Source organism: Hemibagrus wyckioides, linkage group LG18 (assembly GCF_019097595.1).
Source record: "Hemibagrus wyckioides isolate EC202008001 linkage group LG18, SWU_Hwy_1.0, whole genome shotgun sequence".
In the NCBI taxonomy this organism is placed as follows: domain Eukaryota; kingdom Metazoa; phylum Chordata; class Actinopteri; order Siluriformes; family Bagridae; genus Hemibagrus; species Hemibagrus wyckioides.
The window spans coordinates 15988419-16110314 of NC_080727.1; the positions used below are offsets into that span (position 1 = coordinate 15988419).

The window sequence follows — 121896 nt, forward strand, 5'->3', positions numbered from 1 at the left end:
TTAGATACACCTACGTGGCCCTTAAACCGACATGGCAGAATTTCTGCACTTGGACACAGTAATGCAATTCTTTATAAATTCATTTGAAATGATCAGTTTATATTTATCTCATATCATCATGTTTTTCTTTCCCTGCTCAGTGTCATTTAACAAAGGGTGAACAATGTGCTGATTTCACTAGTAATGATAAATTGAGGCCCAGGCATTAATATGAACCTCAGCATTTACATATGTGTCTCCCATAGCTGGGAATTTAACAGGGGACCCCTTTTATCGGAGACTATGTCTTCAGGAATGTGATAGAAATCTAAATCCCCAATAGAAAAGTTAATCTATTCAGAAGGCAGGAGGCAGTGTTGGAAGGGGAATGACTCTGTGTGGGACCATGGATACTCTGGCCCTGTTGTAATTTCTCTACTAAGAGGGTTCTTACATCCTACATTTCATACTGTGTATGGTTATGAATGTGACAAATACAATTCAAATTTCAATCTGTACTGCATTTCATAATACATAGATTAATATACCCACTGACCTGAAAATTAGATTGTTGGTGTTTTTTAAATTGCATTAAAAAACTTAAAATGACTTGCTGCAGAGGATGACCCACATAGAGAGTCTAAAGATCTCCATGAGATTACTAATGATGGTCCAGATAGATACCATAAAGATAGGTTTGATAGACTGAGGACTGCAGATGCTTAGAACAAAGAATAGAGTTAATATTGAAATAATAATAATAATAATAATAATAATAATAATAATAATAATAATAATAATAATAATTACAGAAAATATGTCCTCATATTTTCTCAGGGAGCTTTTCCTCTCTACTTTTGCCTCTGGCTTTATCTTTAAGGATAAATGTAAAAATTTCAAACATATATCCATATTTCTGTAAAGCTGCTTTTTTACAATATGTGTTGTCATAAGCAATATATAAATAAAACTGAATTAAATTGAACATTTTATACTGTCAAAATGGATTTGATTAGTAAGCTGTCGAAAATTCAAACAGCTTTTGTTCTGAAAAGCTTATATGTCCCAAAATGACCTTCTGGTCTCTAGCTATGGAAATGCAAATGAGATATTCTATTTACATAATTCATGGCGCCAGATAATTATTCCCAGTAGATATAACAATCAGTGCTTCCACCAGGGAAACAATGTTGGAGAATGTTTTCTTGCAATATTTTTTGAAAGATTCCTTGAGCACACCTTAAGCAGGAAGGTACATAACGTTTCTGAGGTTCGAAATAATGATTCTTTTACAATGTTCAGTTAATCTCTACAGTTATCATCTGCTTCCAGATTAGAGCCATATTACATTCTAAAGGCAAATATCTAGTGCTGTCGATGGCTGTCAGTCACTTGCCATTGTGCCAGATATTATATTGGCATTTCACAAATGAGTCTGGTGCCATTTGATTAGATGTGAAATGAGTGCTGGGTGCCCTTGGCTGCTTGGATAGTGTTGCCATTGACTGACAGCGGCATGAGAGCACCAGAATAGAAACATTTTGCCTGGCATAAAAGGTAAGTGTTTGCCGTGAGCTTTACTGCCTTATCTCTTTCTATCTATGTGTTTGTGTCCATGCATGCATGAAAGAGAGAGAGAGAGAGAGAGAGAGAGAGAGAGAGAGAGAGAGAGACAGAGAGAGTGCGTGTGTTGTGCGCATGCACTTGAGACCCTAGTTGTGTAACTGAAAGTATGAAATTGGGTCTGCCATAAACTATTAAATTGATGTCACATAGCTGTTGTCACACACTTGATAATTATGTCACATGAGTCACATGATGTGATGCATTAGAGAAGCAATTCAGAAACATGGCTGTATTCAGCACCATATGTTATTCCACTAATAAATTGATATGACATCCGTATAATGAGGTACTGAACTGTTTCAGTCAATTTATGTAGTCTGATGCTGCATTATGAAAGACAAAACAGAGGTGTTTCTATATATAGGAACTGAAAAACATGGCTGCCTGGTGCCTGATGTGTCAGATTTGCTGAGTCTGAGCAGACTTGGAATAAATAATGTGGTTGCATTTGAGTTTCCTAGCATGGCCGTTCCAAAAACAACTATCTAATTATCTCAGCTTGTGGTTTATTAAACACTTGGGACTAGATGGTATTAAGTGATTTTTATACACAAAGACAGGCCTAGATGTGTCTAGATCTCATAGCAGACTGTCCCAGAGGATCTAGATTCCCTTACCTTACTGGCTAATCTTCATAGAAATCCTGAAAAATATGTAAAAGTGTACCATATATATATATTATATATATATAATATATATAGGAAATAAAAATGGTTATCCTGACTACAGCTCATCTCTCCCTTATTATCAACACAAATGTCACTACATCATCTATCATTAGCTTTCTCCAAAAGGAAACTGCTGTACTTTGCAAAATTCAGAGAACATTCTTTAAAAGGACTAAAGGAGTGTGGCTGCAAAAAAAGTGACAGCCCGGTTTACCCTTTCTTAAAGGATCCCTTTGTTTAAACTGATCAAAAAGGGAGGCAGAAGGCCCCTAAGGGGAAGTGTTAATATAAATGCAGATCAACTGCACACATTTCTGCATTCTCCTGCCAACTAGCTGCAAGCAACATGATCTGAGAGCATCATCTAAAGACCTAATACATACCCATTGCCTGCAGAGACACAGCACATACACAAACATTAGCTTTATAGGTGCACTTGAACAATGATCAATACAGACTGTACTCTGGTCGGCGCTATTTATGTCTGTATCTGTCCTGTCTGTATCTGTATCTGTCCTGTAGTGTATTGTATTGTCTGTCTACACTGCCTTTGTTCTTGCACTGTTTGCACCAGTTTGCACTAGGTTGCACATGATGCACAGTATGTGTAACTACTTTTTTAGTCCTCAGCTCTGTGTTGTTTCATGTAGCATCAGGGTCTTGGAGAAACATTGCCTTATGTAATGCGTCAGCTATATGCGGCTGAAATTACAGTAAAAGCTTCTTGACTTGACTAGACTTGACTTGCATTTAGAGAATTGAATTCATTAGACATTGCTTCTGGGCCTACGGCTAACATGAACAAAAATGGTATTGTTTACTATCTTTTGGTCTAAATTCAAAGAAGCACTTTGTTGGGCTGTAGGATTTCTGGAGATTTTCACACTTGGCAATGTTCAGTCTTTCCTGTTGGAAGGTTCACAGTTATTAGCTTAGCTCTGACCATTCTGAGTTACACTGTATGACATTTCGGACATTTTGCTGAAAGACAGTCTCACACTTACCTGCCATGTGTATGGGCTTGGGATTGTGGTACGCAGTTTTTGATGAATTTTATAATGCACATCATATGCATTTTAGAAATAAGCAAAACAGCAAAATCTCTCATATGAAGTCATTTTTTCCACCGTAATTTCAGACATTTTTGTACGTCGCACCATGCCACAAAAATGCTTTTGCTTGATCTGAATGTAATAAGAAAATTTCCAGTGAGAAAGAATCAATAAAGGTCATGTTTATTCTAAATGTTGCTTCTGTTTGGATCAGAACTCGATCAGAAGACATGTGTAACACAATCATATATTCTGTCTAGAATAAGAAATAGTCTTGATGGAATAATCACCACAGGAAAAGTTTTATATTATTGAAGACAGAGAAATCAGATACACATGTAGGTCTTTCTCCCTCTTCCCTTTAATCTGATCTCATTGTACATTCACATTATGCTGCGACTAATTGTGTTACATGATCCTTTGAATGCATCCACCCACACATTGTCTTCAGACCAGCAATTATCTATAATTGTGGTCCCTCTCCAACCAAACGTATTATTGGACGCACTTTGATTTCTTATTTAAATAATAAATATCATGCATATGCTCAGTGCTCAATGGATTTTTCATTAAAATCAGCAGTACATTAATATCAAAGCATTTCACTGAACAAATTTCTCCTCGGCTGAGACTTTTAAAAAGTCTTGCACAAAGGCACAACATTTAGCAGGTATCTACAATCTGGTTGAATATTTCCATCTCATCAAAAGGTTTGGCAAATCTTTGGGTAATCCACTTGCACATGAAAAACTCAACAAACTCATCGACCTTCTTTTTAGATCATACAATATCAAACATATTCAGAGAAGACATCAAGTACCAAAATTCTTCTTTCCTTCCTCCTTCAAAGTGGGGATAATCATCACTGTCATGAATATGAATACGAAAAGACATTCAGTGTGCCTCAGCTCTCACCTTGGAGCTGACCTTCAGTGAAATGTAATCAAGCTGCCTGACTCATCAGAGACACCATCTATCCCTGCAGCATGACACCAATCTCTTAGATCTTTTCTTCTCAGTAATGTGTTCTGTTCAACTTTTAGGAGCAAGAGAAAATGTAATTAAAGCCATCATACTGATAGAGGGTTGGTGCACTGAGCAAAAATCATAGAACTGTTGAGAAAATATCTGCTTTGACTACAACCAAATATCACGTTAATATTTCAGTATATCGCAATACACATGCTTACAGTTCTTTATCTGATTTCTGATCAATATTTCTTGACATCATTTAAAACAGCACCAGTGCCATCTGCCAAATTCTTCCAATCATTTCTCTGCAGAAACATTGCCTACCATTTCTTCTTCTTCTTCTTTCGGCTTTTCCCTTCAGGGGTTGCCACAGTGAATCATCTCTATCCATCTATCCCTATCTTCTGCATCCTCAACACTTGCACCCACTAGCTTCATATCCTCATTTATTCCATCCATACGAAACATTGCTTACCATTTAATCAGGTTAAATGGGCTGAATTTGCCTGTTTCCCCTTTAGCATGCTAGGTTTCCCATCGCTAGATTTCCTATATCTCACTAAACTTAAATTATTAACATGTCTGCCACTGCCACTCTGTTATAAAGATTGCTGTTCTGTTAGCAGACTATAATACACTTTACTGCAGGACTGAATGGGACCTAAATCTGCAAACTGTAGGACAGAAATAATCTTTAATAAATAATATTTTATTTTTTGCTTTGCAGAGTGCTGCTGTCACACAAGGACTTGATGAATGATGAATCCTAAGGCATGCTGAATCTTACCAATGTCCTAAAATTGTATCATGATCATTTTTTTATATATTGATTAAACTTATATAGAATAGATATAGATATAGAATATATATAGAATATACAATTTCATAGAAAATTCACAGTTTTGAAAGAATATCTTCTATAATACTGAATAAACTAGTCTGCTGTTGTAAGCTAATCCACCTCAAGGTTTGATATGTTGTGCATTCTGATATGCGTTTCTGCTCACCGCAGTTGTAAAGAGTTACTATATCCCTCTTGCCAACTGACCAATCTGGCTATTCTCCTCTGGTCCCAGGATTGTATTGGATAATGTGAGGTATTATATGAGGGTTTTCCAAGTTCATTCATTCATCTTCAGTTTTTCAGCTGTGCTCTGCTGTAAACTATTAATTTGTTTATTATTTGGGAAAGAGAAGCAACTGTATTCATATGAAAAGATTAGGATCGGTAGGTTAAGAATCCTACAGTCCTACTCACATGTCTTGTTCTGATACATGAGGAATCGAAATGACATTAAAATCAAAGAAAATTTATTTTAAAATCCTGTTTCATATAGCAACTTTAGCATATTTGCCAACAGAACCAGAAGTTCTTTCAGAGCAAGTGAAAGTAGTGTCTTTCTTCAAGGCATTGAATGCCCAGAACTTTTATACATTTATGTCATTTGAAGAAAGTTAAATAAACTGGGTTCCTGGTGAGAATTAATTGGTAGTCTCATTGACAGTTAAGCTGGCAAAAATACAGGACAGATATTAGCTGAAAAAGGTCACAAGTACAACATAACCTTTTACAGTATGCAAATCCACCATGCTGAGGGAATCAGTTCCCCGGCTCCCAGCTGATGTGTTAATAATTGTGCCAACCTGGATTTATTCTGCCAACTTATTCTCTAAGCCTTAGTCAGAACTGGTTCAACTGTCCAAAGCAATTAGACTGGGGAATTAAAACTGATCATCTTGATGGTAACTTGTCTTGTATTCTGCTGGGAGACAAAAAGAAAAAGAATGACTCAGATGACTCTGACAAGTGATAGGAGGAAAGTGAAGTAACTGAAGGGGTGATGAAGTTTCATTTGTCCTGTGACCATGGACTCCCACTCTCCACGACACTATGCACTGGATAAACCAGACGAACCAGACTAGGTCCTCTCCCTGAAAGTCAAATTTAACATGGATTTATTTCTAATACCAATTATTATCAGTACACTCAATAAGAAGGGAAGAAACCTTACCATTAACATTCACACTTTGCAATGTGTTTTTTTTCTTGCAGAATAAAACGAATGCCTGAGACAAGTAAAGTTAAGCAATCCTTACTTTTTAATCATGTTTTGGGTAGAATTTTTAGTTACACTCTAAAAGAACAGAAATTTTTTCACTAAAGCTTACAGCACATGCCGTGTTTCTGGAACAAACAGTTTCACCTTCACCTTACTGTGCCTGTCTATATCAATAGCTTAAATCTTAAAGCCCCTTCAATGTATCTTTTTTAATCTAATAAAGTACATTAACCCTACACTTCAATAGGATTGCTTTATAATACAAAACTATCTGCATACTAGTAAGACTAGAATTTTGAAAACATAGGGCTTTTCACACTTGAAGTTGTTAACCCTGGGTCATCCTAAACCCCGGATAGATGGAATCCTGGGTTATCTGTAATCATGTTTCACACTGCTCATACTATACCTGGGATTAAATGTTAATCCTGGGTATTCGTTAACAGACATTTCACACAGTACATTCCTAAACCTTGGGTGAACGTTCCTGGATGAGCAGCAGGCAACCTGTTTACACGATGTGTGTTACCTATTACTGACGTGACATGAGCCTCGCTGCTCGATTTCTGATTGGCTGTCTGTTGCCAAGCGTCCAAACACCGCTCCGTTTCACACCGAACAAACGTAGCACCGCAATGCGGGGTTAACACCTCAAATGCAGTGCTAACCCCAGGTAAAAAGCAGTGCTAACACCGCTTACAGGTATGAAAGGTTTCAAAAGCAGTGTTTAGAAGGACGATAACACAGGGTTAAGCACAGTGTGAAAAGCCTATATGATATTGAAGTGAAATACAAATGTCATACAGCTTCCACCCTCATTATTTGACAGCTTATAAAATACCACTTGATCCATCCCATCCTGATACGAAATTTTTTTATATTGTGTACTGACGGACTATTAAACAAGAAAATTGCAGGTAAGTTAAAGGTTAGAACTGCATGTAACTGAAACACACTAACCCTGAACAGACTCTAGAACTGTCTGCTCCCACAGATCCCTCACAGTTCTTAAGCCTGTTCTTTCCTCTGAGGTTTGAACACTGGTGCATGCAGTTTCAGTATTAAAGCCTCACTACAAGATCTAAAAGCCCTTACTCTACAGTGAATACGGTGAAAGCAAATAAGTCCGAATTCTAATCAGATATCTTTTTAATTGAACTAAGCTCCTCAAGTAAAACCCAAGTTAATTTAACTGGACATTTATTCTAATGTAACCTCATTTCTCACCCAGTACAGTATTCTCCTTCAGTTTAGCACTTACACAGATTGTTCAAATGGATTCCCACAAATATATCTGCACCAATACTGATCCTATTCTATTTTTATGCATTTGTGCAGTGATCATGAAAATTAGAGCCATAATGTTTGAAATTATGTTTGACCAGAAGAGTAAAAATCATTCAGATTTAAATGCCACAGAGGCAGAAAAAGCGCCGCAGCCAATGAGCTCAACAATGAGAGACAACATTCTATTGTGCAGAAGTGAACAAGCCAAATGTGCATATCTGAAGCCTGTGTGAAGGAGGATGATTGATGAATTTTTTAACATTATTTATCTATTGTTAGGTACATTTTTTCCCAGATCTTATATATCTAAGCCAAAGGACAATAGATATCTGTCTACATAATACAGGTCATGTTTTTTATGTCTATATAGTGCATATTAATTTACTCTACTTACAGTTAACTATAACTGCATGGAATTTAAAGAATGAGATCTTCAGATGAGGCAGGAAGATATTTTTCCTTCTCCTCACCCATAAAAGTCCCAGCTGGTCCATTTCCTAACATAATATACCTGCATTTCAGTAGTAGCCATCTGCCAGCCAAAGCCTTTGTCTTATATAATACTGACCCGGTTTGAATCTTTGTGTTCATTCTCAAGCTGCAAATTCAGCCATGTATGAAGTGGATGGAAAGTGTAATTGATTGTTGAAACAGAATGATGCTTCAGTGCTGTGGCTGCTGAGAGGGAATATATCAGTGTTTGGCACTGGCTGTGGTGAAATCTTTTATTAAATGCAGCAGAGGTGAGAATTTCTGCACACTGTAAAAAAAAACCCTCACTATTAGTTTGCTGCAATAATTATATGAAAACACAAAGTCAGGATTTCTCTAAATAATGAAGTGGAGTCAAACGATGCTCTGTGTGGAAATAATTCCATGACATTCTTGCTTTAATAATAAAACAGTGCTATAACTGACATATAAATTCTATATAAATTGATTTATCAGGCTGTGGTGTAATTGTATAGCAATTTTATGCTTCTGTAGCAAAGAGTGCATTTGTTAGAGAGTAGAGTTTTGGATAGCATCAGTCCATGAAAATGACATTTATTCTACTTTTATGTGTCAAGTATAACATTTGGCTCGGTATAGAATATTACTTTATTGTTTTCCGGTAACTAATATGTCTAATATGATTAAATTGTCTAATTAAAACTAAACAGTATTGCTTTATCGTTCTGTAGTAGCGTACATGTATTTTGCCAAAACCAATCCATGGAACTGTAAAATAAATGTCCATGAGCAGCAGTGACAAAGTGTGTAAGTGGAAACATAGCATCAGTTCTACGGCTGACAAGAAAACCTAATCCATCAACTGTCGATTTCAGTTTTCAACAATTTCATATCAAATTATTCTGATAATCAAATTTCTGATGCTGACTCTACTCAGGCTGAACCCAATACTAACTATCTTGTACTTCACACATATATTCATTTTATGTTTGAAACATAACTAGTTTTTTCCAATATTTAAACTATTATTATTATTATTATTATTGTTGTTGCTGTTGTTGTTGTTCTTCTTCTTCTTCTTCTTCTTCTTATTATTATTATTATTATTATTATTATTATTATTATTGTTGCTGTTGTTGTTATTCTTATTCTTATTCTTATTATTATTATTATTATTATTATTATTATTATTATTATTATTATTATTATTATTGGGTGAACTGAATAATGAAATGTATAATAGGTCTGATCATTTCAGACTCCTGGGAGCTGCATGCTCCTATTCCCTTCCTTGGTTACCTGGCTCCAGATGAAGACTTAGAAAGACCCTTTTGCTGTGATTCCGAAGTGATAAGCCATTTTCTTTTAAATCTGTCACTAGTAATTTTGATGAAAACAGTTTTGTTCTTCATTCTTGGACTGTAGTGTTTTCACTCTCTCTGTGACACACCTACAAACCTACAAAAAAAGCCAGGGTACAGAAGACAAGACATTATTCCTGATTGATGGAGTGTGTGTGTGAGCGCATGTGTGTGTGTGTGTGTGTGTGTGTGTGCGTGTCCTTCTGTATGTGAAAATAATGGCAATTTTTCACACTAGTCAATTGCACTCTGGTGTTGTAATCCTATTAATATTATTCTCGAGTCTGCAGATAAAGGGAGACTGAACCAGCTGTTTAGGGAAAACAGAAGACTTATTTTATACACTGGATATTTTTAGAGTTGCTGCTGAGCTCCAGTGCTGATATTGTGCTCAGAGTAAAATCAGGACCATGGTTATGTAAGCACATTACGCTTGTTCACCTTCCATTTCCACTACAGCGAGTACAGCCGCGGGCCTGTCATTAACCTTCACTATGTCATTTTTCCAAACTTTAGTCACTGCCTGGAAAATCTTACACCTATCTATTATACACCGGCCTGCTGCTATTCACACAGATTTACTGATTCCAAGCTACCAATGATGCTATCAAGAAACATCATCAGGTGGTTTAACTGGCAGTGTCGTAAAAAGAACAGTTACCTTCACAGAGCATCTACTAAATGCAAATGCAGATCCCTAAAATCAGTCAGTTCTGGTAATGAGAGACCAGGCCAGCTGATCCAAAACAGTATGTGTTCTGTTTGTCCATTACAGACGAAGTTTATTGTTCATTCAGTTAAGTGACATGAAATAAATTCACCATGTGACTTTTTATTAAAAGAGAAAAAATTTGATATTTCAAAATTGTTCGAATTTTCGGGTTTACTCGGTGAAAAAGCCAAAAAAACACACAGAGACATTGATTGAATAGCAAAACTCTTCGAAATTTACTGAGATAAACAGGGAGTATTTCTACAGAAGAAAGGTGTAGTATTCAGTGTTATCTATAGGTAAACAAAATATGTCAGCAGAAACAGACGTGGTGGTTGACATGCTCACTGGCGGCTTGGCGAGTTTATTATAAAAACATAAATAACTGTCAGCGAGTGTCTGTGTTCGGCACATGTTCATCAAAACAGAACAGAAAGAATTTCTAGGACAAGACAAAGGATATTACCATCATAAGATGAGCTCATAAACAAATAGTATTACACAGTCAGCCAAGGGCCACGGTCAGCCCAGGGCAGAACGTGCCGAGATATATATATATAATATATCAAAAATGGCTTCTTTTCCTAAATTAGAGACTCATTTAAATAAATGAGGTCAAACACAACGCTCAGAGGAAAAGCCTCTAACCATGTATCAAATGTTTTTGATAATGTGCATTAAGTTCTCCATCCATATTATCCATGTTGTAATATGTCCATGGAATGAGTGAGGAGATGTTCTCTATAGATTCAGACATTACAAGATTTCCAAAATATAGGTGTCAGTTTTACACCCAGATTACAAACAAGAAAGAGTCACCAACCAAGAATACTGAGAAAGCAATATTGACTTTTATTTTCCATTTAGAAGGGGAACACTGGTTTTTTTTTTTTTATTATAAAGTAGGTGGTGTAAGAAAATTGTTGGGTGTAACTTAACATATCAGCAGCACAAATTCACACCATGACAGTGTCTTTACTGCATTTACAAAACAGCAACACATTGTTTTCAATCACTTTTATCGATTCCTAAAGATAAAAAGCTATTGTGTTTACACCTGCTTTTGTATATTTGTACATTTTTACACCCATTTAGTTTACATTTACAGTTTGCTGTGGCACTAGCTGGTTATGAAATAGCACACGAAGGCAAAAAACAAAAGAAAAAGAACTTTGAAACTTTAATGGAGAAAGAAATAAGAAAAAGATAAGAAAATTCTGCGCTGGTGCCAATGAGGCCAGGCTTCTTTAAAATAGGAAACAGAAATGGCAAGAAAAAAACGAAAACTTTTCTTCTGTAATGTATTCACACCTAATTAAATTAATCTGAAAAATGGTCCTCGGAGTCTCGATTAAGACACGTTAGCATTAGCTGGAATGGCAGCTGGGACTTGTTTAAATGCCACCCTGGTTAATCTGAAATGCTAATCTGGCTGTTTAACGAAATGAAAGCGGTCTTAGTAAACTAATTGCCCCATTGCCATTACACTTCTCTCTTTTCGCAACAGTGTTCTTTAAATCTGACACAAAACATTATTGCAATTTATTCAGTTCTGTTTCAAATAGTCCTCTTAGCATGTGTCACCAAGCAGTTTTACAGAAATTCAGATATTAAAATACAGTTGAATGTGGATTGTTATACACAACACTGTATCCTGATAACCAGGAACTGTAGAATAAATTATAAAATCCTTGACCATTTTTTTTTTTTACTGAAATTAAGTTGTAAAGTGCTGTGTTTGAATGATATTTTTTATGCCTACAAAGGCTGTAATTCTACCACAGCCTCTTATCCCCTTGAATATCTGCAAACTATACAGTTGGTCTAAATGTCTAAAACTTGTTCAGATGAAGCTCCAGACAGTTAAGTGGAGAGCTGGCACAACTATAACAACATGACCTTATTTAGTCATATGCATATTTAACTACCTTGCTTCCCTGTGTCCTTCTGAAAAGCCTTTTGCCCACACATGCCAGAGATATTTGTGAAAATATTTTATAGGATAGTTAAAAACACCATATTGTTTATATATATATATTTAGGCTGTTACATTTCTGTTTGCAAGATTATGAGAAATCATAGGTATGAACTGCAGTACACCTGTAACCTCTAACAGCTCTTCAGAATCCAGCTTCAGGCACTTTCAGAGTGTAAGAGCAGTAAAGAAATGGCAGCGCTGAGACTGAAAAGATGCATACACAGACTCCCATTTCTGTGAATCTGTGAATCTGTTGTTTCTTAGGCATGTATTACATTTCAATGTAAGCAAGGTTACCCATGATCCTGGAAAACCAACAGAGATCCAGAACTGTCTGTGTGTATTTGTCCAGGGCTTGAACACAATACAATACAGAATTCCTCTTCTGTCTTCAATCTCAATGTGCAAATAATTTTTGTCCTGCATTGATTATAAGGTGAATATTATTATTATTATTTCATTTCATTGTCTCTACCGCTTATCCGATCTATCCTCGGGTCACGGGGAATTAAGAGACTCCAATCAGTCTAGAAGCATGTCTTTGGACTGTAGGACTGTTCAATATTACTGCACTGGGGATGCAAAGGAAAAGTGCAATAAAGGAAAAATAATTGTGTTTATTGCTGAACTGAATTTTACACCATTTTACACCACAATTTCTGGCTGATTATTCAAATTCAATTCACAAAAATAATCTTTGTTTCCTCCAGCTGATGTCACAGAGAGATGTGATACCGTTGATCTAATTTAAAGATTTTAGCAAATACATTGAAATACAAGTAAAATTACTAGCAGCATGTGGAATGGCTGTCTAAGCCAACACTGAAACACAGTAAAAAATAGAAACACTACTAACAGAAACAGTACTGCTGACAGGAAATACATGGAAATCACTACTTGTGAACATATTCATGTAAAAAAAAAAAAAACAACCTTCACCTGTTTCTTTTCTATTTGTCTATGTTTCACCTAGAATAGTATTTCTGTAACAAATGAACAAACACGCAAACATGAACACCGTTAAAATGCAAATGTATGAATGCATTTTTATTGGAGTTATTTAACATATAACTAACCTGTTAATGTTGACAACATATGCTGTCAGTATTTTGCAGAGAGTTTTTCAGATAAAGTGCTTCCAAACAAAACATTCTTTGAATACGGCGTAGCTTGTAATTTAGTCCAGCATGAAAAACAGTGGGTTTTTTAATAGTATAGTTACTCAATAGTTTTAATCTGTGCTCATAATACCTAAAGTTCAGCAAGGTATGAATTTGAGCTGCCCATTCTGTGTGATAGGGTTAATCTTTTCCAGGGAAATGTCAGCATCACTGTCCAGGTTGTCTGACATGTAGGGGGAGAACTTCTCCAAGGTCTTAAACCGAGTATTCTCTTCCTTCTTCTGAAGATCCTCATTCTGGCCTAGTATGCTGTGAGGGATCACACAGCTGCTGTTGCTACCACCTTTAGGGATGTGGCCCTTAGGCTGATAGTGTGAGCCATGTCTGGATGCTCCATTGTTGTTGATGCTCACAATTTCAATAGAGTTGCTGCCAGGACAGAGATGTTGGCAGCCTAGAAGAGTAGAAAACGCTTTACGGAAGTCAGCATTGAACGCATAGATGATAGGATTGAGTGAGGAGTTAGCCCAGCCAAACCAGACGAAGACGTCAAAGGTAGTTGGGTTAATGCACGGGAAGTCCACACTTTCATTGGGCTCGCAGAAAGGCACCATGCAGTTGAGGATGAAGAAGGGCAGCCAGCAGCACACAAATACCCCCATAATCACCGACAGTGTTTTGAGGACTTTGGTTTCACGCTTAAAGGAAATCTTAAAAGAGCTTTCAGACTCTATGCTGCTGCTGTTGCCCCTGCGGCTGTGGCGATTTTTGGCACTCTCTGCTGCACGCTCCAGGGCAGATATCCTGCGGATTTGCTTCTGGGCAATGCGGTAGATGCGGGTGTAGGTGACAATCATGATGGCTACTGGAATGTAGAAACTGATGAGAGAAGAGGAAATGGCATACGTTCGATTAAGACTAGAATCACAGTTGTCTGGAGGAACATCAGCGTAGGTGGTATTGAGATTATTGTAACCTGCACTTTGTGCTTTGTGCCAGTTTAGCTGTACAGGGATGAAGGAGATAAGAACAGACAAGGTCCACGCCACACTGATCATGATGAACGCCACCTTGGGTGTCATTTTGCGCTCGTAACGAAACGGGCTCGAAATGGCCCAGTACCGGTCCACACTAATGACACACAGGTTCAGGATGGAAGCAGTGGAGCACATGATGTCAAATGCCACCCAGATATCGCAGAAAGCACCAAAAGGCCAGAATCCCACAATTTCAGTAGCCGCCTTCCACGGCATCACCAAAATGGCCACCAGTAGGTCCGAAATAGCCAATGATATAACAAAGAAGTTAGTGACTTTGGAACGCAGATGGCGAAATTTTGTGACAGCAGCACAGACCAGTGTGTTCCCCAGGAGAGTGGTCAGGATGAGAAGAGAAAGAAAGCAGCCAGTCAGAACACGCTTTGACGAATTATGCCGCACTAAACTGCTGTCAAGAACCGATGAGAAATTTACATCCATGGCTTTTTCACAAACAGCAGAAGTCACCCCATAATTCCACTAGTCTTCAGCGAGAGAGAGAGAGAGAGAGAGAGAGAGAGAGAGAGGAAACACAGAAGCAGCATAAATCTCTGTGACTCAAAGATCTGGATCATCTACTCCCAGCTCAGTGTAGCAAATAATTAGCAAAAATCCATCCATCATTATTTTTAATATTACCTTTGCAAAGCCATGAAATGGTGTCCTATGTTCCAGTATCCAAATCCGTATGACATGGTTAGATTTTTATTCAATTGCGCCGAGAAAACAAACCTAATATAACAAACTGGCAAATCATTCAGTTACTTTAACAAGCTGCTGGTTTTCCTCCCAGTTGCGCAACGTTTTCCCTCCAGCATGATTAAGTAAGCGTGTCCAAGCACAATCATTAGCCTTATATACGAACTCATCGATGAGGTCTATTGATTAGGATTTGCACTGCGTTGCTCTGATTTGTCCCTGGAGCGCACTGCTCTGATTCTGTTCCATTCACCGCGAGCCCTCGTTATTCTGGGTTGAGAAAGGAGAGAGGAATAATGTCTTCCATGTGCCTTGTGTCGCCTTGTCTGAGCCATTCCAGGCGGTGTTTAAAAATATCTTCACTTCCCTCAGGGTCACTGTTCCCGCAGTGGCTCGGACAGTTCACTTCAGATCACCTGGGTTCTGTCAGTTGTCTTCTAACAAGATTGTTCTGTTGTACTAAAAAGCATTTGAATTGTCCCCCGGAGAGTAAATGTCTCTGTGAATAAGTGGAGATTGAATAACGCGCACTGTAATCTGCTCGGTCTTCTCGTTTTGGAAGCGCGAGCGCGTAACGAAAGCGCGTCAGACAAAATCTCCGACTGGATTTTTAATTAGATTTTGGGGAAATCTAAAGAAAGAAAGAATCCAAGGGTTACTGTCTTGGCTAAACGTGTCCTCACCGTCACTAAAAGCAAGCAGATCTCTTCATTTCAGCATTGTAAATCCAGTCACGGCGACTTTACTGTTGCTCCGGGATCAGGTGACCGAAATGTATTCTTTTATAATTGTCCCAGACAGTAATCCCACTATAGGTGTGCATCATCAAGTCAGTCCTCCCGTCGTCCTCTTTCATAAGAGTCTGGTGTATTTCTTCCTATCTGAAGGAACCGGACCGAACTGAGCCCGGTGATTTCGTGCGCGAGCCGATGGAATAGAAAATCGGTGTAGAAACGCGCCCATGTGAAGGCTATTTATTGGTATAGTTATTTTAAAGGTTATTACACGTGAATTCTATGATCTTCGGTTATGTCCACAGATGGCATAACGTGGAAAAAATAGGACTCTCTTTACTCTTAGTAGGTTATTTTGCATCACATGTGCAGTTATGAGCTTTTGAGACATAGGCTGCAGTGTCACCGGTGAGACGCGACGATGATGTGGCTTAGCTGCATTCCTAAATATTAAATGGTTAGATGAGGCCATCTACTGGAGCTTCAATTAGCACTTAGTCTAATTTCAAGAAAGGTTTCAATCCAAGCGATGCGTAAATTGCCCTTCAATTCCACGCGCAGTACAGTAGGGTGTGTTTATGGTCAAATCGACACATAAACGTACACAAAAAGTGGTCTGCGCATGCGTAATTAACAAAGAGAGAACACACCCTGACTTCAGGATTAAAAGGTTCAGTCTTACACTGTGAGGAAAAAAGGGTACAAATTGCAATTTTTTTCCTAGGGAAACAAAAAATGTAATGGTAAGGTACACAATAGGTCCTCATGGTACAATTATGTTCCCAAAACGAGTTATAAAGGTATGACTAGAGGTACAAAATTGTACCCTCCAGGGTACCACCCCAGCGATGGCCACTTGTACCTTAAAGGGTACAGTTTTGTACCTTTCTTTCTGAGAGTGTAGCATTTTGAGAAATCACATGCACTTTATCACTGTGAGCTACTGTGTGATATTATGAACTCCATAACCGCCGGGATCCACGCCATTCAGGACCATGGGAAGATGCAGCTGTGCACTGATCTAAAAGCTGAGGATTGAAGAACATTTCAACAACTCTGACCCTCGGCGTATGTGGCAGGGCATCCAAATCATCAGTGACTACAAGCCCGCCCACTCTGCCCCCATATCCACAGAAGTCTCCTTCCTCAACGAGCTAAATAACTTCTATGCTCGCTTTGATCAAAGCCACCAGGAGACAACCACTACAACGAGACCACCTGTGAACCACAGCCCCTCACACTTTCCACCACAGAAGTCTATGCTGCCTTAAGCAAGATCAATAATCGTAAAGCTGCTGACCCCGATGGAATACCTGGACGTGTGCTGAGGACCTGTGCGGAACAGCTGTCTGAGGTCATGATGGACATCTTCAATCTGTCCTTATCCCAAGCAACAGTGCCAACTTGCTTTAAATCCACCTCCATTGTGCCAGTGCCTAAACATTCCAAACCCACATGCCTTAATGACTATCGCCCGGTAGCACTTACACCCATAATCATGAAGTGCTTTGAGCGGTTAGTCCTAGCGCATATTAAGACAAGCCTACCACCTTCACTGGACCCTCATCAGTTTGCCTACCGTGAGAATAGGAGCATCGAGGATGCTGTCTCTCTAACATTACACACTGTACTGTCTCACCTGGACAACAAGAACACCTATACAAGAATGCTGTTTGTTGATTTCAGCTCGGCATTCAACACAGTCATCCCCTCCAGGCTGATTAGGAAACTTGCTGATCTTGGTATCAACACCTTTCTATGCAGCTGGATACTGGATTTTCTGACCAACAGGCCACAGAATGTAAAATCCAATAACACTCTCTCCTCAACCATCATACTGAACACTGGCGTTCCACAAGGCTGTGTACTGAGCCCCTTCCTGTTTTCACTGTACACACATTACTGCAGCCCTGTGCATGGTTCTAATACCATAATAAAGTTTGCAGATGATACAACAGTGATTGGACTCATCAATGACAACGATGAGACAAACTACAGGGAAGAGGTAAAGCACTTGGCCGAGTGGTGTGCCGACAATAACCTGCTCCTGAACCCCAGTAAAACCAAGGAGCTCATTGTGGACTTTAGGAGGAGAAGGGGTAACACACACTCCCCTGTGTACATCAATGGGACGATGGTTGAACGTGTTACCAGCTTCAAGTTCCTGGGGGTCCACATCTCTGAGGACTTAACTTGGTTCTCCAACACCTCCAGTCTGCTCAAGAAAGCATCCCAGCGTCTCTTCTTCCTGAGATTACTGAGGAAGAATCACCTCTCTACGGACATAATGAACAATTTCTACCGTTGTGCAGTAGAGAGCATCCTAACCAGCTGTATTACAGTCTGGTACGGGAACTGCTCTGTCTCGGACCGTAAATCAATTCAAAGGGTGGTGAAAACCACCCAACGTATCATTGGGACTCCACTCCCTGCCGTTGAGTGCCGTAAGGCTCGCAGCATCGTGAAGGACTCCTCTCACCCTGCACATAAACTGTTTTCTCTCCTTCCCTCTGGAAAAAGGTTCAGATGCCTAAAAGCCAAAAGCAGCAGGCTAAGGAACAGTTTTTATCCCACAGTGGTTACCTTAGTGAACTCAGCTTCACTAACCTCCTTACAGGGACAGTAACCTCCCCCCACACAATGATAAACCCGGCAGTGATGTAATATATCTCTGTAAATACTCTCTGTACATTCGTTGGTATAGTCTGCACATAGATATGTATATTCATATAGGTATATAGGTGTGTGTGTATATGTATACTCCCTGCATATCCATCCAGCTGTAAAGTTATTCATATTTATTCATATGTACATTTCATACTATTGCATGCACTAAATTCATCTATATATAATTTCTGTATATTTCTTATTCCACACATTCATATATGTCTGTAAATTTACAATTCTGTACATTAATTTATATATTCTATGCACAATATCCATCCTTGCTCACTTTATACTGTATATTCATATATATATTTGTAAATCCAATTTATATATAGCTTTTATTTATATATATCTGTATATATGTTCATATTGCACTGCTAACTTGCACTTCTGGTTAGATGCTAACTGCATTTCGTTGCCTTGTAACTATGTGCAATGACAATAAAGTTGAATCAAATCGAATCGAATCGAATCGAATCGAATCGAATCGAATCGAATCTAATCTAATCTAATCTAATCTAATCTAATCTAATCTAATCTAATCTAATCTAATCTAATAGCACATACATATTCAAAATGTAGTTGAAATTCACCTTTTACACCTTTTACCTTTTACAAGTACATATTCAGGTAATACAACTGAGCCAGCTGGAGTGGGCTTAACACAAAATAAGAATCACTCATAATAATTCAAATTTTCACTAAAAGAGGGACAGAAATGCAAGCTCAGAATCAAACCACAGACACTGGAGCTGTGAGGCTTTATATAGCTACATATGTATAGCAGATATAAAAAGTCTACACACATCTGTTAAAACTGCAGGCTTTTGTAATGTAAAAACTATAAACTAACCCTTAAACAATTTAGTGTATTTTCCCACGACAGAGAGATTTTTGTCACATACAGGAAGTGACAAATACTTACCAGAGTTTCCGTAACTCCCTTTAAAGTTGCTGTTGGTCTCTTGACAGCATCACTGATGACATCTCTTCTCCTTTTATCATTTTATTATTTAATTTTCAAACATCCTGTTCTTGGTGATCTCACTGAGGTGCTCCATTTGTTGAAGGTAAAAGTGAAGACAGCTGCAGTAAAGTCCTAACAGAGCATCACAGGGAAGAAACCCAGCATCTGGATATGTCTGTGGGTTCCAGATTCAGGCAGTCCCAGTACTCCGCCCCAGTACATAACTCTCACATAACTTCCGAATAGCATTTATAGTTACACTGGCCAGGCATAACATTATGACCACCTGTTTAATGTTGTGTTGGTCCCCCTTTTACAGCTAAAACAGCCCTGACCCATCAGACACTGTGTATTCTGACACCGTTCTATCAGAACCACCATTAACTTCTTCAGCAATTTGAGCAACAGTAGCTTGTCTGTTGGATCGGATCACACGGGCCAGCCTTCACACATGCATCAGTGAGCCTTGGTCGTCCATGACCCTGTCACTAGTTCACCACTGTTCCTTCCTTGGACCACTTGTGATAGATACTGACCACTGCAGACTGGGAACACCCCACAAGAGCTGCAGCTTTGGAGATGCTCTGATCCAGTCATCTAGCCAACACAATTTGGCCCTTCATCAAACTCGCGCAAATCCTTACGCTTGCCCATTTTTCCTGCTTCTAACACATCAACTTTGAGGACAAAATGTTCACTTGCTGCCTAATATATCCCACCCACTAAGAGGTGCCATGATGAGGAGATCATCAGTGTTATTCACTTCACCTCTCACTGCTCATAATGTTATGCCTGATCAAAGTACATCTGCGGTCAGAAGACTAATCTGTCATTTCAGTAAGAAATCTGTATATGGCTGAGTGATGACGGCTTAATTTTTTTTCTACTGCTTGTTAGAGATTAATATCACTTATATAAAACTGGCTCTGCTGATTATAGTTTCCTGTTTCCTGTGCTTATTTATATAGTGGGCTGGACACAGACACACACAAAAACTGTCCTGTTTGCACACATATGTCACTTTACATCGATCCTGTTTACATGTTAACTTTAATATTTGCACTCACTGTCAACACTATTCTTTGCAGAGTCGGTCTACATGTTTGTCTGCACTGTCTTGTCTTCCTGTGCACTTCTGTTGTATGTCTAATTTTTACTAAAGATTGCACCTTAACTATAGTTTAACTTTATCTGTTTGTCTGCGTCACTGTTCTTTATGTGTAGCACCTTTGGTGTAGGAGGAACGTTGTTTCATTTCACTGTGTACTGCATCAGCTATATATGGTTGAAGTGACAATAAAGCTTCTTTGACTTTAATGATTATTTATTTAAATCTATTTTATTTAAAATCAATAATCACTTTGTCCTTGTACTTTGGATTCTCGGGAAAACTGGGTGTGAGGTGGGAATTTTTTTTTTTGTATAATAAAACGCACAATTTTCCCACATCTGCGGATGGATTTGCACCTACTTTAAAAAAAAGAAGCTTAAATAAGAAATGATTAGAATTGCACTGTGCTGACTTGCTGATAAAAATGAAACCTGACCTCTTAACATCTCCTACAAGCAGCAGAGAAATATGCAAACATTTATATTTCCTTTGAATAGAAATAATTTCTACTTGCACATTTATTTATTTTTTTAAATGCACCACGATTTTATTGTAGCAATGGTCAGCGCATAACAGTGTTAATCAATACTCAGAACCGCTCAGGCATCTATTCATCCAGCGTTGAAAAAAACGGATGCACTGCTTGACAAAGATCAGATGTGGAGCTTTCTGCTCAGTCTTTACGAGGACCTCCGTCTTGTCTCTCGGACATCTTTCTCCAACCTTCCATGAAGAGGACGAAGCAGTAAAACAAAATATGATTTGGCATAGCCTTATCAGTTCAATGGTGTTTTTTAATTCTGAACAGATCTGGAGGAAAAAGGATGAGGTAGAAAAACTGGACTCACTGTTCCTGCCCCTGACTGCTGCAGCAGTGCTTTAATGTTGTACTGCAGCATTCTGAAGATTGTATGCAACTCTTGTGCCATGTCTCCATCGGTAATCTTCGCCAAAGCGAGCGTCTTTAAAAGTTCGTGGCTGATTAACTCTTTACAGATGCAAAGCTGCGGAAGAAAAAAAGAAAAAAAGTGTCAGGTCATAAATGACTGAGAATCTTCACAGTCTCAGGTTATAAATGTTATCAAATTCCAACCATCTTTTACTGCTTCAGTTCTACAGTCAGGTTTTTATTACAGAGCATTTAATTTGTGTACACTGAGCCAAGACATGCCAAGATGTATTTGGTGTAACTACAGTGCACTGTATACAGAGAAAACCCTTATGAGATATACACTCACCTGCCACTTTATTAGGAACACCTGAACATTTGTGCAATCAGCCAATCATGTGGCTGTAGTGCGATGCATAAAATTATGTAGATATAGTTTAAGAAGTTCAGTTAGTGTTCATCAGAAGGGGAAAAATATCTGGATGATCTGAGTGACTTTGGCTGTGGCATGGTTTATGTTGTCAGACATGAAGATATATTTATTTTTAATTAAATGCTATATTTCTCTCATATTTTCAGTGTGAGTGAGTTAATAAAACATAAAAATCATTTTACCAAGTGTGTTAATTATTCTGGAACTGATTTATATGTACATAAAATAATTCATTTCAGGCCAGTTATTCTTTAAAACTTACATAGACGCTCCCCGTCTGCATGTGCGTCAGATCTAGCAGACTTGTGTCCTTTAAATAAGAGACAGAAGCAAAACTATGCAGTTTCATTACACAATATGTTTAGTAAAGTGTCTTTAAGGCTTAAATCAGAAAAAAAAAAACATACAATGGTGAAGAGATCAGAGTAGCGAGTGAGGTCTTCGAGATGGCCAAGGATCTCTCGGATTGTGTCGTCTCCTGTAGTTGTGCCTTGAAGTGCTACAGAACAGAGCAAACACATTTACACAGCTTGATCATTAACAGCAAACATTCTGAGCTTTATTGAGTAACCTAGGAGAGCAAACTTATGGATTCTCACAATGACTAAACACCACAAAGGCACTAAAGTGAAACTATAGTGGTTTTGTGTGTAAAGTTTTTAATTGTGGTTCAACTTAATGATGTTGATTTGAAAAACAGATGTCTCATGGAGTTCACCCTCAAATCTAAAGAGTTTAATATTAAGTACACTCTTAAGTACTCACTCACTTACATAACTGCATAGACTGTTAAATGATTGATAATATTTAAAAAGTAATATTTGTACACATTTTCTACAGTACTGTGCAAAGGTCTTAAGCAGGTGTGGAAAAATGCTGTAAAGTAAGAACAGTTATAAAAACAGAAGTGTTAACACTATTATCAATTAACAAAATGGTAAGTAAATGAACAAAATATTTGGTGAGACCCTTTGCCTGCAAAACAGCATCAATTCTTCTAGGTACACATGCCCACAGGTTGTTAAGGTAGGTAGCTCCTTCTCTATGGTGAAGACAGTTCTTAATGATATTGGCTGTATGTTTGGGGTCATTGTCCTGCTGCAGAATAAATTTGGGGCCAATCAGACACCTCCCTGATGTTATTGTATGATGGATAAGTGTCAGCATGTATTTCTCAGCATCCCCAACTCCATTTGCTGAAATACAGCTCCAAGGAACCTTCACCATGATTCACCATAAATTGCCTGCAGACACTCATTATTGGACCGCTTTTCCACCATTTCGGCAAACTGCCTCCTGCTGCAGCCAAAGATTTACATTCTGAATAATCGGTCCAGGTACCTGCTGTCATTTTTCTGCACCCCAGTTCTGATGTTTTCATGCATAGTTGAGTGGCTTAGCCTCGTTTCCACTTAGAGGAATGGGTTTTTGCTGTAATTCTTCCAAGAAGACCATTTCTGGCCAGACATCATCAGACAGTAGAAGGGTGTACCTAGGGTTTCCACCAGTTCTTTGCTGACGTCTCTGCTGAACACCTTCTGATGTAGAAGAGAGGTAAGTATGATGAGTCTTTCATCTGACACATTAAGCTCCCTTGTCCACTGCATCCACACTCCTCAACATTGCCGGTTTCTTTGTGCTTCTTCAAAATATCCTGAACAGCACAAGTTGAAACTCCAGTCTGCTTTGAAATCTTTGCTTGAGAGAGACTTTACGGAGGTAGAACCTTGTGTCTTGGTGCTGTGCTCAGTCTCGCCACTGTGTATGACCTGTGACATGAAACCATCTTTCACATCCTCACCTTAGAACCATTTACATTTACAGCATTTGGCAGAAACTCACACCCTTCCAATCAGCAGCCCAACACCTTAACCACTAAGATACCACATCCCCCATATCACCTTAGCAGAGTTTGTTTGTCCTCACCCAGGTTTAAGCTCCTACATAGCTATTTCTGTTTCATTAAATGACTGTGTTTCAACCTACCTAAAAAATTGATCATTAGCACCTGCTTGGAATAATTGATTAATCATATGCCTGACTCTGATCCTACAAAATCCCTGACTTGCAAGTTTGCAAAGTGTAAGAATTGCTGCTGGTTTGAAGCCAAATGGTAGTCACACCATATGATTTGATTTAGAAATATATACAGTATTTCTTCATACTGGCCTAAAACTTTTGCACAGTATATGTTGTAGGTAAAAGGTTAAAACAAACAAACAAACAAACAAACAAACAAACAAATAAATAAATAAATAAAAAAATAAATAATAAAATAAAATAAAATAAAATAAAATAAAATAAAATAAATAATACATAGACATATTTTTAAAAAAAATATCACATTTAAAAGCTCACACTTTGGTTTGGACTCTCTGCAGTGTGGAATAGTAATCATAGTTTTAAATAACAGTATTTTTTTTTATTATTATTATTGTTTATTAACTCTCATTCACAACTCTACTTACAGAACAGAACCAGCACATGGAGCAAAACAGCACAGAAGTTTGGTATTTTGGAAAAACTTATTCTATCAATGGCGTTTTCTCTGAACTCGCCCCAACTATTAACATTCTTTGGGGTTACCGGAAGTAGTTTAATCCTTTAATTCTCTCAGTCGAACTGCATGATGGTCGTTGTAGTCCACTGTAAAAAATAAAACACAATTAAAAAATCCACTTTATGGTTGTAGTCGTTTGGCGCGCATGCGCTCTTCGTGCGGAAGTACGTCACACGCGGGAAAAAGACAGTTCTGTGGTGTAGAGTTTGCCGTAAGTGACTGTGAAGGCGAATATATATATATATATATATTTAAATGGAATTTGGCTGTTATGTCACTTCAACTTTAATAAATATCACGGAAATTAAAACAGATCCGTTTTATTGTGGTCATATTGCAGAGTGTCGCTTGTAATCAGTGTTGCTCTGCTGAAGCTAATCAGCTAGCTGTAAACAGTCAATACACACGAGACGTCTTCTGACAGTCAGGTTAATAACTCACTATTACCCCAGTTACTGTTACCCCACTACTAACTCACTACTAACCCATTACTGACCCACTACTAACTGGTTCTTCAGCATTGTCAAGAGTGAGTTTAAATATGAACTGGTTTGAAGGGTTACCAGGTTTCAGCAGTATTGTCATTAGCTTCAGCTTCCTTATGTTTTTTAATTGTGGTGCATTAATACTGTTGATGTTAACTATATTAAGCTTTCATATTTTTCTCCTTTTTTAACATTTTACTGCTTCAACTGCTTACAGACAGCACGCTGAGTCAAGATGTCAAAAATTGAGAAGATGAGCATCCTTGGAGTGAGGAGTTTTGGAGTTGAGGACAAAGACAAGCAGATAATTACATTCTTCAGTCCACTGACAGTTCTGGTGGGACCGAATGGAGCCGGGAAAACGGTCTGTTTTTATACCTGGGTGTGGGATATTATTTCTGCACATTCAGCATGATTGTTAGGATTACAGGATTCCCCCCAGAACAGAGGGGTGAATACGTACACAAACAGTATTTTTTTTGGTGAAATGACAAATTTAGGAGCATACTGGTTTGCAATTAAAAAAATAAAAATACTGTCTGGAACAAACTGTATCTTTTCTAATCCAGATCAGTATGATGACTTAACAGGGGTGAATACTTTTGGAAGGCGCTGTGTAATTATTTCTGTTTAGATTATACACGGATCAGGCGTAACATTATGAGAAGTGAGAGGTGAAGTGAATAACACTGATTATCTCCTCAACATGGCACCTGTTATTTAGGGCTAAATTGTGATGGCTAGAGGGCTGGATCAGAGCATCTCCAAAACTGCAGCTCTTGTGGGGTGTTCCTGGCCTGCAGTGGTCAGTTTCTATCAAAAGTTGTCCAAGGAAGGAACAGTGGGGAACCAGAGACAGGGTCATGGGCGGTCGAGGCTCATTGATGCACGTGGGGAGCGAAGGCTGGCCTGTGTGATCCGATCCAACAGACGAGCTACTGTTGCTCAAATTGCTGAAGAAGTTAATGCTGGTTCTGATAGAAAGGTGTCAGATTACACAGTGCATAACGGGTCAGGGCTGATTTGGCAGCACAAGGGAGACCAACACAATATAAGGCATGTGGTCATAATGTTATGCCTGGTTGGCATAACATTGTCTCTTGAAAAGTTTGCTTTAGTAGATGAACTCCTATCCAACAGCATAATCATTCAGCACTTTCATGGGTTATAGAACAATGTTTTATCTTTCTTTTTAGACTATTATCGAGTGTCTTAAATATGTCACCTCGGGAGATTTTCCACCTGGAAGTAAAGGAAATACATTTGTACATGATCCAAAGGTAGGTGTTGTTTTTTATGGTATTTGTATTTGACATTAGTAGTTTATATATATTAGTTTTATATATAATATATATTACTACATTTTCTCAGGATGCCCATGAAACAGATGTACGTGCCCAGATACGGCTGCAGTTCAGAGATGTTAACGGGGAGCCCGTAGCTGTACAGCGTTCCATGCAGAGCACACAGAAGGGCAAAAAAGCACCCGAGTTCAAAACCCTTGAAGGAGTCATCACCAGAATAAAGTGGGTTTTAATAATCCCCATATATATTTCTTCTGTTTAACATTTGGGCTGAAAAAAAGGTCTGAAATCATTACACCATCAACACTAACATAAAATTCCGTCATACTGACATAACAAAATTCAGTTTTGAAGCGTATCTATGCAACTGAATTTTGCATTATCTCATGTAACTAAAAACAATGAAACTAATGAGACTTGATTTGAGATTAGAAGCATAGATTTGTAGCTTAACTGCTCATAGAAAAGTCTTGCAGAAGGGTTTAAAGACTCTTACGGGAACAGTAACTATATTAGAGTAGCAGGGCCAGTGTTTGCAGGTTAACCTGTAGTATTTACTGAAGATGGATGAATGCTTTTCTCCACAGGCATGGAGAAAAAGTGAGTCTGAGCTCAAAATGCGCTGAGATAGACCGTGAGATGATCTCAGCTCTGGGCGTTTCGAAGGCAGTGCTCAACCATGTCATCTTCTGCCACCAAGAGGAGTCTAATTGGCCTCTCAGTGAAGGAAAAGCCCTCAAGCAGAAATTTGATGAGATTTTCTCAGCAACAAGGTATATTATCCTGCTCTGGCACAGCGTGTGGCCCTGTGTTTGTTTACAGTCCTGATACTTCTCCAGGTTCTTTAAGTGACATATAATACCTTTTGTCAATCTTATAATAACACGTTTATGTCACAGAGCACGGCTAATTTCAGTGATAAAAACCTTTATTTGTTAAAAATAATTCTTTCATAGGTACATCAAGGTGCTGGAAACCCTTCGTCAGTTAAGGCTGAAGCAGACCAACACAGTCAAATCTTGTCAAATGGAGTTGAAATATCTTAAGCAGAATAAAGAAAAGGCTCAGGAGATCAAGGAACAGTTGTCCACTAAAGAAGCCCAGCTTGCAGCCTCTAAAGAAAGTATACAGCGCATTGAGAACCAAATTGACCCCATGGAGGTAAGACAGAGCTGAACTGAGGGTGTGATGGATATGAGTTTTGTTTACAATTGTAATAGATTACATGATGTAAAATCACTTCCTGGTTATTCTAAAGTTTTCTCCATAACGCATGGAAATGGGCCCTCTGGCCAGTTTAAACCTGCTGAGTCATGCAGTTTTTCATTAAGCCAATCTTGTGAGCAATGCAGTGCATAAACTGATGCAGATCCAGGTCTAGAGCATCAATTAAAGTTCATGTCCAATATCAGAATGTGGAATTTGACCATGGCTTGGCTGTTGGTTTGAGTATTTCTGAATTTGCTGATCTCTTGATTTTTCCATACAACAGTCTGTAGAGTTTACTACAAAGAACCTGGGAAATGCTTTTCTTCTCACCACTGTTTACCACAGAGTGGTTATTTGTGTGATTTTAGTCTTCCTGTCAGCAGAAACCAGTCTGGCTGTTCTCCTTTGATCTGAAGGCTCTACTGGCCACAGGATGGACACTGGATTCTTTTTTTTTTTTTTCCCCCTCAATAGACTGTTGTATGTGCAAATCTCAGGAGCTCAACAGTTTCTGAAATACCTAAACCTGCCCATTTGGTGCCAACATCCAAGCTCTTGACCTGGATCTCTATGATTGGATAATTGCATGACTGACTGTTAGCAAAGTGGCTGATGAGTGTATGTGTATTAGTATGTGACTTTGTCCTTCCCCAACAAAATGTCTACTTCCTTTGTATTTGTAGAATCGGTTGAATGACATCGATGACAATCTAGGCAAAGTCATGAAACTGGATAATGATATCAAGGCTCTGGACAGCAGGAAGAAACAGATGGAAGATGACAATCATGAATTAGAGGAGAAGATGGAGCAGGTAACATCAAATTATTTATCCAAAAATGACATGATCTACAGTGTAACCTCAGCATCCATCCTTGAAGTGAGAGCTGCTCAGTAGGTCAGATGTAGAGGGAGATAGATGCCTCTAAATGTCAGCAACAGGAAATTAATCTTCGTTAATGTTTCTGTGGTGACATGGAAACGTTTTGCAGCTAGCTTAGTTATACATTAGTCATTAATCAGTCATGACATACAGCAAATCACTAGTGTTGATACAAGTATGCAAAATGTTTCTGGGATTTACTCTTCATTCCAAAACAAAGAGTAAAATTAGAAAAAGGAACTACTGACATTGCTAGAGCTATACTGTTATATGCAGCATAGATAGTTACTGCAGTTTCTATTGTAGAGGATGGATAAATGACTACAAGATACAGTTATTAGGATACATATATCATTTGTTTATTTCTTTGGGACATTTGTATATCGGGTAAAAAGTGTTCTTGGCTAGTGTATTATATACGACTGCAGGAAAGTGGAATTCCAGGTTATTACAATCTAATCATATAGTTTATGATAAGCCTGTGATGAAAAGTAAAACTGGTACAGCTTCACAAAATGTTAATAAGAAAGTGTTTTGAGGTTGGACCGGTCAGAAATTCAGTGCAGTATGTTTGCCGGGTCATATGTTTCGGTACACTGGAAACCAAAAAGCTTTTCTTATTCTCACTAAAGTAATGTCTGCAATTGTTTATTGTTGTAGCGTTTTTAAGTCTGCTGAATAAATAAAAAGAGTAATTTGATCTAGATTAAAATTGTCTACAATATATTTGATTTAGATTACAGTTTTTAAAGAATATAATTTTTCCATTATCTCAACAAAGGACATACAATTACTGTTTTCACTCTCAGCAACATATATATTTTAAACTAGCTTTTGGTCTTGGGCACTTGTAGGTGTTTCAGGGTTCAGATGAGCAGCTGCAGGAGATGTACGAGAATCACCAGCTCACAGTCAAGAAGAAAGAGAAGAGACTCACAGAATGTCAGCGTGAACTGGAGAGGGCAGGTCGCGAGTGCCAGAGGATGAACTATACCAAGTCAGACCTACTCATTGAACAGGGTATGTAATAACGTTCTCCTCTTAGCGACTGTAGGGTTCTGCAGATCTTTTTAACGAGTGCAGTTAAATATCATTAATCATTTTGTGTGTATATATGTATATAAAATGTGTATATATATAGGCTTCTACTTCTTTCGGTTTTTCCCTTCAGGGGTGGCCACAGCGAATCATCTCTCTCCACCTATCCCTATCTTCTGCATCCTCAACACTTGCGCCCACTAGCTTCATATCCTCATTTATTACATCCATATACATCCTCTTTGGCCTTCCTCTTTGCCTCCTGCCTGGCAGCTCCATGTCCAACATTCTCCTACCAATATACTCACTCTCCCTCCTCTGAACATGTCCAAACCATCTTAATCTGGCCTCCCTAACTTCGTCCCCCAAACGTCCAACATGAGCCATCCCTCTGATGTACCCGTTCCTAATCCTGTCCAACCGTGTCACTCCCAAAGAGAACCTCAGCATCTTCAGCTCTGCTACCTCCAGCTCTGACTCCTGTCTCTTCCTCAGTGACTCTGTCTCTAAACCATACAACCTGGCCGGTCTCACCGCCGTCTTGTACATGTATATGGAAGGCTACTTAAATTAATTAAATGTGTGTTCACTAAGTATATCAATAAATTCTAATAAAGTCTAGGTGAGATATAAAACCTAGAGAACATTTCATTTTATGAAGAAATACCAACTGATTGGGATGTTGTGTTCATGTTAGAGAACCATTAAAATAAACTTTAATTGTTGTTGGTCACCTGAACTCTATTCAACTCTCATGAATATTGTGTTTGTCTGCTCATGGAAGGTCGCCTGCAGATGGAAGCAGACAAGCAGGCGTTGCATATAAAGAATCGGGATGCTGAGGTGAAGTCTTTAGCTTCTTACCTGGAAATGGAAGGATATGACAGAGCTCCTTTCAGTGAGCGGCAGCTCCAGAGCTTCCATAAACAAGTTGGAGAGAGACAGAATCAAGAGGCCGAGGCGCTCAGCAGGGTTATGGTAAACATTTCTTAATACATCATACTGTTTTCTTTATAATTGTTACTTTTTTAGAGTATGATTTTCTGCATCACCAAGGCCATTGAGACTGAAGCTGTGTATGCTGTAACTGTATTAATAAATGGCAATAAGTTGTTTTTATACCTTTAGCAGAAAAGCTCTGCAATATAAAAAGCCGTGTCAGGGACCAAGGGGTGAGAGTAGAGTTCAGGGGTGAGAGTAGAGTTCATGGCTGAATCATTCTAGCGAAGGTTTATATGGATATATTTACAACTAAATTTTAATTTCATGGTCAAATCTCTATCTTGGTAAAATGCTATATGCAGTAAATAATAATGAAGAGGAATAAAGTTCCACTTAAAATGTTATTGGTAATGAGCAATAACAAGTGGATTTCTGCTGCAGGATTCTACAACAAAAACAAATTGTTGAATATTTGTGCAAAATCTGATTATTGGAAACATCTGCTTTTATGTTGTGTCTAAGAATGGGAAATGAATATGAATGTGCATGCTGTTTAACTTTTACGTTCATTCCAGATTTAACTGCAGGACACATGACCATGATTCATCTTGACCATGATCAAGTCTTGAGGGTCATACCTAATGAGATTTATGATTTTTGACCCCTTGCTTTAGAGATACAGGAGAAAACTGAATATTTGAATTGTTTTGTATGTTTTTTTGTTTGTTTGTGTTTGTTTGTTCGATAAAGCAACAGTCAGACATGGCATTCACTATGTTTGCTTTTGGTTGAGGGTACTTTCATGTCACACAGTCTTCATCTAGGTAAACTTTGACCTGTGGAAAAAATAGTGTGTTTCTAGTATGAACTATAATTTTAGGTTCTCACCGTGTAAATGGCTAAACTCTGTTCAAGGTTGACCTGCAGGAGAAGGAAAAACAGAAACAGCAAAACATCGATGAGATCCGTGATAAGAAGACGGGCTTGGAGAGGACCATCGAGCTGAAGAAGGACATACAGGTCAAGAAGCAGCAAGAACTTAAAAACATCAAGTCTGAATTACAAAGACTGGAAGGTTCCTCATCCAGACTTCAGGAGCTAGAGACTGAGCTCACAAAAGCAGTAAGTGTTCATCCAGGTTTATTGTGTACTTCTGTGGAAAATTCACTACCAGGACACTTATCAGTTGGTTATTAAATATAAATACCTTAAAATAATAAGAATAAAATGCTACTCAGAAATTCCAGCTAGATCAAAATGTATTAAAATAAAAACACCTAACACTATCCCACTTGTCTAACTTGGTGGAGTACCGTATAGTAACACTGCAGCTACACACAAACACCACAGTGTGTGTCTGTGTGTGTAACATTATGGTTATATATAGTTATACCTGTGCGTAGGAGCGAGAGCTGGAGAAAGCTGTGCAGGATTCCACTGTGGACCATCTGAAGATGGAGGTGCAGGAGCTACAGAGAGAAAAGCTGGAATTGGACCAAGCTCAGCGCAAACTCGATCAGGAAATGGAAACCCTCAACACGCACACCACAGCACGCACACAAATGGACATGCTGAAGAAAGATAAAGTGAGTTTCACAAATTTACCTTAATCTAATTAATCACTGTCAGTATTCTACACTTTTCATTACATACAGTAGATGACAGACATTCACACACATACATTCGTATTTGGACATTTATTATTAAACCGACTAACTGCCGAATAGTTAGAAAAGATGTTAGAAAACAAAAGTATTAATAAGACTGAAATAACAAATATAATTTATTTTTGCTTGTTAAATATAGATGTGAAATATTTGTATTTCAACTGTGGCATTTAGACTGATAAAGATGATCAAGTAAGGAAGATCAAGTCCAGGCACAATGAAGACCTGGTTTCTCTGTTGGGCCACTTCCCTAACAAGAGAGAGCTTGAGGACTGGATTTATAGCAAATCTAGAGAGATCAACTCCATCAGAGAGAAGCTGAGCAAACTCAAGTGAGTCTCAAGTACAAATCCATGCCCTTAAGCAGTCATCTATACTGTAGTAGTGAATAAACGTTTCATTCTTTTTGAATTTTGGAATAAAATAATAATAATGGTTTTGATAATTGTGCTTAATAATAATGTTTCATTATAAACTCACCGATTACCTAAAGACACAGCCTGGTGACATCGATTTATCTCAAAACGTATCTTATGAGGATGTAAGGTTGGGGGGAAATGATCTGTGCATAACCAGAAGCTGGACCTTTAAAACATTCTTGAATCTCAGATTTCTTTTGGAGAAACACAGGTCTATTATTGTACAGTATAATTGGTTTCTGAGATTAGCCTTTGGAATGAGAGGTTTATCTTTGTCTGGAGAATACTTCAGTGTTTTCCCATTGGCCTCATTTTAACACACCTGACTCCATTCTATGATCATTTCTCCAATTCTGTCTGTCTGTAATGTGTTAGTAAGGAGCTGGCATCCAGAGAGCAAAACAAGAGTCACTGTGCCGCTGAGATTCGACGCAAAGAACAGCAGCTGGCCAATTATGAGGAGAAAATCTTCAATGTGTGTGGTAGCCAGGACTTTGAGTCTGATCTGAGCAAATTGCAGGATGATCTGGAGAAGTGCTTCAAGCAGAGAGGTATGGACATATTTTAAGGGAAACTTGATTCCTTTTACTTGGAAAGTTGTTTTTTTAGTTATCTTTAATTCATAAGGCATCCACAGTAATAATATTTCTTAATTCCGCTATCTTTACCAATCTCTCTATTTCCTGCTGTCTGGATTACGCTCCTCCCTCTCTGTGTTCTTTTTAATTTTCTAATCAGCAATGCTGGCGGGGGCTACAGCCGTGTACACCCAGTTCATCAGCCAGCTGACAGAAGAGGGTGAGCCGTGCTGCCCAGTGTGTCAGCGTGTCTTCCCCTCAGAGACTGAGCTCCAGGATGTCATTAATGACATGCAGTCCAAACTGCGTCTGGTTCCGGACAAGCTGAAAAACACAGAGCAGGACCTGAAGAGGAAGGAGCGCAAGCGTGATGACATGATGTCCCTCAAACCTGTCAGGTCAGTACATTTTCTTTGAGTCATATAAACAGCTGTCTTCTTGCATATTATAACACAGCTCTCGTGGCCCATGTCTTCTTGTTACAAGTGTAATTAATCAACATAGCCTTATCGCTTTATTGATAAGATTAATGCTATTTTGATTCCTCCGCCCCAACTTATAAACTCTTGTATTGACGCTACAGTGATGTTTCATTTATGACAGCCTTTTTTGATGGTTCGTTAAGGTATTTTTTTTATTTTGTTCCACAGACAGACTATTGCAGAGCTGCATGAGAAGGATCTCCCTGAGTTAAGGAATAAACTGCAGAGTGTGAACCGTGAAATAGAGAAATTTAAGAGAGAGATTGAGGAGCAGGAGAGTCTGCTGTCTCTTTTAATGTCTGAGGAGGATACAGCCAAAGCCTGTCTACAGGACATTTCCCTCATGGACCGCTACCAGGTCTGAGGTCACTCTGCGATTATAAAATTATTTCAATACGTTATTAAATGCAAAAAAATATCTTGAATTACTCTTCATTTAATTTCACTGGGTTCATTTCAGATTAATAATTATTTGACGTGTACTACTATGTGTTAATGTTGTTTTAATACATCACTGACTGTAGAGTTACCCACTCCAAATTTCACTCTTTGTAGGCATTTAATATATTTAATATTTTAATACAGTGAATGTGTTTTTGTCCCTGAATGTTAGAAGAGTTATAATGGTTAAAATGTTCAGATTACTGCAGACGATGTTTTTATAAACAAAACAGGCCACCAGGTCACTGTTTGTAAAGTAATTGTTATTGTACTGTAACTGAAATGTTGTACCATAGCTGGATCTGAAGGACGTGGAGAGGAAGATAGCACAGCATGCAGCCAAGCTTCAGGGAGTGGACCTGAGCCGCACCATGCAGAACGTCAGCCAAGAGAAACAGGAGGTTCAGCATCGCCTTGATACCAGTATGAACACTGCATTTAACACCAAACACAACCTACGTTATCATGACCCCCAGACTGCATACCCCCCTACCACCCCTCACAATTACCAGTCATTACGTCCTTCTGTCTACTGTAGTGTAATGCAGAGAGCAGTATTTTTAACAGCAATATATAGTTTCTGCTTTCTTTCAAGTGGTATCTTATTCTATATCATTCTGATTTTTTTTTTTTTTTTCTTTTCCTGTGCTCAGTCAGCAGTAAGATGGAGCTAAAACGCAAACTCATTCAGGACCAGCAAGAGCAGATACAGACCCTAAAGAGTAGTGTGAATGAGATCCGTGCTGAAAAACTTCAGATTTCCAGCAACATGCAGAAGCAACAACAGCTGGAAGAGCAGTGTGTGGAGTTTAGTGCTGAAATTCAGGATCTGCACAGAGAAATACGGGTACCGTTTGCACGATAGAGCTAAATTCTCTTACTGTTTCATGAGATACTGTACTGCGTGATAAGGTGAATGTTGAAAGAGGGTGTTAGTTTTGTTTCAATAAACTTACCATGTGTGTGCTGTAGGATGCTAAGGAGCAGGTCTCTCCACTGGCCATCACTTTAGAGAAGCTCCAGCATGAAAAGCAGGATCTGATTGAGCGCAGAAAGCAAAAACAAAGTGAGGGCCAGGAGAAGGTATGTAACTTTTCTGTTCAAAATTCTAAATAAAACGTACAGTAGGTGCGATCAGCCATGCTTGTCTTTTCAGTGTTTTATGCTGGATGTGTCTTCAGGTTTATTCTTTCTTTTTTATGCATTTAAACCATCAGTAGTCATTACATTTCAAATGAATAATAATATTTAATTTCATTTATTATAGATTGATGATATCAAAGAGAAAGTCAAAAGTTTGGCCATATTGGAAAGAGAAATTGGCAAGTACATTGATGAGGGCAGAGATGAATACAAGCAGGTACAACATTCACTTCTCTCATTCTGTTTTCTCTGTTGTCACATTCTTTTACACTTAAATTTTCCATTGATGTTTTTTATTGAGCAAAAAGAGGCAGAACTTCAGGAGATAAATGCTCAGCTGACTGAAGCCGAGAAACAGCGAGAGAAAATCAACAAGGACATGGGCAATATCCGGCAAGATATAGACACTCAGAAGGTAGAGAGACTTTCTCTTCTTTCCTGAAAGACAAGTTAATGCTGATGTGTGTTGTCTTGTATTCTGAGCATGTTTGTGTGGGCTTGTTTTTTTTGGTGGTTCTATGTCTGGTTCTGTGTCTTAGGTCCAAGAGCGCTGGCTTCAGGATAATCTGACCTTGAGAAAGCGTGTGGAGGAGCTAAAGGAGGTTTCCAGGAGAAGAGAGGTCTTACTGAAGGAGATGGGCAACATGCAGGTCATGGAGCTGCGCAAGTAATTAGCTCTTAATATTAAGTTTATTGTGTGGATGTAATCAAAATATTTTAATGATTTTGAACATATGGTGACTCACTTTACCACTGCCTTGTGATGATGCTTAGGTTTCTCACACTTTAACCTAAATAGCTTTTTGGATGGTAAATATAAATGTCTTTTTATGAGCAGCGAGGCAGACGAGGTGATCATTTTGTTTATCAGATTCAGAGGGAAGAAAAATAGGGCCTGCTGGTTCATATAGCAGATTCCAGACTAGTGTTTGCATGTTTTCAAGCATTTCTTGTGTTGTGTTTCGTTTGACCAGTGAGCGACGGGAATTGGAGCGGAAGTTGGAGGACCTGAAGAAGAATCGCAGTTTGGCTGTGGGGCGGCAGAGGGGTTTCGAGGAGGAGATCCTGCATTTTCGCAAGGAACTTCGTGAGGATCAGTACTGCCAGGCCGAGGAGAGATTCCGGGATAAGATGATAGTCATGAGGACCACTGAGCTGGCGAACAAAGACCTAGACATCTACTATAAAGCACTGGACCAGTAAGTGACTGCTGAATAGTCAGTATTATATAACTGAATAGATATTTTAACCACTTGTTACTACACGCTGAATAACAAAGACTATTACTATTAGCCAAGTCTTTAAAAAATATCTTTGCTCATTACCAGGCTGTCTTGCTTTTAACTCTCTTATTTCTTAATCTGAAGAAATGATGGATACAAAACTGGTAACAGCAAGTAAATAATGTGATGTTACTTAAGTCTTGGATATGGGTCTGAATGTGAGGTGACTATGTGTTTTGCTGATAGCTGGTCAGACCAAGCAAATTAAATCTGGGTTTGTAGATTAATCTTTACACTACTGAGTTTCTTGGCAAAAAGTTCTGTTTATAGATAATAGTGATCATATTTAGGGCTGCCGCTATCGATTATTTTAGTAATCGAGTATTCTACCAATTATTCCATTGATTAATCGAGTAATTGGATAAGAAGTACTTTTTCTTTATTAAAGACGAATACTAAATATGCAAGAGAAAATAAGACAGGTCTCTTAAAATGAACAACTAAGTTGTTTCTTATTTACAAAAATGAAAATAAAATCTAAATCTATTTAGTGCATTTAATTAACATTCGAAATGCAAATAGAAATATATAAATAAAAAAAAACTTACTTCAAAAGAAGGTAAAAATAATACAACCTAAAACAAAATAATAATAATAATAATAATACCTAAACATTGCATTTATGTTGTGCAACTCTGCATTTCAGCCTAACTACAGCTCAAGCATTACATAAGCCTTTACTGCCTTCCTGGAAAACTTTGTGGTTTTTGTAAGAGGCAAAATGTGGTACTTGTTACTTACCTGGCTATGTGCCCCAGTTATTCTAATTTCTTCTTAAATATACATATGTCATGCGTCATTGCATGCTGCTTTTGTTAATTTATTAATAATAATTTAATTAATAGATTATTATTATAGATTATTATAGAAATTAATCAATATTAATTATGCGTCATGTGAATTCATTTGTAATTATTTATTTATTTATTTTTTTCATTAAAAAAAAAATCACTAGTCCTTCAATACCTTCTAGGTCATGTGACCCTGTGACCCAAAACGAGTACCAAAATAATTTAATTGGAAACCCCCACGAGGTATACCTTTTGTTGTCCCAAAATATGTCTTCACTTATTTTTATTTGTCGACAGTCCCTAAAATACCACTTCTGAATGTCTAATGTCCGAATATCAAACTAACTTCACCCCTAACTTTCCAACTTAACTTTCAGCCCTAATCATATTAACCAAAAAAAAATGAGTGTATTTGTTTTGCTCTCTTTTGGTTCGTCATCTACGTTTAATATGTGAGTGGTTTGGTGCTTGAGCAGAGAGAACCGTATTTTTGTTTCTTGTAACTCAGAAATGTTACTTGATGCAAAATGCTGTTGCTCCTCAGATAATATCTGCTCACTGCCAGTCACACGGTGGTCTGTTATGTACAGAGGCTGATAACTTATTCATAGCAGACAGTCTTCATTCAATAATTGTATGTTGAAGTACACTAAAGAAAGTATCTGTGTGCATGCATACACACACAGTGGAATATCCCTACAGTAACATGGTTAGTGACACAGAGAGAAATGAATCATCTCTGCCTTCTCAAAAAAAAAAAAAAAAAAAAGAATTCAGATAGCAGATTCACATTACATTATACACGTCAAACACTCATAAACAGCAAAAACGACGAGGTGGGGAAAAAGGACTACTATTATTATATTGAGGAATATGATTATTAACCAATGGTTAATGCCAATTAACCAATTGGTTAATGCCAATTAACCAATTAACTGGATTATTTATATATATATATATATAAAATTGCTACTAGTATTACTAATATTACAGAACTCTTGATTAGGCTCACTTAAAGTCATTAACTGCAAAAGAGAACCTTCAGGGGAAACATTTCTCTAGTCTGCTATCACATTTTACAGATTTCGTCTGATGTGTCATTTATTCCACTCATTTACTCAATACTGATGTCCATTTCACCACTCCCACAACTGTATAAAGTGTGTTCCTGTGGGTTAGAGAGTAGTGGGGTTCTTCGTTCGATGAAAAGAATAAGTGTGGTGATGTTCACTGTTGAAAACGTAGACGTTGGTGAATAATCAGAGAGAATTCACAGCCTTAGATAGAGAGGGTCTGAAATGTGATCAGTTATTTTTGCACACAATCTTCAGGATTAAATGATATAAAATATCATTGAGTATTGTACTTGTGCTGACCTCTGAATTTTCTGTCATGGTTTCACATTTAGAATGAACTTTGACCCTGAGCGTTGGAGTGTTGAGTGTGCTGACTGGTCACAGATCTTATTATTCAAAGGCTTTTCGTCTTTGGTTTTGTTACGATAAGAGATCTTCCTAATCAACCACAAACGCAGAAAAAATATTTGCATTCAGCAGATCACATTTTCTTCCCAACCTCGATCATGCATTACCTTTATTATAGCCCGAGATCAGTATAAAGCACTTAGTTTGAATGCATTTTTTTAAAAAAGTATTTAAGTTTCAGTAAAACTGAAAAGATATAATATGAACATCATATGACGTGGATATGATCTTATTTAGTCAGTTTTGCTTTCTAAACCCATCCCACTCGTGATGATTGCATCGGTCTGCTTTCTCTGCCTCTGTGCGATGGGAAAAGCATGTAGTGAAACTTATTCTGAATTCTTAAACGTAGATCTTAGAAGTCTTAAAAGTAGAATAAAAATAGTATTAGTGCAATATAAGTTTAAAATATATATATATATATAAAATATACTGTATATATACTGTATTCAATGTTGTGTAGAAAGATTTAGACAACTGTGTGTTGTGTCAATGCATTACTCTCATTAATAACACTGAAGTAACACTTGTGTGTGTGGAATAGTTGTCTTTTTAGTCATTTTAAGAGCCTGTGTATTTGCTTTTATACAGAACAATAATGAAGTTTCACAGTATGAAGATGGAAGAGATCAACAAAATCATCCGAGACCTGTGGAGGAGCACGTATCGTGGACAAGGTCTTCTACAAAAATATTACTTCACATGGTGGAATCTATTTCTGATGGATAGGGTTAGCCGTGGTGAAAATCACACCTCATTTTCATGCGATTCATTTGATATATTTGCAACTAACTACATGAACATCACCGTTTCTTGAACCTGAATTCACATGTAATACATTATATGCAAGAAAAAACCCGTTAAAGTAAACATGATCTCCTGTGCACACCATTTTAAACTCTTCTGTATGAATGATTGTCTCGTCTCAGATATAGAATATATAGAGATCCGCTCTGACGTGGATGAAAATGCCTCTGCTGGTTCAAAGAGACGAACGTACAACTACAGAATGGTCATGATCAAAGGAGACACAGCTTTAGACATGCGAGGACGCTGCAGTGCTGGACAGAAGGTGTGTCAGTAATGTTAGTATGTTAATTTAGTAGCAGTCAGTGTCTGTCATGTTTGAAAGCTTATAAAAAGCTAATACGTAGCCTGTTTTGTTATCTAAATGTTAATTTATAAGACCATTTTTTTTTCGTGTGTATAATTGTACAGGTTTTGGCTTCGCTCATCATCCGGCTGGCTTTAGCAGAGACGTTCTGTCTGAACTGTGGAATCCTTGCACTAGATGAACCCACTACCAATCTGGACAGAGAGAACATAGAGTCTTTAGCCCATGCCTTGGTGGAGTAAGTTAACATCACATCATCTGTTGCTTCTTTGGAATATATGAACGGATCTAAAATTTTGGATCAAAATTTGATCTCAGAAAAATCGTAAAACACCACCCTATGTATTTATTGATGGATGAATGGATTTTCCTCCCTAATTTTTTGTCTTGGCTGATTTCAAACAGCCACTCCGTTCTCCCCATCAAACGACAGCAACTAACTAGAGAGGGTGAAGTTTAACATGTGCTTCCTCCAAGATGCATGAAGCCAACCTGCAACTGCACCTTTTCTAGCTACTGGTGAAGATGGTGGAGTGGTGCACACACTGGCCACTCTCTTTTACATACATGAGCTCACAGATGCCCGTGATTCACAAGTGTCTGATACTGACGAGTGTGATTGACAGGAGAGCATATGCCTCTCCCACCCAGTGAGAAGTTTGCTTTCTTGGGACTCCTGCTTAGATGCTTGTGGCGTTGTTGGGATTTGAGCTCGTGATTTTCGTATGATGGGGTGAACGCTTTTATCATGTCATTCAGGAACCGTAAACCTTTTTTTTCTAAGTAAATGAAGCAGATTTGTTTCTAAAGGAGCAAGAAAGCTATATCATGTAAAGTATCCTTTACCAGCCAAATTCCTATACTCTGTGATCTCTTGGACATGAATTATTGCAGTTATGTTTGGATTCAAACCCACGATTTCTCGACGATTAACAGTTGTGTCTCAGGATTGTGCGTACTAATTATTGGCATTATTGTGTTTCTAACATCTGCTGTGTACTTTCTCAATGGCAGAATCATCAAGAGTCGCTCTCGGCAGCGTAACTTCCAGCTGCTCATCATCACCCATGACGAGGACTTTGTGGAGCTTCTGGGTCGCTCCAACTACATGGAGCACTTCTACAGAATCAAAAAGAACCAAGACCAGTACTCAGAGATCTCCAAGTGCAGCATCACCTCTCTAAACAGCTACCTACACTAATACACGTACATCACACCCAGGAATGAAGATTAAGCACTGTGAAGCGCGATACAGGTGAAATCAGGAAACCCTGAAGGATTGTAATCCAAAACAATACGGACTTTGCAACACTTCGGACATAATTATGTTCAGTTTTAGCTTTGAGAAGATGCCTAACTGTTTCGGTTGCTTTCTCTGTTAATACTTTATACCAAAAAACTATTACATAACTCCAGAAGTCTGTAAAGCCTGGATATATCCAGAATAGCTTGATATTTTCATGTGCAGCTCAGTTTTCTTTAAGATTCCTTTTTTTTGTATAAAAGCTGACATTACATACTAGCTGCACAGGCAAGTGTGTGTATATGGCCTGTTTGTCTGTAATGCACTAATTTTGCTAGTATGATAAAACAATTCCGCTTCATCGTTATACGATAACTGTTTGCAAATTTAAAGAAAAGATAAATCTGGATGTTTACTGAATGTGTCGTCCAGTGAGGGTTTTATTTGTTACATACATCAGCTGATATGCAAAAATTATATATATAAAAAAAAAAATGTTATTGCCAATTGTAATAATTAACACTTAGGGTCTCAGAGCAGTGTATTTTGCCTATAGGTATTTCTAATTAATAGTTAGAATCTAATGGAATACTACAAGGAGACTCTTTTTATCCATCCAGCCATCCATCAGTCAATCAGTTGAATTCATTTACCTATTACAATTTATTTGGCTTATCTCTAAAAGAACCCAGTAAGTTCTCACAACCAAACATGGTCAAGGGATTTTTTTAAGCTCTCACAGTTTCCCTTGTTCAGAGAATTTAGAGCATCATCATAAGCAAATCTCCGAACGAATCAACCACGTCTTTATCAAGATTGCTCTGTGTTCTTGATTAACCTATGGGTTTTTTAGTTTCTGCATAAATGCTTACAGTGCAAATAGCTTCCAAGAAAATGTGCATTTATGACCGCCTTTCATGTGTATATATATATTCACTGGAGTATAAGGATTTTAGACTGCAGACGCAACCTGAAGAATCTCTCTGACTCGACTCAACTTTTCAAAACAAGATGAAGGTTATGATTGTGCTTCTGGCGGCTGTTGCGTTTGCCTACGGGTTAGCTCATCCAAATCTAAGGCATATAATAAATGAAGCACATACGTTAACCCAGATGGTAACTCAGATGGTAAAACATTCAGTTTCTTGAGTACTTTTTTAATATCGCAGGAGAGAATTGGAGCCATGTTTAACGTGAATGGTTTGTTTCTAGGAGGGGTGCGAGTCTGTCTTTGTGAAAGATCTTATGAACGGCACAGCGCGCTGTGAGGTGAGACGCACCACACACAGACACATCAGTTTTTTGTGATTTAATCATTTTTTGAGCCTTCCATTTCCTAAAGAATCATTTAAAGATTGCCGACGGGTTCCTTTGTGTTTTTAGGCTCTGTTTTTCTGTCAGGCCGAGAAAGTTCTGACTGAGGTTAAGTTGAATGCAGTTACTTGTAAACCCTCTGTTAATAAACTGATCAGGAACCTGAAGAGCTACAATAATGAGGTACGTATAATTTGTCGTTCATAAGCTTCTCTAAGTCCACTACGTCCTGCAGTGCATTGTGTTTTTAGATGTCAAAATACTACACTGTGTCGATTTAGAATGTATGTGCTTTGGCATAGATTAATGGTTCGGGTTTTTTTCCTCCAGATGAACTGCACAGTCCCAACCAAAGGGAATGAAATAATCATCCGTTCATTCTTAGAGGATCTGAAACAATGTGCAAAAAAGGTCTTCTCCCGCCCTTAGCTTTCTCAATAGCTTCTACTTTAATTTATGAAATTGCATGTTTATATTGGCATTAAGGCTGTATGGGTATTTATTTTTGTATTAATGTTTTCAGCATTGTTATTAAAATAAATGTATTGCAATATACTGGAGTTATTTAAAAAAAAAAAACTTATCAACATTTTATTGGAATAAAAATAAGTTTAAGGATTTTTTTGGACTCCAGCAACTCATTTTCATCAGTGTTTATGAGGTACTTTACAGGTGTCTGATATGACGGCTTGCAAACTATCAGTAGCATAATGACTAATGAGGTGACATTTCAAACAGCATCTTCTGGTAATTGGGCTAAAATGCAGCTGTTGTTTATTTTTAATCTGAAGATTTTCATCTGTGCATGTAATAAAAAAAAATCATTTTAATGTCAACAAATTTATTTTTTTTAATTGTTTCAAGACAATAAATCACCTAAGGGTGCTTTAATTGGCATTTCATGATTAAGCGATGTATTAAACCGTGATGGCGCTATCATGTGACCCAAGTGTCTACAGTAATTTAATGCCTTTACTAAATATATATATATATATATATATATATATCACATTGGTCATCCTCATCTAATGACGTGTCTCACTAGAAGGTTGTTTGCAGGACTGCCTAAAAAACAGATTGTATAAAAGTTTATACCTTTAGGTGACTATGATAAAATCCAGATGATTTGAAAATTTAGTCCAAAATTTATTAGGTAAAAAAGATAATAAATACAAATAATGAAATACACTGAAATCAGGTAACACTTGAATGTGTGTTACAGATGCCTTTGTGCATCTGTGTGTCTATGAAAAATACTTTAATAATTGTGAATGTGGGTGAACGTCCACTTAAAGGGCTGCACATATTATTAATGTGTCTAATAGTTTTGTCTTTCCACACATCAGTAGCCAAAGTGCATAAGTGTTGGTGTATCCATCAAATAAATCTGCCCTTGAGTCGTAAGATTGTGTATACCTTTTGTGTCCCATGTGTCCTTAGAGTAGTGAGAAAATGAATTGGACCGTTTGCTGTCATTTTTATTACATGAATTATTGTAGTTGTGGGAAAATGTTCAAGTTCTGTAAGAGAGCAAGCAGAGAGGTAGAGTTGGAGATGATGGTAATGATGATGATGAGAGACACGTGGCAATCCTCTCTGTTCTGTATGTCTGTGCTCTGGACACAGCTTGTTGTGATGCTTCTGGCACTTTATAAATCATTGAGAGATTGTGTGTTGGCTCAGAGGGGAGTGAATGGGTCTGGTGGGTCAGGTGGGTGTGGCTTTCATCCTCATTCTGTCAGGTTTTTTTTAGATTGTACAGTAATTCTTTATTTTTCTCTTTGGAGTGATTGCATTGAGGTAACAGACATGACAATTAATCTCTATAATAAATTAGTCTGTAAATAAAATCATATAAACAGATTGTAGTTGCAGGCTGATCTCTTGGGTAGTTCATCTTGCGCTTGTCTTGGTCTTCACCATAAGTCTCATAAGACATATAATAAACATAGATTGTGTTATTACTTTTTTTTGGTTATATATAAGACCCCAATTTTTGATGTCATCCAGCACAGCATCATATGCACAAAGTGTTTATCAATAAATCATTTATAAATTGCATTTCTGTTCATTTTGCAATAGATGTCTTATGTTAGAGAGTTCTGTAACTGTTGAAAGCGCAGTGAAGGAAATCCAATCCAGGCTGTAAACTTAATTCTTCAGTCCATCATAAATAATTCAGTAGCACTCACTCACCACCTGTCTACAGACAGACCTCCAGATTAACTTACATTATTTCCTAGAAATGATATAATCCTGTTAAAATACATACAGTTCAGTTCATGGTAATTCATTACAGAACCCACCTTCTATTTAAAATACATTGCTGAATGAACAGAATTACAGTGTTACTGTGTTATTTCACCCCTGAATTGTCTGCCTGTCTGTGTTAACACGTCATCATCAAGGGTGTGGCCACACAGGTGACATGGGGTTGACCGAGCATGCCCTTGAAATATCCTGTGCCACTCCAAATGCCTCCCCAGTGCTTAGTTGAGATAAAAACAGGCATTAATCTCGAACAATCTGTAGGGAAGGTTGATGATGATTATCATAAATAAATATTGTCATTATATGTAATGTATATTTATATATAGTACTGTGCAAAAGTTTTAGGCAGGGGTGAAGAAATGCTGTAAAGTAAGAATGCTTTCAGAAACATACACCGATCAGGCATAACATTATGACCACTGAGAGTCATCATCGTGGCACCTGTTAGTGGGTGGGATATATTAGGCAACAAGTGAACATCTTGTCCTCAAAGTCGATGTGTTAGAAGCAGGAAAAATGGGCAAGAGTAAGGATTTGAGCGAGTTTGATGAAGGGCCAAATTGTGATGGCTAGACCACTGGGTCAGAGCATCTCCAAAACTGCAGCCCTTGTGGGGTGTTCCCGGTCTGCAGTGGTCAGTATCTATCAAAAATATCCTTACGTCCTCCCATGGAGGCCCTACCTTGTAACTTACAGGACTTAAAGGATCTCTTGCTAACATCTTTGGTGCCAGATACCACAGCACACCTTCAGTGGAGTCCATGCCTCGACGGGTCAGGGCTGTTTTTCCAGCAAAAGCAGGACCAACACAATATTAGGCAGGGGGTCATAAAGTTATGCCTGATCGGTGTATATTTTAGTTGTTTATTTTTATCAGTGTACACAATGCCAGGTGAGCAAACAAAAGTAAAATCTAAGTATTTGGTGTGACTTCAAACCACACAATTTACACTTGTACAAAGTCAGGGATTTTGTAGGAATAGAGTCAGGTGTCTGATTAAACAATTATACCAAGCACGTGCTAATCATCAGGCTGATAATTATCCATCATACAGTAACATCAGGGAGGTGTCTGATTGGCCCAAAATTTATTCTGCAGCAGGACATCGACCCCAAACACACCGCTAATATTATTAAGAACTATCTTCAGCGCAGAAAAGAAGCTACCGACCTTCAAAACCTGTGTGCATGTTTACCTAGAAGAATTGATTTGATTTGGATTTTCATTTACTTTCCATTTTGTTAACTGATAAGAAAATAAATAAAGTATTAACACTTGTTTTTATAACCGTTCTTACTTTTCCCACACCTGCCAAAAACTTTCGCACAGTTCTGTATAATTATGTTTTATAACAATTATTTTAAACACGTGCACACCTCTGCTAGGGGTTTAGATTACTGTGATGGACCAAACAGTGTCCACTGTTTACAGATACAACAAAGAGCAAACTAATTAATAAAGACTTATCATGGTAATGACCTCATTTTGGGCAAGTGTGTGTGTGTGTGTGTGTGTGTGTGTATGTACAATAGCTGCTTGTGTGATTTTGTGAAAGACGAAAAACGAGTTAAAAGTCGATAACGAACAAAATGTTGAGTAATTAATCATTCGTACAATAAAGTTTATTTATTTTAAAATAGACCTGCACAGCACTGATATGACATTTTTATGGTTTGCTTCAGATGCATGTTCTAGTAGTAGTAGTAGTAGTAATAATAATAATAATAATAATAATAATAATAATAATAATAATAATAATATGTAAAGAAGAAGAAACCATTTAAATATCATATCAGCATATCGCACTTAATGTGAAGCTCTGCTCATAACTGATTGAAGATTAAAATCAGGAGCTCGTTCTTTTCCATCTTACCTGTGTGTGTGTGTGTGTGTGTGTGTGCGCGCGCGCGCGCGTGTGTGTGTAACACTCTTTATCTGCTTTTATACCAGTCTACTATAAATGTCGCATCGCCATGATTTAATCATTTAAATCGAAGCCATGAAGCAACACAAAGTGATTTTAGATAACAAAATCTCGAAATAAACAATTTGTCCTTTCTGTTTTTATAATAGTGATAAATTACAGAAATGTCCAGTGTGCTGTAAATAATTAGTGAAGATTTATATCAATTGTTACTAAATATTAATGACACCCGTTAATATTATTTTTTAAACATCAGTTATATGAGCTCTAATAATATCTACAATATAATAACAGAATAAAATCCTCTCTCCCTCTTCATGACAGGAAAAACATTAATTTCCTGACCTTGACGTATAATCAGTAGGCCTGTTATTAAATGTTTAGGCATAATTCCTGTCTTCAGGAAACAGAAAGCTGTCACTAAATGAGTATTTTAAGTCTTTAGGATAAAGATGGATGTTATTTCTTTACCGAAATATACGTGGGCACGAGAGCTTAGAAAAAAAAATTCATTTATTAAATATTCAGTCACACATTTCAAGTGAAATCTCAGGATATTTCTCCGAGTCAGTAAAAGTGGCTACGATCACAGCTAAACAATTCAATAGCAGCTTCATTTCTTTTTCTTTTCTTTTTTTTTTTTCTCCGTCGCGCATATTTGCAGAATTTATTTCTTCAGTCCGATCTGTGAGGAAGGAAGTGAACTCCATCAGATATCTAACCAACACTGAATTATATTTATGAGAATGTTTCTGGCATTTTACCATCGGCTCACGTCCAGGTGCATGAACACTTAATAATTACACACACTTCAAGACCTAATGTGCGATAATACTGAAATAAGTGTTAAAGCTACTTTCGCCTTTGAGGCTTCTCCAAAATGAAAAGCGCAATAAAACTGGCATCTTGTTGTTTTAAGAAGAGAAATGCAGAGCTGCATGAAGTGTCCTGTGACATTATTGTGCAAAAATACATTTAGAGAACGAGAAATTTTTTTAAAAAAGTACTCTTTCTGTGTTCCGGTTCCTGCTCAGAAGAACTTGTAGATCCCTGTCACGTGCGTTAAAGTGTTTAGTAGCTCCTGTAAATAAGTGCTGATCGGTCAGTGCGCCGCGGAGTATTTCATCCTCTTCTGTTTCTGTCTCTGGTTACAGAACCAAACTCGGACCACGTTCTTCTTCAGGTCCAGTTTCTCGGCGATGGCAGCGATTTTCTCTGAAGAAGGCCGAGGCTGGATTGCAAAATAGGCCTCGAGTGAGCGCTTCTCCGGCGCCGCGATGGACGTGCGCTTTCGCTTGCGATCTCCGTTACTGTTCAGCAGCAGGTCTGTGCGCGCGCTCGTGTCGCGGTGCGCCGCCTCGGCCTCGTCCAACCACGCCTGTAACACCGGCCGCAGCGCAATCATGTTGTTGTGTGAGAGCGTAAGAGACTCGAACCGGCAGATCGTGCTCTGGCTGAGAGAGCCCACTCCCGGAATTTTGAGGTTGGCTAGTGCCGAACCCACGTCTGCCTGCGTCACGCCGAGTTTGATACGCCGCTGTTTAAAGCGCTCTGCGAAAGCCTCGAGCTCTCGCGGATCTGAGTCTCCATCACAGCCTGGAAGCAGGGTAAGATGTGGTTGGGGGTGCGCGTGTTGGAGACTTGCGTGGCCTGTGGCCTGGTGCAGGTGGCAAGCGACGGCCGGAAGGTGATGCTGGTGCGCTTGCGTGGCCAGAGCCGACGGATCCGGTGCCAAGCCGCCCACGGCGAGCGCAGACGACAGGTGCTCGAGGAGCTCGCCCTCCAGCGTCTGGCTCAGGTGGTGGTGATGATGATGGTGATGATGATGATGGGAAGAAGTGGAAGAGATGGACGTGGAGGAAGTGGACGTGGCGCACACGCCGCCGTTCATGGCGTGGTACGGTGTTGCGTGAGGCTTGGCGAGTTCAGCGGCCGCCAGAGCTTCTGCGCGCGCCAACAAGCTCTCGTCAAATGCGCAGAATATGTTGGCCTGCAAATGACAGTTAAAATAAACGAAGAAACGATGAGAGTGAACGGACCGTGGGCCTCGGGAAGGGGGGGTGAGGGTGACTGGTGCACGCGGGGAAGGGGGGGTGCGGCAAGTCATAAAAATTAATATGAGAGCAGTGGGGTTAGCCTGGAGAGCCATGACAGTGAGCATGAGAGAGAGAGAGAGAGAGAGAGGATTCTGGCAAGTCTGGCAAAAGCAAAAATGCGAGTGAGAAAAACTTCAAACGGGAAGCAACACGCGTGTTTAATTGTTATTGCATTGTAAAGAATATTGAAGTTTCCCGTTACACGTACCTGCGGTGCGGGCAGACACACCCGCCGCATGGCCTCCGGGCTCGAGTGCATGCCGGAGTACTTGGACTCGTGCACCGGCGCGTGCACGGGGAAGTGCTGCTGTTTGCCGTTCATGCCTGTCCGGTTCTCTCCTCGTGCGCTGGCTCTGAGTTCTCCCACTGTACAGCTCTCTCCATCGCCACCTCCTTCCGGTCACCTGTCCCCAACACACACCTGCTCATCGTCTCACCTTACACACTTCAAGCCTGACAATCAAACAGTTAACAGAACGCGCTCTAATAAAAGTAATAAAAGTTAATATAAAAGCAAGTTATTATCAAAACAAATAAACCGAATCAACTAACAGAGCAAAGGAATTACAACTGACCACACGAGAGTGAAACGGAAAAGGGGCAGACAGACAGACAGACAGATAGATAGATAGATAGATAGATAGATAGATAGATAGATAGATAGATAGATAGATAGATAGATAGATAGATAGATAGATATCTGATTTAAAGTGTAAAGAACACTAAACATTAATCATCTGAAATTATTTTCCTCCTTACAAATGTAATGAATTCATTTCCACACACATTTACCAAAATACTGAACACACACGTGACTAAATTAATACATTAACACTTAGTTAAAAAATTACCAGTTAGTTAAAAATGTCTTTATCAACCTTCATGTATGAACTTGTGCTTTGCGGTTTGACCTCGTCTGACCTTCATACAGGATTACTGATGGTGTTTTCTCTCTGTATTGTTCAGAGTGTCTGAGTGAAGTGAAGACTTCATTTCTGCCAACCTGAAATGAACACAGGAACACAGTGTGACAGAGTGACGCAACCGAACCGAGGTTTGGGGTAAATGTTAATGCAGTTTTGAGCAGGATGCTCGCTCTTGTTCTTTCTGTAAAACAGCTCGATGTGTAGAAAGTGGAGCTCGGCACTGTCACGGCTGCTCCACCTGATCCTGTCCACCTCTTCTGTCCTAACACACACTCAATTATTCACCAGCTCTGTGGCAGGCATCCATTACCTCATTGGCATTTTCTTATTCATTGTGGAGATTGACATGGTCTTCCTCGCCAAACAATGAAGTTATCTGCAACAAGCCAACTATGCCATGATGTACACCATCCAATTTATGATACAGTTTTTATGATGAAGCCGTGCCCGCTTTCCTCTCTAGATAACGTTTCAACACATAAATATTTCAAAAGCAGAACCTAAAATGGCTCATTCATCGCTCAGCCTTTCATCTTGATTTGCAGCGACACGGTTTCTACAGGGCCTGGTTCTAACTCATCCCTCCAAATCCTCCCTCACATACAGTATACATCTATAGAAGTGGAATAAACGATTTGCTTAAAAAACATTTTCAGCAAAATGAATTACGATAAATTGTCAGTGTATCAGTTACTTCAGTTATACTTAAATATATTTCAGCAGGATGCAACACACTACAGGAAGGCCAGATGATTGATTAAGTACAGCCCTATTAAAAAATGGTGCTTATATATGTAGAATATTCAGATTAATATGTTACCCAGCTGCTGAGGGGTTAACTCTAAGTGAGAAAATGCTAGGGTTTTGACAGGAAGAGCATCCAGCATAAAACCTGAGCCAAATCAAAAATATGTCGGTCAGATGATGCGCTGTGACCCTGAACAGGGAGCAGCCAAGGGATGACCACAACAACAGCATTAGAATCAGTGTTACATATTTTATCAAATGTCATACAAATAAGTGAATAAATCTTACATGAAAATCGAAATATAGAGCTCTGTGATCATCTGAATTATTATCTCCTGCATTCATCAGGGGATGCTTTTCAGGAATTTCAGATGTAATAACATGGTGTAGATATTAGCCGATATCTGTTGGTGATTTGTTTCGTTGATATGGATCAGGAGTCTGCCGTGTGTTTGATGTGTTTCAGCTTTGCCGCACAGAGAAGTCCCTGTTTTCTTTCATTATCATTCAGCTGAAGACTTTTCTGGTCTTTCTGAGAGCTGTGAGCTGCAGGAGGAGGGAACGTGCAGTGATGGTGGTTGACATTCCATCCCATGTGGCAGTCAACAGCGATTGCGTTAAATCGAATAGACTCTGAGTGTTTTCCACACGGCTTCCCAAAGTAAGAGAAGGGTATGCATTATTCATCAGCATTTGAATGTCAGGATGAAGCTTTATGCTCCAACATCAAACTGTGCAGCATGCTTTCAGTTTAACTTAATATAATATTTTCTTTTCATTTAGCAAATTTTTTATCCTTTCCACCCTTAAGCCCTGATTCTTACCTTAACTGCATTCTTTTCAGGTATGCTTTATTGCAGTTATCAAATAATTAAATGTATTTAATATACCTCAAGCTGAACATCTGAGAAATAACCCAAGACTATATATATATATATATATATATATAAATATATATATATATAAAGGTTTAAGGGTTTATAAACATATTTATTGATTGCTGGTGCTTTATGCCATTTTCTTCCAGTCCAAATCTCATGCCAACATATTCCTAATTTATACATAATTTATATAATAATACAGTCTGTATATACTACACACAAGTGTGAGAAAAATAAAATGTATGTTATCTTCATCACCTATAAAAACTTGCTCATTAAACTTTAATAACCAATCATAAATGAACGAAGGGATTATTATATCATTGTCAAACCAAACTGGGAAAACAAGGCAGGACACAGCGCATGTCCTCATCTGAAGATTAAATCCTTCTTTTTACGCTGCACATAAGTTTATGTTGTGTAGCCACAGACTGGGTCACATCTGTAAACCTGTGGTTGCTCTGGAACACAGAATTATTTTGACTCAGTGTTCAACCCTAGTGAGTGTGTTCACAAGACGCATGCAGTCATGCACCTCTGCGGCCATGTTGCCTCTGATGTCCAGAAACATAAAGGCACTGCTGTACTTGGTCAATGGGTTTCCGTATACCTGCATTAGGTATGTCCATCCTACAGCACTGGTCTCATGGTGAAGTTGAAACAACTGCTGTGAAGCTAGATTCTTTCGAGATCATTAGTCACCCCAACATACATGTGACGTCAACACTCTTAATGCTTAGCAGATAGCTAATCCTTTAGATAATGATATTACTATATCTGATCAGCGCTTAGAACGTTTCATTCCCCTACGAGAGACTGATTAAATTTCATTAATTTCTTCTTCAAAACCTGTACACTGGATCCCTTACCCACATTTCTTGAAACAGATAATACCAGTAGCTAGCAAACACATACTAAAAATATAATCAAATCTTCCCTTAGCACTGGCTATGTGCCTAAATCTTTTAACCTAACGGTTATCAAACCCCTTCTCCACTCAACCTTGACCCGTCAGCTAATCCCGACCTCAACCCCTATCAGATGTCCAACTAATCCCAACCTTGACCCCTACCAGCTGTCCAAATATAGGCCGATATCAGACCTCCCCTAATCTTTAAGATCCTAGTAAAGGTTGTAGCACAGCATTTATGTTCAGACCTACATAGAAATGAAATGTATCATTCAGAGACAGCACTGGTTAACGTGGTAAATAACTTGATCATGGTTGTGTCTCCTTGCTGGTGTTTCTTGACCTCAGTGTAGCTTTTGACTGATCGTACTGCTCTACTTAATACACCTATATTTGTTAAGTCACTAAATGATGCAGAAACATTACTTCATGATTTTCCTGCCTCTAGGTTAGATTATTATCATGCTTTACTGTTTGGCTGTCACGGTCACTTCTCACACTGTACCTCACTCCCTCCTATCTAGCAGCACTGCTCAACCGGTCCCACCATCTCTCAGGGTAAGAGGTAGGTATATGTGGAGACTCTTTTCTGTTCTGGCACCGAGATGATGGAATGAACTTCCTCTAGATGTCTGAACAGCTGAATCACTGACTGATTCACCTGAAACACTCAAATCAGCACTTTTCCCCGGTTTTATTTATTTATTTTAAAATGGTGATATATTTCATACCCGGCAGTGCTTTAGGCTGATGGTATTCTAATGTCTAATTCTAATGTTTGTGTCCTAATGAACCAGTCTTGATGCTTTCATTGATAAGACTTCAAAGTGACACACTTTTGTACCTTACTCTGGATAAGGGCGTCCACCAAACGCTATAAGTGTAAATATAAATGGATGCTCCAGTTAGCCAGAATGCTGCAGCTAGAGTCCTAACTAGAAGCAGAAGATATGAACACATCTCTCCTACATCATCCACACCACGTTGTGTCCCAGTCAAATTCTGACTGACTTAAAAAGCATTGCATGATTGAATATATATATTTTAATACTTGCTTGTTAAGGATACATTAAAAATATAAATACAAATGGGTTAGTGGTACCTCAATGGTTGTGGCTCTGGGTTACTGTTCAGACGACTGGTGGTTCAAGCCCCTGTTGGGCTCCTAAGCAAGGCCCTTAACACTCTCTGCTCCAGGGCCAAAATTAGCATGGTTAAAGCTGTGTGCTGACCTACAAAGAAGAATTTCACTGTGCTGTAATGCATACGCGACAAATAAATCCAGCGTCTTCTCAGTGAGAAAACCACAAAGTCCCAATTCTGGAGACATGATGCTGTTTTCAGAAACGCACATCAATGTGTTAGAACCGACCGAGAGCGCAAGCTCCAAGACGGCATCAAATCCTGACGGTCAGCAGAGACACAGACGAAAGAACACAAAGGACAGCATTTTCAGAAGGTTATTCTTGGAATGGATTATCAAATCTTTTTTTTTTTTTTTCCTCTCCATCTTTTTCAGTTTATACTTCTGCCAATTGAACCTTTTTTCTTTCTTTTTTTTTAAATCTGAATTTTCTCCCATTCCTTTGCCTTTATTAATAAGTAACTGTGAGTGTTTGAAATCCATTTTTACAAGCAGAGAAAAAAGAAAAAAAAAAAATACATCTATCAAGCCTCAAATATATAAACAATAATAAAGTTCAAATCCGGTTTACAGTAAACGTTTTACACGACTATGGTGTAGGAGCAGTTACGCAAACTGAAGATGTTTCTCCTGGTTCTTGGAATTCTGACTGACGATCCTAAATCTGAGACTTTCCAAAAGCAAAATAGAAGATTCGACTTCTAATACCTAAATGTCCTAATCTCCAGATGCATTTTTTTTTTTATTTAACAAGTTAAAAAAAATAAAGCAAAATGGGAAGAAAGGAAAAAAAAAAATACAACCAAGCACTCTTGCGAGTCGATGATCTCAACATTGTGCCATTCATTCTAATGGCTAAAATAATTAAGCAAACAGTCATTACTATTGCAACCATTTACAAAATGTACAAAAAATAATCAGAGATCTTGTAAAAAGTTAGCTGTCCACTGATCGTGTAAGGCCAAAAAAAAAAGAAAAAAAAAAAGGTAGGAATCTAATTGTTAACACTTAAAACACCACTGTTAACATTTTCTTTGCAAATAATAATAATAATTATAATATTTGTTACACTCCAGTCCAAAGCTCTTTTTGGTTTCAGATGAATAAACACAACTCGGAGGAAAAAGACGTGAACATTATTTTCTTGCGCCTGCACGCATACACACGTCCCACTGAGTTCATAATTACATCGAGTGGCACCACGGCTCTGGAAGAGGATTAACAAACCATTTGGGGGGGGGGGTCGTACTTGATTATATCTATACAAAGATCTCCCACACCACTTCTGTTTTTAGGGCAGATTCCAAAAATCTTCACAGTAGTCAAAAGTATTACTGATGTCAGACCAATCACAGTGAAACAATATTCAAATGAGTCAAAAGTTAATTCCATTTCTGTCTCCGCAAAAGTGAGAGTTTAGTAGCTTGAGCCGAGGGTTTAGAATAAACACGTTCCCATCTAAATACCTCACATTCACCTATGTCCATCACACTGTAATCCTCTTCTCTTAACAAACTCTAAAAATACTGAAAACCAGTTCTGAAAACAAAAGGATTTACAGACTTAAATAAGCTTCTTAAAAAGGCTGTACTTTACTCAATAAAAAAGAGCAATAACGTCTGGACTTCTGGTTTTATCGCCGCCATGAGCGACTTTCATAATCGTCGTCTTCATCGTCGTCTTCCTCTTCCTCCTCTGGCAGCAAGAAAGGGCTCACTGACTCCTGCAAAAACACAAAAGAATTATTCTCTCTTTCTATAAAAAGAATCTTTTGTTTTTCGACGTCTAGTCTTTTTGTTGCTCACGGCATCACTGAACACTGGTCTCAGAGCCCCGATACACACCTTTAATAAATGGCAATGAAGTTTTAACAGATTCAGAGAGTTTCCTGCCAGTATAAACTGTGTGTGTATGTGTGTGTGATGATTATGTATCATACCGCATTAACCTCTTCCTTTGACTCCACTTCTTCAGGCTCGGTTGTGACAGACGGAGTTTTGGGTTTGTACCAGGAGATTTGTAGAATCCGACCTTTGAACTTTGCCCCTTGATTTGCAGCCTATACAATTAGCAACAATTAATACTTTAAAAAAATGAATGTATAAAAAGCACAAATTAAACAGATCCATTTAACCAATGAATCTAATTATATTAGCTCTACATATATAGTTCAAAATGAGATGAGATTATAGGTTTAGAGGAAAAGCAACATTACATTCTCTGCTTCACTGCGAGTCTTGAAGGTCATGACAACGCTGGTAGCGTCTTGGTCACGAAGCTCTTCAATCTCTCCAAATTTCTGTTAAAGGAAAGCAATGTGTGATTAATTATAGCGTGCTGAAACCCCACTCATTCTCTCATCTACCTAAAGATGTGCTTCATACCACAAAGTGCGGCATGAGCTCTTCCTTCTCCTCCTGTGTGACTCCCAGGATGGCGAGGGTACGAGGTCTGTGATCTACCACCATATGACTGGGAGCTCCTCTGCCTCTTCCACTCCTCCCTCTGCCTCGGCCTCTGCCTCGGCTCACGCTTACTAGTGGCTTAGCTCGGCCTCCAGGTAGCAGTCCTAACCGCTTCGCCTAAGAGAGAATAAATGAGAAATAAGACTTCTTGGCGGTAAAAGGAGAGGGAAAGGACACAGCACATGTGATTTCTGTGCATTAGAGCTGAAGTGTACATGTATACTGACCAGGCATAACATTATAACCACCCGCCTAATATTGTGTTGGTCCCCCTTTTGCTGCCAAAACAGCCCTGACCAGTTATCTGTGTATTCTGACATCTTTCTATCAGAACCAGCATTATTTTCTTCAGCAGTCTGAGTCTCAGGCTAGCCCTCACTCCCCACATGCATCAATGAGCCACCCATGACCCTGTCACCAGTTCACCACTGTTCCTTCCTTGGACCACTTTTGATAGATACTGACCACTGCAGCCCGGGAACACCCCACAAGAGCTGCAGTTTTGGAGATGCTCTGATCCAGTCATCTAGCCATCACAATTTGGCCCTTGTCAAACTCACTCAAATCCTTACACTTGCCCATTTTTCCTGCTTCTGACACTTTGAGGACAAAATGTTCACTTGCTGCCTAATATATCCCACTAACCCCATCCCATGATGAGGAGATAATCAGTGTTATTCACTTCACAGGTCAGTGCTCAAAATGTTATGCCTGACTGTCAGAAGATGAAGCTTTACATGGAAAAAGATCTCAGTCACAACAGATTCCTCATTATGCCTATCTTACTACATTTTAAGATCTGTGTATATTTGACATATATTTTTAACATAATCCACTCACCTCAACCTGCAGCTGACCCAGTCTCCTCTTCAGGTCTGTAGTGTCCTCTCCTGTGGTCAGCTTTTTGTGGAAATCCAACTCTGCATCCAGCAGCTCCTTCTGCGCCTTCATAATTACATCAAAATTACAACTTAGAACAACTCAGCTTTCACACATCATCTCTGAGATATGGACAAACATTTAGCAATTCTCTCACACAAACACAAACAACTGTTGAGTACCTGTAATGTAATTAAGCCAATAAACTCTAAGTGAACACATGAGCTCATTCAGAGCTGCATGCTACCATGTAAAACTTACATCCGTTTTGGTTTTGGGCTGAGCAGCATTGCCAGCAGACTGGGAGACACTACTATTGCTGATCTCGTTCTTTAGCTGAGAGATCTTCTCTGCGAGCTCCTTCAAGGTCTTCATAATGTTTGCTCGCTCCTCTGGCTTCATCCCACGATTCTTCTCTAGACGATTTATCAACACCTACAAATGACAGACAGTTCAGAGCTACAGATGGAGCTACAAAGCAGAATTTACTGCAGTCATCAAATAAAATGTTAGCTGAAAAATGTAAGGAAAGTAATCAGTATTAATTGTCATAATAAGGTCTTGGGTCACCACAAGCCCCCAGAACAGCTTCATTGCACCGTTGGAATGGTACTGGACTAAATAAACACCATTCTTAAAAAGATATATTCCTTCATTTTGTGCAAATAAACTTTAAAAAAAATCCCAATCTGAAACATCACGTTATCCCAAACCTCTATATTCTAATTTATATACATCCCATGTAAAAAGATAAACCATACTGCCAGGTAGCATTGTCTGGATTCACCAGAATAAAGCACTTTAGTGAGAGAAAAAGAGAAAGAGAGTAGATAAACCATCTTACTTTTTGATATTCTATCTGCTTTTCCAGCATTTCCCGTTTCTTTTTCCTCATATCCTGCTGCAGCTTCAGTGCTTCCTAAAGGAGAATAGAGAGGAGAGGTTTAAACTGACTGACAGGAACAGGAAGTCACACCTCTGCTACTGCTCTACGCCTCTAAAGGAAACACTCACCTGCTTCTTTTTCAGAACATCCTGATCCTCAAGGGCTTTGACCGTTTTACCCAGTACCTTTGGGGTGGGTTTAAACACTGTCCGTGAGTATAGTCCTTTCTGTTGCACAGAAGCAGGAGCGACTGCCTTTAAAGGCGAGTCACATTAACACAATTACTTAAAGTCTTCAGGACACACAAGCGAGAATATAGTTTTAAGGTATGTGTTTAGACTTGTTTATTATGTTTATCTACATGTTTCTTACCAATGAGGATTCTGGAGCGGGACTGAGCGGGTCGACACTGGCTGCAGGCCCGGTTCCGGGTGTACTCTGCTGTTTTGGGAAGCTCTTATTCAGAACATAGGCCCCAGGTGCGTGTGGCTTATTAATGACCTGAAGAAAAAGAAAGGCAGGCATCTTAATTCTTCATAAGAAATACATTTTTGACCAAAAACATGAACAAAGAAACTGCTATTCTTTTGTGTATTTCTTTCTGTATTTCTGTTCACTCACATTCACTGACCTTATATGCGACGAGCTTTATACTCACCTCACTCACACACACACACACACACACACATACACACATACACACATACACACATACACTCTCAGGGCTTCATGAATACCTGGATGCATACTTAAATTTGTGGGGGTTTTTGTGTTATCGTCTCAGAAATGACATAGTTTACAGAGAACTTTATGGTATTTCTCTGTGACAGAACACAGTAATTACGGAGAACACAGCCTTTACCATGCTGACCTTATGCACAGGGGGTATCTGTGTGCTGAGGCTGGTGCTCTGGTTGGCGTTCTGCTCCTGGTTCTGTGCCGTGTTCTCTCTGTGCCAGTACACTCTGATAAAGCGGTTATTGAGCACAGCCTCGGTGCTGGAAATAGCCCTCCGTGCCTCTTCATTGGCCGTATACTGGATCAGAGCCGCCTCTGGGTCGCCACCAAACACCACCTGACCCAACACCAAACACACCTCACTTTAACATCCCACCAGGGACAATGACAATGCAGTAATCCACTATATATATATACACAGATTCTTGACAAAAATAAGAGTATAGAATGTATTTTTATAGAATAAAAACTCTTTTGAGCTTCAGTGAACTTTACTTAATGCAGTGTAGTTTAACTCCAGCCACGACACTACGTTAATCAAGGTAAAGTTTACTATTAAATGTGCACCTGGATATTTACGATGGTCCCAAATTTGCTGAAATGTTCGTTTAGTTTGGTTATGTTGTTGAGTTCACGGGGAATTCTGCGGACTTCCAATTTGGTGTTGACGTAGTGGTTCTTCTTGGGGAAGGCCGGCTTGTGCTGATTGTTGAAATTTTGCCTAGAGAATAATAATACAAATAATAAAAATAAAATAAGCAAAATATTTTTTTATAGCATTTGTGTTGATTTAAATTATATATTTCCTCCATATTTAAAGAATGTCTAATGTCTTTTTAGATCATGGTATAGAAAACACACACATGATCCTTCCTTGGCCTTAGTGTGATCTGGCATTTGCTCCAGCCCTGAACCACAACGTCTCATCTGAAGAATTAGGTTTCGTTCTTCGTGAAGGAGCTCATTAGTGGAATCGGACTGTGTGGTTCATGGCTGGAACAAATACGTGTAGAAACTGAAGCCTTGAAAGGATCAGGTTGAGCACACTTGCTCTCAGTAAAGGGATAAAGTGACTAGAAAAGCACTACTTTACATGAAACACCAAATACAGTTATCTGTGGATAAGAGATCTGTGGCGAGTGATGGATGATGTTATCCTACACCAAGCAATTGTTTAATTTACTTCTAATCATTAAAAATAATAAACACCACTTACTTGTCAGTCCAGGGCTTCTTGGCCTGTGGCCCATTTCCAGATTCGAGGGATCGCTTCCTGCTGTCGAGCTCCATGCTGTGTCTCACCTCACCGCTTGAGGCGATGGATATCGAAGGCTCAGTCTGGATTACTATGTTAGCAGCTACACAAACACAAAATTATTAGATTTTTTACAGAGATTTGTATTAAGTTAGTACAATTTAACATAGTTGTGTGTATAAACAAAGATTTGTATAAAGTTAATACAATTTAATATAGTTGTGTGTATACAGAGAGATGTACAGTGTGTGTAAAGGAATGTTTCAGAACTGGTACAGTCCCATTCTAAATAAAAATGTTATTTAAAAAAGGGTTAAATAATAAAATTGTTAAACCTGTGATACCTCGGGAGCTCTGAGTGTCTCCTGAGGTGAGGCCGATCAAGTTGGGTCTCTGGGTCTGAATGCGAGGAATAAATTGTCGGTACTGAGCTCGGCCCGCCCCGGTGATGGCTGGAGATTCTGGATTATACGCTTCAGGATCGTAGTTGTCTGTGAAAAAAAAAAAGGCAATTGATTTATTAATCATGTCTATTACACATACATCAACAGCTTTCACTTCAGCTGTAAATCTGTTAAAGATGGATGTTTGACTCCACGATCATAATCTTTTCAATTCCTAAATTTTACTCATCATTTTCAGTGATACACCGGAGCACAGCGTTAAAACTAACATGTTCCAATCTACTGTGGCCATCTACTGGTCAGAGCATGTAATTACACTAATCACAGTCAACAGAACCCTACAGCAACATGCAGACATATGTGTACACACACACACACACACACACACTACACTCCCTTCGCAGCATGAAAACTTAGTTATATTCATTTTATGTCATTTAGGATATTGATCCTGTCTATTTGAGCAACTGAACACATTTCATACTGAACATCGGTGCTGCTATTGTAATGTTAGATTTACAAAACACTAGCGGTTTAATAATCATGATGTAAATTAGTTTTCCCCAAAGACATTACTGCACAAAGATCGTTAAAAGGCATAGTGAGTATTTCACTGAAGACACACACACACACAGTCTGTCTCCCTGTGTAGTTGTATATTAGGAGCTAATCTGAATTGAGTTTTATCAGGAGGCGAAGCTGAACGTTTAAGCCAATGCAGAGGATGAAAAGAAAGACGGTGGAAGTGGCTTACATTCAGATAGAGTGTACTGAGGATGTAGAGAAGCAGAAGAAATAGCAGAGGAAGAAGAAGGAGGAGGAGGTGGTGGAGGAGGAGGAGGAGGTGGGTTTACTCCAGGTGGAGCCAGAGGGGAGGAGGTACTCGTCCGTACATGGGGTGGAGTCTCTATCCCACTGGTTGGGATTAGAGGTGGTCCTAAACGGAACAAAATGGTAAACTGAATCACACTTCAGTACTACAGAGATTGAATTCAGTCTGAGCGAACGCTTCAATAAAACTCAGACCTGGCCTTATGTACCTTCAGATAATTTTACACTTATATATTGAACATGAAAAAAGACTAACACCTACAGGAGATGGCAGTGGAAACCAAGTCTGCTGGATATATGATGAGATATCAGTTTTTGGTTCCCTTTCTGGTAGAGAATGTTATTATTTCCTCACATTAGAAAAATTCAGGTTAATGCAATGTGCCCTAAAACAACAACAACAACAACAACAGCACTGTTGCATGAGAAGCAGCTTTAGAGATTGTGACTCTGGGGAAATCTGAACACTGGGTTTCTGCAGTATTACAGATGTATTGGAAGTCAGTGTGACCCTCGCATGAACGGAATAAACACAAACAGGAGATATTACTGAAAACATCATCAAAAAATATCCTGTCCTAATGTCTGAGATTTATCACAATGTACACTCCTCTAAGTGTGCAATGGAATAAACTGCACAAAAGGTGGGAATAAAATCATGTGCAAAGTAAGAGAAGAAATATAAATATGCATTTAGTTTTTGTTTTGTTTTACTGCCAAGATTTGAGAAATACCGGAAAAACAGCATGAAGATAAAATATGAGTGTGTATCTAATCAGAAACCAACATTTCCATTTTGAAATCTTAAATAATGGCACGTGCAATTGCTATTCCAGAAGACCTTTGGGTGTAGCTGCATTTTCTTCAAACCACAACACACCACACCCCCACATCACAACACAATACACCACACCCCCACATCACACCACAATACACTACACCATCACATCACAACACAATACACTATACCATCACATCACAACACCAGCTTAATCAGATACGTCTATTTCATACAGAAATTCAGAATAAACTATCAAAAATAATTCAGCAGAAATTAATCTTCTACGTCTGATGACAACTGGCCTATTTAATAATAAGGCTTTATCAAATTTATGTTCATAAACCTTTCTGTCCATCAGCAGCACCAGTGCACTTAAAGCTAAACCTGGAACCCTAGAACCAAGCAAAGAAGACAAAGGATTTGACTGTGACAGTGTGTTAGCTTTTCTCTGGATCAACAGGTCCAGTCAACGTTGTTGTGGAATTTATCTATCTTTATCTCTCTGTTGTTGTGGAATTTGTATCATTACCCAGTCGTAAAGTTATTTAGAGAGGGAACTCACTATGTTAGCCAGCTAGGGGGAGATGTTCTGTGGTGAAAGCTAACAGAGACAGAACCAAGAGGTTCAGCTCCTTCACCATGATGGTGATGTACATGTTATAGAGTTCTGGGTCACTCAGGTCAGCACACACAACTGCATACGGTTCTAAATTTTATGTCGCTAAACCACTGCTGTCATTACTATTAACTCCATTCGGGTCTAGAACAGAACAGCCAACATAAATTCCAGAACAAGAACCAGCAGCAGATCAGACACACCCAAAACAATCCAGTACCTGTGCACTCACCTGCCATGGGGAAGATGCCTGGCGGAGGGGGCTGCCCGTGGGGCGGGATCGGCATGGGCATAACGGGGAGGGGCTCCGGCATGGGGGGCATTGGAGGGGGCATCCGGGCAGGGGGCATGCCGGGCGGAGGGAAGGGAATCATGGTGGGCAGGGCGACGTCGTCCACAATCAGAGGGTCGTTGCCATGGTCGAAAGGACAAAGGTCACCGCGGACACAAAATCCTTTCTCTGGAGAGAGAACAAGTTTCAAATGTTACGGAACGTAAAAAAAACATATATAATGACTGATGTTTGACTCAGAATGGCGTAGATTTAAGCACTTATGAAAGAATGTGAATGAGGTGTGTTTTAAAAAACACATTAGAAATAGAGATCACAACAGTGACTACTCTGTGTGTGTTAGTTAATCACCAGACACTTGGCTCATTACACAGCCTACTTAGGCAACCTGATTCCCTCATCAGATGATTTCAGTCGTCTCCCACCGGTGTGAAAAAGCTCCTGAGAGACTGCAGCATAAATATAAACACTGCTGTTTTAGAAAAGTCCCTCTAAACCCAACGCTGACTGAGACGAGGCCCCGGAGAATTCAGACTCAGGCTTATACTCAAAAACCTTCAGCAGCGTTCATTAGCAACGACAGATTCATCCTTGTGCCAGCGCAGGAGACAAATGTCTCTCTGCAGCTGAAATCTCTGGGCTACTGATCACAAGGTCATGAGGTTAAATCCCAGTAAAACTACTGTGAACTGATTTGGATAAAAGCATCAGGCAAATAAGCAAAATGTAAATAACATGAACAACAGACTCTTCTCTGTACTCTGTATCAGATCTTATATTCTTCTTCTTTCAAAAAAATAACCTACACAATATTAACTAAAACTGGACCATGGTTTAGGGTTAGGACCATGGACCATGTGACAAAAATATTATGCCATGATTTCAGGCATTTGTTTGACACATCAATCATGATAAATAAGATCTAGCACCCAATGATGGCTCAGGAAAGCAGCAATGATTAAAAGTTAAATGCGTTTACCGTCATAATCCCGGCAGCGGTGTTTCAACGTGCCGCTCTTCCCCTCGGCATGGTTAGAGTAGTAAGTGGTCCAGTTCTCAGTGGTGCTGTCAGGCAGGTGAGCCGTTACGGCGCTAGGGATGCTGGGACTGCCCGAGGGGGGAAACGGAGAGCGAGGGTGGGGCAGCGGGAGCAAGGGGAGCTGCGGTGGCTGCTGCGGAGGTTTCCCCAAGGGACCTGATGATAACGGAGTGTACACCTCCGGCTCCTTCCGCTCCTGCTCAAATTTGGACCTGTGTTCTGGGAAAAAAAAAATGTGTAAAAGAAAACTCCTTAAGCAGAGCCACAAATAACAACGAACTAATAATAAAAAACAGTCAATAATTATGAATTAATGCTTTGTAAAAAGAAATCTAATCCTTCCCAAAGTGTTTCTATAAATATTATTAACCAACTACATACACATAGCAGATATATAAATACAAGAATGTAAATAATAAGCAGTTAATAAAAAAGTATTTTTTACAGTACTACAAGCATTAATATGTAAGTGTTAGTGTTCAACAGCTGTAATGAGTGATGCTCTGTGTTTTTATGGACAGCTTTGTAAATTAAATGAAACCTCACTTGACCGTGATTCATCACTCACCTCGTCTCTGCTCTCGGTCTCTGCTCTTTCCCCTGCTGCTGCTGCGACTGCGACTCCTGCTGCGACTGCGCCCTCGTGAGCTCGCTCTCCTCCTGTCGTTCCTCTCTCGTTCCCGTTCTCTCTCTCTGTACATCTCGCTGCTCTTCCCGTGGCGCTCAGGCTCCCGTCGTCTGCGCTCGTCTCTGCGCCGCTCGTCCCGATTTCTGATGTAACACACGCACAAAATGAGTGGACTATGACTTGGACTTGAAGCTACATCTGATCTCTGAATCATGCCTAAAGCTGTACTGTGCAACAGAAACACCACAAAACAGCAGAAAATGCTCAGGGGTCTCGTTTAGCAAAGCGTGTGTGGAACAAGCTCTGTGTGAGAACCAACTGCCAGGATGCATTAGGAACTTTTTTTTTTCCCCCCCATCACGTGTAGACAGATTTACACAGTAGATGTCGATACTGATGATTTATACACATAATAAACTGCTTGTTTGTGCACAGCGACACTCATTTGCATAAAGAAACACCCCAAAATCACTATATAAGGTAAACAACTTCTCTTTCAAAAGCTGAGTAGCCTGTATCATGAACATCGTGGACTATGTTGAAACCTCTGAGATGATGAACTTTACTGAGAATGTTGCATGAAGTAATGTAAAACAAACAAAAGTCAATTTCTCACTTTAGTAAGTGGTTTCAATTCCATTCAATACCCAGTGCCCCCCCCACATTTAATTCTCCACACACTGCATCAAAAGTTCAGGATCAATAACAAACTGTAAGGTGTTTAATGGAAGATCCATCAATAAAATGTACACCAGTGTGGATCTTTAAGAAGATATTTACCTTGATTCATTGAAGTCTGAACGATTCCTCAGTGGACTTCGCCGCCTTCTGCTTTCCTTCTCATCCTCCACATGACCCACCTGAAGGCAGGGTGAAATCTGAGGTGACATCAAATGATTTAATAATTACTTTACATTTACAGTATTTATCAGACACACTTATCCAGAGTGGTGTACAAGCAGACTAAAAATAATATCAAGCTTTTTATTCTGTCAGGAATCTCACGTGAGGAAACAGACTTCACTGAACCTCTAGGACTATAACCTTTCACCCTACACGAGCCACTGAGCTCCAGAATGAATCTGGGCAGTCAGGGCCAGGATTGATTGATTGATCGTGTGTGTATGTATGTGTGTGTGCACACTCTGCTTTTCTGTACTCCTCTCTAGCAAAGTTATAAATATTTTTAGACTCTGATCTTCTGCACCAGCATGAAGAGATGTTTGTGGTGTTTTCTGTAAAAACTATGAAGATTAGCACCGCAGAAATAACAGTAGAGCAGTAGAAACATTACCTCTTCCGTTTCAGCAGGTTTTGGAGCTGAAGCTTTTGTATCCTCTTTAGGAATTTCTTTAGCAAGAGGATTTCCCAGGTAGTTTTTGGTGGTGAGACATTCGAAGAGTTTCTCCACAAAACCAGTGGTTTCTGCAGGAAGATTTTTTTTTTAAAAGAGAATAAACATTTACTTAAAAACATAAGTTTTTCATAACATAACATTTGTTAAAAACAGGTGTTGCATGAATTAAAAAGATGAATATATATATATATATATATATATATATATATATATATATATATATATATATATATATATATATATATATCTCTAGTTGCTCACTATTACACTATAGTGCTCATATTAAAAAATATACTGTTGTGTCCAAAAATAGTTCATTACTTTAAACTGAATTCTAATCACTCAATCAAGATTTTTGAATAAAATACACATTGTAGGACTTTTACAACTCAAACAACAATTTGAATAGCAAATCTGCTCCTTTTAATCTGTTTGTCATTTCTGCAGTATCTCAGAAAAGTGTCATCATTTATCACACCAATTTTGTTGTTGATCTTTCGGCTGCTCCCTACATGTGTGAGGGGTCGCCACAGCAGACCAACTGGTCCGCACAACACGGCGGATGCCCTTCCTGACGCAACCCTCCCATTTTATCCGGGCTTGGGACCGTCACTGCATCCAGTGGCTGGGGTTTGGGCTCTGGCTGGGAATCGAGCCCGGGCCTTCCACATGGTAGGTGAGAAACCTACCACTGAGCCTCCAGTGCCCTACCATTTATCACGCCAATATAACACTGATGTTATTTCATCAAATCTCCCGGCACTATTGGACCCTCATTTCAAGCAGTCAACTTAACTCAGACAGTATTCTTATAATTGTAAAAATTTCACACACCGTTAGGATGTTCCTCAGTAACGGGCTCAGTGTGTGACAGCAGAAGACATCAGCAAAAACAGACACCTTCCAGTAGTGTACACAGTCCTTTAACAAATTCTGAGTTATTCTTTTCAAATCGTTAGCTGTTACCTGTGTCAGTGTTTAAACTATACTTTTTCTTCTTTTCCCCCCCAAGATTTAATGCAATAACGAAGAAGCCAAGTGGGATGTTCCGTCATTTTGATTTGATTAAAGTTTTAGCTTCAGGTCTATAATATCCGTGTAAAGTTATCCACTGTGTAAGTTGATGAATCAACCTGCACCTTATTCTTATTTCTGAATGCAGTATATTTTTAGGCAGCGTTACCTTTCTGCAGAAAGACGTCCAGCTGGTCAGCACATAAAGCCCGCAGCTCTTTCTCAGGTTTGTCTTTTTTCACCAAAGCAACAACGTAGTTGGCCAAAGCGGACGGGTCAGCATCACATCTGCAAAAAAAATAATAAAAATGAAAACAGGTGTTTATTTCCATATTTCCAGCATCTGTTTATATAACACCACAAGGCCCAGTGGATTTGAATATGATTAACAATCCTATCACCTTAAACCCTAAAACATGGGCAATTATCATCAAGCAAACTTCAGACCATGGCATTTATCCACAGGACCTGACCTGCTCAGTGCCTCATACTGCTGACAGACCCTGAACTTCTAAACACTACTTATGAACATGTAAAGAAACCAAAACTAACTAACTAACTAACTCTCTCTCTCTCTCTGTCCTGGACAGAGTGAAAAACAGTCACGCTGATTGGAATAAACCTCTGCTGGACAGTCATCATAAAGCCCACGCTTATCTAAGCTTAGCATAGTTAGCATCTGGCTAAAGAAAGTAGAGCCCGGGGTCAGTGGTGTTGAGGAAAACTGCTCTGCTAGGTAACGAAACTCGCACAGCCGCGAAAAGAGCATTATTTGCACTTAAATGTAGTTAAAGGCAAGCCAGTGAGAAGTTAGCATGCTAAAAAAAAATTAGCAAGCTAATACGTGCTAGCCAGTGCTAATACGAGCTTAAAATGTCACTCTCCACAGAGTAATCCCACTGCACTCACATCGGCTCGAGGAGTTTAGCCAGCCACGACTTCAGCGCGTCCACGTTATCTATGATCATGGTGACAAGCTCAGAACGGCGCTGACTAAATGGAGAGATTCTGTTGCGCTGTTGCGGCTTTCATCGTCAATAAACTAGCGTTACAGCTCGGGTTTAGGCCTCGGATAAACCTCTCTGCACGGCAAGGCGAGTTGCTTTACGTTCAAACACCAGCGCTACCATCACTGACATGCTAACATGCTAACATGCTAACATCAGTGACACTGCAGAGAGCCAATCGCCGCGCGCGCACAACGCACACTCGCGTACTAACAGCTGGCGTACTAACGTCACACACTGTTTAGTACGGCAGTGTCCGCGTCCCAGGGCTGTTCCGCGCATGTTTTTTACGACTCTGCACCGCGCATGCGCATGTTTTCACGACATTACCGCACATTTGTGGCATGTCAATATAAGTGTATAAACTAAACCATGACTGTTATTGTTGTTGTAGCGATATTATCAAAGTACAACAAAAGTAAAATACATTGCTTATGTAAATTGGACACCTCAGTTGGTATTGGCTTGATATTTGTTATTACAGAAGAAGATACTGAAATACAATTTTTGAAATAATATTTCCATATTAAGGCAAAAAATTCCACCAGGTCCACTAGACCTCATTAAGAATAATCTGGGTTTTAGTAAAGCGAGTTAGCCGACATATGATTAGATTGTTTAAATAATGTGAATAGTTTTGACTAGTTCTTTTATACCAAAAAAAACTGCACTGAGGGGATCCGTGATTTATGTATTTTTAAACTTTAGTTTGGTAACCTCTGGGCTAAACAACTCGTACACACAAGATGGCGACAAAGAAGCCACGCAGGCGCATCGCCCCGCCCTTTCTGTTCCTATTGGCTATAAGTAAAATCTAAAGTCTCGTGCTGATTGGTCGCCGGTTTAAACTGATTTTTGTCTGTGGCAGTTGACGTTAAAGACAAACAACCAATCAGTATGTGGCTTGGAGCTGCTTCTGGTTCAAAATTTCTGTTTTAATATCGTAGAAAATCGTGTTTTTACGAAATCAGTTTTTCAGCGATTTTTTTTCTTAAATAAGCGACTTCATGCTTAAAATTCGAAACTTTTCTTTTTCTAACAATCCTGACGATCAGATCAGATCAGATGAGATGAGATTGAGATGAGGTGTGTTTCAGTGTTTATTCCCAGAGGAACAGCGCTAGTAACGGCTGAAGGGTAAACACACGAGTGTGTGAGGTTTCAGACTGAAGGACCTGAAAGCTGCACATTTTGTGAAGATCAGTGTAGGATCAGACATCATGCCTTTCCCACGGCGGGAGAACACACACTGCTGTGGGTCTAAAGTTCAGGGTAAAGCGATTGGACCGGATAACCAGGTGAGCACTCTGACCTGTGTGTTTGGATATTTACTAAATAACTAACTAACAAAAGCTGATGAGCAACATCAAAGACCAATGTCTTTGTAATAGGACACACACTGCTGTGTAATGTGATCCCGGAGTTTCTTATGAATAGATCATAAATATTGTTGTCATATCCTGTAAATTGTTCCGTTTGTTACAGGAAGATGTTCATTATATCAAAAGAAGTCCATCCTCCCCTCAAGGTGCTCCCAAGAAAAGATCTGCCTTTGTTGACCTTACAAATGTAAGCTGACATTTATACACACACACACACACACACACACACATATATACATATATATATATATATATACATACATACATACATACACACTTCATCATAACTGAGATTTTCTTTCTGCTGTTTGCTTTTATATTTATTCAAACTTTTAATACAGTGAAGTAGTGTCAGAAATCATTTGTGTAGATTATATTGATTATACAGGTGATTTATCTTTCTTCTTATCAGCCTCAGAATAAAAACAGTCAATTTTCTTTAATGTTTTTCAGAAGTATGCTGATTTTATAGCAAGTTATACAGCTAGTTTTTTGCAAATGACTGAACCGAGATATTTGTTCAGCCGATTTACATAAGATTATTTACTGTTTTTGTTGAACAAAAAGGAAATGTATATTCTGGCAAATATGGTTTACTGAGAAACATTTCTTTAGCTATTGTCACATCTCTGTTAAAGAGAATATGCCAAAAGAAGCCAGAAACCTGCTAACGTCCATTCATGGATAATGTGATGTGCAAAATAAAAACCTTCAGACTTGAAATATGCAGGTTTTTATTGAAGACACAGTGATGAGATCAGATACTGTGAACTTAGGCCGTTATTAGGAGGTTTATATCTGTATCTATAGATCAGTTGATACATATACATTTATCTCTTTTTTCCAAACAGACCAAAACAGTCCAGAATGAAGCCTGTGTCAAGAACAGCAAAGCGCCCAAGAAGACACAGTCAAGCAACGTGGTCAAAAAAGCTAACAACCACCTGAAAGTGTAATGATCAGTCCTCAGATCTCTCATTGACATTTATTATTCACAACAACAATACTATTCCTTATTCCTTTAAAGCTTAACTAGTGTTATTACTCCAGGTCTAAACAGGTGTTCTTTGAGGAAGAGTGTAAAAAAGCTGAAGATCATACGAATCGGGTGGAGGAGTCAACATCGCCAGACCCGGGTGTGTCTCCTGCTAAAGAGCAGCCTGCAGTCCAAGACCAAAAGGTTATTGAATTTTTTTTTTTTTTTTTTAAAGTTGTTAAACAGATTAAAGTGAATTGATCAGATTTACCACATGGTGGTGCAGTGAGTAGCGTTGTCTAAATACAGCTCAAGAGAGTCTGATTCTGGCAGGCTCTTACTGAATAAATGATGAATGATGAATAAACCTCAACATGAAGTTTACTTTAAATCGAATGTGAACTTCATTCGTCTCGTTAGTTTCGGGAGAACTTTCTCATAAACATGCTCTGCTCAGGTAGACCCCAGGAATTTCCCAGGTCCATCCATCCATCCACAGACCTCTGCTCATTATACTCAAGGCTTTGAAATCTGTCTTTCCTGCAGATCCCAGAAGAGTTTGATGTTGATCAGGAGCAAGCTGGCGACTACTTGATGAGTCCGGAGTACGCTAAAGATATTTTTGACTACCTCAGAGACAGAGAGGTGAGAATCTTCTGGGGCTCAGACGAACCTTTGTGTTTGAGACTTGTACTGAAATGCTTTAAAAGACATCATGCTGTAAGATTCGATTCGATTAGATTCAACAAGGCAAAGAAATGCAGTTTAGCATCTAACCAGAAGTGCGGTGAGCAGCAAATGCTTTATATACAGTAATGTAGATAATCTAATATGTACAGATATGGACTTATGTACAAATAGGAGCCGTTGAGATAATTACAGTGGGTATATACAGTACTTCTCAACATGATATACAGATATATGTGCTATGGACATGATGTACAGAATACTATGGATTATATATAGATAATACAATATGTACAGATAAGGCATATGTTCAGATAGAAGCAGTGTTATGGGGATAATTACAGATAGATATATACAGTATATATCAACATGATGTATAGGTGTGTGTGTGCTATGGACATAATATACAGAGTAATATGGACAGTATACATATGTGCTATGGGCATATATACAGGAAATACAAGTGTGCATACAATACAAATGGGTCGTGCAAATGATGTATAGGCTGAGGCTATGAACAATTATATACAGTATGTGAACACATGGTGACATTAACCATTACATTTTAAAGCTGAAGTTTAAACTTTGTGTTTGTTGTTTTCAGGAGAAATTTGTCTTGACTGATTACATGCACGCTCAACTGGACCTGAATGCAAGTATGAGAGGTATTCTAATCGACTGGATGGTGGAAGTCCAGGTAACATCCTGTCTTATGTCTCTGTGAATATTGTTAGATTTGGATGTCTGTCAGTAAGAGATTTCAGCAGAACAGTATAACAGTGATTTGTCTGATCTCACGGGTGATTAATGTGATGTGTAAGGATTATAACTGATGATGACTATTTACACATCTGCACAACGCAGGAAAACTTTGAGCTGAATCACGAAACGCTGTACCTGGCAGTGAAGCTGACGGATCACTACCTGTCTGTCACAGAGGTGATGAGAGAATCGCTGCAGCTCATCGGATCCACGGCGATGCTCATCGCTGCCAAGTTTGAAGTAAGATAGCACCAAATTTTATTGTTCAGATTTACATTATTCTGTGATTTTAGTTTAACAACTTATAATGAAATCTGAGAATCAGGAGAAGTGTGCTTTCATAATCATGTTCATGATCAAGGTTTTGGAATTTGGGGTTTTGGAAGTGTTGATTTTAATCGTTGGGTATGTTTATATATGCTTTTTACTTAATAATAATAATAATAATATGAAAATAAAGTTTATTTTTTGTTTAGGAGCGCTGTCCCCCTGGGATTGATGACTTCCTGTACATTTGTGATGATGCCTACGAGAGACAGGAATTCCTTGTTATGGAAAGGAAAATTCTCCAAGGACTTAACTTTGACATTAACATCCCTGTGCCTTATAGGTTCCTCAGGCGTTATGCAAAGGTTGGGGAGTTTCAAGCTTCTATTATGAGCTGCTTTTAATTTTCTTTTAATTTATTGAATACTGATTATAATTTCCTCAGCCAGGAACACATTTGATGAAAAGTCTGATAGCTTGTACACTCATATGTTAAAGATGATGTTATTCTCTTCCAATTCACATCTCCAGTGAAAAGAAACCTGAAAGCTTCAAAGGATGTTAAGAACAAACAGAATATAAAAGTGTGCACAGTTTCCTTGATGATTTGTGATGTAACTATGACCCAAATCCACAGGTGGCCCATGCTAGCATGGAGACGCTAACTTTGGCGCGCTATGTGTGTGAACTGAGCCTGCTGGAACTGGAGCTGGTGCCGGAGCGAGCGTCGTGCTTAGCGTCCGCCTGCCTCCTCCTCGCCCTCATCACCAGCCGCCTGGGAGGATGGGTGAGAACTTCACAGATTCTACACACACTATATATACTGTACATACACACACACATGATATTTTGTGAGTGAAAAATAGCTTCTTGTTTCCAGCAGCTTTCTTTTCAAGCGTTTCTGGTGGCATGTAGTCACGCCCACTTTGGGTTCAAATCCTACTACAGACACTTATTTCGAGAGTTATTTGGCGCGCTAAACAGACAGACAGCACTTGGTGCATTACAGATGGCACACACTCTTCCTAACACATAATTTCACTGTGTCTGGAGTGCAGACGGCGGCGCTGCAGCACCACAGCGGCTACACACTGCGTGAGCTCGGCCCACTGGTCAGGAGGCTGTATGCCATGTTGGCCAGTCCTGCAGACGAGAACCTCAGAGCCGTGGAGAACAAGTACTCTCACAAGTACGTAATACGATTGTGCTGTTCACGCCAGATATTTGGTTTCTGATCTATAACCTCTCTCTCTCTGTGTTTTGCAGAGTCTTCTTCGAAGTAGCGAGAATTCCACTGGTGCATATCGAGACGTTAGAGGCGGCTCTTTCTGACCCTGACTTTACTCTGGATTAAAGAGGATTGGAAACCATTTTACTACACTTTAAAATATTATTTATTATTTGTATATATTTAATTGTTGTCATTTTGTACTAGCATTAAAATGTATATATTTTGTAACAGAGTTTGTAGTTAGTTGTTGTAGTGTGATTAGAGTAGCTTCAGTAAATAAAGAGCTGAATATCTCACTTTGCTGCGGCGGATATCGGCTCTACTTCACACCTCCAGCTTCTTTCCCTTGTGGATTCTCTTAATCTCTAATGAACCCGGTTTCATCCGGGTTCTCCAGTTTCTTCCCACCTCCCAAAAACATGCCTGTATGTGGACTTTATCCTGGACGGAGCAGAATAAAGTTACTGAAGATTGTAGCTGGTTGTTTTAATTCAGCAGAAACCTCGAAGTCTAATCTTAAGTAAATGATATAATAATTATTTCACTACGTGCTGCTTATCAGCGTCACGGAACATCCAGCCATCATCCATCAGAGGGTATCACACAGAGAACTCAGGAGAACCACACGTGGAGAACGTGTGAAACTGTACACAGATAGGAGCCTGAGCTCAGTTATGAAGTCTGCTGCTGGAGCTGTGAGGAGATGACGCTCCCTGCTGTACCACCATCTTTATTATTAATTTATTTTAGCTTTATTGTAAGTGCTCTATACCTTCTGTCATTATATGGCACTAACCTAACACTATTTAACAGCTTTGTTTTGAAAAATAAAGACTGTACCACATGATCTCGAAGCTGTCGGAAAACAGAAACGACCAACTCACTGAAACCGAGCTGCCTTACAGCCACGAGCACAGAGCCTTTGGCCTAATTTACATAAAGTCTGTTTTATTTAAACTCTTGAATTACAAAAATCATTTTAGAACTCATCAGGTGTAATTTTGAACAAAATCTTATTAAAGGCTGATCTTATCTCTTTACAGTGAATGTCTGCCCTCGGGAGCGAGACGAGTGCAGACGTGAACATGGCCACGCCTCGGCCTCGTAACGCTCTTATTACCTCAACTCTGAGGTTCACTGCCTTATTCATACAGCCATAAACCTACACAAATGGATCATTTGAAGGAAACTAAAGCACTACTATTCTCCAGTAAATGAAAGAAAAACACATTAATGCTGTAGACTGAAAGCTGAAATATCTTTAATCGCCAATATCCAGGATTTAGCTAATGCTCTGTAGTGTCTGTAATAAACACTGCAATTCAAGATTTTTCTTACACGGTGATGATAACAAGATAATAATGATAATGAGATTATGAAATTATGTAAAAGGTAACCTACACACAACAAAGTCATGTTGCTTCCATTTCCTGAATCACCAGTAGTGTATTTCACTAAAACCCAGACATCAGTGTCCTTCACTCGATGGTCTTTATGTAAATAATCAAAGGTTACAGAAAATCTGTGGTTCATTACTTTTCAGGTCTAGTTCTGAAATTCAGTCGGAATAGAGAATAGAGAAAAATAAAGAAAACGTAGCAAGCGCACAGTACACAGCTGATCACTCACAGATGGTCACTGTGTTGTGTTTGGGTAATCTGATGCTGTTTTATTAAGAAAACATGAATATTTCTGCAGGAACCTCCCTATCAGAACCCTGCTCTGAGAGATGGACTGTAAATAGCTTTTAATTCCAAACACTGCTAAGGTTCATCTGGAGAATCTGACATGGAACTGTGAGAATAAGATCTCTGAACGTGAGGAATAACTCGCGTGTACATGAGTAATGATCAATTCTAGTCATAATTGTACAGAATGTGAACATTTCGGTTTCAAATCATCAGGATCAAGTTTGGGGGGAAAAAAATCCTTGTGCACAAAAATACACAAGAGACAAATAAAGATCACTATTTACACTGAAATCAAACTGCGTTACATCATTCACATGGAAAGAATTTGGGAAACATAAACGTTACGGTTCCTTAAAAATGATTCGGTCGACTTCGCTCCCGCACCTCCGTCAGTTCGTTATCGCTCAGGATCCTAACGCACAAGTTCCAGCTGATTTGAGCTGAAAGGCAGGACGCCACTGACGTAGTAAGCAATAGCCAGTGAGAGCAGAGCGATGAACAGCAGGAGCAACAGAACCCTCCAGAAGCCGAGATCCTCCACGAACTCCTGCCACGTGGTGCGAAAGCTGGAGAACACGCCGTCGCTGCGGTGGAGGTGAGGGTTGAGGAGCGAATGACTCTCCATGGCACTGAATAAGAGGAACAAGGAGATCTTTTTTTTTTCTGGAAATAAACGTGTGTGCACAAGTAAGTACAATACATTAATAAGAGATTATTAGTCTGGAGATGGGTGTGGCCCGAGAAAAATTCACTCAGGGCCCCAGTGAAGGGCTTTATTCATTGGTACCATGAGATTTATACAGATTTCCTGTCTCACTGTGTAGTCATGTTATAATGGAGATATTTCAGGATGGATTTAAGAACTGTGTGGAAGGAGTCTCCAGTGTCAGTGCTGTGTATCAGTCAGAGATAAAGCTGGAACTTTCTGGAAGTCCCCACATCTTCAGGACAGAGTTTACACTTCTATACATTTCTCAGTAACATGACAAGCTCAGATTTTTTTTCTCTTATTAACTTAAACAGAGAGAATTAAGAGAGGCTGCTGAGGGAGACACTGATTATAGCTGATAGAATATTGTTATAACTTTTTTTAAAATGTGCCTGATCTTTTGAAGAGTGGAGCTCACCTCTCATTATCTGCTATGTGCATCTTCTCCAGGCTGGAATGGGAGCTGCGGTTGAAGCCCTTCACCTCCTGCTCCTCCAGTCCTTCTAGGAGCCGCAGAGCGTCTCTGTTCACACCGCGCCTCTTAGCCAGGACCAGAGGAGTTGCTCCATTGTGATTACTGTAGACAAAAAACTTTATCAGAATAGAAACTCTGCCCTATCACATGACTGCCAACACCAACACCGGGGGAGGTGCTGCTGTGATTGACAAGAGAAAGAGAGAAAAAGAGAGAGAGAGCACGAGAGAGAGAGAGCGCAAGAGAGAAAGAGAGAGAGAGAGAGAGAGAAGCCCCTCCCGCTCAGAGAGCAACACATTTACTGTAGTGACATATAAGCAACGTCCTACAGATCTCTATTCAGACAGATTACATTCTCAATGTCTCTTGCTTCTATATTGCATTGTGCGACACCGATTTTTCCCCACTCATCATTTACTGTTTAAAAAAATCACAGTCCATAATTTCTTCATCAAGAACTGAAAAGCCTAAAAAAGAATAGCGATGATTTCCACCCTGTCAAGGGCAAGGAGAGTAACAAGGGCAAATGATAATATTACCATCTGTGCAGTCAGAAAGTGCTTATGTGTAGTGTTCATAAGGCGATTTATTCAGACTCATTTAGGTGCTGAAACCACACCCCTTACCCCATGATTACTTCCTATGTTCCCATGACAACTGGCTGTGTAACATGTACTAGTGTACTCCAATGTCACTGCGAGCTCCTATACAAAATCTATAAAGGTTTGTAAATCTGTTAATATAATATAACAAAATAAGAGTAAACGTCACTGGATATTTCAGCAGTGTAATATTGTGTAGAGACGATTAAATCACACAAACCTAGCTACAAATGCTGTACTGTGGAATATTAGAGTAACATCATTACATTTGATGTTACATTTGACGAAAATTCACCAACCAGATGTCGATCTTGAGTCCGTTGGACACGAGGAACTGGATGGTGTCCACGTGGCCACACATGTGCAGTGCAGTGTTCCCCTGAGCGTCAGTGGCCAGCAGGTCCGCTCCGAACTTGTGTAGCAGGCGACAGATCTCCACGTTCCCGCGTGCCGCAGCCAGGTGCATCCCGGATCGCCCCCGACAGTCACGTGCGTTTGGGTCGAAGCCGGTCTCCAGCAGGCGCTTGGCATAAGCCACATCGCCATCAATGCAGGCCTGCAGCAGCGGCAGTGTGGCTTGAAGAGAATCGCTGGCGAACATGTACGACATGCCGCTGCCAACAAACAAGATCAGCGCTCTACAAAACAAATCATATTATAGGACTGTAAAATGTGCAATAATATAATCTAAATATAATATTCAGTTATAGTAAGTCAGCACGGTGGATTAGTGGTTAGCACTGTTGCCTCACTGCAAGAAGGTCCTGGGTTTGAATCCCAGGTTCAAACAAGCAGGGGCCTTTCTGTGTGGAGTTCGCATGTTCTCCCCAAGTTTCCTCCCACAGCCCAAAAATACGTACATTAGGTGGATTGGTAATTCTAAATTGCCCATAGGAGTGAGTGTGTGCGGTTGTCTGTCTACATGTGGCCCTGTGATGGACTGGTGACCTGTCCAGGGTGTACCTCTACCTTTCGCCCAATGTGTGCTGGGATAGGCTCCAGCAGATCCCCGTGACCCTAATTAGGAATAAAGCGGGTATAGAAGATGGATTATAGGAAGTCATTTTATAGCCCATAATTGTTATCCCACGCAATCTAATACACATCAGTATTTCGCCTTGAGATTTAATGGATATGCAAATTCGTGTGTGACGTCATCTGGTGACTTTCCGAGCTTGCTTTAGCTACTTTCCCCTGAAAAGAGTCAATATTTTTCATGTAAGGAGTTTCAACATAAACAAATAGCACAGCATCCATGCTGCTAAGGATAACAATCATATTAAACCTGCTTGTGCTAGCTGGCTCAACTAGTTACTTCGACTAACAATAAAACTAGTTAAACCTGTAACTGACAGCTTTTACCATATCCTACAGCCCCTTACTACCACTTAGCTTCTAGCTGCTAGTCACGTTAGCTGACAGCACACGCTAACTAGTCAACAAACATTATGATTTTAATAGGCAAGATGACTAACAAACGACATGAAAGGAATACCTTAATAAACAGATTAAGATCAGAAATCCCCCGAAACCGATTTTTTTTTAATCCCTGCTCGTATGGATACAGGTAACTAGCTTGATTGCTTGATGGAAAAAAAAATGAAAACATATGACGTAAACCGGAACCTGAGCGCTATAGACACGACTCAACTACAACTCCCGTGATGCCTCGCAATGTTTTTTTGGTGACGTTTGACGACGATGTGTGCGCCGACACATCTGGGATTTGTAGTTTTCTCGATGCTATTTTTGACCCAAGGAATCAACACATGAACAATATCTCCCACAATTCCGCGCTTTTGTATTTGTACGTTGACTTTAAACACTGATGACAGCCCAGGATGGAGGCAGGTAAGAAATGTGAAAATAAAACAACATTAATAAAGTGCAGTGTGTCGGCGAGTGTGTTTTTCGCGTCTGTGTCGAGGTTAAAGTCAGAAAGGCTTTGGGGTAGGAGTGTTTATTTCTTTCCGGGAATTTCATGTCGGAGCTGAGTTTCAAGTTTTCTCATTGTCTCCCGGTTAGTGGCCTGAACACATCCTCCCAGCACACACACACACACACACACACACACACACACACACAGAGCGACTTTATGTAAAGTACATAACTGTAAAGCCATGCTGAACAAATCTGTAAATCTGCTCAGGTGTGTTTGAAGTCGGAGAACTCTGATCATTAGATATAAAAGCATGTGATTGTAATAAAAGTAATTGTAGTGTGTGTTTCACCCCGACTGTCTGTTATTGTAATCGTCTATACCTCTTTCTTTCAGTTTTAGCCAAATATGAAAACCAGATCAACGTGTTCTCTGAATTCCTTGAAGATTTACCAGACACTGACGAGCCAGTGTGGATTTTAGGAGTGTCTTATAATGTTAAAACAGGTAATAATACACACCTGTACTGGACATAAGGCATTCATGTTAAAGCGTTGAGTACTTCACATCATCTCCGTTAAAAAAAACAACAAACCTCATGTTATTATAAGAACCAGAGCTTGTTATTATGTCAGATGATGATGATGTGGATATTTATTAATACCATCAGAAACGTCAGGTCCCTGATTCATGTGATTGTTTCGTTCTGTACACAGAAAAGTCAGAGCTTCTGTCTGATGTGCGTTCACGGCTGTGGTTCACGTACAGGAGGAAGTTCAGCCCTATCGGTCAGTAGCCGATCACGTCACTATCGGATTAGATGTGTGAGAAGGTAAAGCCTGATGGTTGTGGGTCTGTGCTGATCACTTTGTATTTCTGGCCTTCAGGAGGAACGGGTCCGTCGTCAGACACGGGCTGGGGCTGCATGCTGCGCTGTGGACAGATGATCCTGGCACAGGCCCTCATCTGCAGCCATCTCGGAAGAAGTAGGTCAAAATATAAACCCCTTACAGAGGTTTATTCCAAACTCCTTACAAAGATCTAAAGGCTGCGTTACAAATCAAGACTAATCTCTGAGTTGCTTTTCTCACTTGTCTGTAAAAATCCGCTCATCTAGATGATCATTTTGTGCCAACAGATTTTCCAGGGACATGAATATAAGAAGTAGACTATACATAGACACACACTCTGGCTACTTTATTAGGAACAAAAAAATGCACCTCAGTGTTTTCTTCCCATATTTTAATGTTTGTTGTGAACATTAACTCTTGACTGGATTTAATGCAATGCATGAAAATGCTGCCATAATGGATCATGTTATGAGCAAGCAGGTGTTCCTAATAAAGTGACCAGTGAGTGTAAACTGTATGTGTTCTCAGTTACTTAAGTTATTCTCTCCTATTTTCGTCCCACACTTCAAGATCACTTTCCCACTCACATCATCGTGTGCTGATGGTTAGTGTCAGTTTGCTCAGTCGCCATATGAATGAATAGAAGTAAAGGTGGTTCAGTTGAAATTCAGCTGTTATGAATCTCGACACTTACAGGCATCTGAAAGAGAATGTGATTTTGTTGTATTCTGTTATATTTTGTTTGCTGTAACATGCAACTTTGCTGTTTGTGTGAAACCCTGCAGCATGGAGGTGGCTGAGTGACAGAAGTCAACCAGCTGAGTATCAGCGCATCCTCCACTGCTTTCTGGACAGAAAAGACAGCTGTTACTCAATTCACCAGATGGGTATGTGTGTGTGATCCAGTGTGCATGAGTGTGTGTGTGTGTAAAAGTTTTGTTCTGTACATTTGAGTGAGTTGTACCGTTCCACTCATTCATTTCTCGATAGTGATCAGTGATCAGTGTTCTCTGCACAGCTACTGAATTTGATTCAGACCAAATTCATTAAACAGCTCCATTCTCTCCCTCTCCCTCTCCCTCTCCCTCTCCCTCTCCCTCTCCCTCTCCCTCTCCCTCTCCCTCTCCCTCTCCCTGAGCAGCTCAGATGGGGGTGGGCGAGGGTAAATCTGTTGGAGAGTGGTACGGGCCGAACACAGTAGCACAAGTCCTCAGGTTTGTGTTCTTCTACTTGAAAATATTGTTTTTCCTTCAGAAGCTTCCTTCTTCTCCACCAGCAGGTCTCAGACTGGAGTTTTGAGGACCAGTAGGAATCAGTGAAGTGTAAACATGGAGTGTGTGATAATTTATCTGGAGCAGAGGACATCACTACCTTTAGCAAGCTCTTATATTAATTATTGCATTACATTTAAATTGTACAGATTTATAACAAAAACAGTTCCCATGTAAATAAGATTCACTGAAATTTGCTTGAATTTAGATCTTGATCTTGAATTTTTCCATCACAGGAAACTCACACCGTTTGATGATTGGAGTTCGTTAGCTGTCTATGTGTCAATGGACAACACCGTAGTGATCGAAGACATCAGTGAGTTTCATCCTTTTATCATCTTTATTGTGAATTGTTTTAGAGTGTATGCAATGTACAATCATGGTCTCTCTCTCTCTCTCTCTCTCTCTCTCTCTCAAACAGAGAAGCAGTGTCATCAGGAAGTGAGACCCAGTCGGTGTATCTGTGGTGGGGTTGAAGTTCCTTCATCTGACACTTCATCAGATGACCGTAAACAGCTCCAGGCTCCGTGCCCCGTCTCACATTTCCAGCAGAATCCCCAGCATTCGCAGGATTGGAGGCCTCTGCTGCTGCTTATCCCACTCCGCATGGGCATCAACAACATCAACCCCATCTACATCCAGGCACTGAAAGTACGCAGAAATCTCCTCAGGACTCACAGTAGATTATCAGTGTGTTGTGTGTTTAAGATAATGACATGGTTTGTCTTAATTGTATGAGCACTTGCAGCGTTCAATTCCAAAACATATTTCAGCCCACACCAGAAACCACATAACTTCACATAAAGCGTCAAATTCATGTAAAGCGTCACATCATACGGCGTGTGTTACACGAGTGTTCGATTTAACACCAAAAATGCTGATGAAATTTTACTCATTTAACAAACACGGTGTAGAGCAGTGGATCAACATTTGTCATTTTTTAATCAAATCTTTTATTTTTAATGAAGGAATGTTTTATTTTTAATGAAGGAATGTTTTAAGATGCCTCAGTCTTGTGGCGTTCTCGGTGGAAAACCCAACCTGGCTTATTACTTCATCGGATTTATAGGTGAGTGTTCTCTCTGAGCGGCAAAGTCTGAAATACACAACACAAACATAAACAAACCATCCATCTTCTATATCCGCTTTATTCCTCGAAATCGAAAAACACGATTGATTTAGTTTTCAATGTTTACATCAAACTTTCTCTTCTTCTTCTTCTAGATATCTGTTTTCTGAAAATCTATAAAACTAGGAGTGTGTAAAGTTTCTGATTTGTGTTAACTGAAATCCAACACAAGCCTTAACACCATGAGGACTTTAGTGCAGGTTTCCGATGTTTTCTTTCACTCTTATATGAACTTTCTCAAAATGGCCTGATGTTACTGCCCATGTTCTCCTCAGATGATGAGCTGATTTATCTGGACCCTCACACCACCCAATCAGCTGTGGACTCAGAGATGGGGCTCGGGGGGGGTGATCAGAGCTACCACTGCCAGAGGAGTCCTCATCGCATGAAGATCAGCAGCCTGGACCCGTCTGTAGCTCTGGTGAGGCTGCAGAGTCAGAATCATTCATCAGTTCAAAAGGATGTTTTGAGGAAACGTGAATAGCAGAAGTTTAGGTTTTGGTCAAAATCTTACACAATTTAAAGAAATATGAAGCAAAAAAATCATCTACTGAAAATCTGCATTTAGGCATTTCAACAAAATTGAAAGTAAATATTTTAACTGATTTATTTAAACAAATATTTGTAAAAACATTATGCTAATGTACACAAACCTAGCTTTTGACTAGATAATGTTTATTAATATTTAACTGTTTAACAGCAGGTTGAAATATAGGAAATTATTTTAACAAGTAATTTGAATATTGAAATGAAAAGTCAAAAAATAATAATTTCAGTAAAATACAACAGCGAAGTGAAATTATTCATGTCTTTTCCACCCGGGCTTCTTCTCTTTTCTTAACAGGGCTTCTTCTGTAAGAGTGAGGAGGATTTTGACAGATGGTGTACTCAGGTTCAGCAGGTAGAGCTTCAAATGAAATGCTCCTTGATGTGTTTGGACTTTATTTGAGTTTGTTCTTTAATTCTTTCTGCTCATGACCTTGAAGGAAATCCTGAAGAAGCGAAACCTGCGGATGTTCGAGTTGGTGGAGAAACATCCGCCTCACTGGCCGCCGTTCGTTCCTCCGACTAAACCGGAGGTGCAGACCACGGGAGCAGGTGAGATCACTGACCTCCCCGACCTCACGTCTCCTCACAGCTCGTATAGTTTAGACCGACATGTTTACTCAGCATGGGTTCAGGACCATAAACAACACAAGATCACAGAGTACAATAATCCCCCTCTATATCATGGTCCCAGTATATCACAGATTTTTATTTGGAGCATAACTGATTTTTGCGGATTTTCCCGGTATATCGTGGTATCTGCAATAGTGAGTTGCTTTTAATTGTATTTATTAATAAAAGTATAATTTTTATTATTTTACTAATTACAAAATATAAACATTACTTAAAATAAAGTGTAATAATACACCGAATACTGTAGCGTTGTTTAGGAAAGCGCGGTGCGGGGATGCTGAAAATCAAAATACAGTATGGCTGGAGGAACGAGTCTGGCCAATCGGGGAAAGGGAAGCAGAATTCTCCAGCATTCCAGTTCCTCGCGTGTCACTGTCCTGAGTGTTTTGTTTTGTTCTGTTCTGTTCTGTGTGCTGTATTTTTACTCTTTTTATCCAAGCCCTATTATTTCGCTCAAACGCTCTGCACCTTCTGGCAAGAAACATACATACATACAGTACTCACTATAAATGTGATATTTTTATGAATTCATTTCGCTATATGCTTGCAAATGTTTTCTGTGTGTGTTTAAAGAGTGTGGGAGGGTCATTTATGGCCATAAAAAGCATTTGGTAGTGGCATCCGCGGATTTTCCTTTATCGTGGGTGGTTTTGGAACGTAACCCTCGCGATGAATGGGTGGTCCTATATTTTAATCTAGCTCAACCTGGCAACCCTGTTTTTATCCGTCCTATCCACCCCCAGTGAAGCCGTTAACAGCACAAGCATGGGGCAGCGTGGTTCCTGTTCCAGTGGATCTTTATTTTTGTTAGTGCCGTTTGCAGTTCCCATTCTGACCACTAGTAATAATGCACTGGAGGTAAATGGGGCAGTGAGCAAAAACAAAACAGCAAATCAGTCTAACGTTATACCTGTGAGATCACACAAAACACTTTAAATTGTTGCCTTAAAAGCGGTGAGAGGTTAAAATGTATGGAGATGTGAATCAGGATGTAATGAAGATCATTTGTTAAATGGTTAATAAAAGGGTGGAGTTCTGCATCATCTCTGGTCTACACTGCGGGCATGTCGAGTAGTTGGCTGGTGGGGAAAAAACAATACTTTGTCCATTAAAGCTAACAAAAGTCAAATCTGACTGAATTCTGTTGCTGTGCAAAAGAGCTGCTATCAGATATTCCATGTGCTCGTTGATGATTTTGGAGTTTCATGACCAGCTTTTGTTTTCCTTTTAGAGTTCATCGAGTCCACAGATAAACTGTTCGAGTCTGAGGAGGAGTTCGAGATCCTGAATGTGTGAGCTCCACAACGTTTAACCTTCATGCAGTTGAGGATTGGGGCTGAAACATCAGCGTTCCACTGATCCACACCATACAAGTGCCTCAGATCAACACCAAGCACAGACATGCAAAAAAAAATAAATAAATAAACAATAATAACACCAGGACCTAAAGAGCAGGAACGCTGAGCGAGTGAAGGATGGCGAGTGTTTACGTCTGATCTCACGCTCACTGGAGAAGGATAAGAGAACTGAGAAAAAGCCAAGGATTACTGTAGCCACTATGTGTGATTTTTAGCTCCATTCATTGTCAGACCTCTGTGTGTGTGTGTGTTTGAATGGTTTGGAGAATTCTTGAGTGGCATGAACTATATCACATCTCCTACTGCACAGGACCTGAGAGAGAACAAGCATGGAGATGATGATGATGATGATGTCTTTTTCAAATGTCACACCCTCAAAACACACACACACACACAAAACCTCTTAAATCCAGGAGTAAGAGTCAGATATGCATTTATTCAGTGTTACGCGAGGGGGAAGGATGAAGCCGTGTGAAGTGCCTCTCAGAATGTTTCGGTTGAAATGTTTCTTTTCCACCATGAGTGACCCCTTTCTTTTTAAATAAATTGCACATTCATGTAAATATGATTGAAAATAAAAATATTTAATGCAGCCTTTCTCCAGGTCTTGAAGCATCTGTAGAAGTTCTACATACAGAGGTAAAATCTGAGACCAAACGTCTTCCTCATTTCCTTGCAGAACACGGCGGCAGCTGCTTAATTTGGCATGCGTTACATTATTATTTACATTCACTGGCCAATTTATTAGAAACACAAGCACACCTGCTTGTCCTGCCATCCAGCCAATCGTGTGTCAGTAGCATGACGTACAAAAAACACGCAGGTGAAGAAGATCTGGCCATCAGTTTGTCCAGCAGAGGGCAGTGTTCAGCAATCTGCTCCATAATAACCGCACGGTTGTGTCGGTGATGTTTAGATGGGAATCTCTGGTCTTAACACATCTTGGAGCAATGTTGCATCATGTTGGATCACAAACATCTGATAGGAAAACACACAAACACCAGTCCCAGTCAGGAATACCTTGGCACTTTTTTTTATTGCAATAGCTCTATGACAAGCAAAACCCAATTTGTTAAATATACACCAAAAATAAAATATAAAAATGTAGAACCGACAAAAAATCCTCAGACACCCTCATTCTGAGATCAGGGACAGTGGGTGCTGTGTAGCATGATCAACAAGAGAAAGGGATATCAAAAAATTACAATATTTACAAAGGAAGACAGTGTTTCGAATGATCCGATTCTACCAGCATGGTTCAATCACAGACTTTTTTTAAGCAGGAGATTGTGAGCATTGACTGGAATCCTCGAGAGAAAAGAAATACAAATCATCATCACACACTCTGCCCAGTTCAGCTCATTTTTTTTCTTGCTGCTCTCTTCCTTAAAAAGAAACAAACCCCTAAAACAACGAGGTAAATTAAAAAAGGCCAATAACATGATTCTACTGATTACAATATCAGGTTCCCCAATTCTAGATCCTGGAAAGATCTGAAAGTACAAAATAAAAAAAACAAACACAAGCGTGGATCTTTTTCAGCTCATTACTGCAGTTATTGTGTAGGAAAGTTCCCAAAACCAGTAGAGGACTGTTAGTATTCTTCACCCCTCCCTCAATCCCACATCACATTTACATACATTAAAAGCAACGCAATATCATGACACAATAGCGTGACATAAATGCTAGTCAAAGAAAGAAGAATGGCTGCCAGAGCGCCACGGAAACAAATGGAAAGCTCACTGACATACAGCGTGGGGTTTTTTGTTTTCTTTTTTTTTTTGTCCCAACATCAATCTGGACGACTACTGCAAAGCTAAACACTTCTCACTACACAGCTTTCCACCACGACCTCTAGCCAACACGTCTTCTTATAAAGCTTTCAGGTACAGGCAAGGAAGGGACTGGGAATATCCCTCAGGGAGAAATAAATAAATAAATGAATAAATAAATCAAAAATAAGTAAATAAATAAATAGAGACAAAATTATTTGAGAAAACACATGGTCTTAAATAACTTCATTATTTACATGAACATCTCCTTTTCTGTAAGCAACACGTTACCCAGCGAGGCTCTGTACAGACGGCGCCGTGTGCAGTGAACGGAACCGTATCCGATTCAATCAATCAATCAATCGATAAATAAATAAATAAATAAATAAATAACCGAATGAATGCAGCAGAGATCAGAACAGAGCACTGAGAGGAAGCGGAGGCTACAGTGTGCTCCATGGAGACAGCGTGGACTTCACCTGCGTGGATCAGAGGAACAATTCAGTAAACATCTTTCTCTTTTTTTTGTTGTTTTCTTTTCGTTTTCAGGCTGAAACTGAAGACAGTAAAAAACAAACAAAAAAAACAACTCATCTGCAGCATTTTCACAGAAAATAAATACAAATCTGAAAATAAACAGAACATACAACGGAATGAAAAGATGTTGCTCAGTGTCCTTTCATACTCCAAATACAAAAAGAAATAATGTGTGTGTGTGTGTGTGAGTGAGTGTGTGTGTAAAAACTCAGACTTTACATCTAAAGGGATTCCAGGTGATTACACCTTTATCCTTTTCTCAGAGCGAGACAGATTTACTGAATCGATTTCCAGTGATCTGGACTGGAGGTAGTGACGATGTGAATCAGAAACACTGTCTTAGTTTTTATTTCTTTTTATCTAATACCTACAAAGTGCTATGTGTGAGTTTGTGGTTTGCGTTCAGTGAGATTTTTCTCCCACGCTCCCGGAGGGGAAGCTTCTGAGGGCTCGGATACGCTATACAACACTCGCTAAACATCACTGCAGTCCACTGCTTCAGGAGACACATACGTGCTTCTGCAGCAGCCATGGACCTTCTAAAGTGTTTTAGCCAATGCTGATAGGAACCAGCGGACATCTGAACACTCGCACGCTGGGAACAGGATTCATCCCAAATGTGACGCCATCAGAAATTTCAGCTATAATGAATATTATATATATATATAGCGCATCCAAGTCCTCAACGGGATTCAATATATTAACTAGTCTCACTTTGAAGATGGTGTGTGTCTGTGTGGCCAGTGTGAATCCCTTGGTAACTAATGTGTAGGATCCCCCCCCGCCCAAAAAAAATACACCATTCTCAGAAATACAAATCGATCTAAATAAACAAAGAGATGTGTGTGTGTGTGTGTGTAGGGGACTACTAAGTAGTTGGCACATTTTACAAAATCTCATTTGATACACAAGCACCTCGTATTTACAGTGATTCAGCAGGTTGTGTGAGGACTGTGAAGAAGAACGTGACGGAGATTAGTAAGTGCTCGAAGTCTGATGAAGTTCACAGCTCGGATTTTGGACTCACGATCAGCGCAGTCGCTCACGTAAACAATAACACAAGTGTGTGTTAACTGAACAATAAAAATGGAACCGGTCTGAGGCAGTTATGTAGGAGATACAGAGCAAGAGAGGCTGAGTAGTTTATTCAGTCTTTGCAGTTGGAGGTCTGATGAAGAGGAGGAGGATGAGGATGAGGCAGCTTCCTCTTCTGCATTCTGGAGTCCACTGGATTTCCAAAATTCTGATTTCCTCCCAGCATACAGCACCTTCAATCTGCAACACACACACACCCACACGCAGGTCAGAGTTCATATTTAGGTGAAATTGGTGTTTATGAGTGTAATATATTAGAATATGATAATATAATCTTCATCTTGTTTTCTGTAGAACTTTGTGTAGGTATGTTGTGTAGATAATAGTGCATAATTTTACACACACACACACACACACAGTGTTAAATTATTGATTTATTTTTAAATCAGAACTCTATTTAATAAAACACATTGGAGATCGGAGATGCATTGAATTGGAGATATTTACAGAATAATTTGTCACAGCATGAGATTATAATAAAGTGTTTATTATGACCTGAAACACAAACTAATATAAATATATTCTAATATATTTATATATACACTAATATAATATATTCTTGCCGTCAGTTTAAGCTTTGGTTGGTTCAGACCAGACAAGTGCAAAATTTCTGTTAAATTCATATTGCTTGCAGAGTGTGTGTGTGTGTGTGTGTGTGTGTGTGTGTGTGTGTAATTGACTCCAAAAGCTTTAGGGTTGACTCAGAACCTTGAATCAGTGACTGGACAGGTTTTTTTGTATTTTATGATGGAACCTTTATGACTCACAATAAACATATTAAAACTATATCATTTATATGATAACAAATTCTACACCCAGGCCCAGCACTGCATTATGTTTCATCAGCAGAAGAAAAGACAAAAGAGAATATTCTTTTCTTTAGGTATTTTAAACCCACTGAGAGAAGGGCTGATTAATACAACTTTTAATGTGAAACATCTAGACTTGTGAGAACAGGACAGACTTCAGATTCGGCCCGGGGTCACGCCCAACTTCTCCGTCTCTCACACTGACCGAATCACAGGTGAGATAATATGTAAGACAGGTGAGACATAAATATCCATCATGTCCAGATCGTGATCATTTCCTGAGGTACTGTGGATAACATTAATTTTTTGAAAGAAATATATAAATATGTTTATTTATTTTTTTTGTGATTATTATTATTATTGGTATTATAAACAGCAGTTTTTAAACTAATTGCAATGTCGGGCAAACCTGTGTATGTATGCATGAGTATACACACACACACATATATATATATATATATATAATGTGTGTGTGTGTATAATTTATCTTATATATGATTTATCTTGATTTTTTTCGCCCCGCCTAATCATTACTGTTTCGATATTCACAAACAGAAGAGAATACACGTAATGAATGCATGTGAACTAGCGTGTGGCTGTTAAATGTAACTAGAAACACAACATTTCTATAAATAAATGAAAGACTGTAGTCCTTGTGCACACTGTTGAGGAATAACTCCATGCGAGACATGCTCCTAGTGCAAAAGAATTAACTGTGGAGATCTGACATCACAAAAACCTCAGCCATCGCTGATTACTCTCCCGTAACAGCATGACCCGCGTATTCAACTCCTGACGGTCATGAAACTCCTGTATGTCCTGTATAAATATCAACACTTTAGTGTGAGATTTTTTTTGCTTATATTATCAGTTTAAAGAACGTTATCATTAAAGCAGGATTATTATGGGCTGTAAAAAAAAAATCTCCTGTAATTTAGTTACACTCTAGAATCTCAGAAATAAGGAGAAGCCGAGCACTGACTTTCACTGCATGACATCATACCAGAAGCTGAACTTATTCATATTTATTCATGAGGCTTTTTTTTTTTTTTTGCAGCGTGAGAAACGATTAAAATGATATGAGAAATGAAACAAAGCAACGCGCTTTAAACGAGCTGAACACAATCCCCTGTGTTAATGTAAGTGTGAGGCTCGAAGTGTCTGAAAAATATGAGACGCAATAATAATTAGACACAAATAAACACAAACACATACACCTTGTGGACTGAAAGACTGCACACAAACTCGCTTACGTTCAGCATATACATTACTGTCTGCTTAAAATTATTGGACAGGAAGCCAGTGTAGACTATCTGCAGGAGTTTATCTTTAATGTGGCGTCAAAATCCCGCATCACAGATCATCACAGATGTGAGCAGAGTGTCAACAAGAAAGCTTTATGCATTTAGCATGTGCAATTTTCAGTGCAAAAACCCCACAAAGAGCTGCAGCAGTCATTTTTCCAAATGAAAGGAAAACATATCTCTGTGCATTTTAGTTTTTTCAATCTTTTTTTTCTTTGATTTTCAGTGCTCCAGTGTGCCGACAGTGACGACTATTCAGGGCTGAAACAATACTGAACTCTGAATAAGATACTGAACAGAGAAGCCATTTTACAAACTCAAAAAGCAGAGAAACAAACAATGAGACTGAACTGAAGCACTTATTAGCTAGCAGTGAATTAGCAGTAAAAGAGCGGTCCAGGGTGTGTAACGTACTGCACTTTGCCCGAGTGTTCATTTCCACAATGTTTAACTCAGACAAAAAGGCACCTGTGAAAAAGCTGCCAGGTTAGTCGTCATTTAATTTGTAGCAAAAGGGGAGACAGAAATACAACCAACCTTTGGAGGCAGTGGTGTGTCCTCCAGACTTGGATAAATCCAAACAAGCACAGGCCTCGTTCTCCTCGTGTGTACCGTGAGCTGGGTGTGGAGGTGTGGCATCATGGGTCATCCTTGGGACTTCCCTCAGGTCCAGAGCGATGTAGTTGAGGTAGCTGGATGAAACGTTGCAGCACGTTCCTCCAGTGGCACAGTTAGCAGTGAGGAGAACAGAGTCCGGAGAAACTTGATCTTCTGTGTAAGACCACACGCTATCAAACGAGGCCGAATTCTGCCATCGACAGCCTTCTACAAGATTCACGATGGCAGAGGATCTGGCAGCGCATCCACCCGCACAAGGGTGGAAGGTCTCTGAGCTGTGTCTCCTCCGGCCCTGTGGATCTGACCTAATGACCTTAGGCTCACTTTGAGGGCTGGGTGACCTTTCAGTGACACAAAGGTGCTGTATCATCCTAGACGGACTCTCAGCTTCTCTGTGGATGTTCTTAGGGACAAAGTCACTCTGCACCTGGCCGTAGGTGCATCCTAAGGGGCGTGCGTAATTTGGAGGGTTCCACGGAGCTACGAGAGAGTGGCGAGGAGGACGGTTCTTCAGGAGGTTGTCCATATTTAGACCCATGTAGTCGTGGTCAGGTGAGGAGCAGCACAGCTGATAGCAAGGCTGAGAACTTGGCACAGAGGGGGAATCCACTGCTGATGGGGACGATGAGGAGCCTGCGTGAAGAGGCCTGTCTCCAAACTCCATGTGGATGTAGTCTCCTGGACTGGAAGGGCTCAGAGGTTCAACCGGTGACTCTGGAACATATTCCGTTTTTCTGCGATCCTCTCGACACGGGGTTTTGTAAGAGCGCGGAAGGGAGAAATAAGAGCCATAAGACTTGGGGCCTTCAGGGGAAGCCTGCCTGTAGCCTTCAGCAGAGCCGACCTGGGACATGTCCATATAATCGTCATATTCGTTTTGGCTCCTGCTAGAGGGACTGGTTATTCCAGGAGAAGGGCTGTCTTGTGGCAGCATCATCATGTAACCATGTCTGTCCACCTGCTGTAAAGAGCAGGGATGAAGGTGCAGGGAGGCCAGGGGGTTTGTTCTGGGTTGCATAGGGGTGTAATCTGGATGAGGAGAGGGGACGATGCCGTATATCATAGGCATGTAGCCATCATCCTTAGGCAGTTTCTTCTGACCGTCTGAGTTGAGTGAGGGAGGCCTGTTTGGGTGATGTAACTCAGAGTAAGATTTATAGCCTGCTTTAAGAAGGCAGGAGCAGACAGCGTGCCGTTTTGACTCCACAGGGCTCGGTTCATCTAATGAAGATGAAGTCTGTGTCGCTTTCTGGTGCATGACACCTAAACTGTTACCGGGTTTTGGCTTGGCATAATGTGTGAGCTTAAGAAAAGTTCTTTCCATATAACTGCTCTCCTCCTCAAAAGTCCTGGCTCCGCCCTGCACATCTTTGTACCAATCCATGGCCATGTAGTCTGCTAGTCGATTCTCCTCCCTAATGGGCGGAGTGTCGCTGTGTGGTTCAGGTGTACTGCTGCTTGCACGGAAATATCTAAAGTCACAAGGGCTGGGACAGAACTCATCAGAGGAGTTAAAGCCTCCGTCACTGGGAGAGCCACAGATGGAGGAGCTGGAGGGTCGTGTATGCGTGTCTGAGGCTGAACCGTGGCCACTGCTGCTGGAAACGCTGATGGGACTGGTAGCAGACAGGAAGTGCGATACGGGGAGAGAGGCGGAGCGAGTGTGATGGGCAGATGCAGGTGAGGCGTGGGAGCAGCAGCCACCACTCTCCTCCCGGCCCACATTCAGGCAGGGTGTGTTTAGGTGCAACAAGCTGCCCGTGCCCGAGCTGAGAGGTCGATCTGATGTGCCCTCACCTTCGCTGGATGTACGGTAGCGCTGTCCTGTCACGCCTTTACTCTTTCCTGTAGGAGGAATGCCCGTCACCGAATCGGTTCTGGAGGCACGCTGGAGCCCTGTCTGGCTGGGAGGGAGATTGCCAAAGTGGCGGCGTGTCGTGATAAATGGTATGGGGTTGGATCCGGAGGACTGGCTCTTACTCCGTGGTCTGAAGTCTGGAAAGGCCTTCAAAGCCTTCATAGTGTCGAGAATGGTCTCGTGCATGTTCTGAGCCACTACAGAGTCTTCCACTTGTACCCAGATCTCACCTGGGCCGATAGAAGAAGAGCGTCCCACCTCTATAAAGAAAAAGCTTTCCGAATGTCCACAACGGCGAATGTTCATCAAGGGCAGGTTCACAGCAGGGGTCTCGGAATTTAACTTCACCAGGTGAATTGTCTTGGCGGAAAGGCACAGCCGGTACACCCCCATTAAATTCTTGGTCTGCCCCAGACCTTTGGGTTTCACATTCACCTGCCACACCTCCTTAAAAATGGTCCCAGGTGAAATGGTCCCATAGCCATCATCTAACTCGTCCGTGTCCAGCTGCCCCTTTTTGCCTTCGGTCATCAGTTCTGTGAGGGCCAGGTACCAGTCCTCCTGCTCCTGCTCGCTGTCAGCCACCATAGCAAAATACTCATCTTTAGTATAAAGAGCAATGAGGTATTTGTTCTTAGCGTCAGCCCTCTTGTTGACTGTGAAACACTGGGATAGGTAAATAACCCTCTTAGGAGGACACACTACACCGGCAGTGGAGGCAGCAGCTTTAAGTGCATTTCGGAATTTTTTCTCACTGTCATAGTACTCCAGCCGACTGGGCCCAAGGTTGCTGGGTCCTCTCAACACAAAAAACCTCTTGTGTCCATGTTTCTGTTTTCTCAGATATCCACACTTCCACACATCAGCGTCCACACTGCCCGAGCACACGGCGGCGGCGGCGGCCAGAGCAGCAGCGGTGGTGTCCGTGCTGAGGACACGGCAGAAGGCAGAGTCGTGCACCTTGTACTGGAGCGCGGGGAGGTGTTTCCTCACCACAGGATCCTGAGCGTTCTCCTCTGGGAAAAGATGATGAACTCTGAAGTGGTAAGGTGGCGGGTGTCTCCTCGGAGGAACACCATGGGGGTGGTGGTGGTGGTGATGGTGGTGGTGGTGATGATGATGAGCAGAGGCCGTCGAGTGCACGGGCAAGCGCGAGCCACCGTTATTGATTGAGCAGCAGGAGGAGGAGGAGGAGGAGGAGTAGGAGGAGGATGAAGGCTCTCCGCTGGTCGCGACCGCCGCCGTTTTTGCAACAACACGACGCGGCTGCGCCTCCAGCGCCAACATAACGCCGTTATCGCGGAGATCTTCCATGGGACGATGAAATTAAAGGTCACTTTACCTCAGTTACACTGACGCACGGCCCATTTTTGGGAGGGAGTGAAGGGGAAGAGAGAGAGAGAGAGAGAGAGAGAGAGAGAGTAAGAGAGAGAGAGAGAGAGAGAGAGAGGATTATAGCTCCAAGATGAGGTTCACTCGTTCAGGTAATAATCCTCGCCGCTGTCTGACGCCGTGTCCCGGTGTATCTTCAGCACAAAACGCAGGACAAAACGCGGCACCTCTGCAGAAGCACCGAAATCACGCGCTGCCATGATCAAGCTTTATTTCTCCCCTTCACTCATGGTGGCTACACATCACTACGACCCAGCGAAAACATCACGTGATCAAAACGTCAGCGAGAAGTTCAGGGCGATAGGGAAGGTAAAGGAGATGGGGCATGCTAGGCAACTAGGCTTCTGATTGGTCAGGCGGTCAAACGGTCTGTGAGTGGCACCGAGAGCCTCTAATGACATGGACGGATCCGCCAGTGTTGAGGGTCCGATTGGTGCGTCTGGTCCTGTGTGCAGACAGAGGCGTTGCTTAAAGAAGAAAAAAAAAGATGTGTAATGAGAATAAGGACGAGGTACCCACAGAAAAGGAGACAAAAAAGGCATAAGATGGGAGGGCGATCACACTGAGCTCTGCTGAACAAAGGAAAATTAAACGATTTACTTACATTACACTAGCTGTATTAGTCTAGTGTTATTACAGGGTTCGGCTTTTAACATGATTATAATCGGAGACGTGTGTCTCTGTCTCTCTAAAGGTTATTTATTTATTTATTTATTTATTTATGTATGTTTGACAAACGTTTTTTTCTGTTTGAAGCACAATTTAAAAAAAAAAAAACCCAGAAAAAATGACACCAGAGAAGAGAGTAGAGAAGAATAAAAACTAGAGATATTATTCACACATGCCTTTTAATGACTTCCACATCTATTATTTTTTTATATTTATTTTCACTCACTTTCAGCAACTGCTTTATCATGGTCTCAGGGTCAGAGTGGACACACACACACACACACGTAGGGGCAATTTTATCTTCTACCTCCTGTCATATGTTTGTGGGAGGTGAGAAGAAACCAGAGAACCGGGAGGAAACCCACTTAGACACGGGGAGAACGTGTGAAACTCAGTAACCGTAGCTCAGACTCTAACCCTGGAGCTGTGAGAGTATCACTGTCCTGCCAATTTATTTCACTCCATCGTAATTATAATTAAAATCAATATTACAGTTCTAAATCACAAGACGACATTCAGCGGATTACACTTGGTAGCACCTAAAAGGTCGTGTACAGGACTAATCCTGGGCAACTCATTAGAATAAAAATTGCAGATATAAGTATTACATTCATTCAGCTTTGTTGTTGTTCAAAAAGGGAACAAGACTACACATCTGAATTATAAATTATAATGGACTCTAATTAATATCTTTCCTTCTTTTCGTTAGTTCCGAATTCGAAACCATATTTTCGAGCACAAATGTCATGTAAGTTTCAGGTTGATCCTCGTGCCCGCTGGACTCCAGAGTAATGGGCGAGAACAGAGTCTGATCCTCTCTGGCTTAGCCTAATAGTCCCATTTGCTATTTATAAACATTACAGCCAAATTCATTTGAAGAGCCTCTTACTGAAGTATCCGATAATCTCCAGGTGCCCAAAGCACTGCAACTCTCGACTCTCATACGTACCACATTCTCCTCGAGTACAGAATGAATCATTTTTGTCCACAGATGTAAGGTACCATAACCTCCAGTTAAAAGAATTCGAAAACTGATTTGGAAAACTGTATAGATTTCATATTGAGATTCTGCCACATTGGAGAGTTGATTCTTCAGCCAGATGGTATAACCCACGTGTTCTCCTCATCTTTGCCTGGTTTTGTGAAATGAAGAAAAGATGCTGGAAAAAGATTTCTCTCTAATAGTTCCTGCGACATTATTGATCTGGGGGGAAAAACTACTTTTCTGGAAACGTCAACGTTACTCAGAGACAGACATGGTTTTTGTGCTCCAGTTCACTCAGTGTCCATCACAGTAGAGCTGTTAATGATGATGGATCATAACATTTTCCTCAGTGAAGTCCACATTGGGCAGCTGGGCCACGTGCCTCACAACCAAAATCTTCTTTACTGCTTTCTGCAGCAGCTGCTTGAAGTCACGCACCATCTCTGACCTGCAACACAGCAATAAGCGACATCAGTTCAGATCATCTGCGAAACCCCTCGCTCCTACCCGTTCCTCAGGAGACCTGTCAGGATTAGGGATTTAACACAATCATTGAAGAAAAGGAGGCAAACATGAAGCTTTAACTTTGCCTTGGTTGGTTTTATTCAGTCTTTCACTAAACACTGCCAAATCTTATTCCTATTAACAGTCTGAAGAGTTTATGTGAGATATCAGAAGGCTCATGTAGGCTTGTGTGATATAACAGTTTAATTAGTCTTACGTAATATTACACAACTATGATGACCAGTGATGTTTATTCTGATTATATTAAATGTGCTGCCTTGTTGACGTCAACATATTTTGTGTAGAAGCTCCATAGCTCCAACATGATCTCTCTCATAAATCCCCCAAGAGATCAGTGTCTTACTCCACAATAAAACAGGAAATGATCCAATCCACATATGATTTGTGCAGGTGTTTTAATCTCTCTGATGTTACCTGACAGCATCTGGAAGCCCTGCCCCCTTCCCTCCAGCTCACCTGCTCTCGACTGCATTCGCGAGTTCATTCACGTAAAGTAAACTGAACTGTGTTCCACTTACTGAACATTACACACGATAACATCAGGTAAATATATTTATTAGGGCTGATGCTCGAAAAATTTGAACATAAATGGTCTTAAACAATACTTTCTGACAAAAGTGGGACAAAGGATAAAATGTTTACCTCAATATATACTATATTTATCTAAAAATAAGAATATAAAATTCAAAACTAACCCTTTAACAGTTAATAAATAAAGATAATTAACAAATCATACCATTTTTTTTCTCTCCTGCTGTGGTCAGCTTTCATTTACGTTCAACGGTGAAAATGTGGGTCAGTGTTTAACATTTCTGTGAATCACACAGCTGAGTTTATGTGATTGTCTCTGCCTTTAAGCAGCTCCTGACTGCACAGTGGTAACATTTCACTCCTCCTCTACTCTCCTTACGCCTGTATGATGGAAATGGTCAAGAGTTTTTTGCCAATAGCATGCAGGGAAAATGTATATCACACAAGCCCAGGAAGTGTATGAAGGAAATTCCATACCAGAAATGAAAGAAGCATAGTCAAAGCTTTATAGATTTTTTTTTTTCTGCAGAAGGCACATGTGGAAGCAGACATAGAGAAAGTGGAATCAGTGAAGAGATTGTGTATATAGCTATATTCATGAAGGATCTGAGCTGCACTCCTGCTGGATCTGAGCTGCTTTAATAGGATCAGATTAGAGGAACAGTGTTGGTCACTACTGAGAGACTTTCTCCTGAACTTAAAACACTGCTGACCTTCGCCACAACTGCCATGATGATGCACATGATTTAAATATTCTATACAGACACTAGACAAATAAACAGTCGCAAACCTCACCACTGATTCGTCAGTTTTTGGTTAGGGACGGTTATAAAAAAAAAAACCCTGGACAGAATGTATTGCTGAACTGAATGATGTTGAACAATGCTACGCTCAGATTCTTTATGAATACCTGCATTTTGTTCTGTAAGTATCACCCTACATTTGAGAGATAGTTAATGGCAAAATCACAGAGCAGAGACATGAAATGAATTTAAAAATAAACACTGAAATGAGTTTAGGTCAGGAACAGGGCTGCGATGATTGGAGGTCCAGCGCAGGATGCATAACACTACCTCATTTCTTCTTTGCTAACTGGGCCTCAGCTTTCTTCCGTTTGAATCGGGCGATTTCCTCCATCTGCAAGCCGTGGGCCATTTGTCTGAAAGATATATTAAAAAGGCACGATAAACAAGCCAAACACAATACAGGGACGGGGAAAGGGGCAACCAGCTTCAATCCTGGAGGCCTACTGTCTCGCCAAAATAAGACAATGTACATCTTACTCCATGTTTATGCGTTTTAACCTACAGCTGACTGTTTCCTCTGGAAATGTTTTGTTGTCCTGAGCATCATAGGATGTTTACCTCCAGGAACAAAGACAGTTACCCCTAAAAGAAGTGATTAATAAACCTACCCTGACTTGAGCTCAGGGGGTACAGGTAGCGGTTTAGTGAATCCCTCTTTACCCACAAGCCAGTAGGTTTCCTCCATCCCTTTGCCCTGCCGAGGGTGAAGCATAATTTGATCAGCGATTAGAAACAATTTGTAGGAATAAATACTTTCTGCGCAGACTACCCTCTCATTACCTCATATTCAGTTATCGAACATCATAACTTCCCGTAGCCGGGCAGGAATTGACAGATTCTGGGCACAAATTTAGAACTCTTGGGAAAATGTTAAGGCTGTAGTGACTATATTTTTGTTCATGTTTTTATTTATGGTCAATAAAAATTTGTCTGTTTTTGGTTTTCGTATTCTGTTCCCTGGAAAATCGTTGATTTTGGCACAGCGTTACTGCGTTTCTGTTTTAGTACATTGGGCCTGTATATTAATTTAAACTAAATACAGAAGATCATTGAAAAAAAATTTGAACATAAACATATGTACTAATAAACTTTAACACAGTGAATTAAGCACTGATAAAACCAAGTAATCAGAAAATAACTGGCCTACACTAAGTGTGTGTGTGTGTGTGAATTAATTGGACCATTTATAGAAGCAGATTTACCTTTAATTCAGTTCTTCCACGTATCTGGACCTGGTATCCTTCCTTAAGCTCAAGAAGGATCTTCACAGTTGTGTGACTGACATGGATGCGGTATGCTGTAGACAACAGTAACATGCCTAATCACTGCACTAAATCTGCACTATATTACATCTTACTCTCCCTATTTTCCTAAATAATAACAGATTAATAGATTTTAATAATAATAGATTTCCCTAATAATAAATATTTTCGCCTGTTTTCGGTGTGTAGCATTCGATTCAAATTCTAATAGAGTTTTCATTTTCATTTCAGATCATTTTGCAATTTGTCTAGACTAATATTTTTCCAGCATTAATGATATCTAATCTGATCTGTTTTAATATTACATCACAGGCTTTACTGTTGCTTGGTTCTGTGAGCATTAGCAGGACGATCCCAGAAAGCTTTTCCCTAAGAAAATTTGTGAATACTAGACCTGAAGAACTCAGTTTTAATTTCTTTTGTTCCTTTGCTCTACTACTCTCTCTGTTCACCACTGCAATAATCCAAAGAGCAGGCCTTAAATTTGATTTATCTGCACAGCTCAATAACAACAAACTGTAATTTCCGTTTGCACACATTGCATTGTTCTTTGCTCTTAGGAAACCTTGTGGTAAAAATCTCTTCTCTTTCACTTCCTGACTGGCATGTTGTTGTGTTTTTAGATATTCGAGTCACTCACGCATGCCAGTGGACTCCATTTTGGAGGCAGTGTTCACTGTGTTCCCAAACAGACAATATCGAGGCATAGTAAGACCTACGACTCCAGCCACACACGGCCCTGAAACACACAGCAGCATGTGTCGGGTTATGACCAGGACAGTTTACTTTTACAAAATTGTACAAAAAAATTTCCTCATCTGTAACTGGAGCCTTTTCCCACGTTTGAAAGCATCTCTCTGTTGTGTCTCTGGACCATTTTATGAAGCACGTTCTAGAAAATTGGATATAACACTACAGGCCACTGACCCGTGTGAAGTCCGATTCGAATGCGTACTGGAACGTCAGGCATGTGTCTCATCTTGAAGGTGCCGATAGCGCTCAGGATGTCCAGCGCCATGTTGGTGATCTCAGCAGCATGTCTGTCACCGTTGGGAACAGGAACTCCAGACGCCACCATATACGCATCTCCGATTGTTTCCACCTGAATATCAAAGGTGATTTTCAATAAGAGAGCACGTTTTAAGCAGATTGATTATAGCTTGAGAGCGGTGAGAGTATACAGTAGATTTTTATGCTTGTGTGAGAGTGCTCCCAGCTAATTTACAGTTCACTTCTTTTAAAGGTCAGGAACAGCGTGCGTTTCTATATATATACATCTCATACAGTTAATCTAATTACAGAAGAAGAAGTATGTAATCTCCCGTGCAGGATCATTCCTCTAATCAACAAACAACCCTCCCTATGAAGCTCCTTATTCTGACCTGCAGACATGCTCACAGTTCCTTCCAGAAGAATCAAATATGTAGAATATCAGATATAATTATCAGAGTTGAATGAAGTTAATCCATTATCGTAATATTATTACATTTTTATAATAAGACCTTTTTACCTTGTAGACATCATGGTTTCCAATAATCGCATCAAATAAGGTGTAGAGATCATTGAGAAGGTCCACCACTTCAATGGGCTCGCTGTTGGCAGAGATGGTGGTGAAGCCCACAATGTCGCTGAAGTACAACGTCACGTTATCGAAGTATTCGGGCTCCACAGTGCCGCCGACTTTGAGAGCCTCAGCTACAGACCTGGGCGTGTTGGGAAACAGCATGTGTGTCCTGTTCTGAGGAACAGTGTGTGAAGTGAGAGTGTGTGACACTTACGGTGGAAGCATCTGAGTCAGCAGTTTCTCCGTTTTCTGCTTTTCAATCTCCAGCTCCTCTGTCCTCTCACGTATGAGCTCCTCAAGGTTAGAAGAATACTGCTCCAACATCCGCAACATGGAGTCTATGATGTTTGTCTTCTTCCCCTTGTTAATGTTCCTAAACTGTTGCCAAAGACAAAACTCTTCTTCACAGGACAAACCCCAACACTGACACTGACAGTGAAATTTTAGCTGAAGGTAAATATCAGTTACTTATTATTTACTTCATTATTAAACTCCATAGCTCTGGTCATGTCTCTGTCTCTGACTGAAGCTTATTACGCATTTTTCTGTCTCTCTGTTGTGTTTATCTTGTCTTTTTAAACACAGTTACTTTAAAATGATAATAATCTACGAGTTTTAGATCATTTTAGTTGAATATAGTTCATGACACTAACCTCATTTAACCAGTTGAATACATTTATTTTTACTTTAACTTACCTACAGTATATATTTTGCTTGAAATTTATTCCTTATTCTCACGTCAGGTGTAATTTCTCAATACTTTTTCCACACCTGATGCTGTGAGTGAATTAGGAATGAATGTATTGATTCCCCTGATTGCTGTTTGTTTTGAGATAAGGAGAGCATTACCTGTTCAAAGATCTCGTCAAAGGCAGGTCGTCTCTCCGGCTGTTCGTTCCAGCACTGTTTAATGAGCTGAATGCATTCCATAGGAGCGTAGTCAGGAGAAACCACCGGCCTGCACAGTGGAGGGGGCTTCTTAATCTTCTGGATGATTTCTGTAGACAAGAGTTCAGCAGTTAGGATTACACCTTTCCGCAGTAAACAATTGACCTGCTAATGAACCTCATTTCAATTCAGTTTTATTTCTATAGCTTGTTTAACAGTGGACATTGTCACAAAACATCTTCACAGACATCAATAAAGTCAGGATTTACATTTTAAATTTATCATTAATGAGCAAGGAATCAGAGTGAAAAGGGAACCTCATCCTCATCTGGGTGACATCAGAGAGTGGGATTATAAATCATTATAAACACGGAGAGTGGGATTATAAATCATTATGAACACAGAGAGTGGGATTATAAATCATTATAAACACAGAGAGTGGGATTATAAATCATTATATATATTAGAGAGTGGGATTATAAATCATTATAAACACCAGGGAGTGGGATTATAGATCATTATAAACACAGAGAGTGGGATTATAAATCATTATAAACACAGAGAGTGGGATTATAAATCATTATAAACACCACAGAGTGGGATTATAAATCATTACTCATTTAGATCTGTCTGCTATATGGACAAAAAGTGAGACTGATCGTATTAACTGCAGTCCAAAGTCATCTCCATGCTCTCTAGGTTGTTTTAGGGTGGAGCTCGATAATGAAATATTATTCTTCTAAAACTAAAATGAATCCAGAGATCCATCTTCTATATCTATAATAAAAAAAAAGGATTGTTTCTCTTCTCTCCTACAATCATGCAGCAGTCTTCAGCTGTTCAGGATATGAATCCTAGCATATTCTTTATGTGCTCGATGTATGCATGCTTTGGAAGCTGCTCAGTAAAAAGAATCTAAAAGTAAATAAATATAAATGTAATTGAGGTGTTTGCACTGTGTATGGTTAGGGTTTTGTTATTATTATTATTATTATTATTATTATTATTAGTATTATTATTATTATTAGTCATATTAATGTGTAAGCTTTTCTTCATGCTGAGTTTCTGGCTGACCCTCAGCAGGCATGTGGAGCATGAAGAACGGAGGTCCTCTCAGCACCACCTCCTGTACGATGATGGAGAAGCTGTAGACATCACCCTCATAACTACCAGAATGTCCAGGGTGCGGAGTCCGCAAGTGTTCAGGAGCAGTCCACAGCAGATCTGTGTGAAGAGACACTGAGACATGTTTATGACCGGACACGTATTACACACTCTATGAAACGGATGCAGACTGTAAAATCAAATCTTTAAAACTTTTGCATTTTTAAACGCACCACTAATTGTTAGCTAGTGTATATCTCATGATACTTACTGAAGAAAGGGCACACACACACACACACACATTTCTGTACGTTTTTGTCCTCCTGTGAATAATGTTTTTATAACTTCATTATGAACCATTATAAGTAGAACATCACATACACCTTTTTTTGGAAGGTAACAGATTATTTTCCAAAGATTTCTATGAATCCCTCAGGAAACTTTATACTATAAAACCTCGTTCTGTTGTTAATTCCAGTCAGTGTGTTTGGCTGGATGTTTTCTGTGTGTAAGGATGGTCTTTGACGCTTACCCTCAGCTTTAGGTTCTGTGTAGGGGAACTTCTGGGTGTGGAGAACTTCATTATAACCATAGTCGGTTACTTTCAGTACAAATCGTCCGTCCACAACACAGTTACGGGATTTGAGTCGGCCGTGACACACCCCCCTGTGATGAAGATACTTCATGCCCTGACAAAGACAAATTAAGCACCAGTTAAAGTCTCATATTGGAAAAAGTCACACTTCTATCTGCAGGAATCTGGCTGCTCCATGCAGGAGGAGCTTGCAGAACATTTTCAGGTTGTGGGTTTTTACTCAGATTTAAATACTCAGTGGCTTTAATGATCACGTTTGAATGAAATCCATTTCATTTCTATTAAGAAGGCACAGTGTGTGTGAGTGATGTACAGAACATTTCTATTGTAATGGAATTGCAATTATGGAGAGGAAAATATCCCTACATCAGAAATGCATGTGCACTACAGTGACCTCATTTCTTCATATTAAAACTGAGAAAAAGAAGAAAAATGAGTCTCCATGTTCTAATGCTGAAGTTTTTGGTTTAATTTCAGGTTATTTTTGTGGTTTCTGAGACGAAGCTGGATGAAGTTACCAGACTCTACTCTGGACTTTATGTTGTTAACGGGTTTCACAGGGCTTCTCTAAATAAGCATTTGGAGTCTGTAGAATAAGTGACGTGTGACTGTGTCTTGGCTCCATGATGTTTGTCATCATTAATCTCATCCAAAATCCAGGGTCATGAGTCACGGCCACTTCAGAATGACTAAACTTTTCACTGTCTGTTGGGCAGTTGCACAGTGTCATCTCCTCTGATTACCTTGATAAGGTCCAGGAGCAGTGAAGACTTGAACATCCAATCCAGTTTAACATCTTCATTGTGAAGCAAGTCCTCTAAACTTCCACGAGAGCAGAACTCAGTGACGATAGCAAAGATGCCACAGTCATGAAAGAACCCTAAGAACGGATTGAGGTTCTCATGACGGATATCTTTCATCTGTTCGGGAAACAGTTTTGTCAGAATATTTAAACGCGATAATAATCTTATTATAAAGACATCAGTCAGAGAAATGTACCAGTTCAAACACGTCACTCGTCTTTGGATTTATTGACCTGAAGTGTCCGGATGGCAGCCGCTTCAGCCACGCCCAATCCCCCTGAACAGAACCACAATAAAACCGTGAAAATGCATCCTTCAGCCTAAATGAAAAGAAATCAGATTAATGCCTCAGATAAGAGACAATTTCTTGTACCTCAAATATGGCCACGTTGGAGTTTTCATAGCTGGGCTCAGGAGGGTTGGAGATGGAGATGTGTGACGTGTTCATTCTGCTGTCTGTGTCTGACAAACGTCTCTCCATCTCTCCTTTCCCGTCTTCTACACTCACTTTCTAAATCAGATTAATTGAGATGAAGGTTGAATGTTAAAAAATGTCACTCATAAATTCAAACTTGAGGCCAAATGAAGGACGTATGTCGTATCAGCCTAGAAAAAGCACTTTATAATCCTCTCTGTGCTTTAGTTAAACTAATATTACATATTTTATTGTTTTAGTTTTTTCCTGTTTTTTTTTAATGATACGTTGAATGAGGAGGACAAATAAAAACTAATATAATCCCTGCATTTCACTTGTACTCAATGTAACAGCAAATAAACCTCATAAATTGCAGGATATTGTTCTGCCGTTAAAATAATCACAAGGACAATTATCAATTTGACTCAATGATGGAACGTCACATGGTCAGAGAGGGACTGACCTTATTACTGAGAGAGGGATTGATGAAGGTCACGTCGTCCAGAGTGAGGAGGATCTTATTGGGACCTCGAACCATTCTAATTTGATTGAGGCGACGTCTGCATTTTAAATCAGCAGGAAGCAGGGGTAAAATAAATGTGTACGAGACACTGTGCAGAAAATGAGGAATAAAAAAATGATCTATGGAGCTTAGAGTTTTCCTACCGTGTGCAATATACCAGACTAGTTATGAAAAATATCAGGAGAAGCGCTGACATGAACACCTCGAGCAACGTGAGCGGGTCCACTCCTGCAGGAAGAAGGATCTGTTTGTTAAATTAATGTTTCTGAAACAGATAGTGAACCGAACCATGTACTTTTTCAAGCTCAAGTCTACCTCTGGAACACAGAGGTCCTCCAGGTGTGAACCAACATCTGGAGTCAGCTTTGGGCTGAACGCCGCCAGGGAAATGGATGGGTGTACCGACGTAGCGAACGACGTTATCCTGTAGGTCCACAGTGTGAGTGGGACGCAGTTCCCAGGAATGACCATCTGTATCCAGCATCACGTAGTTCAGAAGACTCACTCCAGAACCGTTGGTGCGGATCCTCTGACTGAAACCTTGGAACACCATATTCCCAGTTTGACGAGCTAGATTAGCCCCCGAAAGCCAGGATGCAGACTCACGAACATTCTGTAGAGCATTGGCCATGAAGATGATGGAGGTGTAAATGGTGCCGAAGAGAGGAGACACCTGCAGGTGAAGAGCATGTAAAGCACTTTACTGTATTTATAAACTTCTGTATTTTGTGAAACCTCAGTAGAGTGCGCTCATTCTAATCGTTTCCATAGCAACAGCTCATATGCAGGGACATGCAGAGTGGATGACAAATCTAATAATAACTGATTGGGGTAAGGTTTTCTGTTAGGAGTCATTTATTTCTCATTGAATTGGAAGGAGTCTCCAGTGTCAGTGCTGTGTAACAGTCAGGACAGAGGAGTTTACACTGCTGCTCTGCAACATTAAACATAAGTGAAAATGGATTTTTTTTAAAAAAGCAGAATGTGTTGTTCATTAATAATTGTAAAATTGTAATCTTTGGCAAATTGCTGTGATGTGAGAAGAAGAAACCATTAGTCAGGGTGACGCTGTTATCAGCCTTATGACGTTCAGAAGTGAGAGGTTCCTGACCATCAGACACCTAATTCTGCAGTATAATTAATTTAAAACTGTGAAGCAGATGCAGCAAATATAGGGGTAAAATCCCAAGCCTTTTACCTCATGGGGTTTAATGTTTGCAGGCACCTCGTTGGACGTAATAGCATCCTGGTAGGCCTTGTAGAAAGAATTCTCCTCTGAGTCCAAGGTGATGGTCAGCACAGCGTCGTAGGCCAGTCTGAGCTTGCTGTTGCTGTGCAGTGAGGGATGAGTCACCTGTTTGTATGGCAGGCTGTAGAGCAGAGTATCATAGGGCACAAAGACCACAGAGCCATCGGTCAAGCGCATGTCCACAGCTGTCTCCAGCAGGAGCTTCTGAGTTTTCCCACCAATCAGGACAGAATGCATGCAGAGGATCACCACTGAGTAGAGGAAAGAAAAAAATACGTATTATAAATCTCAAAGGTCTCTTCTTCTCTCACCCAGCTGAAGATTCATTCAGTTTAGTGTCCAATCCAGGTCATAAATGTAGACTGTAAAATGCTTCCTCATGCTCCACAGTGGAGTTAGCGCTGTAGCTCTCTCCGTGTGTCTGAAGGAGGATAATCCACCGCACTGCAGCGTGGGAGTTTAGGATGAGCATCATGACCCTTACCTCAGGAAAATGGTTCAGTGTGCTGGAGTAAACACAGACTCTTATCAGCATCTCCTTTACTGCAGGAACTTCATCTAAAGCATGTTGAGGTGAGTTTCACTGATCTGATAGCGTTAACTAGCTACAATTAACTAAGTTAGCATGTTTTCTTTTGCTAATGAGGGTTAGCTTAGCACTGATTCCACTAGCATTTTTGATGCTTGCTCACAATAAATATCGGTTATTTGCAGGATATTTATATAAAAAACATCAGGGAAAACCAACAGTCCTTGAATACATGAAACATGACATTAACTTCATCCATCAATCAAAAACTTTTAATTTATTTTAAACTTAAATGTAGCAGATTATTTACTTACATTTTTAATTGAGTAAGATTATAAAACACATTATAAAACACACTTTAAGTATTTTTTCCAACTTTTAAGTCTGTACAGATTGTTGCTGCACTGCTATCACCATTGCAGAAGGTTCAGACATCATTATCAGATTCATCATCACTTACTGCGAAGCTCCTTCATGTTCCTGATGGTGGAGAGGGAGCTGCGGATACTGGCGGGGTCGTTACTGGTGGACAGCAGAGTCCTGACAGGAAAGCCATAGCTCCTTAAGGCATCAGCTACCTTGTAGGACGTGTCCACCCACATGTAGTCAGCTGAGGCTACGATGGCTATGTTTGCCCAGTGGAAATGGTGTGCCACAGTCTTCAACACCCAAATGGGAGAGGGAATGGTGCGGGAAAATGTGGGGTGACGTGATGAACTCTCCAGCTCATAGTTCACACAGGACCAGGAGAAGAGGGCCTTGTTCCAGTTCCTGGCAAGCAGAGAAGCTGCCTCACAGTATCCAGGGTTTATGGGCCCTAAGAACGCTGATGCTCGTGTATAGTAACCCATAAAGTCCTTCAGGGCTTTCGAAGTCTGACAATCTTCTTCCAAGATGACATAATCAAACGTGATGCCCAGAGACAGGGCCTGATCTCTGTTGATCCTCTGCACAGCCAGTTTAGCTGCAACTCCAGGCATGGCCTTAGCAAACATGGAGTCACAAGACCATGGGCCTAACACTCCAACCCTGAACATGCTCGCCTGAACCATATATGGGCTGCTGAGGTTTACCAGGAAGAACCAGAGAAGCCAGGATCCATGTGGAATATAGAGGAATTTTTGTTCTTTTACTGTGACAGCTAGCATGCCGTAGACTAGCCACACATTCAGGGGGTGATAGAAGTTTTGGTAGAGCTGCAACATCACAGAATCCCATCACCTGAGAGCAGACACCTGATGTACTATACTGCAGTGTGTTCTGTGCTTCCATTAACCCTCTGATGCTGTAGAAGAGTGTGTAAGTTCAGCTGTGTCTTCATCCTTTCAGGTAGAACGATAAAACACCTGGATCAAACCAAAGGTAACGTCACCTGCACAAAAAGGCATTAAAACTACAGATGTGTATAAAATCTATCAATGTGTTTGACTTACAGAGACACACCTCCAGATTCTGGCTGAAAGAGAAAAAAAGGCTAAAAACTTTGGCTAAAAAAGACTGCAGTGATGGTTCAGCTCTAACTCTTTATAAATAATTTTAATAATAATTAAAATTAGAAAGTTATAAAACCTTCATGATTTGACAAGCAACATTAAATAAGCATGTGTAAAAGGATTAGATTTTTTCCTGCTTTTTATTCATGCATTTTTTTAAATATATTTTCTGAATCTAATCTGAATGTAAAAAGTTCAGTTTATTAAATGATTTCATTCGTAGTATTTATTTTTTTTAACAAATCATTTTCACAATAAAAATAAAGAGTTATAAATACGCAAATATTAGTATGGATTATATCTCAATCGCAGGATCATGTAAAAAAAAATATGCACTTCACACATCCTCCTTCTTTCTGCTCGGTTCATATTTTTTCAGGAATAATTTTACTTACCCAAGCTGCACACTCCTTCTGTAATACAGCTAAACTTCACATTTTTCACGTAGCGCATGTCGAATGTTTAAGATCTTCCAAAGTAAAAAACAAATCAAAAGTGTATTTTAATCCATGAAAGGTGAAAACATCTTAACTTTGAAATAAATAACGCTATAAAGTGTTCGCATTTTGCAGGTTGTTGTGTCTGTAATCCCTTCAGTCCAGCCGTGTCAGGAGTATGACAGCACTACAGATTAGTCCAAGTGACCTGAAGATTATATTAATTCCTTCTCATTACTTTTGCAAGCTCTGCCTTAGATATCACACCTTCCCTACTGACCAGGTCATTGAGATGATTTATATGTTAGAGGATATTTACGTCATTAGAGTATACATATATATATATATATATATATATATATAGAGAGAGAGAGAGAGAGAGAGAGAGAGAGAGAGAGTACTGCAAGAGAAGAGGATGGTTATAACGATAATGTTTGAGGCATCTTGTGTAAAAGACACAACACTTGTCCCATATTAACTGAAATTTAATACTTTGAATAGATCTACAGTATGTTATGTTCTGAAAACAGTCAATAATATACAGCATTACTGTGCTGTTCCACAACATTCCACTCGAGGCAGTAGAGACAAATACATTTTTATAATATAACATAAAGTAGAACTAACATGTAGACAATATAAAGCCAGCTCTTATGTTAACATATGCAATTTGCAGAATATAAATCTTTTACTCATTGTACACATCTTAATCGTTAGTTACCAAAGAAGGTTTTTTAGTTTTACAGATTAAACAATATCGAAACTGTCAAACTTCTTAAAATTTCAATCAGCAGTGATTTTTTTTTCCAAGCGGATTGTTCACAAGCTTAAGCAAGCAAAACTGATGTGATATTCAGCCAAAACAGCATCATGACAACGACAGTTCAAGGACCATGAGATTGCATCATATTGTGTTTTTTGTAGCTGGTCAGATCTGCGGAGCCGGAGGCTGCCGGTTTTGAGCTCCTCAGAAGTTCTGCAGCTGAGATTCGACTCCCACAGCTGGCCTTGGCGCTTCTCGTCCTTCTCAGAAGAGCCATGAAGTTGTCGTTCTGGTAAGAAGACTTGGAAACACCACCGAGAGTGTGAGTGCCAAAGTCACCTTGCTTATCCAAAGAGTCTTTACGACCCAGGAGTTTCCTCTTCGACCTGCCAAATGATTATAAAAGAGAAAATTAGACAAGCAGGTTATCAAAGGTGAAGATAAATACTGCTGGTCAAACTTCTACATTACCTGTGAATGATGGTGAAAAGGTCCTCTGTGGTGTGAGAGGATGGCTTGTGAAGAAAAACCTCATCCTCTTCACTCACCAAATGAAGAGCGCCGATTTCCGGCACTTGTCCTTCTTCTTTATCATATAATTCATATTCTGATGTAGAGAAATAAAAATAAACCTTTTGTCAGCAATTTTTTTTTAAGTATTTACTTTGAAAATGTACAGATTATTGCAAATGACATACCAGGTACTTTTTCATCAACTTGTGAGTAAGACGGAATGAGTCCATACACCGTGACATGATATTCTTGTTGAGAAATCTCTGGCTTTGAAGAACTGAGAGCTGATTGGACCTGCTGCTCCAGCGCAGGCATCTTATCACAGACCGAGAAGGCTGCATTGGGTCTCTTTGAAAGTGGAGGAGCCGGAGCTCTTCTCTTCTTCTGTGGTTCACTCGGTTTGGCTTCGGCAACAGGTTTGAAGGACAACGCACGTGTATAATCGCCTCTACACTGGGAGTGTAAGTGACTAGTCTCCTTCACATGCACTTGAGATTGCTGCTGATGGTCACTACTGACCTTTGATGAGGAGGGAAGAGCAGCCTTGGGCTTCACTTTGTTAACCGTCGAATAAATGCAGCTTTGTCCAGAATTCAGATCTGCAGCAGAAGCAGTGCTAGAATTAGTCACTGCTGCTGCACAAGGTGGCCATTTAGACAGCGGAGGCTTGGGTGCTACAGGAGGTTTGTTTTTTGGGCTGTTCTGCGAAGCAATAGAGCCGGCATCCCGTTCATTCTCCTCTTCGATGACAGCTGAGGTGTCTAGGTCCGAGCTGCTGACCGAACGCAAGCGCACATTGTTCAGGTCTTCCTGAGTCACCATAGGCATGATCAGCATGCTGTTACTCAATCTCTGCTTCGGGTGCGAGGCATCCGAGTAACGGCGGTTGACTTTTGGCAGGATGACAGAAGCCTCCGGACTGGGGTTAACTGCTTGTGTCTCAGGTAGCTGCAGGGATAATCTTGATCTGCAGTTTCGGACCTGTTGGCCAGGAACACCACTGGAAGGTTTGGGACGCATTCTGCAGGCTCCGGTTGTAATCGCGGTTGACTGAGTCGGAGTCTCGCACTGGCTCGAGTAGCCGCTGGAGGGTGAGGCTGAGCCAGGTGGTTTGGTTGGGGAGGAGATAGAAGGTTGAGAGGGAGAAGAGCGAGAGGATGATGGTGAGTTGTTGCAGTCAGAATTGCATGGGACTTTTGCAGGTTCGTTTAGAGGATTTCCTACAGAGGAACATGTGCTAGACTTGCATGGTTCACTAGACCGTAGCTCTTTTAGTGGTCTGTGACCAGAGATGGCCTGATTCATTGGAACATCTCCTGGGGCTTTGGGAGAGAGTGTGGTCTTCCCAGAGTCACCGGCTTCCTCTTTAGATAATGGAATAAGATCTGGAAGGAGCGTGGCATCATTGGGAATGTAGAGACTCTGAGTTCTACGCTCTAGAGGCGTCGCATCGGTCAGTCTGGGCAACGAAACCGTCCGTGCGGGTGGAGCCGGTTTCCTTTTGGCCTTTCTCAAAACGATGCTCCGAGCCTTGTGCTGAGGCACTGCATCAGGAAGACGATCTCCTCTCCTCACAGATGTGCTATCACTGCCACTGTCGTCAGAACTGCTGCTTGGATACGACAGGGCGTAGCTTTCGCACCGGCGCCGTGTTGCTCCTGGGTTGGAGGTGATGGCTGTGGAAAGTGATAGTGAACGTCTGTGGTGTTCCATGGCACTGACAGGTCTGCTCCTGCGCTCTTTCTGCATGCCGCCTGTCCTGACCGTGTCTTTATCCCTCCTTCTGATGACAGTGACGTTGGTGGGTGTGGCCTGGCATGGTTCCTCTGGATCTTGGAACTGTGGAGGAGGTTTTATCACATCAGGTGCCAAAAGGTAGGAGTTCAGCGTATCATCCCATTCAGATGAAAACGTCGAAACATTTGGGCCTTTCCAAGTCTGAGATGGACAAAACAAGGCCGTGTTCTCCATTCTTCCTCCAGAACAAACTCCGTCATTCAGGTGGGACAATTGTGTCGAAGGCTTTTTTTCAGAGCCAAATCGATTCCATCAGTTCCTCGGGTTCTGGACATCCGGGGTATCATGAGAATAACACAAGCTTCAGTAGCAGCGAGAATCGGTAGGGATAATTTTCTTTACTAGTTATGTAATCGGTGTGTAAAGGTCCAAGAGATTAGATAGCGTGCCAATAGTTTTGAGGCTTTGAAAGGGAAAGAAAAAGAGAAAATATTAGCCTGTGTGTATCTTTCTATGGCATACAAGTGGGTGTTCACCATGGCAACAGTTACCTGTTCATCCATACACAGAACATGAACTGATCCAAAATGACTCGCAACTGAAGCTTATAGATTTTTTATAGCACAAATTTTGGGCTAATAAAAAGTGTTAGCGCAGGAAAAGAACAGATGTGTAAATATTGTCACCATCTGGATCACAACGAACTTTAAGATTTTTCCTGATTTCTGATAGATTTTTAGTTGTATAGAGTTGTACATGAACATTATTTCTTGAATTATTCCCCTGTTTGTTCATCCTCTCTCCCTGAGCCTGTACACACACCTTCATACTATAATAAGTGTGTGTGAGATAAACAGTACAACAGAACAGAAACCTGTCATACAAGCTGCACTAAAGGACTCATTTTAAATGACAACACAGAAACTTTGCCTTCAGACTTCTAACACTCGATAATAAACATGCAGCAGACGCGCAGCAGACACACTCATAGCGACTGCATTGTGCAATGGTATGAGGATTGTTTGTGCTATAGATACCCACCATCACCATCCTTTCTCTACAAAGCTATGATCCATATTTGTGCAAAATCCTTAAACATAACCAGACACTGAGATTTGTGGACCATTAGATTATAAAATAACATGTGCCTCTTACAGCCGTAACTTTCTCTGTTTTTATAACAAAAACTTTAATGTTTTTTTTTTATTTTTTTATCATAAAGATCTGCGCACAAACGTGTTAAATCATTCAAACACAAATTTCGGCTCTCACGTGCATTTACGTGTGCGTTCAATAAAATATATACGAGGTTGCCTGGTTACATCATCACAATATGAACCTGTATTAATAGAATGGAGAAGCTCTGCTTGTGGCTGCGACACGTCTCTCAGGAATGTCGTATTTGAGTAAACACGCATGCCTGATGAAGGACATTATGAAACAGTAATTGTGTGTTGCCCAAACACACTGACAGTACTACACATAAGCGAAAAACAAGCAGATAAGGAGCAGCTAAGGGCATACACAAGTTGTATTGTCACAGTCATAGGTCACCTGGACAAAATACACAAAACTGCAACATCATCTTCTGTACAGTTGCCACTGCGCTGTCTCGTCCTGGAGACACGTCTCGCCAGGTTTATCTGCTCATGAGCTAGATTAAGTCCCATCATAACAGCCCCGTTACCTACCTTTCAGATGGCTCTGGAGACTGTGCTTGTTTTCTAATGCAGTTCCTACTTGTTCTCTGTCCCTCTCCCTCCCTCTCGCTCCTCATTCCCTCTCGCTAACACTCACATGCTGTTTCCATGACGATATGATGTGGGCTACTTGCTTCCTTACTGAGTTCGTGAGGAAAGAGAGATACAGAGAGAGAGAGAGAGAGAGAGAGAAGGAGAGGGAGAGGGAGGGGAAATGGAATGATAGAGAGCGACATATTACATAAACACCAAAAACTGTAAATTCACTGCACAGCTTATGAAAAACAGCAGCAGTATGAGAGGAGAACACGGCGTCTTCTGTCTCAGCTGCCGTCCAAACAGACAGAGGTGCATTCTAATCAGGGAAAAGCTGCACAAACCCATAGCAACAGTAGGAAAGTCAAGAGTCCAGTGATGTCAGGAACAAGTGTACGAAGCTTACATCATCATCATCATCATCTCAAATCAGCTGGTGTACTGACATCAAGATTAACAGAAATCAGAGCAACTCATGATCAGGTTTATTGCTCTGAAGATTTCAGTGTCGTTTGGATCAGTAATCTGTTTAATCAGACTTCAGAGTGTTTACTTTGTTGTGGGTTTTAATACAAGGCTGTGTTGTAGGTCATTAGTGTTACGCTGTAATAACACTAGAGCTTATCACACATCGCAGATGTTCTGTCACAACCGAGTGAGAATGTGAGATACTGAGAAAACACACAAGTGATGAAAGAGAGAAAGACATAGGAAAGAGAGAGAGAGAGAGAGAGAGAGAGAGAGGGAGGGAGGGAGAGAGGGAGGGGGGAAACTAGGTCCACCCATGTTTGAGTAATTTAGAGAAAGAACAGTGTTTCAACCACTATTTCTCCACAACAGAGGCGGTGGGGTGTGAAATGTATAATCATGGTGCATTGCACAATAGAGTTACATAAGCAATCCATCTCATAAAGAAGGAAAAAGATTTAGGTAGAAATATTCAGTGCAGCAAAACTGCAACCGAAATTAACTTGCGGATGAGAGTCTATTATCTTTAAAAAAGAAAAGAAAAGACAAGAAAAGAAGATGGGGAGCTAATTTGCTGTTCGTGACTCCACTGTTAAAAAATGATTTGCTGATCTGACCTCAACGAAGAAATGCTCAAGAATAGATTCTGTGGCACAAAGACGACTAACTAGTTAGTAAGAAGCTTCAGAAGCAGTCTGACCCCTATCTGAGACCTCGTGTTTTTAGTTTTCTAACTTCTGACACTTCTAGTCTAGTGTGTGGTTTGGAATTTCTTGCACAAAGTTTTATTATTTTGATCATTTTCTTATTTTGATCCACAATTCTACACAGCATATAGATTATGTGCATTATTTGTTTCGTTATTAGGTCACTTTTGATGACGACCCACCAGGATTCGATCTTCTGACACAGGTTTCAACACATTTGCATCCAGCCTTCTGCTTTCCTTAAAAATAAAGTTTTAATAAAGTGTAATATCTCCCATGTTGTTGGCTGCTTTCTGGTAATTAATGTTGACCTCTTTAATATTCATAAATAAATAAACTCTTCTTCACTTACTTAAAGTTAACGGTTATTATTAACTATCATCTTGGTAACTATAAGTTGATGCAGTGCAGTCACCCAATACCTCAGAGGTGTTCGCTATCTAAGATAACATTTAAATTAAGTACAGTTTTGTGAAAAACAACTACATGCATCACTACTCCACTGCACCATTGTGATATTTTGTAAGTGTGTGTATGAGAAACGCGAGCGAGTGTGTGAGAGATGGTTTTGGTACCTGCTGCTGGCGAGTCTTCAGCTGTGTGAGGACAGAGATGCTGTGAGGTGGACCTCGTATATCTGTGTGTATCTGTATGAATGCCGCTGCTACATCAGCTCTTCTCATGGCCTTGTTTACACATGACCAAAATACACACTTCACTTTTCTCAACCCCAAGCCACAGATCCAACCACACCCTGCAAATAGAGGAAGTTCATGTCCTTGAGGGTGTCAAAAAAGATACTGCATAAAGATTAAGGTAAGTGAACCCCACCCTATCAGTTACCCTTACGAGACGGAGCAGGCGTCGTCCTTTCACATCATAACACACTAACCACAGCAGAAATGGCCTTCATGAGTCACCTGTAACTCTTTTCCATACAACCACACGAGTTTATATTTTTAGTGATTCAGGTATTACATTTCATGCTGTAAATCATGCTGGTGGATCCATGATGGTTTGTGCTTCAGACTCATGAGAGTCATCAGGTCTGACCATCGCTCTGCATACTTACCATCCTGTACTCCACACTGATTATGATCCTATAATCTCTAGGTTTGTAGTGTACAACGTTAAGATATCTAATATTCCAGCAGTAATGCCATTACAGTTATTAAGGTCAGTTTGTTATGTGTGAAATGTTTAGAAAGTCTTTAAAGAGGGAAGAAAGAAGAGATGGCTGCTTTCATGACTTCCTGTGTGTCACAGCAAGATTAATTCATTCATGAGATAACAAACAGTAGTTGGTTCTATGAGACATTATCCCGCTCTCATAACCACACTAATCTCTCTAATAACTACAGGTTTAATGATTTAATAAAACAAAGACATGCTTTTCCATGTAAGACAACTCAATTAAAGTCCTGTGATGATTTAACAGCTAGAACCATCCTCCAGAAAAATAGCTCTTTTAAGTGATTCTTACATTTTTCTGTGTGTTTCTTGAGGATGAGAGTCCCGGCCGAGCCTCAGTGAAATGTTTCAGGAATAAAAAAAAACTTGAAGTCAGCAACTTCATTTAAAAGCATGTTGAGGTGAGTTTCACTAATTTGTTACTATAATTAACTAAGTTAGCTTGTACTTTTTTAAAATTCTCACTTCAGTAAAATTTTTTTAAACACCGTCACTCAGGACTGTAGGCTCTGCTGCCACCTAGTGTCCGTTTACTGAACTTGTTTAGTGTTTCTCTCTCTCTCTCACACACACACACACACACACATTCTCTCTCTCTCTCACACTCTCTCTCTCTCTCACACACACACACACACATTCTCTCTCTCACACACACACACACACTCTCTCTCTCTCTCTCTCTCTCACACACACACACACTCTCTTTCTCACTCTCTCTCTCTCTCACACACACTCTCTCTCTCTCTCTCACACACACACACACACACACACACGCACTCTCTCTCTCTTTCTCACTCTCTCTCTCTCTCTCTCTCTCACACACACACACACACACACACACTTTACTATCCTTGTGAGGACCCTGGGTTTATATATTTTTGGTTAGTTTTAAATAAAATCTGTGTAAGAAGCAGATCAAAACTGTCCGATTGTCCAGTCCCTGTGGAAATCTGGTCCCCAGTAAGATACTAAACACTCCTCTTTGCGGAGAGATCCTGAAGCCTGTGTTAGCCAATGTATTCATGTTTTATTTAATGTTTTATTTAAACATAATAAGACAAAATATAATTCTTAGAAAAAAGGTACCACACTGTATGTTCCTGTAGCTGAAGTCATGAAAGCATGTTGAGGTGATGCTTATTACTATAATTAACTAAGTTAGCTTGTTCTTTTTTTTTAATTCTCGCTTCAGTCAATTTTTTGCCTGAATGCTTACTCTTAACCCAGTGAGATTTTAAACACCGTCACTCAGGACTGTAGGCTCTGCTGCCACCTAGTGTCCGTTTACTGAACTTGTTTAGTGATTCTCTCTCTCTCTCTCTCTCTCTCTCTCACACTGTCTCTCTCTCTCTCTCTCACTCACACACACTCTCTCTCTCTCTCTCTCTCACACTGTCTCTCTCTCTCTCTCTCACTCACACACTCTCTCTCTCTCTCTCTCACACACTGTCTCTCTCTCTCTCACACACACACACACACACACTCTCTCTCTCTCTCTCTCTCTCTCTCTCTCTCACACTGTCTCTCTCTCTGTCTCTTACACACACACACTCCCTCTCTCTCTCTCTCTCTCTAACACACACACACAAACACTCTCTCTCTCTCTCTCTCGATCTCTCACACACACACGCGCACACACACACATACACACACACACTTTACTATCCTTGTGAGGACCATCCATAGGAATAAACCTGAGTTTATATGTTTTTTGGTTAGTTTAATATAGGAGAGATCTACTAAAAGCGCATTTGTGAATGTCAGGCACTGATGTTACACGAGAAGGCCTGGCTCACAGTCTCTGCCCAAATTCATCCCAAAGGTGTTCTATCGGGTTGAGGTCAGGACTCTGTGCAGGCCAGTCAAGTTCCTCCACACCAAACTCACTCATCCATGTCTTTATGGACCTTGCTTTGTGCACTGGTGTGCGGTCATGTTGGAACAGGAAGGGTCCATCCCTAAACAGTTCCCACAAAGCTGGGAGCATGAAATTGTCTAGAATGTCTTGGTATGCTGAAGCATTAAGAATTCCTTTCACTGGAACTAAGGGGCCAAGCCCAACCACTGAAAAACAACCCCACACCATAATCCCCCCTCCACCAAACCCATTCCATAAAGCTCTCTACGCACTGTTCTTGAGCTAATCTGAAGGCCACATGATGTTTGTAGCTACTGAGTCTGCAGAAAGCTGGTAACGTTTGTGCACTGTATGCCTCAGCATGCGCTGACCCCACTTTGTTATTTTACGTGGCCTACCACTTCGTAGCTGAGTTGCTGTTGTTCCCAATTGTTATAATACCACTAACAGTTGACTGTGGAATATTTAGTAGTGAGGAAATGTCACAAATGGACTCATTGCACAGGTGGCAACCTATTACGGTACCACGCTTGAACTCACTGAGCTCCTGAGAGCGACACATTCTTTCACAAATGTTTGGAGAAGCAGTCTGCATGCCTAGGTGCTTGATTTTATACACCTGTGGCCATGGAATTGATTAGAATACCTGAATTCAATGATTTGAAATACAGTGACGGTGTCCCAAAACTTTTGGAAATACAGTGTCCAAAAAACCTTTGGAAATACAGTGTATAAACACAACTAGACGGAAATATACCCGTAAGATATACCACTAATTGTAAAACATGAATTAGCTAGTGAAACCAGTAGATATCAGTTTATATCAGGCTCAGCAGTATCACTCTCAGTTATGATCAGTTAATTAAATAAAAACAATTATTAGGCAAGATGAATTTAGGGAGAAACTTGTTCATTAACTGATGAGAAACTGAACAACTGTGTTTACTCTAGTGATCCACTGTGGGCCAGCAGAGCCAGCATCCAAGCACACCTCCTTTAATGCATCAGCTGCATTTCTGGGTTTAAAATGTGAGTTAAAGCAGGAAAATCACCAAACTGGATGCTGGCCTTTTGGGGACTGGAGTTTGTACCCACGGATTAGTTTATAATCAGTGTCCATCTGCTGTGTGACAGACATACGAACATGTGTTTTAAATGTGGGCTTGGTTGTCTGTATTGAACCAGGGCAAGAAGACACAGAGTAATGAATGAGAGTGTAAGAGAGTGTGCATGCATGAGAGACTGATGCAGAGAGCAGTATGAGAGCAGTTATATCTGCATGCAGACATACAGTAGGGTCTGATTGGTCCTTTCCTTCCCTCCCCACACACAGTCCCTGCTCCTCCCTTCAGCAGCTACAGACAACCAGATCACAATCCTACATCACAGACAACCAGCACACACACACACACACACACACACACACTTTTAGTTATAAGGAGATTATCACTACCTTTTTTGTGGGACTGTTGAGTGAGAATCATTCCAAGAACATTTACTTTTGTACCGTTACAGTCTAAAACTATAAGGGGAATAAAACATTTCAGGATGTACCACCATACCACTGTGAAGTCCTATGAAGTCTTTTATTCTCACATTCTTACATCTTAAATTTTCTGATATCTGACAGCTGGGTCTGAGTTCAGCATAGCTTTGAGTTGCTTCATTCTCTTCATTCGTAGTAAGTCATTTTGCATAAAAGCAACCAGTAAATCCACTGGTGAATGCTGCTAGAAAAATGACAGTGATCCAAAACACACCAGCAAGTCCACCTCTGAATGGCTCAGAAAAAAATTAATGTTTTGGAGAGGCCTAGTCAATGTCCAGACTTAATTCCGATTGAGATTCTGTGGCATCACTTTAAACATGCAGTTCATGCTAGAAAACCCTCCAATGTGGCTGAATTAAAACAATTTAAAACAATTCTGTAAAGAAGAGTGAACCAAATTTCCTCCACAGTGATGTGAAAGACTCATTGCCAGTTATCACTTATGCTTGATTGCAGTTGTTCCCACCGAAGGGGCCACAAACAGGTTATTAGGTTTGGGGGGCAATTACTTTTTCACATAGGGCCAGGCAGGTTTGGACAGCTTTTTGCCCTTAATAAATCATATCATAATTGAAAAAGTGCATTTTGTATTTACTCGGGTAATTAGCTGTGAAAAAGTATTTGATGATTTTATATAGAATAATATTGAATAAGAAAAAAAGCGCAGATATGTAGAGATACACGGCCATGTTTTTTGGGAGAGTGAGGGGGAATCCCTGCGCATGCGCACTTTGCAGCGTCACAGAACACTTTACGTAATGTTTGTGTTTAAACTGTTTCTTTTTAAACACTAAGGCGTTGTGGTTGTGAAGCTCGCAAGACTTGGATTATCCTTTGAGATTTTTCTACACTCCGGTGATTCGTGATTTCTTCTTACTCCGCTACTGGACCTGACACCTACACCGACTCTACAGCAGTGATGATGAACTTCGGAGGAGGAGCCGCGCTTCAGCAGCACCAGGATGTGGAGCCCGAGTCCGGATGGAGCGGACTGGACGACCCCTGGAACGGTCAGTTACTGACTTTTCTCTTAGCTGTAAAGTCTTTTAAACACCGCGGTATTACCAAAAAAAAAAACCGCAGTCGGGAATATCGTTTTATTTGGTTAGATGATTTGGAGAAAATCTGTTCGGCTAATCGATATTTGGCTAATCGCTTTATAGACACGATCATTATGCTAAAGCTAGCGGACAAAGCGGCAGACTCCAGTGAAACGAGCAGGGAAGAAATCAACAGTGTTAATGTTTTCAGATATGTTAAAATCAGCTTTTTATAAAAGTCGGAATGTTTATTTAACGCTTATTAAAGTTTACTAAGACAAGCCGAGGAATATTAGCATAGATTAGCTAGACGGCTAGTTAGCATGTAGCTAAGTAATTGTTTTTCAGTGTTCATACTTTTTTTAAAGAGTGAATGGAACAAGTTAAAATGTTTACAGTAACACGATCTATTTTATTATTCGAACGATTTTTCATTGTCCGTGTTTGTCGAGTTGTTAAAGCGGAGAGAGGAAGGGGCTGTGAGAAAAGGCAGCTAGCTGAACAAAACCAATGGGTAGAAATAAATGGAGCTAGTGTGGCAATGTAAAGTGCAGCTTAGGCAAAAATATCAAGCGGTTTGTTTCACTTCTTTTCAGCAAGGCTTTGTTTATAGCTGTGCTGAATAAAATAGTTAGGAGTAGTGTCATTTACAATAAAGGGCGAATTTTTGAGAGGAGACCCAAATGGACTCAAAGGGCATGTGAAGCATTGGAGTAAGGAACTGATAAAGAAACACACTGTAATAGAAATGTAGTTTAATCTGCATTGTTTGGGGAAGATGCTTTTGAGCACTGAGATAAGTGACCAGTGTGAGTAACAGTGAAGCCGTGATAGCGTAAGTAACTCCTATAAATGCACAATATAAATACTGAGTTTTTCTGCACTGTTATAGGAAGATTACAGCAATATAACTTGTGTAAATACGTCTTGTCTTGATAGGGAGGTTTTCCTGCTTTACAAATTATACACGGTGCTATTAAAAAAGGGTTTCTGCTTCTTTTTATGAGATGTTTTTAAATGTGCCGCATTGTCTGTTCGTCTTCTTTGACACAGGGACACAGAGGGAGACGTTTGTGTTTCCAGAGGATGAGGACCATGACATCTGGCCTATGAGAGGTCGCTCTCCTGTATGGATCCCACCACCTGTTGGGAGCCCACCCCCACCTGTGAGAGGTCCCTTTTCTGTATGGACCCCACCACCTGTGAGGAGCCCTTCCCCACCTATGAGAGGCTTCTCTCCAGTATGGACCCCACCACCTGTGGGGAGCCCATCCCCACCTATGGGAGGCCTCTCTCCTGTGGGGAGCCCATCCCCACCTATGGGAGGCCTCTCTCCTGTGGGGAGCCCATCCCCACCTATGGGATTCCTGTCTCCTGTAGGGATCCCACCACCTGTGGGGAGCCCATCCCCACCTATGAGAGGCCTCTCTCCTCTATTGATCCCACCACCTGTGAGGAGCCCATCCCCACCTATGAGAGGCCTCTCTCATGTATGGATCCCACCACCTGTGAGGAGCCCATCCCCACCTATGAGAGGCCTCTCTCATGTATGGATCCCACCACCTGTGAGGAGCCCATCCCCACCTATGAGAGGCCTCTCTCCTGCATGGATCCCACCACCTGTGGGGAGCCCATACACACCTATGAGAGGCCTCTCTCATGTCTGGATCCCACCACCTGTGGGGAGCCCATACACACCTATGAGAGGCCTCTCTCCTGCATGGATCCCACCACCTGTGGGGAGCGCCTCTCCTGTATGGATCCCACCACCTGTATGGATCCCACCACCTGTGGGGAGCCCATCCCCACCTATGAGAGGCCTCTCTCCTTTATGGATCCCACCACCTGTATGGATCCCACCACCTGTGAGGAGCCCATCCCCACCTATGAGAGGCCTCTCTCCTGTTTGGATCCCACCACCTGTGGGGAGCCCATACCCACCTATGAGAGGCCTCTCTCCTGTATGGAGGAGGCCATCACCTTCAGGGAATCCACAACATTCCACAGTTCCTCTGCCCCGGCCTCATGACCAGCTTAACCCCCACCACATTGTGGCTGGTCAGCTGTATGGTCACCCTCTGATGACAGTTCCTGTCCCACGCCAGGGCATAAGGAGGAGGAGGGACGAAGAGGACGGCAATCTAGAGGCCCCTCCGAGTAGACGGCAGCATGTGGATCAGGATGGGTAGCTGGATTTCATCAGGAGGTTCGTCCGATTCCCCGTTCACTTGGGTTCTATTTAAGTGGGAGAGCTGTAAGTTCAAAAGCTCAGTCATCACCTCATGTTCATCACTTCATATGCATGATGAATGGTAAGTATCTGTGGTAAGTATGTGTGGTAAGTATTTCACCCCTAGATTTCAGCATTAGTCTTTTTTTAAAATTTTATGTATTTTTTGTATTTTGCATTTAATTTGTATTAAATGTATAGGATTTTTAGAATATTAATGTTGTTTATTTATCTTATGTGTTGTTGATCTTTCAGCTGCTCCCTACATGTGTGAGGGGTCGCCACAGCGGACTAGCTGTTCCGCACAACAACTTGGCACAGGTTTTACGCCGGATGCCCTTCCTGACGCAACCCTCCCATTTTATCCGGGCTCGGGACCGGCACCACAACCAGTGGCTGGGAATCAAACCCGGGCCTTCCACATGGTAGGCGAGAAACATACCACTGAGCCTCCAGTGCCTAATTTATGTTATTTATTATTTATTAATTAATTTATTATTCTTCATAATTAGTATTATCCTAATTTATATTAATAAATAAATAAATAAATATAATTGTATTGTTGTTGAATTATGCATTGTTGTAAATATGTAAATATTACATTTTTTAAGACTTG

At 40.1% G+C, this 121896-nt stretch overlaps 11 protein-coding genes across 18 annotated transcripts; 4 read left to right on the forward strand and 7 right to left on the reverse strand.

Moving 5' to 3' along the window:
* Positions 1–11204: 11204 nt before the first annotated feature.
* Positions 11205–16066, reverse strand: drd1b (dopamine receptor D1b). Its single transcript, XM_058415016.1, has 2 exons — positions 14946–16066; positions 11205–14791 (listed from the first exon to the last, which is right to left on the reverse strand). Exon 2 carries the CDS (start codon positions 14745–14747, stop codon positions 13407–13409), a length of 1341 nt encoding a protein of 446 aa, XP_058270999.1. The 5' UTR covers positions 14748–14791; positions 14946–16066; the 3' UTR covers positions 11205–13406.
* An 8434-nt stretch (positions 16067–24500) lies between these two features.
* On the forward strand, positions 24501–41290 carry rad50 (RAD50 homolog, double strand break repair protein). Of its 3 annotated transcripts, XM_058415969.1 has the most exons (27): positions 24537–24577; positions 24707–24794; positions 25069–25215; positions 26048–26131; positions 26223–26377; positions 26743–26928; positions 27112–27316; positions 28048–28176; positions 29100–29265; positions 30068–30261; positions 31141–31347; positions 31629–31811; positions 32067–32224; positions 32687–32862; positions 33050–33287; positions 33540–33729; positions 34109–34235; positions 34466–34659; positions 34785–34895; positions 35080–35172; positions 35257–35370; positions 35495–35622; positions 35930–36154; positions 39105–39190; positions 39443–39585; positions 39732–39865; positions 40642–41290. In XM_058415969.1, the coding sequence occupies exons 3-27, from the start codon at positions 25087–25089 to the stop codon at positions 40826–40828; spliced, it is 3942 nt and encodes a 1313-aa protein (XP_058271952.1). In that variant the 5' UTR covers positions 24537–24577; positions 24707–24794; positions 25069–25086; the 3' UTR covers positions 40829–41290. The 3 variants fall into 3 exon arrangements, with proteins under 3 accessions (XP_058271953.1, XP_058271952.1, XP_058271955.1); XM_058415970.1 differs by lacking the exon at positions 24707–24794 and having other exon boundaries at positions 24501–24577; XM_058415972.1 differs by lacking the exon at positions 24537–24577 and having other exon boundaries at positions 24769–24895.
* Positions 41291–41441: 151 nt separating this feature from the next.
* On the forward strand, positions 41442–43808 carry il13 (interleukin 13). The gene is made up of 4 exons (XM_058415973.1): positions 41442–41998; positions 42083–42139; positions 42254–42367; positions 42515–43808. The coding sequence occupies exons 1-4, from the start codon at positions 41882–41884 to the stop codon at positions 42611–42613; spliced, it is 387 nt and encodes a 128-aa protein (XP_058271956.1). The 5' UTR covers positions 41442–41881; the 3' UTR covers positions 42614–43808.
* Positions 43809–46828: 3020 nt separating this feature from the next.
* LOC131369344 (POU domain, class 4, transcription factor 3-like) lies at positions 46829–48901 on the reverse strand. Its single transcript, XM_058415938.1, has 2 exons — positions 48685–48901; positions 46829–48370 (listed from the first exon to the last, which is right to left on the reverse strand). Exons 1-2 carry the CDS (start codon positions 48796–48798, stop codon positions 47483–47485), a joined length of 1002 nt encoding a protein of 333 aa, XP_058271921.1. The 5' UTR covers positions 48799–48901; the 3' UTR covers positions 46829–47482.
* Positions 48902–52966: 4065 nt separating this feature from the next.
* Positions 52967–67387, reverse strand: rbm27 (RNA binding motif protein 27). 5 transcript variants are annotated; one of them, XM_058414693.1, is made up of 21 exons: positions 67179–67387; positions 66439–66557; positions 65193–65323; positions 64679–64758; positions 63839–64041; positions 63211–63489; positions 62172–62399; positions 60466–60648; positions 59652–59798; positions 59269–59410; positions 58620–58773; positions 58186–58389; positions 57687–57815; positions 57443–57568; positions 57273–57347; positions 56690–56863; positions 56390–56494; positions 55469–55666; positions 55300–55383; positions 55024–55143; positions 52967–54807 (listed from the first exon to the last, which is right to left on the reverse strand). In XM_058414693.1, the coding sequence occupies exons 1-21, from the start codon at positions 67235–67237 to the stop codon at positions 54718–54720; spliced, it is 3030 nt and encodes a 1009-aa protein (XP_058270676.1). In that variant the 5' UTR covers positions 67238–67387; the 3' UTR covers positions 52967–54717. The 5 variants fall into 5 exon arrangements, with proteins under 5 accessions (XP_058270676.1, XP_058270674.1, XP_058270673.1 ...); XM_058414691.1 differs by having other exon boundaries at positions 59643–59798; XM_058414690.1 differs by having other exon boundaries at positions 64679–64776.
* A 143-nt stretch (positions 67388–67530) lies between these two features.
* Positions 67531–73428, forward strand: LOC131368665 (G2/mitotic-specific cyclin-B3-like). The gene is made up of 11 exons (XM_058414695.1): positions 67531–68574; positions 68762–68845; positions 69510–69610; positions 69709–69838; positions 70181–70279; positions 70926–71018; positions 71186–71323; positions 71560–71715; positions 71988–72137; positions 72409–72539; positions 72617–73428. Exons 1-11 carry the CDS (start codon positions 68497–68499, stop codon positions 72702–72704), a joined length of 1248 nt encoding a protein of 415 aa, XP_058270678.1. The 5' UTR covers positions 67531–68496; the 3' UTR covers positions 72705–73428.
* Positions 73429–73825: 397 nt separating this feature from the next.
* Positions 73826–77713, reverse strand: ankrd46a (ankyrin repeat domain 46a). Its single transcript, XM_058414697.1, has 4 exons — positions 77554–77713; positions 76358–76696; positions 75400–75558; positions 73826–74901 (listed from the first exon to the last, which is right to left on the reverse strand). Exons 2-4 carry the CDS (start codon positions 76666–76668, stop codon positions 74685–74687), a joined length of 687 nt encoding a protein of 228 aa, XP_058270680.1. The 5' UTR covers positions 76669–76696; positions 77554–77713; the 3' UTR covers positions 73826–74684.
* A 55-nt stretch (positions 77714–77768) lies between these two features.
* Positions 77769–84268, forward strand: atg4a (autophagy related 4A, cysteine peptidase). The gene is made up of 13 exons (XM_058414696.1): positions 77769–77909; positions 78334–78444; positions 78654–78725; positions 78825–78923; positions 79574–79675; positions 79930–80002; positions 80296–80375; positions 80481–80710; positions 81050–81128; positions 81464–81609; positions 82033–82089; positions 82175–82286; positions 83599–84268. Exons 1-13 carry the CDS (start codon positions 77900–77902, stop codon positions 83661–83663), a joined length of 1236 nt encoding a protein of 411 aa, XP_058270679.1. The 5' UTR covers positions 77769–77899; the 3' UTR covers positions 83664–84268.
* Positions 84269–84446: 178 nt separating this feature from the next.
* On the reverse strand, positions 84447–93384 carry irs4a (insulin receptor substrate 4a). The gene is made up of 2 exons (XM_058414688.1): positions 89780–93384; positions 84447–87309 (listed from the first exon to the last, which is right to left on the reverse strand). Exons 1-2 carry the CDS (start codon positions 93030–93032, stop codon positions 87305–87307), a joined length of 3258 nt encoding a protein of 1085 aa, XP_058270671.1. The 5' UTR covers positions 93033–93384; the 3' UTR covers positions 84447–87304.
* A 573-nt stretch (positions 93385–93957) lies between these two features.
* LOC131368786 (retinal guanylyl cyclase 2-like) lies at positions 93958–106706 on the reverse strand. Its single transcript, XM_058414908.1, has 19 exons — positions 106019–106706; positions 104979–105280; positions 104096–104453; positions 103924–104008; positions 103721–103817; positions 103216–103353; positions 103039–103119; positions 102783–102959; positions 101977–102133; positions 101415–101564; positions 100302–100450; positions 99667–99830; positions 99399–99591; positions 98816–98990; positions 98529–98627; positions 97829–97923; positions 97235–97320; positions 96894–96979; positions 93958–95212 (listed from the first exon to the last, which is right to left on the reverse strand). Exons 1-18 carry the CDS (start codon positions 106704–106706, stop codon positions 96895–96897), a joined length of 3279 nt encoding a protein of 1092 aa, XP_058270891.1. The 3' UTR covers positions 93958–95212; position 96894.
* Positions 106707–107952: 1246 nt separating this feature from the next.
* On the reverse strand, positions 107953–114141 carry si:ch73-362m14.2 (NHS-like protein 2). Of its 2 annotated transcripts, XM_058416469.1 has the most exons (5): positions 113988–114135; positions 112193–112342; positions 108950–110964; positions 108723–108858; positions 107953–108637 (listed from the first exon to the last, which is right to left on the reverse strand). In XM_058416469.1, the coding sequence occupies exons 3-5, from the start codon at positions 110733–110735 to the stop codon at positions 108373–108375; spliced, it is 2187 nt and encodes a 728-aa protein (XP_058272452.1). In that variant the 5' UTR covers positions 110736–110964; positions 112193–112342; positions 113988–114135; the 3' UTR covers positions 107953–108372. The 2 variants fall into 2 exon arrangements, with proteins under 2 accessions (XP_058272452.1, XP_058272453.1); XM_058416470.1 differs by lacking the exon at positions 112193–112342 and having other exon boundaries at positions 113988–114141.
* Between the last annotated feature and the right edge of the window lie 7755 nt (positions 114142–121896).

Excerpts from the sequence above, each read along its gene's own strand:
- drd1b (XM_058415016.1), bottom strand. The coding sequence starts at position 14,747 with ATGGATGTAAATTTCTCATCGGTTCTTGACAGCAGTTTAGTGCGGCAT.
- rad50 (XM_058415970.1), top strand. The coding sequence starts at position 25,087 with ATGTCAAAAATTGAGAAGATGAGCATCCTTGGAGTGAGGAGTTTTGGA. Across the intron at positions 29,266-30,067 it reads AGACCTACTCATTGAACAGG|GTCGCCTGCAGATGGAAGCA; the intron begins GTATGTAATAAC and ends TGCTCATGGAAG. Across the intron at positions 34,236-34,465 it reads TCAGCATCGCCTTGATACCA|TCAGCAGTAAGATGGAGCTA; the intron begins GTATGAACACTG and ends TCCTGTGCTCAG.
- il13 (XM_058415973.1), top strand. The coding sequence starts at position 41,882 with ATGAAGGTTATGATTGTGCTTCTGGCGGCTGTTGCGTTTGCCTACGGG. Across the intron at positions 41,999-42,082 it reads CCCAGATGGTAACTCAGATG|GAGGGGTGCGAGTCTGTCTT; the intron begins GTAAAACATTCA and ends GTTTGTTTCTAG. Across the intron at positions 42,140-42,253 it reads ACGGCACAGCGCGCTGTGAG|GCTCTGTTTTTCTGTCAGGC; the intron begins GTGAGACGCACC and ends TTGTGTTTTTAG.
- LOC131369344 (XM_058415938.1), bottom strand. The coding sequence starts at position 48,798 with ATGAACGGCAAACAGCAGCACTTCCCCGTGCACGCGCCGGTGCACGAG. Across the intron at positions 48,371-48,684 it reads TGTGTCTGCCCGCACCGCAG|GCCAACATATTCTGCGCATT; the intron begins GTACGTGTAACG and ends TGTCATTTGCAG.
- rbm27 (XM_058414689.1), bottom strand. The coding sequence starts at position 67,237 with ATGATCATAGATAACGTGGACGCGCTGAAGTCGTGGCTGGCTAAACTC. Across the intron at positions 59,411-59,642 it reads GAGCTCCCGAGGTATCACAG|CTGCTAACATAGTAATCCAG; the intron begins GTTTAACAATTT and ends GTGTTTGTGTAG. Across the intron at positions 58,390-58,619 it reads GGACCATCGTAAATATCCAG|GTGGTGTTTGGTGGCGACCC; the intron begins GTGCACATTTAA and ends GTGTTGGGTCAG.
- LOC131368665 (XM_058414695.1), top strand. The coding sequence starts at position 68,497 with ATGCCTTTCCCACGGCGGGAGAACACACACTGCTGTGGGTCTAAAGTT. Across the intron at positions 69,611-69,708 it reads GCTAACAACCACCTGAAAGT|GTCTAAACAGGTGTTCTTTG; the intron begins GTAATGATCAGT and ends TTATTACTCCAG. Across the intron at positions 70,280-70,925 it reads ACTACCTCAGAGACAGAGAG|GAGAAATTTGTCTTGACTGA; the intron begins GTGAGAATCTTC and ends TGTTGTTTTCAG.
- ankrd46a (XM_058414697.1), bottom strand. The coding sequence starts at position 76,668 with ATGTCGTACATGTTCGCCAGCGATTCTCTTCAAGCCACACTGCCGCTG. Across the intron at positions 75,559-76,357 it reads GGACTCAAGATCGACATCTG|TAATCACAATGGAGCAACTC; the intron begins GTTGGTGAATTT and ends TTTTGTCTACAG. Across the intron at positions 74,902-75,399 it reads CACATAGCAGATAATGAGAG|TGCCATGGAGAGTCATTCGC; the intron begins GTGAGCTCCACT and ends CCTCTTATTCAG.
- atg4a (XM_058414696.1), top strand. Across the intron at positions 80,376-80,480 it reads CGTAGTGATCGAAGACATCA|AGAAGCAGTGTCATCAGGAA; the intron begins GTGAGTTTCATC and ends TCTCTCAAACAG. Across the intron at positions 80,711-81,049 it reads TCTACATCCAGGCACTGAAA|GAATGTTTTAAGATGCCTCA; the intron begins GTACGCAGAAAT and ends TTTTTAATGAAG.
- irs4a (XM_058414688.1), bottom strand. The coding sequence starts at position 93,032 with ATGGAAGATCTCCGCGATAACGGCGTTATGTTGGCGCTGGAGGCGCAG.
- LOC131368786 (XM_058414908.1), bottom strand. The coding sequence starts at position 106,706 with ATGCTAGCTGTCACAGTAAAAGAACAAAAATTCCTCTATATTCCACAT. Across the intron at positions 105,281-106,018 it reads GAACATGAAGGAGCTTCGCA|TGGTGATCCTCTGCATGCAT; the intron begins GTAAGTGATGAT and ends TCCTCTACTCAG. Across the intron at positions 98,991-99,398 it reads GAAACCATGATGTCTACAAG|GTGGAAACAATCGGAGATGC; the intron begins GTAAAAAGGTCT and ends TTTGATATTCAG.
- si:ch73-362m14.2 (XM_058416470.1), bottom strand. The coding sequence starts at position 110,735 with ATGGAGAACACGGCCTTGTTTTGTCCATCTCAGACTTGGAAAGGCCCA. Across the intron at positions 108,859-108,949 it reads AGTTGATGAAAAAGTACCTG|AATATGAATTATATGATAAA; the intron begins GTATGTCATTTG and ends TCTCTACATCAG. Across the intron at positions 108,638-108,722 it reads CTTTTCACCATCATTCACAG|GTCGAAGAGGAAACTCCTGG; the intron begins GTAATGTAGAAG and ends ATCATTTGGCAG.